The sequence below is a fragment of the Ornithorhynchus anatinus genome, chromosome X5 (assembly GCF_004115215.2).
Source record: "Ornithorhynchus anatinus isolate Pmale09 chromosome X5, mOrnAna1.pri.v4, whole genome shotgun sequence".
NCBI classification, from domain to species: domain Eukaryota; kingdom Metazoa; phylum Chordata; class Mammalia; order Monotremata; family Ornithorhynchidae; genus Ornithorhynchus; species Ornithorhynchus anatinus.
The window spans coordinates 46,253,329-46,397,507 of NC_041753.1; the positions used below are offsets into that span (position 1 = coordinate 46,253,329).

General features: G+C 42.0%; 1 long non-coding RNA gene and 1 other non-coding gene across 2 annotated transcripts; both read left to right on the forward strand.

Moving 5' to 3' along the window:
• Positions 1 to 49,428: 49,428 nt before the first annotated feature.
• Positions 49,429 to 106,453, forward strand: LOC120638175. The gene is made up of 3 exons (XR_005659689.1): positions 49,429 to 49,725; positions 103,725 to 103,812; positions 105,749 to 106,453. It is a non-coding gene; the product is annotated as an uncharacterized LOC120638175 (long non-coding RNA).
• A 6,966-nt stretch (positions 106,454 to 113,419) lies between these two features.
• LOC114808434 lies at positions 113,420 to 113,557 on the forward strand. Its single transcript, XR_003756282.1, has one exon. It is a non-coding gene; the product is annotated as a small nucleolar RNA SNORA7 (small nucleolar RNA).
• Positions 113,558 to 144,179: the final 30,622 nt, after the last annotated feature.

The window sequence follows — 144,179 nt, forward strand, 5'->3', positions numbered from 1 at the left end:
GGGCTCAACTTTTTGCCTCACTATATATCTTTTTAACCCCTCAATCTATTAACAGATAGTCATCATCTTAAATTTTAAATCTTTAGGAGGGGAGGAAATGAAATTGTAACAGTTTCAAACCAAACAAATTTGAAAGAAGTAGTGCTTAATTTGTACTAGGGCAGACTGTGGCTCAGGCGGGGAGTCTCTAGGCAGAGCCTAGGATCGGTTCTTGTGACCCAGCACTTCTGGGGAGAGGCCCAGCACCTTTGAGCTTAGGAGGAATGTTCTGACAGACTCTGCAGCCAAGGCAGTGGAGCCAACAGAAGCCACAGTCAGTAACAAGTCCCAGGAAGAATTGGGAGTAGCAGCTTCTGCTTGTCTTGCCACCTCCATCCCTCCTCCTTTCGCTCCCTACATCCCTGCTCCCTGCTCTCAGGAAAAAATAGATTCATCACTGGGAGACAGGCTGGTTTGCCAGTTTGCAGGAGCCTGGCATTTCCCCCAGTACAAATCAAGTAGAGTGGACAATTTAGCTTAGAGTAAGAAGATAATACACATCAGCCATTACCTCCCTGTTCGGCTATCCATCAGTTTGAAATGGGCAAGTACAATATTAGCAGTGCAGTCAAGACCCTTCCTGGATAAAAAGAAATGTTTTTAAAGCTTCTCTCCATTTTTTTCTTTAACATTTCAATTTTTAAACATAATTGAAAATCTGTTTCCTTCCAAAGGCTAAGACACTGTCTGGTTCCGAGTTAGAAGTGATACTAACACTTCTGCAACAACTTTTAATACTATTCATAGGTGCCACTCACTTTTAATTATTAGAGCCCAAGTCTCCCAGGGTCAAAAATTACTTCTTATTAAGTTTCTAAGTCCATTCTTTGTTCAAAAATACTGGTTTTAGTGTGCCATGGCACTCTCTGTAGGAATAGAGGACTCACATAACACCCAGAAGTGAAGAAATGTATATAATTTTTGAATTCATTCATTCAACCATATTTATCGAGTGCTTATTGTGTGGAGAGCACTGTACTAAGTGCTTGGAAAGTACAATTCGGCGACAGATAGAGACAATCCCTACCCAACAACGGGCTCACAGTCCAGAAGTGGGGAATGAAAGTTTGAAGCACAGCAACCTAGTGGCAAGAGCATGGGACTGGGAGTGAGCATACCCGAATTGAAGTCCCAGCTCCGCCACTGGCCTGCTGGGTCACCTTGGACAAGAAACTGCTCTGTGCCTCAGTTTCCTCATTGGGAAAATAGGATTAAAATTCCTGTTCTCTCTTCCCCTTAGACATAGAGTCCCATGAGAGACAGGAACTGCATCTGATCTGATCATCTTTATCTACCCCAGGATTTGGCACAGAAATAGGAACTTAATAAATACCCTAATTATTAGTGATCATTTCAAGAGTGAAGAATAGATTATAAGAATGAGAAGAACAAAACCTAACCTGTACCAATGGCTGAACTATTCTTTCCACCCCACCCAATAATAATAATGATAGAATTTATTAAGTGCTTCCTGGGTGTCAAGTACTGCGCTGAACACTGGGATAGACAGGTGACCAAACAGAGTCCCTGTCCTACATCAGGTTCACAGTTTAAGGAGGAGATATTTTATGCCCATTTCATTCATTCGCTTATTCAATTGTATTTATTGAGTGCTTACTGTGTGCAAAGCACTGTACTAAGTGCTTGGAATGTACAATTCGGCACAGATAGAGACAATCCCTGCCCAACAATGGGCTCACAGTCTAAAAGGGGGAGACAGCAAAACAAAACAAGTAGTAAGGCATCAATACCATCAGAATAGATAAATAGAATCATAGATATATACACATCATTAATAAAATAGAGTAATAAATGACATATACAAATATACACAAGTGTGTGGGGAGGGAAAGGGGGTAGAGCAAAGAGAGGGAGGAGGGGGATTGGGGAGGGGAGGAGGGGCAGAGGGAAAGGGAGGGCTCAGTCTAGGAAGACCTCCTGGAGGACATGAGCTCTCAGTAGGGATTTGAAGAGGGGAAGAGAGTTAGTTTGGTGGATGTGAGGAGGGAGGCATTCCAGATCAGTGGTAGGATGAGCAGTTGAGGAAACTGAGGCACAGAAAGTGAGTCATCTGAGGTGTCAAAAGTCAGCAAGTGAAAGAGGTGGGACTCCTAACTCTCCATTTTGTGTTTTTTCCACTAGGTTCCACAACATATGTGTTCATAGGAATGAAAAGGGGCCTGGGGGTTATTTGGCATATCCCAAGCATTTACAATTGCAAGTGTTAAGTAGACCACTTTCTCTGTAGTTAGCACCCACTTCTTTGGTGCCTGAATTACACATGTGTTTCTCAGTTGCTCTATATTCTTGTTCCCCTTTCTTTTACATAGGCAACTACAGGTTTTTGTGTTGAGTTCGAAACATCCATTTTGGAACAGTAAACTTTGTGACAAAAAAAGCCCACTTAATTTGCAGCTTGGCTCTCTTTGTCATCTTGGCAATTTTGTACTCTGTGTGCATTTTGCTCAAATCAGGTTGTTAATGGGAATACAAAGAGTTGAGATTTACGTGTTTTGTGATGCCTTAAAATCTGTGCTTTGAAAATCTGCTTTGAATTCGTAGATTTTATACAGAAACTATCAACTCAGAAGAAACGTGGATGATTTACAGAAAGAAATAAGAGCTTAAATTCCAAAAGTTGCCAAATTGTTCATTTGAAAAACACAGTGACTTATGGAGGGAGTAAATCTGCCCTGAAAGCCCTCCTCTATGCATAATGTGTGCATGATAAGCAAAGTTCTTCTTGATAAATAACTCTTAATTACCCCCACCAAGAGCTTGGCATTCTCAACCTCCACATTTATTCAGTTGTAATTTATAATTTTATATTTTTATTTATATTTATTCAGTTGTAATCTGAATAAATGATAATAGAAATCTTTGGAGATGCTGGTTTTTGAAGTGCTTTTCATTTTATAGCTGTCAACAGCATCTAAACCTGGGTGTCAGTCCTGAAAATGGAACTGTAGTTATTCATTTTTAGTTCATTAGTTCACAACAACTGAAATTATTGGTAAAAATGAGCACATAGAATAATATTAGGGCTGCAGGTGCCACCTAGTAGCAGTAATGGTGCTAAATGTAATGCACTGTACTAAGCATTTGAAAGCACAACAGAAGCACAAGATAAATTCCTTGCCCACAGTGGTGCTTACACTTTAATGAAGGAAACAGGTATAAAAATACTTGCCCCTAGAGCAATTCATTCAATCGTATTTCTTGAGTGCTGTGTGCAGAGCACTGTGCTAAGTGCTTGGGAGAGTACAAAACAACACTAAACAGACACATTCCCTGCCCATGAGCTTATAGTCTAGAGAGCAAATCGAGTTGGACACAGTTCTTGTCCCACATGGGGCTCACAGTTTTAACCCCCACTTTACAGATAAGGTAATGAGGCATAGAGAAGTGACTTGCTCAAAGTCACACAGCAATCAAGTGATGGAGCCGGGATTAGGCTGTGAGCCAGTTGTTGGACAAGGATTGTCTTTATCTGTTGCCAATTGTACATTCCAAGCGCTTAGTACATTGCTCTGCACATAGTAAGCATTCAATAAATACTATTGAATGAATAAATGAACCCATGACCTTCTGACTCAGAGGCCCAAGCTCTATGCACTACACCAAATCAGAATGAATTACTGAATGTATAATTGACTATACAAATATACACAAATGCTGAGGATGAGGATAAATAAATACATAAATGCCAGAAGATAGGTTGATTCGACCTGGGCTGTTGGGAATTTATCAAATAAGTCTTGCTGGAGAAGATGGGATTTTAGGAGGGCTTTGAATATGAAAGAGTTATGCTCTGTGGGATTTGGGACAAGGAGGGAGTTCTAGGCCAGGGGAAAATGTGAGCAAGGGGATGGAGATGGTAAAGTTGTGCACAATCTATTGGAAATATGTCACTTGTTCATCTTCACTGTAAAATTATAACTTAGGAAATGAATAGTGGACAAATGATCCTTAGAAGGGGCTCTGTGATGGTGAGATAACATCTCACCCACCCAGAATGGATGCCAGTTCTTTAATCAAAGGGCAAACAGATCACCTGATGGTGGTGGAGAGGGAAGTAAAAATAAAACCAATTGAATTTGGAATGCAAAAAGGTAGCACTAGTACCTTAAAAAGGAAAGGGTTGTGTTACATTCCAGCCTCTCTAGGGAGGTCTTATTGGCTATGGATAATCTAGTGCTCCTTATTCTAGCTACACTGTCCTAAAACTCAGCAAGCTATTTAAATGCTTCCTGAGGAAGCTACATTTTTGTGTCACTGAGTGCAAAAACATAGGACTGGGATGCTGGAGATCTAATTCTAGTCCCAGGTGTCACTGATGTGCTGTTCAAATTTGAGTCTCAGTTTCCCCATTCATAAATGACCTTCCCAGGAATGTTGTGAGGCTGAAGTCTACAGAGGAGTAACTCCACAGATTTAAGGCTGGAAGGACAATTTAATGAATGCTGCCACTGAACATGTTTATGACTAATTTGACACCAAACCAATTTCAGAAACTGCTGTCATAGACACATTCAACATCATTTACAAAATCACTACTGGATGATGTAGCTGTAACAGAATAATAGAATATAAAGGCCCTGTGAGTTTTTAGGAATAAAGGAACTAGGGTCGTATTATTATTCATAGTATATGTTCAAGTGCTTTGGAAATAAGGGATGTTCTGCTAATATAATATGCATTTCATTCAAGCACTTCAGTCATTTTTTTAAAGTGCTCTCAAGTGGCATAGCATGGTTCTTGCCTAAAACTGGGCAAAAAGTTATGGGGGAAGAGAGGCAGAAGAGGCAACAGAGCATAAATTAAACCCTCTTTTTACACACTCCCTCTCCCTTCTGTGTTGCCTATGCATTTGAATCTGTACCCTTTAAACATTTGATATTCACCCACCATCAACCTCACAGCACTTATGTATATAACTGTAATTTATTTATTAACAATAATATCTGTCTTCCCCTCCAGATTGTAAGCTTTTTGTGGGCAGGGAACATGTCTACTAACTGTTGTACTCTTCTGATTACTTAGTACCATGCTCTAACATAAGCGCTCAATGGATATCATTGCTATTTATTGAATGATGACCAGATTTGGATCTCAGAGTGTTAGGAGAGAGAAAAAACAGTAACTCATTCATTCATTTTCCAGAGAGCAGGGAAGAATCAACTATATGGGAGCTTGGTCAGAGGATGAAGGAGTAGAGGGTCAGAGATTTGGACTAATTAAAGCAGTTTTTGTTCCACAGACTATGGATATATACACATATATGTGTGTGTGAATATGTATATATATACATGCATATACACATGTATATATACCTCCTCACTGTCCCTCGGTCTCACCTATCCCGCCGTCGACCCCTGGGTCACGTCCTCCCGCGGTCCTGGAACGCCCTCCCTCCTCACCTCCGCCAAACTGATTCTCTTTCCCTCTTCAAAACCCTACTTAAAACTCACCTCCTCCAAGAGGCATTCCCAGACTGAGCTCCTCTTCTCCCTCTACTCCCTCTGCCATCCCCCCTTTACCTCTCCGCAGCTAAACCCTCATTTTCCCCTTTTCCCTCTGCTCCTCCACCTCTCCCTTCCCATCCCCACAGCACTGTACTCGTCCGCTCAACTGTATATATTTTCGTTACCCTATTTATTTTGTTAATGAATTGTACATCGCCTTGATTCTATTTAGTTGCCATTGTTTTTATGAGATGTTCTTCCCCTTGACTCTGTTTATTGCCATTGTTCTTGTCTGTCCGTCTCCCCCGATTAGACTGTAAGCCCGTCAAACGGCAGGGACTGTCTCTATCTGTTGCCGACTTGTTCATCCCAAGCGCTTAGTACAGTGCTCTGCACATAGTAAGCGCTCAATAAATACTATTGAATGAATGAATGAATGTACATACATATGTGTATATAATAATAATGATGGTATTTGTTAAGCTCTTACTATGTACGAAGCACTGCTCTAAGCGCTGGTGGGGATAAAAGGTGATCAGGTTGTCCCACGTGGGGTTCACAGTCTTAATCCCCATTTTACAGATGAGGTAACTGAAGCCCAGAGAAGTTAAGTGATTTGCCCAAAGTCACAATGCTGAAAAGTGGCAGAGATGGGATTAGAACCCATGACCTCTGACTCCCAAGCCCTTGCTCTTTCCACTGAGCCATGCTGTATATATATAATAGCTGAAATTCACTTATGAGTGCATGGGTGGCTGAAAAAGTCAATGATGAATCTATGTTGGACACATAAAAAGGTGTCTTTGTCATATAGTTGTTATTGTTGTTATTTGCAGTGCCTGGCACCCTTTCCTCGTCTACCTTCTTTTTCTCTCCATTTGAATCTTTAGCTCAAAAAGAGCCACACCTGTCTTGATGACAGTGAACCACTGTCTTCCACAATTAACTCCCAGTTTTCTGCTGGGATGCACCACTGTCTGAGGCTTTTCTTTATTGGGTCCCTAAAATGCTTCTGCTGCACTCCCTGCTTTCGGTTTCCCAATTTCAGCTCTCCATACAGCATCTGTTAAAGTAGTCTGCTGTTGCTAATTCTCCTCACATGTTCCACCCAGCATAGCTGTGTTAAGGTGAGCATAGCTTTGATGCTAGGAGATCACGTTCCAGAAACTAATCACTTGTGATCTTATCTTGCTAATTGATATTGAAGATGGTCTGTAAGAGACGTTGGTGGAATTTCTCAAAGAGCTGGATGTGGTGCCTGTGTGGGATCCAGCCAGAGAGAATTTGGACAATACTACAGCTCTGTAGACCTTTAGTTTGGTCTGGAGTCTGATACTATGCTGCTGCCACCCCCTGTTTGATAGTTTCCCAGAGGATGTGCGGCCTTGATATTGTTAGGCAGCAGAGCCTAGTAGAAAGAGCATGAGACTGGGAATCAGGATATGTGGGCTTTAGTCCCAGCTCTGCACAGCTCTGCTGTGTGACCTTGGGCAAGTCACAACCTCTCTGGATTTCAGTTGCTTCCTCTGTAAAATGGGGATATCATGTCTCCTTACCCCTTAGATTGTGTGCTCAATGGGAACAGGAGCTTTGGGTTAATTTACATCTGCCCAATCAATCAATCCATCCATCACATTTATTAAGCACTTACTTTGTGCAGAGCACTGGACGAAGCACTTGGGAGAGTACAATACAACAGAGTCAGTAGACATGGTCCCCGCCCACAGTGAGCTCACAGCCTAAAGGGGGAGATGGACTTTAATATAAATAAATTACAGATATGTACATAAGTGCTGTGGGGCTGAGGGAAGGGTGAGTAAAGGGAGCAAATCAGGGCGATGTAGAAGGGAGTGGGAAGAGAGGAAATGAGAGCTTAAGCAGGGAAGGCCTCTTGGAAGAGGTATGCCTTCAATAAAGATTTGAAGATGGGGAGAGTAATTGTCCAATACGAAGAGGGAGGCATAATATCATAGCATATCATAACAATAATAATGATATTTGTTAAGTGCTTACAATGTGCCAAGCACTGTTCTAAGCACTGGGAGAGATACAAGGTAATCAGGTTGTCCCACATGGGGCTCACAGTTTTAATCCCCATTTTACAGCTGAGGTCACTGAGGCACAGAGAAGCAAGTGACTTGCCCAAAAACACACAGCTGATAAGTGGTGGACCCAGGATTAGAACCCATGACCTCTGACTCCCAAGCCCATGCTCTTTCCACTGAGCCAGGCATTCCAGACTAGAGGGATTTGGATAAGAGGTCAGCAAAGAGATAACAAGATAAAGGTACAGTGATTATGTTGGCATTAGAGGAGCGAAGTGTGTAGGCTGGGTTGTAAAAATGGGCACCAACTCTATGCTATTATATGGCATAGAGTAAGCACTTAATAAATGCCATTATAATAGTTCAACATTTGCTCAAATTGACCCAGATTTGTTCTTCTCGGGGCCTTCCTCCTAAGGGAGGGTTTGGCCTCTTGATCATCAACTTTTGCAACAGGTCAGCCGGTTGTGGCCATCTCATCAACTCCTGTCCTATTTGCATTATTCATTTGTTTTTGTGGAAAATACAAAAAAAAAATGATGTGATACCACAAAATGAAAATGTTTTGGCCTTAGACAAAGGAGACCATGTGGTGCTTTTTGGTGGTTTTTTTTTCTCCTTCATGGGGGTTGAATTGGCGGTCTCAATATTTCTGCTCAGCTCTGCAAAGAATGGCATGGAGCATAGTGTCAAGTCCAGTGTTCGAAGAGTGCTGTGGTGCTGGTAGACATTCCCCAGAGAAACAAAGAATTTGCAGTGTTGTGTCTCAGACAGGACAGAATCAAGCTCTCCCTGAGTGATTAGCCTCCAGGGTACTCAACAATAACAGACTCACGCAGGTTCTTAAAACAAAGTAACAGCTTTTCTGAAGCCAATAACTTCAGGCTTGTCTGAGCCACGGGAATCAAACTCGGCTCCCTTACAGAGGCCTCTAGCAGCCTGATCCCTTATAACCTACAGGAAAGCTAGAGGCTCTTCCTTATGGCTCATTAGGCACTAGAATAAGGAACAGATTACACATGTCTCCAGAGGGCTGGCTGATGGTACGCTGTAGGACAGACAGTACTGTACAAGTATATGAAAGGAAAGAGGGAGAAAAGACCAGGGAAGAGAGGAACATCTGCAAGGGAGAGGACAGTTGATAACTTGCTGACGGAGCAGTGAAAAAGCACTAACAGGAAGGGAGAGGCCCTGTTAGGCCTGAAGGCAAAATAAACTGACAACAGGCTGGGGAAAGCAGGTTGGAGAAAGAAGTCAAAATAGGCATACCAGGAGCTGTCTCAGCAGGCCTAAGTGGAGCAAAAATCCTGTTTAATCAGAGACCAATATCATAAAAACCCAGCTAGTCAAAAGTGAGAGACTAAAATAGGAAAAATATGTTTCAAATTCATCAATTAGATGTTCAAATGCATGTAATTCAAAGCACATACACGTCTACTATTGGGGTATGCTTTTCCCCAAGGAAGGCACCTCAAAGTTTATGCAGGAGTCTCCCAAAGACCTTTCCAGCTCTCTTTCATTATTTCAACTTTCAAGTAGCCAGGCTGACTTTGCTATAAGAAATCACAAGGGGGTATGTAAAAATCAGGCAGATGCTGTATTCAGTAAGCAAATTGAGGGAGCACTATTTCAGTGGCTTGACTGTAAGATATATCATCCACCTCTAAGAGGCTCTGACCTTCTGTGAAACCTTGGGCAAATCGCTTAACTTCTCTGTGCCTCAGTTTTCTCACCTGTAAAATGGGGGTTCAATATCTGTTCTCCCTTACACTTAGACTGTGAGCCCCATTTGGGATAGTGCCTGTGTTTATTTTCCAACTACCCCCAGTGCTTTGTACAGTGCTTGGAACATAGTGAGTGCTTAACAAATATTATAATAGCAATTAAGAATAAGAACATAAATAAGAAAATGATCAACTATGGCTGAAGCTATGGTGTCCTGTGAGAGTAACATGTAATGGATGTTACAAAAATCCACAGATTTTTGATCTTTGTCAAGGCAAGGTGGCAGAATAGATTAAAATATGGGCATAGCCTTTGGTAAATGCCCTCAGCAGATGTCGCGATGCAAGTGAGGTCTTGTCTCATGCCATCAAGTCGTTTCTGACCTATAGTGACACCACAGACACATCTCTCCTAGAATGCCCCACTCTCCATCTTCAATTGTTCTGGTAGTGGTATCCATAGAGTTTTCTTGGTAAAAATATGAAAGTGGTTTAGCATTGCCGCCTTCGGCACAGTAAACTCGAGTTGCTGCCCTCGACTCTCTCCCATGCCGCTGCTGCCCAGCATGGGTGAGTTTTGACTTGTAGCAGATTGCCTTCCACTCGCTAGCCACTGCCAGCTAGGCATGGGACGGGTAGGCCTCTGCTTGACTATCCCTCCCATAGGCGAGACTGGAACTCTCCAGGTGTGACCCTGAGAGGGGGCATGTGAGGTACTGCGGTCGAATCCCGAGGTGATTGGAGGACACACTTCCACACCTTCTACTTAGGAAGGGAGAAGGAGAGCATATGGAAGGAGGTGATGTGTGAGGAAAGGTGTGCCACTCTGCTCAGCAATTTTTCCCCTTCAAGGAAAAAGAGTGAAGTGAAGGGTAAGACTCAGGAGGTGGCAGAAAAGCCAGGCAAGACTTTGAAGAGAGAAACAAATTGTTGTCCATGGAATGCAGTTTTGGTCTTTTGAGATGATGTACATGTGTTAACAATGGAGATCATGCTCCAGTCCTAGGATGGTTTGGAAATGAATGACCAATATGAGGAAACCAGGGAAGGAAAAGCAGAGACTTGTTTAAGGTTTGGATGCCCCAGGGGCTGCTGGGATTACATTGTGCTAATTTAGAGAAACTGTGAGATCAAAGTCGCCTTGGATGTGTTTCATGAAAACTAAGCTGATAAACTGAAAAAGGCCTGTCTGAGAGGAGCATTTAACCCTTGGGGATATTATTGATGAGAACTTTCAGAAGTAAAAAAAACTGGTGGGTCACACAATTGTTTCTGGAAATACTTTAGAGAATAAAAACCTTAGTATTGTAACCCCACAACCTTGTACTCTGATCAAAGCACAGAAAGAAAAATCATGCTAAAGGAGCTGGAGGAGGTGCAGAGGGAATTTATAGGAAATGTGCATTCTCAGCTCTTATAAGCCTGGAGAGGTTAGCCCATATGGAAAAATGAGTCAATCTCAAGATTTTTCCATATAAGCTAGTAAAAGCAGGAGCTTTCCGCCTTGCCACCATAGAACTTCCAGTGAGTGAAAATGGGCCTTCAAAGAAATCACATAAACATGGAATTCATATTTCAAAATGTCCCAAGTCCTGCATTTCTCTGATCTAGTTTCCTGGCATGAAGTGCTGAAATATTTCTATTTCTCTCCTTTATAGAATGACCAAAAAAGCGGTGCCTGCAGTGATCCTTGTTGGCACCTGTTTTCCCCAACTGCCCATGACCATCCCAGCTTTCTTTTTACCTCTTTCCACATTCCCGAATTTGCTCCCACTCCAGGCTTGAACAGCTTGGGAGATGCTGAAGTTTTTTTTTTCATTTTCTTAATAATTCTTAGTAACAAAGTCTAACTTGATGCTATCCTTCTGCTATGCTGGTATTATTAAAAATATATATATTCCCTTTGTGAGCCTATAAAGACTGCTTGCTCAAATTATCATTTAGTCCTCACAAGGGACTACAGTAAAACTGTTTCTCTGCTTCTGATTTCTTTTCACACAATTAAATCAGAACAGATAGATTCTTCTCCAATATATCTCCAGTGATCTCACAACTACATAGATAAATATATGTATGGAGTGAATGTGCATACACAATCTCACACCATGTAGCTGACCTTCAATTTCATAGCTGCAGCTGCTGATGGAGAAATCCTATCCATATTTGCAAATATCGCTGGAAATACTCCTGTGGGACTGAGAAACCATGAAAACCAATATTTCAGATCATTGCAATATCACTAAACAGACTCTGACACTATTGGAGGTGGTAGCAGTAGTAATAATGTTGAGCCCTATTCCCTCTTTTGTGCAGTGGTGCAAAAATGCACCACTGAGAACAGGGAGAGTGAAACTCAGGCTCCTGCTAACATCCTCCCTCAGTTTTCTCCTCGAAGCAGAGGCTTTCTGCAAGTGGATAATCATGCTCAAGTGGCAGCTATCTGTAGTGCTCCTGTTGCTGTTCTCTCCACAGTGCAGGGTACTCTTCCAGGCCCCTTGAAATAATAATAATAATGATAATTACGGAATTTGTTAAGTGCTTACTATGTATAAGACACTGGACTAAGCATCAGACTGTAAGTGAAGAGCAGGAGGTTGCAGGGGTGTGCATTTTCAGAGCTACTCCAGACCCAACTTTGGAGCCCTATCTATAATCCTCTAAACTATAAACTCCTTTGGGGCAGGGAATTTATTTTACCAACTTCACTGTATTGTACTCTCCCAAGCACTTAGCACTTAATAGAGTACTCTGCCCAAAGTAAGCCTCAATAATTACCATTGATTGATTTATCTCTAACATGCCCTGCCTAAGAACACTACTGAGATGCCATTTTCTTTCTCTCTTTCCCCCACTCCTTTTAGGTCTGCTGAGACAGTCGTTTTTGGATTTACAATAATCCATTCTTCCTTCACACAAGGGGCAGAATCAAGTATCATCAATATCTTCCTCCTCATTGTCAGTATCATTTATATAGCTGCCTGTTGTTTCCAAAGACGATGTTACTAGACCACATCATGTGGCCTAGTGGATAGAGCACAGGCCTAGGAGTCAGAAGGACCTCGGTTTTAATCCTGGCTATGCCACTTGTCTTAATAATAATAATAATGTTGGTATTTGTTAAGCGCTTACTATGTGCAGAGCACTGTTCTAAGTGCTGGGGCAGATACAGAGTAATCAGTTTGTCCCACGTGAGGCTCACAGATAATCCCCATTTTACAGATGGGGCACAGAGAAGTCAAGTGACTTGCCCACAGTCACACAACTGACAAGTGGCAGAGCCGGGAGTCAAACCCATGACCTCTGATTCCGAAGCCCACGCTCTTTTCACTGAGCCACACTGCTTCTTCTTCTGTGTGGTGACCTTGGGCAAGTCATTTAAGTGCTCTGTGCCTGTTGCCTCATCCGTAAAATGGGGATAAATACTTTGAGGCCGCACGCGAGATGGGTTGTAGCTACCCCTGAGCTTAGTCCAGGCCTGGTACATAGTGAGCGCTTAACAAGTACCATTAAAAAAAGTTTCTGGAAAGATCTTATTCGTACATATATGTATCAGTGCACAAACTGACAACCCAATTTCACTTTATAATAATGCAAGGATAGCTTTTTGTTAACTCTAGCACTTACAAACTTATTTACATCCTCTTTAGTACTCATGTGTATAGGTCTGCTTCATTTATTTTTGACCTTTCTAGTTGTGAATATTTTTATGTTTGTTCCCCCATTAGAGTGCAGTTTCCTTGTGGGCAGGGACCATGTCACTTCTTTATTCTGTACTGCCCAAGCAACTAATACAGTGCACTGCACGAGATGGGCACTCAGTAAATGTTATAATTACTGTAACCACTACTACAAGGGTATAATTGCCTGGATGCTGACTCTAGGTTTCCCAATCTTCCCAAAGCCTTTGTTCAATGAATGTAGACCCTTTCCTGATTTCCACAGGCGAAGTCGGTCCGCCTGCTGCTGTTGTGATCCATGGGTACACTGCTTTATCACATTGCTTGAGGCTGTGTGCCTCAGTAAGTCTTTAAATCATTTGTTCTGCTCTCTCTGCTTGCACTCTATATTCTACTTCCAGTTCACAATATGGCAGATGATTGTAAATCCTGCTATTATCCATTGTTCTCCTGGGAACCACACAGTGAAGCTGCATTGCTGTACACATTGCCTTGATGCTGGTGTGTAATAGGACCCTATTCTTCTGCCATTTTATTTTGAGTTTGACTCCCAGGTGATAGTCAAGAACCTGGATGTGCCTTCTCTGACCTTTATCAGGTCCAGGTCTAGCAGTCACGTAGAAGCTTGGACACTACCATAGCCTCATATGCCTTCAGCTTGCAATTCACCGAAATCTGACAAATCTCCCAAAAGCTATGGTGGGTTTTTTGACTCAGTTTCCTCACAATATTAGTTTGGATTATTCAGCATGCTTCTTCCAAAGTGTAGACTGTATTGTTTTATTTATTCTCACATCATCACTTGTGAGCAAGAACGAGGCATGCATTTGTTATTTTTTCTTTTCAGATGGAGAACCCAAGGCACACACTCAATCAGTGGTATTTATTGAGCCCTTAATGCAGGCAGTGCACTGTACTAAGTACTTGGGAGGGTACGATAGAGTTTATAGACACAATCCCTGACACAATTCGCAGTCTATCTTACAATCTAAAGGAACACAGCAAGTATGAGAATAACAGCAATGACATTAAAATATTATCTCTAATCTTTCCAACAGATTTGTGAAGGAGATGAGCCTTATTTACCATGTATCAGATAGGGAAACTGAGGTAGAGAGAAACTTGACAAGTTTCCCCAGGTCACCCATCTGATCAGTCATCTAGATTGAAATACTCCTGCCTTCCAGTATAGTACTCTTTCCACAAATAACACTACAACCATTACTTACCATCACTTAAACATGTAGGGGAGACCATCATCTCAGCCCTGTCATCAACAAAACTAACATATGAAAAAGATGTCAGTTCTGTACAGTCTTCTCCAGGAGACATTCCCTGATTCATCTTTCATCTCCCCACACTTATTCCGCAACTATAGCCACTTCAGCACTTCCACATCACTTGGGTACTCATCCCCTCAATGCTCCAGTAGCACTTATGTGCTACTTTAATCTCTACTGAGGTTCTAATGGGAAGCATCATGGCCTAGTGGCTAGAGCCTGGGCCTGGGAGTGAGAAGGTCGTGGGTTCTAATGCCGCCTATGCCTCTTGTCTGCTGTGTGACCTTGGCCAACTCACTTCACTTCTCTGGGCCTCAGTTCCCTCATCTGGAAAATGGGAATGGAGACTGGGAGCCCCACGTGGGGCAGGAACTGTGTCCAACCCAATTATCTTGTATCTACCCCAGTGCTTAGTACAGTCCCTGGCACATAGTAAGTACTTAACAAATACCATAATTATTATTATTATAACTGCTATCTCTTACCTGTAATTTATTTTAGTGTTTGCATCCCCTGTTGGATTGTAAACTCTTTGAGGGCAGAAAAGCTCCAAAATGCTTGGTACAGAGTAAATCCTCCATAGAGAAGCAGCGTGACCTATTGGAAAGAGTACAAGCCTGGGAGTAAGAGGTCTTGCCTGCTGTGTGAACTTGGGCAAGTCACTTAACTTCTCTGAGCCTCATTTACCTCATCTGTAAAATGGCAACTTAATATCTGTTCTCCCTCCTACTGAGAGTGTGAGTCTTGTGTGGTACAATGACTGTGTCCAATCTGCATATACTGTATCTACGCCAGTGCTTAGTACAGTGTCTGGGACATAGTAAATGATTATCAATGATACCACAGTTAATATTATTAACCAGCCAGTCAATTGTATTTTTTGAGTACTTACTGTATGCAGAGCATTGTACTAAGCACTTGAGAGAGTGCAGTATAACAATATAACAGACACATTCCTTGTCATTATTACAAATATTATTGATTGATTCCCTACATTGATTTGAGTGTGTATACGAAGAGACTTCTCTGATTGAAATAACCTTCCCCGTTCTAGCGTTGGGGCTCCAGTGTATAACTGCCTCTTCTCAGACCTGGGGCAAAATAAATAATAATGCTAATAATAATAATTGTGGCATTTTTAGTGCTTACTATGTGTCAGGAACTGTTCTAAGCACTGGGGTAGCTACAAGGTAATCGGGTTGGAGACAGTCCCTTGTCCCACATAGGGTTCACAGTCTTAATCCCCATTTTACAGATGACATAATGAGGCCCAGACAAGTTAGGTGACTTGCCCAAGGTCACATAGCAAAAAAGTGGCAGAGCTGGGAGTAGAAGTCCTTCTGACTCCCTGGCCAGTGCTCTGTCCATAAGGCAACACTGCTTCTCCATCACTTTTTCAGCATATAGCAAACTTTTCTGAACAGTATAGCCTTTTCTATAGCAGTGGTTGATCAGAGCCTTCATTTCCCCATGCTCCCAATAAGGAGGTAATAGTGGATCATAACTGAACCAGTGATTTGTAGAGCTCTGTGTGTTTTTCAACGTGTGAAATTGGAAATTGATGACTGGAATTTGCCTGATTCACTTTTAGACCTCATTGGAGCTTTTGTTTTAGGCCAAGATTAACCTCTACATACAGGCACTACTATTAAATGTAATTTAGGATGAGGCACCTGGAATAGCAATGTTCTTTATAATCTAACAGTCAGATAGCCTAAATCAAATGTCAGGGAAATATCTCTGACTGAGAGAGCCAAGAGACAATCCAATATTGAAATCACATCACTGCAAATCCAATTCACTGGTCTTTATAGTGAGGAGAAAGATGTCAGGCCATAAGCAGGACTTAAATTAGTGAGAGAATGAATCATTAACCCCCTTTAACATCCATCCTTTTGGCATTTTCCCTTTTTATATTTCACAGTTGTGTTTTATGAATAATCATCACTGACCAAAAGCACTTTCTCTCCTTAGATTCTTAATAATAATTGTGGCATTTTTTAAGGACTTAGTCAAGCATTGTAATAAGCTTGGGTGGATACACAAACTGGATACAGTCCCTGTCCCACAAAGGGCTCACAGTCTAAATGTGAGAGAGAATGGATATTAAACACCCATTTTACACATGAGGAAACTGAGGCACAGAGAAGGTAAGTGACTTGCCCAAGGTCACCCAGCAAGCTAATGGCAAAGCTAGGATTAGAAACCAGGAACCCTGGCTCCCAGGACTGTGCTTTTTCTACTAGGCCCTGCTGCTTCTCTATGATTCTTCTAAACTCTTTGATGTCTCCCTTCCACACCCACCCTAACCCACCTCATCATTTTCCCCTTATTCTCTTTCCTTTCATGATCCCATCTGTCATGATACCCAAATTAGGAAGCACTTTTGAGTTTGGGTAAACAAATGCTGCATAAATGCTAATGCCTTACAATCCAAAAGGTCTGTTTTGAGTAGGGCAGAGGAAGAAAAGTATTTTAATTGCATCCTATTGGAATCCAGGAAAGGAGGGAATAATATAGTCCTATGTGCAATAATGTCCATGTAAAGCAGGGTGACATAGAGAATTAGGCATCAAACTAGAGAATTATGTTTAAAAAAATCCTGGTTTTAACAAGAAAAAAGCCTGAATTCTCAAAGATGGCTTGTGAAATTGGTTGAATTCAACTAAAATTGGGTATTGCAAAGGGATATTTACCTGGTGGCCTTTAGGCCACTCACCCTTTTAAGAACATGGGAGAGGATAATAGGTGGGAGAGGCTGCTGGAAGAGATTACTGATCCATATACAGTGGACCAGGAATCCTCAAAACAACACCCCAAGAAACTCCAACCAAAACTCCAACTCTCTACGCTCACAATGCCATGGCCTAACATGATGGAGAAATGTATTCAACTCTGAATATTGTCCATTTTTCAGATCTCTCCCTCTCTCTCTCTATGATCATAGCCTATATGGCAAATGAACAAATGATCATCTTTGTCCTTGTGTCAGAAGTAAACGAAGGAAAGAAGTTGAGCAATTTTCTGTTGAATTCAGTAAAAATTGCCAGCTGCCAAAGGATAAGTTGGAATTGGTTCTTTGGGGATTGTTTTTGGTTGGAATTATCCAGATTGAACATGTTTAATGTTTTTCCCTCGCTTTCAAGGTATTCTTGGCCTGAATTAGACAGATAATTGCCTCAGGTTTCCATTTTACTTTTCCTTAGTAGGTCTGAAATTGAGGGTTGGCAGTTTTTGGTAACTTTAAAATGTGTAGACAGCAAATTGATAATTCAGTGCCATTTTTTCTTCTCCAGCATTTTTCCTGATTTGTCAAGCTTCACCAGGTAATAACCAGCCCTGCCTCGTCCAGTGCTATGTTAAAGTGCCCTCTGAGACAAAAGAGCCTCAAGGGAGGTAACAGATCAAAAATGAAAGAAGCAGATAGACCTCACTGGTTCAAACATGGTCTTGTGTGCATATTCCTCAATGTCTCTGTTCTTCATTTTGCTTTTTTTTCTTAACCACAGCTGCACTCTCTTGATTTCCGTAGAATTCTGAGTCAGACCCCCTTGTCCAGAAAAAAAAAGCATAGTGAATGAAAATAATGTACTGTACAGAGTGTCTTTAGAAAATAACATGTAAATATTTTATAGCCCGTAGAGTAAATTATGTATATGTTTAGAGAAGCAATGTAAATATTTTATAGACTGCAGAGCAACTGTTAAGATTGGAACTAAATCAGAGTGCTTGGTGAAAGACTTTTCACCCTGTACTGAATGTCACACTTTTAGAATCAAATACAGAATGCTTCATAAATCACTGAACCCTTTGTATTACCTGGGAGTTTTAGAATCACAACTTCAAAGGGTGTAGTTCCCTACCATTCGTACTTCTTTAAAAGAGCTGCCCATCCCAATTTCACCTCACTACTCAATCCCCTGCTTTGAACTATGGCAGTGACCAATCCATCCTCCTTGAGAAATTGAACCTGAGTATGTGGATGGACTCATCTAGATCATGCACCGCTCATTGGGAGGTTGGAGAGTAAACTGATCTGGAATGGATATGGAAAATGGCTAATAGATTCCACATGTAATAGAAGCACCATATTTATTCAGGTGGCACATGATATATCATCTTAGTTCAAGCACTCAGTCCTACTGCATCACGATTGGTCAATTAGCTGTTCAGTTAAGCAACAAGGATCAGTATGATTCTTCTATAACTCCACTGTGGTCTGGAATATAACACTTCAGTATGTGAAAACACAGGTGTGTTTTGCAGGGATGAGACAATATTCATATCAAAGGATCACTTTAGGAATTGTGATACCAGATCACCAATGCATAGATGTTACTCTCGCTTTCCAGTTCAATTGAAACAATCAATCAAGGGCATTTATTGGGTGTCTATTGTGTGCAGAGCACTATACTAAGCATTTTGGAGTTTACAGTACAACAGAGTTTGTAGACACATTTCCTTCCTACAAGGAGCTTACAGGCTAGAAAGGGAGATGGCCATTAAAATAAATAAATTATGGATATGCACATAAGTGCTGAGAATGGGGTGAATGTTAGTGCTTAAAGAGTACAGATCCAAGTGCATAGGCCATGCAGAAGGGTGAGAGTATAGGGGAAAAGAGGCATTCATTGGGGAAGGCTTCTTGAAGGAGATGTGACTTTGAAGGTTAGGAAAGTGGTGGTCTGTTTTACATGAAGGGGGGAAAGAGTTCCAGACCAGAGGACAGGGGCAAGAGGTTAGTGGAGAGAGATAAGATCAAGGTATAGTGAGTAAGTTTGAGTTAAAGGAGCAAAATGTGAGGATTGGATTGTAGTAGGAAATCAGTGAGGTAAGGTAGGAGGGATGAGCTGATTTACTGCTTTAAAGCCGATGGCAAGGAGTTTCTGTTTGATGCAGAGGTGGATGGGCAATCACTGGAGATTCTTGAGGAGTGGGAAAGCATGGACTGAATATTTTTTTTAGAAAAATGATCTGGAGAGCAGAGTGAAAAATGGACTGGAGTAGGAAGAGATAAGAGGCAGGGAGATCAGTAAGGAGGCTGATGCTAGTCAAGGTGGGATATGATAAGTGCTTGGATCAGCATAGTAACAGTTTGGATGGAGAGTAAAAGGACTTGGTATGTGGGTTGAATGAGAGAGATATGTTGAGGAAAATGCCAAAGTTATGGGATTGTGAGACAGAGGAGTGGTATTGTCTACAGTGGTGGATCAGACAAGGAGAGGATAGGGTTTGGGTGGGGAGATGAGGAATTTTCTTCTGGACCTGTGACATTTGAGGTGTCAGCGAGACATCCAAGTAGAAATGTTCCTAAGGCAGAAGGATATGCGAGACTGCAGTGAAAGAGAGAGGTCAGAGCTGGAGAGGAGGATTTGAGAATCATCTGTGTAGAGATGGTAGTTGAATCCTTAAGAGTGAATTAATTTTCTAAGGGAGTGGGTGTAGATGGAGAACAGAAGGAGACCTGGAACTAAACCATGAGGGACTCCCACAGTTAGAGGTTGGGAGGTAGAAGAGGAACCTGCAAAAGAAACTGAGTATGAGTGGCAAGAGAAATAGGAGAACCGAGAGAAGACAGAATCAGTAAAGCCAAGGTTGGATAATGTTTCAAGGATAAGGGAGTGGTTCACAGTGTCGAAGGCAGTTGAGAGGTTAAGGAGGGTTAGGATGGAATAGAGGTTGTTGGATTTGTCAAGAAGAAAGTCACAGATGACTTTGGAGAGGGTAGTTTCCATGGATTTAACGGGGCAAAAGCTAGATTGGAGTGGATCAAGGAGAGAATTGGGAGCATCAGGTGTAGACAACTCACTCAAGGAGTTTGGAGAGGAATGGTAGGAGGGAGATGCAGTGATAACTGGAGGGTGCCATGTTGTCAAGAGAGGGATTTTTTAGGGGATACATGAGCAAGTTTGAAAGCAGTGAGGAAGCAGCTATTGTAAAGTGAACAGTTGAATTAGAATTGGCTATCCTATGGTCAGAGAAATCAAAATAAAATTTCACACATGAGTAAAGTCAGAGTCCTGATACTTTGCAAAGTATAAATCGACCAATATCTTAATGGTATTCTGCGTTCAAAAGTATTGAATGTCAGTATACATTCTCCTGAGTATCAGAGGCATTATAAGTGTGGTGACTATACTGTCTAGGAGTAAAGGGAACATTACTAAATGGAAAGGAAACTGGAACAGTATGAAGGTGGGGAATTGGGATTGCAATAGGGGTCTGAGCAGCTGTGAGTTGCTCTAGGGGAGATGGAAGTACAAAGGAACATTAGGCTGCTATATATGTGTGCATATGTTGTGTATTTTATATATATATATATTTATAGTTGTCCTTTGTTTTTGAAGATGCTATTACTTACAATGAAAATTGATCAAGGACTGTCTCCTGGAGGAGCTGATTTTTTTAAAAAATGACTTTGAAGGAAAGGACGAGGTTTGGCTCATTTAATACATGCACATTAAATCACATAGGAGAGACAAGAGTGAGGAACAGTTAGGAGGTTTAACTTTTGCTAATAAGTAAAATAGACAACCTTGGCCCTTAGTGAATTTTAGTTAAAATAATAAATACAAGAATTCAACTAATGCCATTTTAGATAGACTTTTTTTCCATTCCTAGCCTCCAAAAGCCATTAATTCATAGAATGAATTTTGCTTTGTCTTCCAGAGTTCTGAAAATGAAACACTTAAATATTTACTACTAACCCCCCTGCTAAAACAAAACCATATTGTTCATCTAAATTTGGGTGACCAGATTTCTGGTCATGCTAGCTGCCAAGATGAGGGGAAGGAGAGAAGAAATGGAGTTCAAAAAAGGGCCAGCAGTAGTGCCAAAGTGTAGACTCTCGGTTGCCTGCTGCCAGCATTCCACAGCACCCAGCCTGACCTCAGGATCTAAGGGATTTCTCTTAACCTTATACTGTGGAGGTTTCTCTCGCCGTTACCTCCCCCTCCCGTCCTCCTCTGAGCTGCTGCAGCAGAGGTTTAGCTCATCCTGCTTCATTTTAAGCCCATTTCCTCTTTTTCAGCTTGTCTTGGACATGATGTTTATGGAGTTTCCCTCACAAAGGAGTTGATTATAATGATAGCTGTTTGCACAACACCACACACAGTCTCTCATTCCTGCCAGGCACGTTCCTGCTGGGGCACAGAAGGCAACAAGTGAGCAGGCAGACAGGGATACAGCGCACTGTAAAATGCACACAAACCCAGGCCCATTTATGGCCAAAGCAACCACATGGTAATACCGATGTTGGGCCAAAGTGCCATAACCTGGCAGGCAACTGCTACGTTAGCAGTTGCGGTTTCACTGGTCACCTTAGTCAGCTATTTTTCAGGGCTCTTTCAAGTCCTGACCACCTTGTGGAATGCCCTAAAAGTAGATCTTCAGTCAAAAACCTTCACCACTGATGGCATAGACATTTATCTCCTGATTCTCAGATTCATGCTTTTACCACTGGATCGATAGCAGTGCTGCAATAGTGGACCTAAAGAACAAATGATCAGCATGCCCTCCCTAAAACTCGTGCTTCATAGGCTTGGAAACAGTTATTAAAATCACCCTTTATCCTTCTTCTTTAGCCCAAACAACTCTCATCCATTTAACTTCATCTCATAGAACATATTTTCTAATTCTTTGTGCCCACTATCATTTGTGCACATCATTTTCAAAGTATTGATTGCTAAAGCTGGATACAATATTCTAATTAAAGGTCTCACCACTGAAAAGTATATTGGAAGGATTGCTTCCCAACACTTGACCTTCCATCTCTTTTCGGTCCATCTAACTACTTTGTTGCCTTTTTTAATGATGGCTTTACATTGCAGATTCATATTTAGCTTCTGGTCAAATTTGATACCTGCCGTTTTACCCTTTCAAGAAGAGAGTTAATTGTCCGTTTGTTTTAGAACTAAAGTGTAGTACAATACCTATACAGCTAAAGAACTATTCTCCTTAAGGGGTTTACCTGGAGATTACACACACACACACGTGTGTGTGAGAGAGTATATTAAAGAGAGAGAAAGAGAAATTTACACACCTCTCATTATATATGTCCTTTATTTAAACTTTATGGACTCATTTGAAATAGCTTTCATTGCCAGTTGTACAACTTCTGAGCAATTACTGTGTGGGGAGCCCAGTTTAGTTAAAGAGCCTCCAGCTCTCCACACACGTTTGAGTCAGTGCCTTGGAAAGGAAACTATACAGTTTACTAAATTAGTAGGAATGCACCATTACTCACCAAGTGAATGTATTGCCCAAGAAAGTGGGAACAAAAGTCATTGGCTTGAGCCAGGTACAACTCAGGCAGGTGCACACCAACTCTACCCAGCTACAAAATGCATTTAAATTCAATTTTTTGACAATGAGGGCCAGAGACTTCTTGCTTGTGCTGGGATTGTTTATAATATGGTTGCCCTGGATATTTTCACTCTTCTAACTCTGGATACAAGCAACCCTCCAATAGAGGAAGAGGCAATGGCAACAACACTCTATGGCGTTACTTACTTGAAAAGTCAGCTTGGGTACTTTTGATAGCTATTGTTCCATTCAGTCACTGGTGAATCATAGCTTTGGATTCCAGTCCAATAAATTACATTCTTTCAATAGGAATAATTCCAGGAAACACGATGGACCAAATCAACACAGCTAATAGTGAAAAGGATTCTAATACCATAAAACAAAATTAAATGAAATAAAAATAACACTTGGTCTAGGGCTGTCTTTCTCAGTGCATTGCAATACCAGTTACGGATTCATTACCCATAAGGCAATCTTCTCTTCACTGTTATTACATAGGCCTCATGCTATGGTGCACTTGGTGGAAACTGATACTGTAAGTAGATCAAGTTCTGAAGTGAGAATTCTGAAGAGCATTATCTCATATTCGAATTAAACCCACAGTTGTGCTTCTGCAATGAGTGATTTCTATGGATCCAGGATTCTGAATCGACAGAATGACACAAAAGACACCATCCTCATGCGAAAACATTGGGTTACCAAGCTTTCTTCATATCCCACTAATTATAGAGGGGACAGTGCAATTTTGGTTACCCTGCCCGTTCAGGAAAGAAACATAAGTGTAGGGTGAATAAAGTGTCATGCCTGGGGAACTAGGACGTGGTGGATTAGAAAATTATACACATCTTGTGCAACCTAGATGAGATTTTACTTGCAGTATCAAACCAATTATACAGGTCTTTCTATTCACATAAAGCACTAACATAATCACTGCCATTTACAACTGACCTATTCTTGGAAGATGACAAAGAATTCATTGTAAAGGGCTTTATTAAACAATTATAACAGGTGAAAACTTCTGCATTCCTTTTTCATTATGTCTAAGGTGCTTCTGAGAACAGGAAGGGTGCTGAGTTGCTTACATACCTGGCCAATGTCATGCAATTTTGAGGCTGACAAGCTAGTTAGACTTCAGCTAAGCAGCAGAGAATAATGCCTTCATTGTCAAGCCAGAAGGAAAAGCCTGCAGCTGCTATGTGTGTAGGTAAGCACATGGAAAACAGGTAGAAAATATATACACCAGAAAACCAGCCAGAATGCACCCTTGCATTGAGAATACAGTCACATCAAACTGTGCTTGGCGTGAAGAAGTGCAGATTTCAATTTAGGTAATGTATATATAGTTGAAGGGGAGCAGAGAAGCATGACCAAGACAATCTATCTCCTGTAGATTAATGTCTGGTGCAGGCAGGTATGTCATAAACCATGGCTAATATGGAGAACCTCTCAGTGTTTCCCTCATTTTCCCTAATGTGTTGCCTCTGCTCAGAGAGTCTTAGTAGGTGTAGGGCTATTGCTTTTAAATATTGCCTCTGACCCAGATAATGTCAGAATGTCTGAATGCATGTGATACTCTTTTTAAAGAGAGCATCTCTAATGTAATGCAAATGCACATTGTGGGGAAATTCCAGCTGAGAAAATGAGGCCTTATATTTCTTAAACCATATACATGTCAATAGACCATTATTCCCCAGTTTTAAATGTAATTGCAGCTCAGCTTTGAATGAATTCCTTAAATAATAAAATACATTCAATAGCAATCACTGAGCTCCCAGTTATTTTATGCTCTCTCTCTTCCGCCCTTCGTAGCCCTTCCCTGTCCCCTCTCACTGCTCATATCCAGAAGAGCTGTCAAGAATGGAAGTGGAGGAGAAAGAGATGGGAAATAAAACTGAAAGTCATATCCTTTCCTTGAACGTGTTATTGGAACACTCTGTGCAAAGAAAATATGCAGGCATTACAACATTACTGCATCTGCAGCATTTATATAAATGTACCACGGTCCAATTTTGCATGACAAATTATTTCCAGGCAATTAAGAATACTTATAATTGTTTTCTTTGGTAGAAACTTCCTTCTATTTCCAGTTTTCTTTCAAAGCTAATGTTTCCTGCAAAGCCTTAGCAGCAGTCATTTTGAAATAATCCTTTCATAGTTATGTGATCAACTCCTGGCTACCACTTCTTCTTAAATTGAACATGCATGCGGTACAACCTTTATCGCTAGGACTGGAAAATCTATAAAGGCAACCTGATTTCATTGTGTTATCTGCCCCTTCTTCACTCCAACATCCCCAATTCTCTGCTGCATTTAAAAGAATAGCTCTGAAGATTAAAATTTACATTGCAGTGTCCTTCACCCCAACCCCCAACACATTTCTCTCTTTTCAAGGAATTGGAGCCTGTGCTTTGCTTCAATAAGGGAAGCTCAAGATAGTTCAGTTTCCTAGAATTAGAGGAAAAAATTTCAAAATGGGTTTTAGAAAAGAGAAATCTGTTATAGAGTCTCTACAAAGAAGCAACAGCATATTAAATAAAATTCACTGCATTCCACACTTGGAAAACTCTTCTGAGTAGTTAGTTCATTTTTTTAATGGTATCTGTTAAGCCCTTATTATATTTCAGGTACTGTATTAAGCACTGGGGTAGAGACAAGACAACCAGGTTGGACACAGTCCCTGTCCCACATAGGGCTCACACTCTTAATCCCTATTTTAAAAATGAGGTAACTGAGGCACAGAGAAGTTGTGACTTGCCCAAGATCACATAGCAAGCAAGGGGCAGAGGCGGAATTAGAAGCCAGGTCCTTCTGATGCACAGGCATGTTCTCTATCCACTAGGCAACACTGCTTCTCTGATTTTTCCCCAGTACATTATGGTCAAACATAACCTAATAGGAGTACTGTTCTAAACCATACCTGTGCTTGAGGTATGGGTGCAGAGAAGCGGAGAAGCAGCGTGGCTTAGTGGAAAGAGCATGGGCTTGGGACTCAGAGGATGTGGGTTTTAACCCTGGCTCTGCCACTTGTCTGCTGTGTGACTTTGGGCAAGCCACTTAACTTCTCTGTGCCTCAGTTACCTCATCTGTAAGATGGGGATTAACACTGAGCCCCACGTGGACAACCTGATTACCTAGTACTTACCCCAGTGCTTAAAGCAGTGCTTGGTACATAGTAAGCACTTAAATACCATAATTATTATTATTATTATTACGAGCTTCCTGGAGGTTAATTGCTGCTACTGGAGCAAGCGCGCTGATGGGCATTCACTTTCAAGAATTTCCTGCAAGTAGATGCCTGTAGCCATATATCTGCATTAGAACTGCAGTTCCTTTGGCCCAAGGATTTTAACTAGGTTGAGAAACAAAAACATTACTCTCACAAGACCTACTTGGGTAGTTAAGGGTGTCTCTCTACCAACTTGATGAATACATTGAGGTACAGAGAAGGAAATGACCATTATTCTACCAAGGATGAGCAGATCTGGGACCAGAACTTTGGACTCCTGACACCTATTTCACTGCTGACCTCTAAACAGTGTCACTGCAAATACCCGTGGCAGATAATAACCAGGTCCAGTAAACTAGAAGGTTAACACTCTATTCAGAGCTATAATATTACCATTTATTGAGCACCTTCTGGTTGCAGTGCACTGTACTAAACTCTTTAAGAAGTACAAAACAAAGAAGTGATGTCTTCCCTGCCTGCAATGTGTATTTCAGAAACATTTCTGTTAGTCCTAGATGGCTTCAGGAAAAATCAGCTTTAGAAAGCTCAAGAGGATGAGAATTTAAAGCACTGGGTTTTGTTTAATTTGGTTAATTCTGCTTCTTTGAGAAATAGCTTGGTCCTCAAAAACTATTTATTGAGGTGCAACTAGACACTTTGGACCTTTCATCTTTCCTTAATTTATGATACAGATGAAGTATAAATTCCACCCCTTATCTGTTTCTCATCAAGCTGAATTTCTATCACTGTTTGTAACCCTGAGGATAGACAAAACTGTAAAATTAACTCCACTTCAGTCTTAGGGAAAAAAATACAGATAAAAACAGTTTCCTCCGGACTTAAATCTGTGGTAGTTGATTAGTCCCTGCAGTAGGGAAAATTAAATTTTGTGGTTGAGACCCAGCATGCTTGGATGGTTTAATAATGCTATGGCCATCTTCCAATGGCTGACAACCAAGAACTGAGGTACTTTCTGTACTTTACTCCCTCGTGCAACACCTGAAAATCCTGGGGCGAATCAAACAGCAAATTAAAGCTCAAAAAACCCTCACCTGCAAAGCATGTATAAGGAACTCATTTTAATGCTTTCTGGCTGAAGTCATTGGGATAGGAGCCAAAAAAAAAATGACAAAGATATCATGGTACGCTCTTAAAGCATCTAAATCTTTATTGTTGTTGTTGTTTTTTAATTTCTTGTTACTCTGTGTTCACAGTTAAGGGGTTATTTCTGTATCTAAAAGGCTTAAAAGCCAAATTGCACACTAAATAGCAATTAAATTACACAAAAAATGCATTATGAATTAAAATACACGTAAAGGACTGATGCTGTTTGGAAAAAAATAGTATTGGGAATTTCCTTCTCCCAGAGGAGCCCCTTTAGCCCTATTTGGATTCTCTATGCCAAATTTGACAATTTGGCTTTTCTTTCAAATTAGGAATAAAAATTTTTGTGACATGCTATGAGGTAAAACCAATAACAGGCAGAAAATAAAATTCTCTTTTCAAAGTACATTGCAAACTTAATTTGAAGTAAAACATTTTTCATTAGATTCTGAAATGCTTAAGATTTCTTTTTTCATTTATCTTTTGTTTGGGACTAGGAGATGAGCCAGAAATCTCCAAGTTAATGAATCAGACAAGCAATCTGGAAAGTTTGAATAAGTTTCTGAACTTCCATTCCAATAATGAGTTTGACCATGTATTATCACTTCCAGGCAAATCAAGGAATTCAACATTAATTGTGTTTCATAGCATAATTGTTTAATTTGAGAAAATATTGTCCTTCAGGAGAAATTGAGGTGAAAAAGTTTGTAGATTCAGGAATATGTTAAAGCTTCAGAAAATACTTTCAATTTCACCAATATGGAAAAATAGCTATCTTTATGTGTGTGATATATATAAGCAGCATGGCTCAGTGGAAAGAGCCCAGGCTTGGGAGTCAGAGGTCATGGGTTTGAATCCCGGCTCTGCCACTTCTCAGCTGTGTGACTGTGGGCAAGTCACTTAACTTCTCTGTGCCTCAGTTACCTCATCTGTAAAATGGGGATTAACTGTGAGTCTCATGTGGGACAACCTGATTATCCTGTATCTACCCCAGTGCTTAGAACAGTGCTCTGCACATAGTAAGCGCTTAACAAATACCAACATTATTATTATAAGTAAATATATACATATATATATGATACACATAAACACTTCATATTTTCACTGTGCTGCATGAAGGGAACAAAAAGCTGCTTCAGTCTGATGGGCTGCCTTGGTCGCTGTTTCCCCCAGGTCTCACTGGAGCTCTTCAAAGAGTGAACCATCCTGCAGAGGTCCAAAGAAACAGGCTATCAACTAAAGCAGCTCATTAAGGAGCAACACACACAAACAATTGCTTTTAGCCATAAAATTATTATAAGCTTTGATTGATGTGTGTGAACATTCTAGGGTGTACATTCTATTCTCATTGTAAATTTATTTTTTAAAAAGATTCTTCCATCTCTCCCTTCCATTAGAAGATGGAGTTTGGAAACCAAAGTAAATTCTAACTTCAGAACAAATGAACAAAAATGCATATTTATGTTTGGAGATCATGATTTAGCTTATGTTGTCAGTTTGGAATAATAAGATGCAGTTTTGTCCAAGTAACTTCCAAATAGACACTGAGCACTTCACCCAATTATAAGATACGTTGTTTCATGTCTCACTGTAAAAAGGATAGAAAAGCTAACAACTAATGCAGTAGGATGTAACACTGAGTAATTAGTGTAGTATAGGAGTTTCAAAGTTTGTTCTATCAAACAGAGTGGTATTCAAAATCTGTGGTGTTAGTCATTTGGAGGCCTCAGTTTCTCTTTGTGTAATTGCAGGACAAGAGGGGAAAAGCTATGACTATATTGGAGTCAAAGCCTAAGAGGGCAAAAAAAACAGTCTTCAAATCTGTTTGACACTCAGATGGATTTATATCAGTCTGTAGTGCATATATGGGATTTAAAAGTTTCCTTTCCATGCAGACTGTTTCAATGGAAGGCGCTTCAGAAGAATTTGATTCTATGAACTGGTCTTTTCTAATCTAAAAGAAGCTAGAAACATAACTATTAGGTGTTTGCAAACTGACTGGTGGGCTGCTGAATCCAAAGCATGGTTTCCTTGACCTTATGATTAATTCTAGATGGAATAGATTAATCTTTACAATTTCTTTCCAACAGAATAACCAACATTCTGTATAGATAGGATTGGTTGGTAGTATCAATCAGTCAGTTGTATTTATTGAGCACTTACTGTATGCAGAGCACTGTACTAAGCACTTGGGAGAGAATAGAGTTGGCAGGAGAATAGAATTGGTATACAAGTTCCCTGCCCACAAAGAGCTTCCAATCTAGAGGTGGGGACAGACATTAAAATAAATTATGGATATGTACATATATGCTGGCTGAGGGTGGGATAAATACAGGTTGCGAATCCAAGTGCAAGGGTGACACAGAAGGGAGAGGGAGTAGGAGAAATGAGGCTTAGTTGGGAAAGTCCTCTTGGAGGAGTTGTGCCTTCAGTAAGGCTTTGAAGGTGGGGAGAGTGATCGTCTGTTGTTCTTTAAAGTTTTAGACATATTAATAATTGTATTTTCACAGTGGTGATTTGCATTCAGGTGGCAGTGATGTCCAGTGTGTGTGCCTTTGACATAAAATACTCTGCTTCTGAATGAATTCCCCTTGAGAATTCATCTGACATAATTATATATACCCTGACTCATCCAAATGTTATCCAAAGGCTAAATATCTGAAGCTTTAATTGAAAAAGCTCATTAACTTTAAATACAGTCAAAGTTGTTGAGGGGGAAAAGTCTCAGTGGAAATAGTTGATTGTCTATGAAGACTAAAAATGAAAGCATTTGTGTAACCTAAACCTATTAATCTTAAAGTTGACTGCATATTTGTGCTTACTTTTGAAGTGAGTATAAGTGTTTAATTAAAAAAAAGAGAGACTTGTTCGTGCATGTTAACAGAATTCTACTAATTTGTTATATGTTGAACAGTCACTAAGTATTTAAGATTAAATGATCCCAAGGAAAGGAGATTGCTTTATAGAAAAAGCATAGTGGCAAAAACAATATATAGATAGATTACTAGATCCACAGCACAGAAAAAGAAACAAAAAACTTAGCAACCAGTTTAAAATGGTCTTGCAAAAATAAGCTCCTCTCTAGACTGTAAGTTCCTTGAAGGCAGAAATCTTGTTTACCAACTGTATTGTGCTCACCTAACCACTTAGTAAAAAGCTCTGCTTAAAGTAAACACTCTTTAAATACAATGAATTGATTGACTGATGTTAGAAATGCCACAATCTTGTAAATCCAGGCTTTCAGAGTATGCAAGTGTTTTCATTGACTTCAGCCAATTCCCGGGCAGCAAATGCCTAGAGAGTTAGGGCATGGAAGGTGCTTGATAGTGTATTCTCTCTTTGTCCCAACATGCTCAATGAATCAATTGTATTTATTGAGTGCTTACTGTGTGTAGAGCACTGTACTAAGCACTTGGGAGAGTACAATATAACTGAGTAGGTTGACATTCCCTGCCCTAGCTTACACTGTAGAAGGAGATACAAATATTAACATCAATAAATAAATTACAGATATAATTATGATAGTTAAGTTTAAGTGCTTACTTACTATGGGCCAAGCACTGTTCTAAGCGCTGGGGTAAATACAAGGCTCGCAGGTTGTCCCATGTGGGTGTCAGGATATGTACATAAGTGCTGTGGGGCTGAGGGAGGGGTGAATAAAGGATGGAAATCCAAGTGCAAGGTTAATGAAGAAGAGAGTGGAAAAAGAGAAAATGAAGGCCTAGTTGGGGAAGCCCTCTTGGAGGAGATGGGCCTTCAGTAAGGCTTTGAAGATGAGGAGAGTGATTGTCTGTTGGATATGAAGAGGAAGGGTGTTCCAGTCCAGAGGCAGGATGTGGGCAAGAGGTCAGTGGCGAGATAGAAAAGATTGAGCTACAGTGAGTAGGTTGGCATTAGAGGAACAAAATGTGTGGGCTGGGTTGTAGTAGGAGCAGTGTGGTAAGATAGGAGGGGGAAAGGTGATTGAGTGCTTTAAAGCCAATGATAAGGAGTTTCTCTTTGATGTGGAAGTGGATGGGCAACTTGAGAAGGTTCTTTAGGAGTAGGGAAACATGGAGTGAACATATTTGTAGAAAATCGATCCAGGCAGCAGAGCAATGTGTGGACTGGAGTCAGGAGAGAGAGAGGAGGCAGGGAGGTTAGCAAGAAGGCTGATTGGTAATCAAGGCAGGATAGGATAATTTATTGGATTAACAGGTAGCAGTTTGGTTGGAGAGGAAAGGCAGATTTTAGCCTTAGGAAGGTTGAGCCGATGGGATTTGTGACACATTGAATATGTGGGTTGTATGGGTGTAGATAGAGAATAGAAGGGGACCCATTGCATTCTTTGGCCAATGACAACATGATTGTTGTCCTAAGTACTTTCTACAGTATTCTGCATGCAGTAAACACTCAATAATACAATTGATTGATTGGCAGGTGGAGAAAGTGCAAGTGGTGCTACTAACACTTTAATCAATTCCTTTATGCAAACTCTTTGTCCCAAGATCTTCAAGACTGATTGACACTCATCAAGAGTCTCATTTCTCTCCCCTTGCAGCTGTCCACATGTAATAGCTATCCAAACCTCATCCCAATTTCCTACAGGTCAAGCAAGACCAGAGGACTCTGAAGAGTTTCCTATTTTTACCTAGATAGGTATGTTGGAGATGGAGACATTGGGGGGTCAGTGGAGTAGCAGAAGTATCTTTTCATGTCTCCTATGTCTCTCCCTTCTTTCTTTTTTCACTCACTTTTTTTCCATGTCTATGCTTCCCTCCAGTCCCACCCATCTTTGCCATCTGCAATTCCCCACATCTGTGTCTTTGTGTCACTGTCTACCTCTGACTATGTTTTTGACTGTGGCTATATGGGTCTGCATTCATGTGACACCCACACAAAGTTTTTTCTTTTATTAGAATATAATGAATCCCTTTTTTAAGTGAACCTAGCTCATTGTGGGCATGGAATGTATCTGTTATATTGTACTCTCCCAAGAGCTTAGTACAGTGTTCTGCACACAGTAAACAATAAATACAATTAACTGGTGAAATTCTGAACATAGGAAAATGAGAAAGCCAGTCCTCACTTAATCTCCTTATCTTACAGCTATGCATACACCAAGTGAAGAGTTGAGAAAAAAAAATCTGGAAAAATCCAAGCAAAAACCTCCCCTCCTGCCTTTGGGGAAGAGGGGTTTGGGAAGAGAGAAGAGAGAGGAAGAGAGAGAGAATGAATAGATTGGTGCCTATGTTGATCTGATTCACTGAATAATTGTTCCATTCTCTACTTCACTTACCCTGCAGAATCACTTATCTTGGTAGAATGGTACTTTCTGACTACTGAAGAGGAAGTGAGGGATCACCAAGGTCAGTCACCTTCATTTTATAAGGAATGGCTTGACAGAAACTCTTATGAGATTTCCTGCCCACTCAGAAGCCCTCCTGGTGGGGAGCAGGATGAATAAATGGACAGCGATATTGTAAGAGGCTACTACTCAAGCTGCTGACAATCTTTTACATAGGCTAACATAGTGAAGGCTTGCAATTGAAAGTGCCAGCTGCAATTCATTTGCAGACTGACTTTGAAAGCAAAAAACCCCAAGTGATTCCCTATGCTCCTCACCTGGACCATTAAGAAGGTTTTTGGAGTCAGCATATATGTAGATTGTTTATGTTGCAATGTTCACAGTGAAACTCTACATCTGAAGAAAAGTTCTGCCAAATAGTCTACAAATAATGTCTATGCCCAGCCAGAAAAAACTCCTATTTCCTTAATCCTAGTCCTATAGAGTAGGCTGTTCTGTCTCCACAACTACTGGCATTATCTGTATCAAATTAGTTCTTTATACACTCAGTTTTGGATTATGTGGATTATGCTCCTGCAAAACTCTGCAGAGAAAAGTTCATGCTATAGTCCTCCCTATGACTGACACCCATAGAAAAACTGCAGCATGGAGTAGTGAGAGGAGCACATGCCTGGGATTCAGAGGACTTGGGTTCTAATCCCAGCTCTGACACTTGCCTGCTGTGTGACCTTGGGCAAGTCACTTAACTTCTCCATGCCTCAGTTTTCTCATCTGTATAATGAGGGTTAACTACCTCACTCCTTAATCAACGAATCACATTCACTGAGTACTTACTTTGTATACAGCACTGTACTAAGCATGCTGGAGAGTACAATACAACAGAGATGGTAGACATGTTCCCTGCCTACAATGTTTTTACAGTCTGGAGGGGAAGACAGACATTAATAAGAATAAATAAATTATGGATATGTACATAAATGCTATGGGGCTGAGGGAGGGTAAATAAAGGGTGCAAACCCAAGTACAAGGGCAATGCAGAGGGGAGTGGGAGAAGAGGAAATGAGGGCCTAGTTGGGGAAGGCCTCTTGGAGGAGATATGCCTTCAGTAAGTCTTGGAAGGTGGGGAGAGTGATCCTCTGTCAGATATGAAGAGGGAGGGTGCTCCAGGCTAGAGGCAGGATGTGGGTGAGAGGTCAGTGGCAAGATAGGCCAGAACGAGGTACAGTGAGTAGGTTGGCATTAGAAAAGCAAAGTGTGTGGTCTGGGTTGTAGTAGGAGAGAAGCAAGGTAAAGTAGGAGGGGGCAAAGGAGACTGATTACTTTAAAGCCAGTGGAGGAGTTTCTGTTAGATGCAGAGGTGGATGGGCAACTACTGGAGGTTCTTGAAGAGTGGGGTACGTGGACTGGATGTTTTCAGTGAAGAATGATCTGGGCAGCAGAGTGAAGAATGGGCTGGAGTGGGGAGAGACAGGAGGCAGGAAGGTCAGCAAGGAGACTGATCCAGTAAACAAGATGGGATAGGATAAGTGATTAAGTGATAAGTGATTAGAGCATGGACTTGAGAGTTAGAGGTAATGAGTTCTAATCCCAGCTCTGCCATTTGTCAGCAGTGTGACTTTGGGCAAGTCACTTAACTTCTCTGTGCCTCAGTTACCTCATCTGTAAAATGGGGATTAAGACTGTGAGCCCCACATGAGACAACCTAATAATAATGTTGGTATTTGTTAAGCGCTTACTATGTGCAGAGCACTGTTCTAAGCGCTGGGGTAGATACAGGGTAATCAGGTTGTCCCACGTGAGGCTCACAGTTAATCCCCATTTTACAGATGAGGTAACTGAGGCACAGAGAAGTTAAGTGACTTGCCCACAGTCACACAGCTGACAAGTGGCAGAAGCGGGAGTCGAACTCATGACCTCTGACTCCGAAGCCCAGGCTCTTTTCCACTGAGCATTACCTTGTATCTACCCCAAGGCCTAGAACAGTGTTTGGCACATAGTAAGCACTTGAAAAATACCATAATTATCATTATTATTATAAGTGCTTGGATTAATGTGGTTGCAGTTTGAATGGAGAAAAAAGGATGGATTTTAGCAGAGTTGTGAGGGTAGAACTGGCAGGATTTGGTGACAGAGTGAAAATCAGGGTTGAATAAGAGAGATGAGTTGAGGATAATGCCAAGGTAATGCCAGGGAGAATGGTGGTGCTGTCTATAGTAATGGGAAAGTCAGGAGGAGGAGAGGGATTGGGTGGGAAGATAAGGAGTTCTGTTTTGGACATGTTAAGTTTAAGGTGTCGGTAGGACATCCAAGTAGAGGTGTCCTGAAGACAGGAAGAAATGTGAGGCTGCAGAGAAGAAGAGAGATCAGGGCTGGAGATATAGATATTGGTAGTTGAAGCTATGGAAGTGAATGAGTTCTCCAAGGGAGTGAGTGTAGATAGAGAATAGAAGGGGACACAGAACTGGGTTTTGAGGGATTCCCACAGTTAGGGGGTAGGAGGCAGAGGAGATGCCCATGAAAGACACTGAGAATGAGCAGCCAGAGAGATAGCTGGAGAACCAGGAGAGGACAGTGTCAGTGAAGCTAGGGTTGGATACTATTTTCAGGAGAAGGGGGTAGCCAACAGTGTTGAAGGCAGTTGAGCTGTCGAGGAAGATTAGGATGGAGTAAAGGCCGTTGGTTTGGCAAAATGGTGATCATTGGTGACCTTTGAGAAGGTAGTTTCTATGGAGTGAAGGGGATGGAAGCCAGAATGGAGGGGGTCAAGGAGAGAAATGGAGGAAAAGAAATGGATACAGAAGGTGTAGACAATTTGCTCAAGGAGTTTGAAGAGGAATGGTAGCAGGGAGATGAAGCGATAACTGAATGGAGACAGTTATCTTAGACTGCGAGCCCCTTGTGGACAGGGGTTGTGTCTGATTGGCTTATATTTTATCTACTCCAGCCCTTAGTACAGTACTTAGCAAATAGTAAGTGCGTAATAAATACCACAGTCATTATTCTACCACTGCACCACACTAGATTCAAACAGGCTGGCATTGTTGGAAGAACATTCCCTAATTCCCTGATGGTGTTCTGGCCAAAAGGCATAGTGAAAATGCATGTTATAGCAGAACTGAGAGTGCATTGTTGTCCTCCCTGTTGGAAGAAATCATCACAAAGATTCGTTCCCTGGCGCGTAAGTGTTGATAAAAAGATGGACAGATTCCTGGACTCCCCTTCCACTCAGAATTCTGCATGAATGTTGACTTCAATCACTAATCATAACATAATCTCTTCAAGAAATAACATCTAGATGAATTTAGACATTTCCCCTTTCCTGACCTTATGTGTCTCAGCATATGATGAAACCAATTCTCCTTTTAAAATATATATATTCTTAAACAGAGCCATAGCAATATGCTGACTCTTCCCATCTCCTTTTCTCCCTTTGTTTCCCTCCCTCCCCTCCTCTGCTCCATAAATCTTTTCCTAGTGATGGTGCATGTGAGTAGGCATGTGGGATTGGAGAATAAATAGCCTGGGAACAGGGCAAACCAGAACAATCACTTCTTTTATGAAGCCCAACATTCCCTCCTGCTGCCCTCCCTGTAGGATTAAGTAAGGAAGGCATGATGTATATTGGAGAGAGCAGAACAGGTTGTCAATAATGTCAGGTTTCCTCTGTTATTCCCATCTGGGGAACCAGCTCCCAACTATATCTCCCACCTTCCTTAGAGTAGTTCTGATTGTTCTCCAGTCATGGTGCAGCCAATGCTGTTGAACCAATAATATCTTACTCTTGATTATCTTGTGTGGAAAACAGATACTTTCCCTGGATAATTCTGTCCAGGGGAGGGTAGAATGCAGATGCACAAACCTGTACTGGTGACTCTCACATAAGTCACTGCTCATTTCTGTCTGAGGTGAAACTACTGAATGGTTTACCCTTTGATGAATGACCTGATTCAGTATCATTCTATTGCATTTACTTTGTTGTTGATGCCGTACCAGAAACATGACAGTCCAAGAAGTCAGTCTTTGTGTGTACACAACGTGGTTTCATTTGCAGGTCCCACATTGGCCTTTTCAGTCACACACTCTCCCACTGGTGAGTTTCACCATCAGTAGTGTCTTTTTTGGAGTATGAAGGACAGCTCTATATGTTGTTTATGTAATTCTGTGAAAGGGGAAATAAATTCAAACATGCTAATTTACATGATAACAGGAATGGTACTCAGGCAAACTTTGTGAATGAATTAAAAGAAAGCATGAGGAAAATCAAAGACCATTAACAGGGGAGAAATTAAAAGAGAATGTGATAAAAATGGCATCTCTAATGGGCATTCGCAGTTGAGACAGGGATCATCATGTCTACCAACTCTATTTTATTGTTCTCTCTCTCAATCAATCAATCAATAAATCAGTGGCATTTAGTGAGTGATTATATGCAGAACACTTTACCAAGTGCTTGGAAAAGTATAATACAACAGAGTTAATAATAATAATAATGTTGGTATTTGTTAAGCGCTTACTATGTGCCGAGCACTGTTCTAAGCGCTGGGGTAGACACAGGGGAAGCAGGTTGTCCCACGTGGGGCTCACAGTCTTCATCCCCATTTTACAGATGAGGTAACTGAGGCACCGAGAAGTTAAGTGACTTGCCCAAAGTCACACAGCTGACAAGTGGCCGAGCCGGGATTCGAACCCATGACCTCTGACTCCAAAGCCCGTGCTCTTTCCACTGCGGTCTCAGCCCACAAGAAGCTTACAGTCTAGAGGGAGAGACAGACACTAAAATCACTTATCTATATTTACGTAAGTGCTGTGGGATTGAGAGTGGGGTATCTATCAGTTGCTTACAGATTCAAGTACAGTATAGATTCAAAGTACAGTACAGTACAGAAGTAAAGTACAGATTCAAGTGCAAGTGCATAACAAATACCATCACCATCATCCTCATAGGTGATGCAGAAGAGAAAGGATAAGGGAGTAAGAAAAATGAGGGCTTAGGGAAGGCCTTTTGGTCTTAGTCACTTTGTTTCCCAATTATTCCAGGAACTGAATGTGCAAACTGGCAGATGTGTGTTCATTGTGGAGAATTATGGAGAATTTGTATTTGATATATAAGGAATAGTAATAATAATAATTGTGATATTTGTTTTGCACTTACTATGTGCCAAGCTCCGGGGTCGATACAGTACAATCAGATTAGACACAGTCTCTGTCCCATTCAGTCTAAGGGGGAGGAAGAACAGGTATTGAATCTGCATTTTACAGATGAGGAAGTTGAGGCAGTGGGAAGTTGAATTAGTTGCCCAAGGACATTCAGCAGGCAAGTGACAGAGTCAAGATTAGAACCCAGGTCCTCTGACTCCCAGGAGGCCAGTGCTCTTTCCACTAGGCCACCTGCTCCTAGTAATTTCTAGTCTGTATATGCAAGACTTTCCACTAGACCATACTGCTTCAAGACAAGATGTTCCTATTTATTTTAATCTCTAAAAATTGTACATGGCCTGGATCATGGCAGAGGTAATTTTGGATACTTGGTTGAAATTTTATGAATATACTTTATTCCTGTTATAGTCAGGAAAGGCAGTTCTAATTCAGGTATTGATGCTTTAAACCTTGGTAACTAACCTTTTATCATTTTGACCCCAAACGTGAGGCCTATATGCCATAATTACCTGCAAAGAACAGAGAGTAAGTTACCCATAAACAGAGTCCTCTGGAGATATTAATTTTAGAAACACACTCACTCACTCAGCCTCCTCCCCTGTGGTTGATGGTTTACTTTCTTCTTCAATTAAGGCAGGGCTAGAAAAGAATTGGAAGTGATATTTATACTCCCCCAAGGTAAATGGGATGCAAACACCTAACGCTTTTTCCGTAAGGTAAAAACTTAACTAATCAAGCCAGGAATCACACCCTTGATGCTGCATGCCAGAGGCTCTATGACCCATGTCCATGAAAATTCTTTCTCTAGAGAAGTCTTCTTTCTGACAGGGAAGTAATTTTCCTGATGAGTCAATAATTAGCACAAAAAATCACATGGGTGTTTTAAGGATAGAAATTTCAAACCAAAATGCTTGGGGCATTGCATGAGAAAAACTGATTCACCTAAATGATCAAAAATGCTTTTAAATAAAAAAGTTTGCCTTGAATGTCTCTGTGTCCATTAAAAATGCATTTTCATTATAGCTTGTGGCAAGGAGTACTACTGCAGAGATAGTACAAAACTTCCTATCCTCATAGTTTACCAATTTTAATTCTGGCATTTTTGAAGCATTATTGTGTATCAAGTACTGGGGTCAGTACAAGATCATCAGTGGTTAGTCTTTTTCCCATAAGGGTCTCAGTGTCTGATAAAGAAGGAGAGTGGGTATCTTGTCCTATTTCACAGAGGAGAAAACTGAGGCCAGAGAGGTATGGTGACTTGCCCAAGGCCAGTGGCATAGCTGAAACTAGAACCAGAGTCTCCAGACTCCTAGTCTCTAGTCTTTCCACTAGGCCATACTACTTACATAATTTACACTGAATTCTGGGAATAAGTGTATGCTCCAAGTTTACATTGAGGTATCAAAGTCTCCTTCGTGCTGAGCCTCCAGGTCTAGGGCAATGGCATAATGATAGTGTTTATTAAGCACTCAGTACATACCAAACATTGTGATTAACACTGGCACTTGGCCTCTCCCATCTTCCCTCCCTGACCTCCATCTTCAACTGTTCTCTCTCCAGTGGCTTCTTTCCCACTGTTTTGAAACATGCTCATGTCTCCTCTATCCTAAAAAAAAACCCAAAAAACCTCTCCCTTAACCCCATGGTGTCCCTCCAGTTATCAGCCCATCTACCTCCTACCATGCCTCTCCAAACTTAATCAGTGGGTCGTCTATACCTGCTGCTTCCACTTTCTCTCTTCTAATTCTCTCCTTGGCCCCCTCCAATCTGGCTTCCACCCCTTTGACTCCACCGAACCTTCCCTCTCAAAGGTCACCAATGATCTCCTTGCCAAATCAAATGTCCTGCACCCCCATCTTAATCCTCCCCAACCTCTCAACTGCCTTCAACACTGTGGACCACCCCCTTCTCCTGGAAATATTAGTGAGCCTTGGTTTCAGTGACACTCATCCCTGTTGTTTTCCTTATTCTCAGTCCCTTTTGCAGGCTTCTCCTCTACCTCCCACCCCCTAACTGAGGGAGTCCCTCAAGACTCAGGTCTGTGTCTCCTTCCATTCTCCATATACACCCACTCCCTTGGAGACCTCATTCATCCCATGGCTTCAACTGTCATCTCTATGAGGCTGATTCCCGAATCTCCATCTCCTTGATCTCTCTCCTTCTCTGCAGGCTCGGATTTCCTCCCGCCTTTGGGACCTCTCTACTTGGATGGCCCACTGACACCTCAAACTTAACTTGTCCAAAACAGAACACCTCATCTTCCCACCCAAACCCTGTCCTCCCCTTGACTCTCCCATCACTGTAGATAGCATCCTCTCTGTCTCACAACCTTGGCGCTGGCCTCAACTCATCATTCTCATTCGACCCACATATTCAATCTGTCACCAAATCCTGTCAGTTCCACCTTCCATGAGGAAGATAGGAAGGGGAGGCAGGCCATCAACTTAGTGGCCAAGCATCTGGAGCTGAGTTGGCAGTGGGGATAGCCCTCAGGTGATAGATTGAAAGAGCCAGAGTCACAGGGAATCGGGGCATTCAGTCACACTGCTGGGAAAGAGGAGAAGCTGGATGCTGCCCTGTCCCAGTAGTCAAACGGTGTCTCCTGCTGCCTGAGGAGGTTTTCTGGGAGTGATCGCTAGTGCCACCCCTCCAACTCCCCCTGCAACTAGGTGACTGATGTGCATGGTGGGGGCTGAGCCAATTAGCTGGGTTTTGCTTTGTCAAAGGCAGGTGGGCACTGAGCCAGTTACTTGATACTACTATTGCCATGTTCTGGGAATTACCTGCCCCGTTCACTCTTCCCCCAGGCCTGGCACTGATGCCATCCTCCCACGGCCCAGTGAGCAACCAGATGCTGCCTAGGACCCGCACCCCTTCCTGCCTGCATCCTCTGCCTTTCCTGATCTGTTTCTGCCCCATGCTCCTTGACACAGCACACTGGACCCTTCGGGGAAGATTGGTCCTTCTTGTTGCCAGTGTACTTTACATCAACTCTAGCACTTGGGAACTTATTTACATCCATCCTCAGCACTCGTTACGCATATCTGCTCCTTATATTTGTTTTGACTTCTCTAGTTGTAAATTATTAGCTGCTATATGTTAAACCGAAGCAATGTTGCCTATGGGAAAGAGCTGGGGCCTGGGAATCTGAGGACCTGGGTTCTAATCCTGACTGGGCCACTTGTCTGCTGTGGGACCTTGGGCAAGTCATTAAACTTCTCTGAGTCTCAGTTACCTCATCTGTAAAATGGGGATTAAGACTATAATCTCCAAATGGGACATGGACTGTGTCCAACCTGATTAGCTTGTATCCACCCCAGTGCTTAGTACAGTTCCTGACACATGGTAAGCACTTAGTAAATACCATTTTTTAAAAATCACCAGGAATGGTATTTATTGAGCACTTACTATGTACAGCTCAATGTACTAAGGACTTGGGGGAGTACAATTTAACAGGGTTGGTAGATGTGTTCCCTGCCTACAAAGAGTAGAAGACAAGTAATGATCAAGCTCCTGTCACCAGAGCCAGACCATATGTGGGTTTCAAGCCTTCGATCCCCACCACTGGAGCATCACCTGCCACTGGCACCCCCAAGATCCACTTCCCTGCAAAACCTTTTTACATTTTAGAGCATTAAGCTAAATCTCCTGTTCTCTAGTCATTAGGGATCTGAGTGAGTGGTGGTGAGGATGTTACTCATTTAAATGGCTGAAATTTGAATGAACACTGTTTAAGGGTTAATTGTTTCTATGGTTGTCTTCACTGTTAGGTTTTGAAACTCCCAGGGAGCAGGAACCATGTCTAATTCATTTGTATCAATAGAGAACCAATATACCATATTTTACATAATGTAGGGGCTCAGGAATTTTGCTGCTGCTGTGGTTTGCATCCCAGGAAACACATGCAATAACAAAAGCTGAAAATCAACTTTCAGGAACTCCACTGAGATCAGGCTGTCCCAGGACAGTCAATGAAAGTTTGAGGTCTAAAGCTCAGCTGAGTTGTCTGTTCACCCAATTAAACCCCAAGCAGAGAACCATGAGCTTGGCGAGGGATCGGTCCAAGCCCTACTCAGACACTGGTAGTGCAATAAAGCAGAATCAAAGGATGCTGTTTCTCTGCTCTGGAAAGTGTAACATGTCACAGCTGCAAACTCATGAGGGGTCACACCTCCCAAAAAGGAACCCATCTCCTGTCATGTGGATGGGATTTAAGACAAAAAAAAAATCCTAAAAGGCATTTACAGACCCTGTGAGCCCCCATGAGCCCCATTGGCTGTCCCCCTGCCCACTCCCAGACCTCTTCAGGGCTTTGATGTTACAATATTTCAATATCTCTGGCACACTGCCAGGATTACACTCCCAGTCTCCCGCTGGTCGCCTAGTGAAATATCGCCACATTGATGTGCTTCCCTAGCCAGTCAGCTGAGGCAGTGGCTCTGCCTTTTGGGGATTGGTTGTATTCTGAAAGCCACTTGGAGGGAACAGGTTCCTTTCTTTTGAGTTACTATACATTTCAAATTGTTGGACACTTTACGAGGTCACTAGTCAACAAGGGATTAAAATACTGTGTTCAACTAATCCGAGGCCTTTTGTGACTAGTGCTCCAGGCCGATTTAAGACCTTTCTTTACAGTCAGCAGTAGGAGCACATTTTTTACAAAGTAAACCATATCTTTCAGTAATTGCCATGTCTAAGTAGAAGCAGAAAAACAGGATATGAGGAACAGAGTAACAGCACTGAAAATCTCAGAGAAAGCAAGTCAAATGAAAGAGAGCAATATTTTGGTTTGGAAAAGAGGGGCCTTCTTGTGCTTGATAACTTCAGATGAATCAAATGGACTCCCTTCATAGGAGAAAAGAAATCACAAGACAAGTAATTAGTTGCATTATGCTCTCTATTTTGTGGGGAAAGGTAGTTCTGTATTTGCAGTGGCAGGCTACTACTATTGCTTTTAATGCTCCAGCCCTTGCAATCAAAACCAGCTGTCAGCTGCACTGATTTCAATGGGTAATTCTGTGACCAAATCAGATGGGAAAGGCAGAGTAAGTATGCCAATAGTGGAAGTCCCTCCGTCCCTTTTTTTTTTAAATGATATTTGTTGAAGTGCTTACTATGTACCAGGCACTATACTAAGCACTAGGGGAGCTATAAATTACTCAAGTTGGACATATACTATGTCCCACGAGGGACTCAAAGTCTCAATCCCCATTTTCCAGATGAGATAACTGAGGCACAGAGAAGTTAAGTGACTTGCCGAAGGACATCCGCAGACAAGTGTCGGAGCAGTATTAGAACCCAGGTCCTTCTGACTTCCAGGCCTGTGCTCTATTGACTAGGCCACACTCCTTCCTGTAGTAGTAAGTCAGAAGTCAGAGATCCACAATGCTACTATAAGATGTTAATTCATCGTACTTTTCTCTTAACTATACTTCATGCTGTTAGCCATATTTCACCACATTTCTCCATTCCTGTATTGGCTTCCAGTAGGACTCTTTTGGCATGTGTTGAAAATTCATTTCTCTTTAAAATCAGGGCTATTTTTCAACCACAGATGATTTGTGATTCTCCTGAATATGAAGTCAACCTTGACACACTGATTACTGTCCTGTCTTATGCTAGCAAGGCGTTTCCGAGCCATGGTCACATCTCTCCCAGAATGCCACACCTCCACTTGCAATCATTCTGGTAGTGGATCCATAGAGTTTTCTTGGCAAAAGTACGGACTCTCTCCCATGCTGCTGCTGCCCAGCACAGGTGAGTTTTGACTTGTAGCAGATTGCCTTCCACTCACTAGCCATTGCCCAAGTTAGGAAGGGAGTGGGTAGGCCTCTGCTTGCCTCTCCTCTCGTAGCTGAGACTGGTAGAGTACTGGAAACTCTCCAGGTATGGTCCTGGGAGGGGACAACTAATTAGTAGTAAATATAAATTGAATTTACTATCTGAATTCAGTCTAATCAGGGGTAGAACTTCCTTTGGGTTACTTGGTGCTTCTTTTTTTCTTTTGGTCATTATGAACATACTTTTTCTTCATTGTCTCTTCTAGCACAAGACCGATGTCACTGAATGGGAAAGTTAAATCCATTGACTGTATAGTTCAGGCAAAAAAAAAAAAAAAACACCCACCCTACTATTTAGGAGAAAGAGCATTTGAAAGCCTGAATTATCCAGATTGTTGGTTTGAAAGCACATAAATTCATTGAATAATTACTCAACCCTCCAGGTTACTTTGACTAGAGAAATCTTATGAGTCTTGAACAAGGGCACTGTAGATGACCCTGTAATACTGAGCAAGGTTCATAAATCTTGCCCAGGATTTTCCATGAGTAGCCACAAAATAAATATCTATGAAGCCTTTGGAAACTACCCCTTACTCACTTCAAAAAAATCCATTTCCATTTCAATCTCAAAAAATATTCTGAATAGCTTCTCCTCAGTAACCATCACTGAGTCACATCTCTGCTGCCAAGTGCTTATTATTATCCATGAATGTCACAAACATTTATGAATGTATTCTTAAGAGCTCAGTTCAAGTATGTACCCCAGGATCAAAATATTTTTCCACCTAGCTGACAGGTGAAAGAGTATTTTATTTTTTATTAAAAATACAATAGCTACAGATGTTTTACTAAGAATGCTACAATTTTTTTCTTTGTCTTCCCACTGCCATTGTGTTCTGAAAGCTATAGGAAAATAGGAAGAGCCTATCTAGCTATCTATATAAGGCTCCATGATGGGTTGGCACATTTTGCTCTAAAAAATGTCATTCCAGTGAAATCCTTCAAAATGATATGACAGACCGTCCCTTTTTTCATGGCAACTGATCGATTCATTTCATAGTTTGAATTACTAGGTTGCCCAATCTTCCGAGCAGGACAGAAGAGGGAAGCGGGACTTTCTGCATAGCTCAAGAGGAAGGAACCCAAGCCAACCACTCGCACATTTTCTTCCACTGGCCAACTCATTTACCTAGGCTCTGGAGCAGCTACAGGAACAGGGTAATTTAATTAATTTAACTACGGTATTTGTTAAGCACTTACAGTGTGTCAAGCACGGTTCTAAGCAGTGGGGTAGATACAAGTTAAACGGGTCGGACACAGTCCCTGTCCCACATGGGGCTCATAATCTAAGTAGAGGGGTGAACAGGCTTTGAATCCCCATTTTACAGTTGAGGAAACTGACACACAGAGAGGTTAAGTGACTTTCCCAAGGTCACACAGCAGGCAAGTAGCAGAGCCAGCTTTAGAACCCAAGGCCTCTGACTCTCAGTCCTATGCTCTTTCCACTAGGCAATGCTGCTTCTTGGGGGAAGTGGAAAAATGTGTTTCCTCCACTTCGCTGGCTCATTTTCCTGAGCTCCAGAGCAGTAGCTGGAGAGGGGGAAGAAGGAAAACACATTTTATTCTGCTGTCCTAGCTCATTTTCCCAGGCTGATCTCTGATGCAGGGACAGGGAGGACCACAGTCTGGACCACCACAACTAGGTCTCTCCCAGCTGGTTGTGCAGAGATCTGACACTGCTGCTGGCCACCACCACTGCCGCACTGCGGGAGGTTGGGTAGGTGAAGGGAGACCATGCATGTGATTTCTACTGCTGGACCAGGGGACAGAGAAGCTGCTCTGGCAGGGGCAGGGCAAAGTCCATCTCCCCACTCATCAGTTCTTTTCCATCGCCTCAAAGCAGGAAAGCTGTGCAAACTGAAGCAGCTCCATCCCAGCTCCTTGTGAGAAGATGAAATGAGAAGCCTCATGTATGTTTTCTTTTAAAAAAAAAAAATGAAACCTACAAAAAGGAAACCCTTGGGGCCAGCAAGAGCCTGGACCAGGGCTGACCCCAGATCAGGGAATATATGACTACTGCCCAGCCTAACAGGACTATACATGGGGGTCAGACACCAGGCCAATGGCTCCAGGGTAACAAAGTTGGGGAGCAGGGACAGCATCAACCACGCATTAGCTCTGTCTATGCCTCAGAGCTTACTGTCTATGCCAAAGGCTCCAGCTAGGGAAGGGGGTGTGGCTCAGTGGAAAGAGCACAGGCTGGGGATTCAGAGGGTCATGGGTTCTAATCCCAGCTCCGCCACTTGTCAGCTGTGTGACTTTGGGCAAGTCACTTCACTTCTCTGTGCCTCAATTACCTCATCGGTAAAATGGGAATTAAGACTGTGAGCCCCACTGGGACAACCTAATCACCTCATATTCCCCCCTCCAGTGCTTAGAACAGTGCTTTGCACAAAGTAAGGGCTTAACAAATACCATCATATTATTATTATCCAACAAAGTCCCTTGGCTCCTGCCTGTAGCAAGCACCTCCTGGAGAAGCCACCATGCCTTATCCCAAAGCCACAGCTGTTTCAATGTAAGCAGTTTGCCACCCTCAATAGTGTGCAGCCAGCTCCTTCCCTGAAAACCACCACTGATTGGTCCACAGCTGTAGTAATTTGACCTACAGGCTAAAAGAGCTTGTCATTTTCTATAGGTCAAGTAGCTGCAGAAGAGGAGAAGGGAGATGAAAATAGCTTAAAGTGTAGCTGTAATCAAGCACTCACTAATTTCCTACTTCAGCCAGCTCCTGTGGGCTCTGCCCTGGAAATTCCCTTCGGCCAGCCGTGATAACCTCGGTCCCTGAATAGCATGGTAATTTCATTTACCTTCACCTGATTCTGGTGCTATTCCTCTCTGTGACAGAGCCATCTTTATATGATCTCTGTGAATGTGTATATCTCGCTAATTTTGAAGGTGCTAGCGTTGGTGACTCTGCCCCTGTTTATAATCGGGTGTGTGAGGATGGGAGCATGTACAGTTGCATGGGAATACTAGGGTCCTTTTCTATCTCTTCTTACTGTCTCTTTAGCATTTTACCTCTCTGGTACTCTCATATCTGTGTAAGGTTTGAGTCTTACTACTAGTTCCATCTAAAGTCAGTAAATTAATCCAGCTATTCTCTTTACACCAGTCGAAGATTTTGTGCGAAATTGCTATACTGTTATTCTCCAGTTGGCCAGAAGCATGGTTGCCTAGTAGATAGAACTGGGGCCTGAGAGTCAGAAGGAGCTGGGTTCTAATTCTGGTTCCGACACTTGTCTGCTGTGTGACTTTGGGCAAGTTGCTTCACTTCTCCAGGCCTCAGTTCCCTCATCTGTAAAATGGGGATTAAGGCTCTGAGTCCCATGTGGGACATGGACTGTGTCCAACCTGATTTGCTTGTACCCACCCCAGCGCTTAGTGCAGTGCCTGGCACATGGTAAGCGCTTAACAAATACCACAATTATCATTCTATGGTACTCTCCTGGGCACTTAGTGCAGTGATTTGCACACAGTATGTACTCAATAAATATGACTGATCGATTGGGAGATTTCCCCTCCATTAAATTAGGTATAAGCATCTTGTGCTTTGTGGTGATGACACCTCTGCCCCATGAAGATGGTCACCTGTGCATTTCTCCAAGCCTATGCATCAAATAAGAGTAAATAACCAGCCCCAGCTTCCTAATACCATCGAGGGTAGTGGGGTGGTGGTTACCGAACATGCTCCTCCACTGTTTCCTCCAGCTTGGAATTAAAATGTGTAGAAGTGCAGACTTTGTACTTGGCAGCTGTACCATCCAGATGCACAGCCCCTGCAAGGAATTTCTCCAGCAGTGTCATCTGGATATCACCTTCTCTTCCCTGGTTTTCCCAGCAGATCTGATGTGGTGAAGCTGTGCATCATGTCAGCATTCTGCACTTTCACACCATTCTCTTGTAAATGGGAAGAATTGGCTCATGTTTTACCTGGTCCTAAACTCAAATGAGATGGATGAGCATTTTTAAAAGCCCCAAGAAAAAGATATATATATTTTTTTTTTCATGAGCTGCAACCTAATCCAAACATAAATCAGCTGGCTAAAAGGAGTCACTATTGATCTATAAATTGAAGAACTCTAGGATGGAGCTAAATTCTTAGCTGTTCTTCTTGGTATTGAAATCCCACATCCTTGTGTATAAGCCTCTAAATGGGTTCCCTTTAGACAAAAGTCCATTGTTTGTAGTTTTAGCCCCAGAGTCACTTTGGGCCTCTGTGGTTGCTATCCTGAAATGGCAATTCAATCAGTTCAACCGCACATGAAATAAGACCTGATTCTCTAAGATTCCCGGTGTTCAGAATGTATTTAACCTTTATTTGAAATGCTTTAATCTGATGTTGCTGCTTGAGCCATTTTAAAGTCTTGTATTCCAGTCAAATCAAGATTGACCCAAATTTGTGCAAGTCCTAATATTATAAAAAAGACAGTTCCTCATTACCCAACAACTGATTTTACCAGGTTGCCTTGACAGCTGTATAAAAGGAGCTTGCCCAGACTTAATTTCTCCTGGGGGGATAAACACCAGCATTTCCCTCAGTCTCCACTGCTGAATTGATCCTTTTCTGTCCGGGCCAGAACGTTTCAATGGTGGGGTAAGATTTGAGGATCTTTGCTCTTCTGCTGCCTGGACCAAGTGTCATGAGCAGTGCAACATGAGAGGTTGGAATATACTGAAAGAGGTCCAAGAGCCAGTGGGGTGGGTCTGGGCTCGGGCTCAGAATTTTACACAGCTCCTGTTCTGTGTCTTTACTCATCCCCTCTTGCCACAGTTGCAATCCCAATCAGCACCTTTGCCCTCCTCACAGGAGGAGGAGGAGTGGTAGGAGTTGTGATGTGAAGGCTCAGTGAATGCCACACACCATACTAAGCCCTTGAGAGGGACAAGAGAAGGAAAAGACATATCACCTGCCTACCCACCACTGCCAGAAGAGATAGCAGTGCTCCAACACAAAACTGAAGGCTCCACCACAGATTTTAGTGCTGAGTTCTGGTAAGGACCACAATTCCCCTATTCCCTCAGATGAAGCCATGCAGTTTGCCTGAAACCGGCTATGCTATGGATGCAAAACTCAAAGAAACAGAAAGGATCGAGTAGCCCTGATCAGTCCTCCCTAGCAGTGTCAAATCCCAGATGGAAGATCGACTTCTTTTTCTGGCCGATGGACCCAGACTATTCTGAAATTTTAAATGTCATTAAGGCTATATGTACTCTGATCACAAAATCATAGGCCTCACAAATACCTTCCAGTACTGTTGTAAAAGCTAAACTACCATCTGGTGATTTATTCTCCCTTCACTTAATGCACATGATTAAAATGATTTTGTTAACCCAAGGAAAACTTTGAAAAAGTATAATTTTATTATGGAGACTACTAGGCCCTTTCATAAATCCAGCAGGATAGGTTGGGAGGGTAGTGGAAGAGGGAGAGAAGAGGGCAGCTTTGTTTTGTGGGAACAGTTGCACACTGTCTAACCAAAGTTTCCTAGGTTATTTTTGTTATCCTTATGAATTGAGAGTGCATGGTGCTTTAAATGCCAGGGAGAATGCTTCTCCTCCTATGTCCCAACCAGGAAAACTGTTACTTTCATGCATCCTCAAGCGTGGCAGTATAGAAAGGTAAAGTGAGACTGGACTTTCCACACAGCTCTGCCTTACCCCTATGATGGAGGGTTAAGGGCCAGCAGAGTGCCTTTGTCTCTGGCAGGGCTGAGCATACACTATGGAGTAGCCTAAAGATCTTGGTGAATTTTTCAGGGCTTCTGCATTTATTTAGGAGTCAGTAGAGTCTAGATCTCTTGCTGGTCCGTAATGCTTTCAAGAGTACAGGTGTACTTCAGGTGACCTCAGGTACCCCACTATTTACAGAGTCTGGATATACATCATGCACCCAGATCCGGAAGCCCCACCCCCAAAGTCATGCCTTGTAAATCAACTCTTACCCCAAATTTCTTCCTACTCTTTGATCTGTTCCTACTTTCCCCTGTTGGGGCAATTTTTCTTCCTCTGTTCCAGACCTCAAACTCAGTCCCTTCCTCTCCAGTAGTTTTTTTTTAAGCCAGGAAGCCCCCAAGCCCTTGCTGCTAGCCAGAGGGGGCCAGTAGAATGTTCCCAGGATCTTCTGGATGGGCTGATGGCTGGATCATGCTCTGCCTCTTTTCCCCAAAGAGCAGGCAGCTGGCTAAATTGTACCCAGCTGTGTTCCTCTCTCTCTTCTCCATCAGCTCCAACCTCCCCATAGCCACATGCGTCCTGCTCCAATCTCTCAACAGCAGTTCCCAGAGTAGCTGTGGCTGCTGTGACTGCTCCTGAAGCCCCAGGTCATCCAGAATGCCAAGCTGGTACGGCTGGCTGACATCCGTGTGCTCCCCCTCACCCACATGGAGGCCATATTATCTCTACTGCAGCTGTCTCTGCCTTCAGGGCGAACTACGCCTGATCTCCATGGTGATGAGTTGGGGTGCTCTACTGGAGACAGCATTATGGGTGGTCCTAGCCCGTCAGAGAGCAGCACAAAGAACCCAGGTGCAACGAGTGAAGGTTGGGAGTTGGGAGCACAGCCAGCGGGACACAGGTAAGGACCTCCTGGAAGTTCCAGGAGCAGCAGCAACAGCCAAAGCAGGCCCTTTGAGATGGTGGAGGTTGGGCACTTGCCAGAGGATAGATGATCATAACCAACAGAGTTGGGACAGAGTTGGGACATAGTTGGGTCATGCCAAGCTAGGGCCCTGCCATTTGGGGCAAAGAGGATGGGCCAGGACTGAGTATCTGGCCATCAGGATACCCATAACATGCACCTGCCCTTTTGCTGGCTGCAGTGGTGGAATGTGGCTTCTGTTGGAGTCCCTGCTTTTCAAAATGATGTGGGGTAGGGGAGGCTGGAGAGATAGAAGTGAAAGACCCCATGTTTGGGGTGCACAGGGGTCATTTGCAGAGGGTCATAAGAAGGGGAAGTGGGCAAGGAGGAATGATCTTCTATGTCATTTTTCCTCACCTGTAAAACTCGGTGGTCATTGCGGGACTGGTTCTGGAATGGAAGCTAATTATATAAAAGTCTATGGAAAAGTCTGCCCCATGATACAATCGTTTATTATTTAGCCACTTTCTCAAAGCATCAGAGAGCTCACCTTCTCCAAGAGGCCTTCCCATACTGAGCTACCTCTTTTCTCTCTGCTCCCCCTCCGCCATCTGCTCCCTCCCCCTTCCCCCCTTCACCTCCCCTCAGCTAAGCCCCCTTTCCCTCTGCTCCTCCCCCTCTCCCTCCCCCCCCGCCCAGCACTGTGCTCATTTGTATATATTTTTATTACCCTATCTATTTTGTTAATGAGGTTTACATCCCCTTGATTGTATTTATCGTGATTATGTTGTCTTGTTTTTGTCCATCTGTCTCCCTTGATTAAACTGTGAGCCCTTCATTGGGCAGGGATTGTCTCTATTTCCAAATTGTACATTCCAAGCGCTCAGTACAGTGCTCTGTATATAGTAAGCACTCTAAATACTATTGAATGAATATTTGGGCTATAGCCTATAATAGCATATATTGAGTGCTCACTAGGGAGATGCAAAACAAACAACTGACATGGTCCTCTGTCCACAAGGAGCTTATACTCTAATGGGGGATACAGACAAAAAAAATTTACAACTAAGGAAAACAAAATAACTGAATGTACAAATGAATAAACATAGATATATAAAGTGCCAAGGATGAGTATAAAGAAGTACAGAAGTGCTAGAGAGGGCTAAAGGGTTGAGATCGCTTGAGGTGCTGGGAATTATTTATGGAAGACTTGTTGGAGAAGGTAGGTTTGCAGGTAGGCTTTGAATGTAGGAGGAGCTGTGGCCTGTCGATTTGGGGGAGCGTCCTAAGCTGGGAGGTGATGGGGGAGTCTAGAGCTTGTGCAAGGGGATAGGGACTGGGGGAGTCTAGAGCAAGGTAAGGTTAGACAGTCCATTTCAGAAGGAAGGAAGAGAGCAAGTTGAGGGATAACAGGTGAAGAGAGGAGATATGTAAAGTGGAGGGCATTGAATCTGGTTGTGAGGAATTTTTGATTGTGACGGGACATGGGAAGTCAAAGGAGGTTTGGAGGAGTGAAGTGATGTGTGCCGAGTGATTCTTCAAGATCTGCACGCAGTATATAGTATCATTGGGAAGGGGAAGAGGCTGGAGGCAGGAAGACCAGGGAGTAGGCTCATGCAACAATCCAGGTGTGATATGACATAGGTTTGTATCAGCATGGGTGTTAGGGTGGAGTGGAAAGGGCAGAAGATCTGTGAAAATTTAGAAGGCTTACTCTGTGTTCCCTTTCTGTCATACCACAAATCTCTCATCTTCTGTGCTCCACTTGGGTCTGAAACCACATTGAGATTCAAATAGTGTACTGTTGGTTATATTGTTCCCTAGCCTGTTCAGAAAGATTTTGGCAGGACCCACTAATCCAGTCAACAAGGAAACAAAAGGCTCTCCCACATCTTTTGTGGGGAAGAAAGCGATTCATAAAAATTTACAGTTTTAGGTGGAAGCTAAATAAAACATTAAAATTCCAATCAAAAATCAGGAAATTCATGGAAACTCTTCTGGGGGTTGGCCTGGATCATAGTTCTAGTAACAGCTAGGACACCACTGTCTTTGTGCTACCCTTATAAAAATGCCAAATGACAAACTTTTCCCAGATTGGCCTTTCAATCCACACCACTCTGCTGCTAAATTTCAATCAATTAGTGGTATTTATTGTGTTCCCAGCAAGTGGAGAGCATTGTACTCAGCCCTTGGGAGACTACATAAGGTAGAAGAGATAATCCTTGCCCACAAGGAATTTCCAGTTCAACAGGAGAGACAGACATAAGATCATTTAGAAATAGGGGGACGAAGTGCTCAAGAAGTAGAGTGGGTAAATGGATATGTTCAAAAGTGCAATAAGGAGTTGGGGATGCAAAAGTGCTAAGGTGATAGTTGGGAGAATGTCAAATGGGAAGAAGCAAAATTAATAAGGAAAAGCCTTCTGGAGGAGGGGGAATTGCAGAGGGCTTTGAAGATGGGGAGAGTTGTGGCCTGGTGAATTTGGGGGGAGAGGAAGCTCTAGGTGGAAAGAAGGGGATGAGTCAGGGATTGGAGATGAGACCATCAAGAATGAGGCACTGTGAGATGGTGATTTGGGGAAGAATGGAGAGTGTGCAGTGGAGTGTAATAGAAGAGAGAGTGTAAATAATAATAATAAAAAAAGTTTGACCTTACCTCATGGAGATAGGGCACAGTGACAGAAGCCCTAATCCTGAATTATTAGAACTCTGTTCTTTTCAGCAGTTGTCCCACAGCTAGGCCATGTAACAATTTAGATTCAAAGATGAATGAGTCAATCTCTATTGATGGATGTTCCGTGTTGCCAAAGATAGGTGTTCCTAATCCCAGTGTTAGGCTGGATTCCCTCTCTCTGGAAATTTTAGACTTTGGAATGGTAAAAAAAGATACAGAGATACCAATAGTCCACTCCTTGGAGCAGTCCAATTCAGATTAGTTATTAGCCACGAATGTCCAGTTGAAATGAATAGAGAAATTCCACATGTCATTATTGAACAGGATAGTTCAAGTGACCGGAACACTAAGAAAGCCAATGGAGAAATTGCCAGCTCCACCTGTTGAAGGCAAAGTAAAAATAGCAATGATTTTTGCTCGATTGTATAATTATGAAGGGGCTAATGAGGAGAGAGGGCATTGGGGTATAAAGGAAACTAGATTCAGCTAGGGTTTTTATGTTATTGCTTCTGGCATTACTGAGGATGTTTCAATTTGAGTTTGAAGAAGCCACAGAGTGGTATTATATCTCCAAAATCAGTTACATTACCTCTCCTAGAAAAGATGTTAAATTCCCTTTTTATGCTCAGGAAAGGGCTAATGTGCTCCCAGTACTGTATAGATAAGAACAAAATCCCTTTGTTTCTCTACCCTACTATTTTCCGTTGTGTCTGGCTGGAGGAAAGAATGAAGGACAGTTCAAAAGCCTGTACTGCCTTTGATCCGGGGCATTTCCTTTCCTAGCCGTCTATGGAGTAAAAATACACATTTTGGCATTTTTACAGACTGGGAATGGGCAATGACAGTACCTCTGGCTTGCCCCTCATTTCACACCCTAGAGATGCCATATAGGGTGTCAACAAGCATTCAGTACAATGCTCTGGCATAGTGGATAGAGCATGGTCCTGGGAGTGAGAAGGACCTGTGTTTGAATTTTGGATCCACTGCTTGTCTGCTGTTTGACCTTGGGCAAGTCACTTAACTTCTCTGGTCCTGTTAACTCATCTGAAAAAATGGGGATTAGGATTGTGAATCCCTGTGGGACAGGGACTCTGTCCATCCTAATTAGCTTGTATCTATCCCAGTGCTCAGTACGGTGTCTGGAACATAATGCTTAACAAATACTATTAAAAAAACTAAGTGCTCAGTAAATACCATTGATAATGAGAAGGAAGAAGGGCAGAGCTGGAGATCATGTGTAAGAGTTCAAACGTGGACAGTTGTCTTTGTGGACTAAAGGGAGATGTAGTATGTATGATTGTTACATTTGGAATGCAGACCGTTACCACCACTCTTGCTGGTAGCTACAGGCTCCTCAGCTAAGGAAACCCTAAATGTGGAGTGGGAAGAGTGGGGTGAGAGAGAAGAAAAACAGAGAGTACAGGTCATGACCACCCTCGTTCTGCCCCAACCCATATTTCTGTGAGACAATGTCTCTAAAAACCTTTACAGGATAGTTATTTGTTTATAAAAATTAAATTTGTCTTACTCTTTTGTTGTTGAGATGTTGCCAATTAGGGTAGAACTTCATTACCCATAGACAATTTCTAGTTTTCTTTCTTTTCTCAGAGCAAACCCCAAAGAACCGTTATTATCTGCCACTGATCTTTACCCTTAGGTTTCTCTTTTCAAGACTCTTCCTCCTTGTAAGTCTGTGTTTTTAGTACAACCACTCTGCTCCTTCTAAAATCTGCTTGTCTGCTTCTAAAATTTGTTTTCCTCTCATTCTTTCTTTGTTTAGTGTATTTCTATGCTCTTTTTCTCTTTGATCATACAGACAACATTCATTTCTGCTCCAGGACATTCTGATTTGCTTAGGCTTTTCCAGGCTAATTTCCCCCCCTCTAAGAACATGGGATGGAGTTTTCTCACCTCTAATGGAAGAGAAGAAAAAAGACCCAGAGTTGGTATTTAATAGAAGTCAGCAGTCATTCATAGAAAAGCAAACACTAAGCACTCAGTATATACCATTAATTTATTAGTGCAATCATCCAGTCCTCCTTCAGTGAGATGGTCACAAATTTTGCCTCCTGATTTCACCGCCTAGCAGAAGGTCAACAGTTAATTCCATCTTTGGTTGAGACAGAGATCAGAACTTTGGGGAACTCAATGCTGAGTGAAGCTGCCATGACAAAGGAAGGTAAATTACAGCAATAGGTGAGCCCGGTCACTGCTGCTGCCTCTCCACAATTCCTTCCACTAGCTCCAACATTTTCTGTTCCTCCAAAGCTCACCTAACTGTACCTCACTCTTGACTAGCTCACCTCCATCCCCTCACTCAGGCTTTTCCCCCAGCCTGAACTCTCTCTTCCACCATATCCAATGGACTCCTCATCTATAAAGTCTTGAGAAATTCCCACCTCCTCCAGGAAGTACTTCCCCAATCAATTCACAACATCCTAGTCATGTCAACATAACTTTATCCCAATCTCTAGCACATATGACTATATACACTGGTATTTTCATTTGTAAATTTCATTATTTATTCAAGCATTTCATTGATACACTTGAACTATTTCCCAATATGTGCCCTTGTTTTTCCTGCTGCTTATGTTATTTGTAAATAAATATAGACTGTGAAAGTTGTGAGAGCAGAGTATGGGTGTCTTGTTTCTGGTGTATTCTCCCAAGTGCTTAGTACAGTGCTTCACACTCATTAGACACTCAATAAAGATCACTGATGATCAAGTGATGGTTAGTTCTGTCCATGGATTCTAAAACAAGCAGCCTAATAAGAAATTGCCAGTGTTGACTTAATTTATCTCTACCTGCTACTGACTGTGAGTATGTAGATTTGCATAAGTGTTTATGTGTGAGTGAGTTTTTGTGTGGGTGTGGATGGGTTTGCCTGTGTTGCTTGTGGCCACCCCTATTAGTCTATCTTTGTCTCTCGCTGGCCTGAATCTTCCTTTACTGTCTTCTACTTCCCTCTCCCTTGCCTTTTTCTCCACTCCAACCTCCTTGGACACCTGCCCTCACTTCCTGAAAGTCAGGTCCCATCCTACTTTGAGTTCCAGAAAGCCTGGACAGTTTAGAAAATGCTAAGAAAAATATTAAGATGAGGAAGGAATTTTTTTTTTTAAAGATTCACCCTGACTTTTTGTAACTACCAAGCATCTGTTTAGAGCACCCCAGCCTCAATATCTGGGCCATACCCATGAGCAGTCTTATTCTCTGGGGCTTATTGGAGTTCTCAGCCAGGCTTTAACTCAATCGTCAACATTTTTAAGAATGTTTTAATGTAGTCCATAAAACACTAGCCCTTTCTCAATGGAAAGAGGAAGGGCTTGGGAGTGAGAGGTCATAGGTTCCAATCCTGGCTCTACCACTTGTCAGCTATATGACTTTGGGCAAGTGACTTAACTTCTCTGTGCCTCAGTTTCCTGATCTGTAAAATGGAGATTGACTGTGAGCCCCATGAGAGACAACCTGATTACCTTGTATCCCCCCCAGCGCTTAGAACAATGTTTGGCACATAGTAAGCGCATAACAAATACCATTATTATTATTCTTCACCACACATCTTGGTTCTTGATTCGCCTGAATTACAAATCTAAAATTGGGCAAATGAAATGTCTAAATAAAAGAATGAGCTGGAACCTCAAGCCAAATAACATTATTAAATGTAACTAGCTTGTAATTCCTGGAAAAAAAAAAGAAAAACTTCCACCCTATAGTCCTTTAGGCAGTGGCCTATCTTGTGAGTCCTAGGATGCTTCTCACCTGAGGTAGCTTAAATTGAAGTGCGGCCCAAAGGCAAAAGCAGGCCGAGGCAACAGAGCCAGGCTACTGAGAATTTCTGGCCTATGGGGAAGAGAGTGGGATGTGAAAAGTGGGTTGCCAAAGTCAAGGAGAAAGGAGATGAGTATCTGGGGAAAACTAGAGTGGCAGGCTCTAAGTTGGGCTGGCTAGGCAGAATCTGGAAATCGATTAAGGTCAGGAGAAAAGAAAGGAAATAGGAAGGGATGAGAGATACAGTGGAGTAGACAATTTAAATGTAGACAGATGGCTTTGAGGTGCACCCCTCAATTATTTGGTTGAACCAGCCCTACAGCACTTAGGTATATATCGATGGTTGTAGTTTAATGTCTGTCCTCCCCTCTGTGTAAGCTCCCTGTGGGCAGGGATCATGTCTACTCCATTGAACGGTACTCTCTTAAGTGCTTAGTATAGTGCTCTGCACATAGTAACCATAATCAATACCACTGATTGATTGAGCTATAGAACAATTTAGAATCACTCTTCCCTCCTTGCTTGGACCAGTGTTCTTTCTGCATCCTCCACACAAAGCCAGAACCTTTAACCCAACCTGTCACGTTTAGAGAGGTGGTTAACAGTGTGTCACTTAAGAATCACTCTACCTATCCTTAAATGGTAATATACTCAGAAGAAGAGAATCACATCCAATTCAGCTTTTTCGGCAAGTTCAGAATTTGCATTGTTAAAATGCCTTCAAAATTCTCTAAAGGTATCTCATTTCTCACTCTTCCTGTCTTCATCCTAAGCAGACTCTACACCCTTCCCGCAGGTTGTACTCACAGAGCAGGCCGTAATAGCAAGCTTCCATGCCCTGGCTGGCTTTTGGCAGAGTGGGGCAATTTTGGTGCCAAATCCTTTTTCAAGGTCTTCATAGGTTTATCCTTACATGCACCTAAATAATGTGTGGCATTTTGTCTGTTCAGAGTAGTGGTTCATTGTCTTTGTCCCCTTATTGTTGTTTAACTAAAGGATGTCTACATCTGGAAGATCAGAAACCCCCAATTTTTTTTTCTCCTTCTGAAAAAATATCATACTCTGTGTGTGTGTGTGTGTGTGTGTGTGCGTGTGGGGAGAGGCATGTTAGTAATAAGAGAAGGAAATGATGGGGTCAGCTGGGGCTGTCAGAGACAGTCCAGATGAAATTTAAATAGGGAATTGTGGTGATGGTTTTTGAGGAAACTGGGTGATGTGAGTTTCGAAACATACGGTCTGTAATCTGGGCTTGGCTGAAACATACCAAAAAGCTGAGGTCAGACCTGCAAGGTTCACTTCTTCTAAACAGAAAACAAGTAAATGTTGAAGGCTCTTTCTTTCTGTTTAATAAAGTGCACCAAATGATTGCTTTAGGGAACACAGATCTTTTGTGAAAAGAAACCTAACACTTTTTAAACCTGAAAATATATGTGCAGGCTGGATGTTTATATGTATAGATGAATGATCTTATGTACATGCAAAGATTATTAATATTTGCATTCACACTAGTACTATAATAATTATCTAGCTAAGTCATTTGATCTCAAAAGAACTGGCAGACAAAGAAGGAAAAACTGGGAATGGTCCGGTCTGTGAGAATACTCCCAAAGGACAATATTCACAACAACAGGAAAAATCACACACAAAAAAAACCCTGTAATACTGAGATTTGGGGTCATGCCCAGCAGCATCTTTAGATTTTTTTTTTCAGTTCTAGAACCTAAATTTTTCTCCAGCCAAGTTTTATTTATATGTGCAAAAATAGATTGACAGCTTTAAATGCAGGGTAGGTGAATGTCAGATTCTTGGCAACTGGTTGATACTGCAGCTCTTGGGTGGAGAGAGAAAGAGACAGAGAGAGAGAAAGGAGTTCTGAAAAGACCTCGACACTACAAAAATTCCATTCCCTTCCCATTACAAGGAGCACATTTTATTATATCTGTGTAGGGTTTGAGTGGTGTATTTATCTAAGTGCCCCACATTATAGAATATTGATGTATTTATATAAATTGCCAAAGGTAAAAATAAAACATAAAATGAGTTTGTGTTCTTTTGTTTTGCTTTTTCTGAAACACAGATTGCGGTAATTGTCTCTAGGGTGTCACAAGGCTTTTCTTTCATTCTGAAGGCAATTTTTGGAATCATGTTCCTGTTAACTTGGTTTAACAAATAAGAGTTGTTTAGCAAAACTGCACAGTGTGCTTTACTCAAATATTTGTGGAATATTTTAGCACTCTACATTTCACTGTAACCGGGTTTTGAGTTTTGTTTTTCTTTTTTGATAAAAGGCAAATGTCGGAAAGAGAGGGATCTATAAACTCTGTCACCAAGGCATATGTGTGTGAATGCATCTGCCAATTTTGATATTATACTTCTCTGCAATATAGTGAAAAGATGCCTTTCTTAAATAACGCCCCCTTTCCCCTCCCCAAATAAAAAGAGCAAATAATGTTTGGAGGCATTTAGCCCAGTACAGTTTACCCTGGCACGAACTGCAGACTAATGACGGAATAATAACATTTGGCATTCAAAGAGCCATAGAGCTGTGACCACAATGCTGTGACTGTGGCGGGTGCACTTTATACATTTCCTTGTGCTTTAGTCAGGACAAAGAACTTTGGACCAGAGGGAAAGTAGAGAGATGGGTAAAAAACAGAGAATGCACTCAAGTTTGTTATAATATAAATGCACATACACATTGATACAGATGTTATTCATTGGCAAATGCTGCCACATAATTATGCTGTATACTTCATAATATTTTAATGAGCTTTTACTCTAAATAGCAACAATAAGAAGCTCTTAGGGAGAAGTTGCTTTTTTAATACTTGAAAAGAAATCACATAAGAGGTTATGTAAAATGGCAGAAAAAGACAGGTCTGAGCCCAATAAATTGAATTGCATCTAATATATGGTTTCTGAGGTAATTTTTTTTATCAGTTCATTCATGCTAGAGAAAAAACAAAACACAAAGGGTTATAGCGTAATTCTGGTTGATTTTTTTTTCTTTTTAAGAAAAAAATCCTTAAGTGGAACTGTTGCAACAATGCTGTTAATATATTGTGCCAATTAAAGTCCTGAAATAAATAACAAACCACTTAATATGTGTTGTAAATGTCATGCTGATTTAAGCATTGTTACGCATAGATTACATCTCTTCAGGGGATGGATGGCTAAGCACTCAATGGAGGCTCTCGCTTGTTGTTTTTTCTGTTGTTCTTTTGACTTTGGCAGGGTGAATTCCAGTGAAGAGGAATAGAAGTCTGATAACTGCATTAGTGGCCAGCATTTTACTATTAACGTTCCCTTCAAGGAAAAGAATGTGTGTTTTAAGTGCCCCAGAACTACACACGCAAACTGGGTAAAAGAAGGGGAAAAAAATCCTCCTTGACCTCACAAAGGCTTATTTTAGCAGGCAACTTTCGGTATTTTGGTATTTGCATATGGCATTTCCTTTTGGTGTTGCCGGGGGAGGGGAGGGGGGAGGAGGAAGGGGACGGGACTATAAAATCAAGGGCTTTCCAGAACTCTATTCAGATCAACAAGAAACAAGCAAACAGGTCCTGACCACAGGGTGAAAAAGATATGATTTGATTTGGGGATTTCCCTCCCTCACCTGAAAATCCTAAAGTGTCCTGAATTAGAAGCCTAGGATTACTGCTGAAATATCTTGCAAACGTATGCCCAACATTTACTATCCAATATAGTCAGGAAGATGATCAGAAGCCTTGCATAACTTGGTCACATCTAATGACTCAATTTTCTTGCTGGCTTAAATTACTGACCTAAAAACTTGGGGAATAAGCCTGGCTTTTTTTTAAAAAAAAAAAGGTAGTCTAAAGTTAGAGCCATTAGTTGGGTTTTAATTACATTTTGGGAATGGCTTGAGTGTTTCTCTGCATCCTAGTTTCTAATTATAAAAATAAATGCATCTCACAACAGGAAAAATTCCAAGTTCAAAAGGAAAAAATTGCTGATGAGCAAAAGGAAAACAGAGATGGGGAAGGGGGTGAGTGAGGGGAGAAGTACACAAGAAAAAGGGGCATGAATGAAAATCATTCAGTAGCATCGTTTCAGAGATTTTAGTGGAGTTTCTTCTACCCCATCCAATGTGCGGCAGTGACACAGCATGAAATAAGGTGAGGCCACACACAGCTGGCCATCACCATATCTTAATGCAGCACTTGGGTTCCATGGGCTTGATTTCATACAATAGCAGAAAACTGCAGCCTACCAGTCAGGTTCTGCAGTTGCAAAGTTGTTAAGGGAGCAGATCACCAAACTGACCTTGGAGTTGTGCAGCTTCTCTCTCTGGACAAGAGGTCTCCTCAGCTCCCTCGGGCACTTTAATCTCATCCATAAACTAAATTAATAATAATTTTAAAAAAACAAGCACAGGTGCACAGAACACTCCCCGAGGAGCTTTAAGTTGCATTTGCAGTTTCTGTTGAAACACTCTTTTCCCTTACTACTATCCTGTGCACAAGCAAAAACCCTTCTGAATGGAAGTCTGTGTAAAGAAAAGCAACGACTCCCTAAACACCAGCACCAATTACTTACAGTGATAAATTTTGAAAGGGCTGATTTCACTCCCACTTAAGTTATACGTATTGTACCTCAAATAGTGGAGGCCAGGAAAAAGTCTGACCAATGCTGAGAAATGAGTGGCTAATAAAAATCTAGAATACCTACTCTCTCTCTCTTACTAACATGGACTTCAAAATCTGCAGCCCCCAAAGATGCTGCCGATACTGGCTTTCTACTTCACCCTTCCCTTAAATTTTCCCTTGGCATCTCTTTTCATGTAAGACTCTGACTCTCAAAGTGCACTTTGGAATCCAATTTTTTCCCAGAGAGTTTTCCCTCTATTTTAATAACGGGATTCATTGATTGATTATTGAAAACTGAGGCACTGGACTATATCTCCCAGTTTATTTAGTTGAGGCTGGGAGCAAAATTCAGCACTGCAGATTTTTGGTTCCTTATTGGCCTAGATACGTGAGGCAGAGACACTTTCTGGGTGGGAGGATGAAGATTTATAGTAGGAGGACTTGTCCTTGGGAGGATTCAGTCTTGTAAGAAATGACAGTTCTTGGGCAAAATAGTATAATGGCAGTGATGTAGAAATTGATGATATACTGCAATATTTTGCCAATTCAAACTGGGACAGTTGTATGAGATGATATGCCTTCAGCATAAAAAGCAGTGCAATCTTACCCCCAAACATGCCATTGCATCAAAGGGCTGAGACTAAGCGAAATGTGTTTACTGACAAATTAACCAAAAAAATGCCAGAGTTACACTGAGCAATCTCTGAGGTATAGTGGAAATGGTGTCTGTTTCCAGTAAATCTCTACATGTAAGGAATTTTAATCTCTTTAATTTACAGTAATTAGTATTGTGGTACTTGTTAAGCACTTACTCTGTGGCAAGCACTGTACTAAACTCTGGAGTAATCTGGTTGGACACAGTCCCCATCCTACATAGGGCTCGCAGTCTAAGTAGGAAAGAGTAGGATTTAATCCCTAATTTTACAGAGGAGGAAACTGGGGCCCAGAAAAGTTAAATGACTTTCCCAAGGTCACACAGAAAACAAATGTCAGAGCTGGGATTAGAACCTAGGTCCTCTGACTCTTTCCACTAGGCCATACTACTTTAGTGGGTTCTCTTCTCTTCTCTTTGTTTTTCTCACCCTTATAACTATCTCCCCTGTCCTTATACTTATTTCTGAAGCTCTCCTAAGGCCTGGATTCCCAGGTGCTCCTATAGCCAGGAGGAAGATGGTGACTAGAAAATAGGAAAGTGGGGATAGGAGAATGCTTACTATCTCACAAAAAGATGGAAACAGAGCCTGGGTTGGTCTCTAATAAACTGGTGCAATTTCCAGAGCACAGATCATTGAAATTTAGAGGGACCCTACAAATGCCCAAGCTAAGTGATTGAAACCCAAATAACAACTCCAATTCCATATTAACTAGGGTTAGTTTTGAAAGCCCTGCAAATATTCACTTCATCTCTGTAGCCCCCTGAAAAAAGATATATAGCATTACAGTCCACTGTGGCCAGAACACCATTGGCCAGTCATTGCACTATATAGTGTCTTTTCAGCTGAAGTCTTCCTCAATATCTAAGTTCTTCACTGTGGCTAGACCTATGCTAGGAAAGAGGACTGAAGGGGACAGATTTAGGTAGTGAAGCCAAAGAAACCTCAATTTTGCAGCAATTATCTGGCAACCTAAAGACCAGTCAGAGTGCGTAGCAAGGGGGCTTGGGAGTAATTGAGTGCTCCCTGGAGCACCTGCCATCTGGGTGTGTCCTCCAAGTTTCCCCCTGGTTCCCTGGGTACATGTCCCTTTATAGCAGTGAGGGTATATTTGGGTGCAGTGTCCCTATGCTTTCATACTGCCCCCAAGCATGAAGAGACTAAAGGATTGTATGAGTTTGTAAGGCAATTTTAAGGCCCCCTGAAGGTCTCTTGTGTCACTTACAGTTATGCATGGGCCTATTTTCTTCACAATATTTGCCTCAGAGTCCTAATGTGACACAGAAGTCAGAAGATGTGACCTGGAGTAAAGTAAGCATACAACTCCTGTACTTAGCAACCTTAGCTCACAGTCATCCAAAACCCAAGAGTACACGTCTGGTCTGGCCTGACATCCAGGAAAGGCCACTCCTGTGGAGATCCCAGGAGCCCAGCTATAAACAGATATTTTGTCTGCCCCTCCTCTTTCAATATCCCACCCCTTCCCATGAACCAGCACCTCCCAAAAATCATGCTGCCCAAAGATGATGAATGACAGTTCCAGAAGTTTTTCAAGATAAGGTTTGTGGAAAGAGAAAAATATCCTATCTCTACTGTTCACTTCTGACTGGGCTTCAGCTTTATGACCAGTGTACAATTCAGCCCTGTACAAAGGAGAAGCCAAGAAGTTGTGCCTGAAAAAAAATCTGCCCTGCACAAAGCATGGATATGAGAGACAATACATATGAGGAATTGGCTGTAATTATTTTGTGGCTATTGTTCAAACTAAGGTTATTTGGCTCTGGGCTGTCCCTTTCACCTATAAAGGTTACCCACATGCTTACAAACCTCCATGCTGGCAGACAGGTAAGAGTTAGTTTTCCCAACCATTCATCACAAATTCATGCAATTCCTTAGCCCTGCCCACTGCTGGAGGGGATGGAGGGGATGTTACAAAATGCCATATAAAGTTCTGTTCAATATTCTTTAAAACTTGAGCTTTTTCTAGTACAGTCATGTCAAAGGGAAACTCCCTGTGCCCAAATTTCAGATTCTTCTTTTGTAAACATTTCTGAATATAGCCCCCCCACCCCCACCCCACGGCCCACCCACAAAGGAATGGCCACCACACAGAGTGGTACAATTTTTAGGCCAAATTTTCATTCTTAACCTAAGACATATTTTGGCCATTGCAAATTTCAGCTTATGATTCACTTCTCATGGAACTTCTGCTGGTTCTTCCACTCAGTTTCCCAGTTGACTAATCACACCTATAATCAGTTTGTCCTTTATTTTGAGACTGTGAGCAGTCACTTTTGAGTGCTCTTGGTCATCAGAAGGTACAATTAATTGCACACACAAACAGCAGCTGATAACTTTTCTAAGGTCCAACATATTCTGTGCTAACAAAAGGAGACTGGTATACACTGTCTCAACTGATCCCTTTGTGGAGCGATTCTGCAAAATCAGTAAGACTATCTTATATAAAGGTGGTACATAAGGTATATGCATTTTTTTGTGTGTTTATGGTATTTAAGTGTGTCCTATGTGCCAGGCCTTGTACTAAGTGCTGGGAAAGAAACGAGTTAATCAGGTTGGACACAGTCCCTGTCCCACATTGGGCTCATAGTCTTAATCACCATTTTACAGATGAGGGAACTGAGGCACAGAGAAGTTAAGTGACTTGCCCAAGGTCATATGGCAGACAAGTGGCAGAACCAGAATTAGAACCCAGGTTCTTTTGACTTCCAGGCCAGTGCTCTTTCCCCTAGGCCATGCTGCTTCTCTATGGGTGTGGGCATATGGAAGTGAACACAGTCCTAAGGCAATATAAAAAGAACACGGCAGACAAGCATGCAGGTAGGTGAAATAACACAGAACTAGCTATAGGGTCCATTTAGTGAATTTTTCTTCTGTAGTATAAACATGGCAAAATAAATTTGGCAGGTAAAATCTGTTCCCTTTATTTTGGCCCCTGTGAATGTGTCTAAACAATTCACTGTAAATAGGATGTTCTCCAGCAAACCATTAATGTTTACTGTTCTGTGTACAGGTTAAGAGGTAAAAAAAAATCAATTAATCACAAAAAGTTCCAAACAATGCAAAGAACATTAAGCACAGTAATTATAAAATAAGCATTGAAGTAATTTTCAGTTGATTGGGTGTGGGTGGGTAGAGTAAAACTACAGTTTGCCTGCTGGTGCAAGAATGCCTTACATGCCAATTAGTGGTTATTGCTGCTAATTATTAAAAACATTTTTTAAGAGTAATTAAAAATTAAATGCACCTGTATGATGTCTCATAACTGTGTTGTGGTAAATTGCTCAAATTTTCCATATTAAACAGGAAATGCTTAGTCAGACTAAATGACATCTCATTCTTTAAAATTGGCTATCACGAGCAAATCTGTACATTCTATTATTGTTCCATCAATTTTAAACTCAAAAGATGGTATCAACAAGAAGCATTTATAGCAAGAAGGTGCAGCGTAAGTAGAGAAGTCAATATCTTATAAGTACATCTTGGGCTTCTAACACAACTAAGAAACATACTTACTTCCCTGAGGACCTAAGGATAAAGAATGGACAAGATTTAAAATGTTCCTGCCCTTCCATTCAGACACCATATTAAGACTAACAACTCATTGCACATTGCAAAATGTACAAATCCTTGACTGATTTACAGGTTTTTCTTCTATCCTGTCATTATTGTAATAAAACTTAAATTGCCTCCCTTTAAGAAAACCTGCCCTTTTAAATAACATTTAAAATACAATTGCATACTCTTCCACACCCATTTTTGCCTGCAGATAGCAAAGCATAAAAATTAAGAAAAACTGAATTCATTTTTTGAGGGGTTGAATTGTTGCTTTTCGTGCTACTCCAGTTGAACAATCATAGACAAAGTCCAAAATAAAGGTGGTGAAATGGAGGGCTTTTTAATTATAAGGGCTTCTATAAGTAGCTCAGACCTCAACCAATCAGTGATACTGATTGAGTGCTTACTTGATGAGGAGCACTGTATTAAGCTCTAAGTAGAGTAGAGTTCAACAAATTTGATAAACACAATCCCAGCCCACGAGGAGTTTACAGTCTAGAGGAGGCAGGCACCCCGGAGAAGCCTTCATTACCCATGAGAGTTGGAACTAGCAATTTTGGTTCCTAAAATAATATTTACTCAACACCTACTGTGTGCAGAGGGCACTGAATTAGGCATTTGGGGGAGTGCAACAGAATTAGTAGGTATGATTCCTGCCCTCAATGAGTAAGATCCTGAATACGATATGGAAGGCTAAATTACTGCTCATCAGTTTGGGTTTGGTTTTTTGGGTTTTTTTGTCAGCTCCACTTGCATGCATAGAAGGGATCTCACTTTCAGTAGTGTCATCATAACAATAATTGTGGTATTTGTTATACACTTCTATGTGCCATACACTATACTAAATCCTGGGGTAGAATATACTAAATCCTGGCTATCTCTCTCTCTCTCCCTTTTCCCCCCTCCCCCACTCGCCCAAGTTATTTATTTAAAATCCCTGTGGGCAGATATGTCTACCAACTCTGTTGTACGGTGCTCTGCATACAGTTAATGCTCAATACATGCTGTTGATTGATTACAATCTATCAGAAAAGACTGACACTAAAATAAATTGCAAGTAAGAGGAATCAACAGAGTAGAAAGATATGCACATAGGTGTTTCCAGAAGGTGAAAGTACTCCAGTGCTTAGGTGGTGCAGATGTGCTGAAGAGGCAAGTGTGGAGAGACTAGAGTGGGGAAATGAGAGATTAATCAGGGAAGGCTTCCTGTGGGATATGTGATTTCAGAAGGGCCTTGAAGATGGGGAGAGTTGGATGTGAAGGGGGAGGGAATTACAGGCAGGAGGAAGGGAGAGTTCAGGAGGTCATTGGTGGGATAGACACAAATAAGGCACAGCGGTAGGTGAGCTTGAGAGGAGCCAATTGTATGATGAGCTGGGGTATAGTGAGAGAAGAGAATGGTCACAGATGTGTCACCAGTGAGTCTGGGAAGAAAATTCTGTAGTAAAAATTCCTCATTTCTTTCATGATTCTATAGATGTTGGATGATTTCTGTGTTTAGTTTTTCCATTCTTTAGAATTATCCCAACACCCAAATTGCCATCTAATTTTTACCAAAAATTGAGAAATAACTCATGAACTGACCCTGATTTTATTTCTAGGAAATAAAACAGGGGGTCACGATTGCATCTGTTCTTACTCTCATACAGCTATCGGACTTTGAGTTGGTCCTTTGCAGCAAATGTGCTGCTGGTACTAAAAAGCAGCTGGCTTGTACTAGTCGTTATTATCACTACTTCTGTTGCTGACAATGGCCCCTCTAAATGCCAACACCTGAAAACAGGAAAGAATCATGATTTGACCCTAATAGGTAATTGACACACCCATATTTTGTTTTTGCTTCTCTTTCCTTTTTTTCTTTTGCCGCAGTTGAAATCAAACTGCCTTCTTTTTGTCTCTCCCTGCCAAACACATTAGAATGTGTGAAGCTTATGGATGTAAAATCACACACGGATAACCTGAAAGTCAAACCGAAAAATAGCAAGAAATATTGTAGAGGATGAAAGAATAAGAGAAGACAGATTTGAGAAAATCATTAGGGAGATGACAGAGACAGTTGGTGGGTACGGTCTGCCAAACCATCCCTTCGAAGTTAGTGAAGAAATATCACTGCTTTGTTTTTTCTTCCAGGAAATGACTGTTCAAATATGAAGTATAAATAAATTTAATAAAAATAAATTCTGGCTAAACTGCTTCAGCATAGAATATAGTAAAAAAAATATAAACTTTGTAAGTGCATCATCAGCTTCATCCCAGTGGCCGTTAGCATTGAAATTTGGAGCTATTTTACATAAACAGGATGCTGGCTCAACACAGTTGGTGGTGTTTTTATTGCCAATTTAAGTGGTGTTAAATTAATGGGTATTTAACTGTCACTAAAACAATTTAAGGCCCAATTCACCAAAGTATCATTTCTACTAATATTTTAATGCAAATGAAAAATGGAATCTTCGGCTTCTACTGCTGGAGTTACAGAGGTTTTGGAGTCCATAGTAAGCAGTTTGCATCTAGGAATAGCAGGCTGCTTGCCGACGAATGAAAAGATAATCTCCCTGAGAACTTGGTATCCAGTTGAAATTTTCTGCAGTAAACCACTTTTTAAATATCATTCTTTACAGGTGTAAGGTTTTTGTGTTTTTTTTTTCAAGTCCTGAATAAGAAGCCAAATATTCTGCAACTCGTCCCATAATCCACGGAGCACCGGTTATGTGTCGGGATCTCAAACTTTTTTTTGGTTTTTTTTTATTTTTTAATTTTTTTTTTGACGAAAGAAACATTTATTCTCCCCCTCGCCCCCCTCCTGAACCAGGCTAACTTGAAAATTCTGATATATTTATAAATGCCACAACACAGTTATCTACCAGTAAACATATCATTTCTTTGTTTTGTAGAACACCAGATATGAATTATGCATGAGGCCCAATTTCACATGCTTATTGTGTCTGGTTGTAAAGTCACCGCCTGCTGCAGCACCAGGAAATCTCCGTGCTTTGCTTGCAGCACAGTGCTGTGTATCATCCAGAGGCTTATTGTGTGCTTTCTGGTTACTGGAGCAGCACAGGGAGTTACAGTGGCATCAGCTGTGGAGGCAGCTGCTTGCCCACCCTCTGTGTTGGAGGAAATGTGCTGCAGGTTTCAACCTAGTCCCCTCCTCCTTCTTCCCCCATCACCTCCACCCCCATCTCCCCCACCCTCAAATAGGGTGTGAATGAGTAGAAGTAAATCAGAGATTTGGGGATCAAAGAGAGACAAATGTTTCATAGTTAGCCTTGCTGTTTATTTTATTCCTTTTGCTCTTGGAACAGACTGCAGCCTCCAAACTGTTCATGAGTCACTGCATTCTTGTAATTTATGTATCAGAAGTTTTTCTTGTGAAATTCAAAATGATTTATTGTTTAGTTATTGCTTTATTTACTTACTTAATGGATTGATTGATGTGCCAGCATCCCTCAGGCAACAGAGACTTAAAAAAAAGATTTTTTTTTTAAAGGAAGTAGATTACAAACAGGAGTTTCACAAACACAGTAAGTCAGACTTTCCTTATTGTTTTGTGTTCATAATGAGTTCCTGTTGGCTCTTTTACAGTACCTGTCACTGACTACCCATTGAAACAAAATACTGCACCTTGCACATGGTGAACAGTGGCAGAGACAAAATGATAAAATATTGGGGGAAAAAGCCTGGAACCTAGACCGTAGTTTTAGGCCAACACAGACACCTACAGCAAGCAATTCTCTCTAACGGTGCTTGTGTCTGAAAGTAATAGAGCCATTCCATAACAATGGAAGTTATTATAATTCCATCTGGCATCATTTATCTACAGATGAGAGATGTGCAGACAGAAAAGTCCCACAATTTGAATTACTCAGGGAGACTTCAAATTATCTGTTTCTTTGTGGACAGTAAATCCATTTTCATTTTGTTAAAGATTCTCAGGACCTGAATTAGCAGCAGTAATGATCCCCTCTATTTGGAAAATGAAGATTTTTAATAACAGAATGCATGCAAAATAAAAATAAAAATAATCAGATTTCCTGCAAACCTGTTATACTTACTAAGGAATTCAACTTTCTTTATGCTACTTTGCTGGCCATTAAAATAGATTTTGTGTGTGGAGGGGATCTTAGTGTGTGTAAAGTGTGTGTGTCTATTTCTCTCGTCTGTGTGTGCACGTGTGTGTGTTTTCTGGGAAGAGAGTAGTAGTTCTAAAACCTACGATGATATTTTTGGTAGTTCACTGTTTGACTTCTCATGTTGTGGGCTTTCTAACCTGATTTCAAATGAACTTTAATTTGACACAATGCAACAAAAAATGGCACCAATCATTGGGATGCATCTGAAATGCATTTTTTTTGGATTCAGTTCAGCCAAACTAACTGGTTCCCATAAATGCGGCAGATGGAAGTGAGGCAAAGGGGACAAAGTATGCGAGGGCTCACAAACAGCAAACACTGCTGCTCATCAAATACCACAGTGATTCCTTAGTTAATTTGGCACATCATTGCCCAAACTTTTAACTGAAAATATCATTACATTTAGTTACACTTACAAATTTAAGGGAGAAAGACATTATTGCCTAGAGAACTGATATAATCTCTTTTGCGCATACAGGCTGCTGGGTTAAATGGATAGTCCAAAGATTTATAAAATTTGTCAAAATTGAAGTCTGTCTTCCCTTTTGAAGGTCAATTTCAACACTGCTTTTTCCATAAACAAAAGGTCCATGAAAGAGTACCCCATAATACACAGAGTGGTCTCTTAATATAAAATATCAATTTGATTTCCTCAGGAGATTAGCTCTCCTTTTGCAATGCAAATATTTTCAAGTGTACTAAACAAGTTTTAGCACCTCAACATAGGCACTAAAACTATTTGCATGCAAAATTACCCAGAGTAGGCAGACTGGCACAAGCTTATGCTAGCACCATATGTGCAAAAGAATTTGAGCCAGAAAACAACTAGTATCTGGACGTTATTTACAATTTAAATTTAATTTTACATTATTATTCAAAAGAGAGCTTAAATATAAAGTCTCCAGTAAAATTAATGCTTCACATGAAGTTCCACCGTAAAATTATATTGTCATGATTTCTTTTACCATCAAATCTTTTCAAGTAGACATTAAACTAACTGTTTTACAGCATGGGGCTTCCATTTTGACTCTCTATCCCCAACCTCGATATTTTCAATACTGGTTTGTTTTGGATTTGTAAATTCTTGCTCAGAAATATGCCCCACTTTGGAAAGTGACTACCTTATTGCCACCTTGGTGGGTAGTGCAGATTAAAGACCTAGATTCTAGTATCCAGTACACTGAGGTAGTGCATAGTCAAGCAGTCTTCCATGGCATTGATGGGAGCAGGTAACAGGGAGGGTTTAAAGAGTAGAATTCCCTGCTACTTAAAACATTCTGCTGCTTGAGCCACCTCCTTTCTGTATTTAGCCCAGGAGGCTTTGATCCTAGGATTTAACACCATCCTAAAATTAATCTGGAGAGGGGTCAGTTTAAGAATGAAACTATCCCGTTTCCCCACACCTCTAGGCCATCAAAGACTGGTTTCCACCCAAGGAAGTCAAACACCTGCCCTGTTGAGATGGGTAGGGACAAGGCAAAGACCTCTTTCAGCTCACAGGAAAAATGGTAGGAGGGAAGGGGGCACCTAGATGCGTTGGCTCCCTGAAAATTGGCAGTTTGGGACAAGCACCTGCTTTGCCCACCCTTATGGCTGGCTTTCACAGTCTAGAATGGCTTTTATGAAAATGGGGGGATATGCTATGATATGGAAATATCTATTTGCTTGCTAACCTAGAAATCATAATGTCCTGTGTTCACCTTCAGATAATTACCGATCTGATTTCCCAGAAGCACTCCCTTCCAGCTATGATAGAGCATTAGGAACAAGGGAAATGACTCCTAGCACTTAGGGTGGCAATTTGCAAGACAGTGACGTTACTGCAAGTGGTGGGGCCTCTATTTTCCGCTACATTATTAACCGTTCCTTTTTCATTAAGGTCACGGGGTTTTGGTAATAAGTGAAAGATACTTGAATTTGAAAGCAAAGACTGTACTTTTTCAACTGATCATTTTTAAGGTTGATGGTAGAATCACTTTTTAAAGCTGTTCAGCCTCTTACCTCAAAGTTGGCAGTTTTTCTGGAATTCAATCATTAGTTAAAAATACTTAATGCAACCCTTTCATAATGTTTTGTTCTGGAAAAAAAACTTTTCATATGAATCAGAGATATTGTTATAACTTAAATCCCTACACTTCACTTGAGGCTGGCAAGTGGATTCTTGGAATGAATTGAGAACAGATACTATCAGACTCACACCTCTGTTCCTTCACCTTTAATGCTGCAGAATATACGTCCACAAAGCCCAGAGTCAAATCAAGGACTAAATAATGCTCTATTGATTTGAAATTTAGAACAATCTTTTTGAGGGGTAAATTTCAGTTAGCTGTTAAAACAAAAAGAAGAGGAAGGAGTATGTGTAAGGGTGGGAAGCACCTTTAAATATTAAACTTCAAAACCACTTCAAACAAAAACTGTAGTGAAGCTTTTTTAAAAAATTACAGCTACTCAAATATAGTACATACTACTGCAACAGCTTTGGATATATTTTGGAATCAGCTTCTGAGAACTGTTCTTTAAAACAAAAGTATTCAAATTAGTTAAAAGATCAACAGCACATTTCTGACCATCCTAAAACCAGGTTTGGGTCAGATAGCTTTATATAATAAAGCTCTCTTGATTTGTGATCAGTCTTAGAAATGTTGAATCATTGCCTAGGTACATGAACTCAATTCTGAGCGGGTTTAATTTATGGCTGCCAACATTTCTGCCGCAGAAGCTTTCCAAAAAGTCCCACAGAAGAAACTAGGAATCTGTGGTTGTGTAGAAAGTTTAATGGGAATGGAAATTCTCCACGTTTACATGTCTATCCCTGCATATTAATACCATTACATTTTAAATGGTGGTTTGATTTCAAACATTGAATTAATTAAGAAGGGAACAGCTAAGTTGTTCTGGGACCTCAAATCAAATGCCAACATCTCCCTCTACTGGCTCCTGTAGGGAAAAACTGCAAAATTGACTTGGAGAAAGCTGCTCTGTTTTTCAGAAGCACTTCATCTAAACTGCAGTTTCCAAAAGCAAGCTGAGTATACAGAGAACCTGAAATATTTCACTCTAACCATGAAGCATTTCTCAGGAAGGGGGAAAAAAACTAAAATGGAGAAGTTTCCCAGACAGTGGAATTAGTTCCCCGGGGCTACTATGAACTTGCTACTGTGTTGTGTTTCACCCTTAAGGAAATCTAGCTCTCTCCCTGCCCCCAAAATCACCATCTCTAACTGGAAATATTACATTTCATTTTGGCCATATTGCCAGAGTCCCTTATTCAGTGAAACTTCTGCACTAAAGCCATTTGGAATAGATTTCAAAATTTTACTTTGAATCACACATATGTTAAGTTTCATTGGCAATGAAAAAACATTATGACATTTTCCAATACAGCACAAAATGGGATGATTAGCCAAATTTTCCAAAGAGCTGTTGTTCGGGATCCTCCAGTATTGGGGCTAGATCACCTCCGCCTTTCTAAGTGGGAAGAAATCTTCAAACGTAAGAAAGGATGAAAAGACCAGCATCAGTCTAAGTATTCTGACCGGTGTCACATTCCCACCGTCTGAGTGTAAGAACAGCCAAAAAGGAAAAGTGGAAGTGAAAACTGAGTACCTCTAAAGAATCCATAAGACTACACTCAGTGTTAGTTAGGACCCTCCATCATTTGTGAATGAAGGATGGGACATGGTCATCTCTCCACTCCTCAACAACCTCTAGTGGTTTCCAATCCACCTCCCCATCAAACAGAACCTCCTTACCATTGACTTTAAGGCACCTAATCTGCTCTCCCGTTTGTGTTTTACCTCACTGATCTCTTACTATAACCCAGCCCACACACTTTGCTCCTCTAAACCAACCTACTTACTGTGCCTCGATCTCTTCACTCTGACCGAGAAACCCTTGCTAGTTGTGAAACCCTCCATCCTGTCTCCTGTCTGAAACGCAGTCCACCTCCAGACCCATTTTCCCCACCTTTGAAGGCCTACTAAAATTACGGTCCTTCAAGATTCCTTCTCCCACCAGTCACTCCCTCATTTCCCCCATTAGCCCTTCCCTCTGCCCTTTCTATGCATTTGGATTTATACCCCTTAGGCCCTAGGTATTCGCCCCATCTTCAGCACTTATGTACAAAGCCTTATTCTCTCCCAATTCCCCTATCTGTAGCTTATTTTACTCATGTCTCCCCCTCTAGACTGTAAGCTCCTTGTGGACAGAGTTCATGTTTACCTACTCTATTGTATTGTAGTTTACCATGCTCTGCGTGCAGTAAGTGCTCAGGAAATACCATTGATTGATTGATTTGAGGTTTGACTCTTCATCAAAATCTGATTCAAATTGATAAAAATGTATTGGGTCTGTAGCTCAGATATCGCATTAGGTGGTACCAATCTTTACAAGATCTTTCAGTGTTCTGTGTTGGCAGTACAAGAGGGACAGCATCAGCACCTTGGCAATACTTCCATTTCAGAAAGCCAGTCTTTGCAAAAGTATTAAACCCTCTCCCACCCTTAAATATTGTACTCATTTAATTGTTCTATTCAACTACCAGCAGTTTAAATTGGCTTTGAGCTTTTGGCCAGTTTGTCTTTTATCTAAACTGCTTGCCCCTTCCCTCCTTGAAACTCCTGTCCTCTGAACACCTGAATTAATAGACCTATCCTGCTCCACTTATTTAAAGTGAGCTGTTTCATTTACTTTGGGCTTTATTTTCATGAAACATAAAGAGATCCATAATGAACATAAATGGAAAATGTAATAGAACACTCAGAAGTTTTCAAATCTCACTCATTTCAACAAGTGAGACTGGATGAAACTGATGTGACTGAATCACATGAGAAAGTGTATAATTTTGACTTACACATACTATGAAAAGAAGCCTTACTGTAAGAATGAAGATTTCCAAGGGTGTTCAGAATACAAAGTATTGTTTTATTTAAAAAACTGTCAAATATAAGTTTTATGCTTATTTTGTTAACAAGCCTGAGATTCTGTTTAGAAGATACAGCACAGCACTATAGTTCTTTCACTAGTAATGTGAAAATATACACTGTTTGAAATGAACTGCAGCACCAGAACTTCTGAATCCTAATTTATGAAATTCTATCCAAGATTAATGGCAAAACTGTATAATATATAGTCCCTATGCCCCTTACTGGAAACTTCTGTTGTGTTGAACATCAAAAGGGTTCCTGAATAGAAATAGGAATATGCCAAAGTTTTTTTGAAGCTTTTCCCTTATTTTACTCTCCCCCAGTACAGAAGAATGTTTTTAAATGATGAAATTTAGAGCTCTTGATGATCCCTGGAGAAAAACAGAACCTCAACTAAACATTTCTATCCTTCACTGATGAAAGAGCTGATGAAGTACATCATCTCCTAACTTTTAGCTCCTCTCCTAAAAATAACCTCTCAAAAGAGAAGCGAGCCCTCAAGTACTGACGACCAGTTTGATCCATGATCTGACCTCAATTAGGGTGACTGGACATTCTAATTTCACTGGGACAGTCCTAAAATCCTGGGATCCGTCACCCTGGTTACCATTTGTTTTTTGGTTCCTGTTCCTGTTGCAAAAGAAAAAAATGGTCAATGGGAAATGAAACATTGTGTGTGTGTGTGTGTGTGTGTGTGTGTGCGCGCGCACGCGTCAGGGAAAGTGATAGGGAGAAATGCATGTACATGTCAGCAAGAATCATCCTCCATGGGTAGGTGACAGGTATGAGTGGGGAGGAGGCAGCCCCAGGATCCAAAGTTTGGTAAATCATGGCCTCCCTGATTATTAGGCATATGAGCCTGGGACCTAGGCAGGGCAATAAGTGCCCTGAATATGAGGTTGCACCTCCATGGACTGGGCAAGCCATGGCCATCCAGAGACCTGGACCCATGAGTGCGGGATCAGGTAGGCATGGCCAAGTGGAACACCAGACCTGAGGTTTGGAGGTCTGAGTGGCTGTGGCCATCCTTCCATTCCAGGCTCACGGGCATGTCTGTGGTTAAGCTGAAGACACTGTCAGTAGTTATCACTCCAATGGAAGCAGCAGGGCCACAGCTCAACTGGTTTATCCCAAATATTCACCACTTTCACCCAGCGACTCTTTTGGAGATATGGCCCAGGAAGAACATGGTCATCCAAGACCAGTGTTATCACCATCACAATCCAAACTGAAAGGGCAGCATTTGCACCAGATGAACTGACCATTCAAGGACCTTGTCCTTGACCTTGTCCTTGTGGTTAGGGCCACAAGTAGAAGCTACAAAGAAAGTGATGACAGTGGGGGGAAAGAAGCAGGAGGTAGCAGAGGGGGCAGTCGAGTGTTACCCCATCATGTCTTTGCTTATTTCCTCCATTCATTCATTCATTCAATAATAATGATGTAATAATAATGTTGGTATTTGTTAAGCGCTTACTATGTGCAGAGCACTGTTCTAAGCGCTGGGGTAGACACAGGGGAATCAGGTTGTCCCGCGTGAGGCTCACAGTCGATCCCCATTTTACAGATGAAGAAACTGAGGCACAGAGAAGTGAAGTGACTTGCCCACAATCACACAGCTGACAAGTGGCGAATCCCAGCTCTGCCACTTGTCAGCTGTGTGACTGTGGGCAAGTCACTTCACTTCTCTGTGCCTCAGTTCCCTCATCTGTAAAATGGGGATTAAGACTGTGAACCCCACGTGGGACAACCTGATTCCCCTGTGTCTACCCCAGTGCTTAGAACAGTGCTCTGCACAAGTAAGCGCTTAACAAATACCAACATTATTAAGTGGCAGAGCCGGGATTCAAACTCATGACCTCTGACTCCAAAGCCCGTGCTCTTTCCACTGAGCCATTCAATAATATTTATTGAGCGCTTACTATGTGCAGAGCACTGTACTAAGCGCTAGGAATGTACAATTCAGCAACAGAGACAATCCCTGCCCAATAACGGGCTCACAGTCTTCCCTTTCTTCTTTTTCTATTCCTCCTTTCTTCTTCTTCCAATCACCCCTTTCCCTTTCTCTCTCTTCCCTCCCTTCTTTTTTCTTCTCTCCTTTTGCCCTCTCCTCCTTTTGCCCCATCCTCAGCACTTATGTACATAGCCTTATTCTCTCCCAATTCCCCCATCTGTAACTTATTTTACTCATGTCTCCCCCTCTAGACTATAAGCTCCTTGTGGGCAGAGATCGAGTTTACCTATTCTATTGTATTGTAGTTTACCATGCTCTGCATGCAGTAAGTGCTCAGGAAATACCACTGATTGATTGATTGATTTGAGGTTTGACTCTTCATCAAAATCTGATTCAAATTGATAAAACGTATTGGGTCTGTAGCTCAGATATCGCATTAGGTGGTACAAAACTTTACAAGATCTTTCAGTGTTCTGTGTCGGCAGTATAACAGAGACAGCATCAGCACCTTGGAAATACTTCCATTTCAGAAAGCCAGTCTTTGCGGAAGTATTAAACCCTCTCCCACCCTTAAATACTGTACTGATTTAATTGTTCTATTCAACTACCGGCAGCTTAAATTGGTTTTGAGCTTTTGGCCAGTACATCTTTTATCTAAACTGCTTGCCCCATCCCTCCTTAAAACTCCTGTCCTCTGAACACCTGAAATAATAGACCTATCCTGCTCCACTCAGGAGCCTCCTCCAATCTTTTGAAGCTCTTCAGTTATTTGATGAAAGGGGAGCAGCAGGGCCTCATGGAAAGAGTATGTGCCTGGAGTCACCAGACCTGGATTATGATCTCAGATCTGCCAGTTGCCTGCTGTGTGACCTTGGGCAAGTTACTTAACTTCTCTGTGTCTGTTTCCTCATCTGTAAAATTCAATACCTGTTCTCCCTCCTATTTAGTCTGTGAGTCCCATGTGGGACAGGGACTATGTCCAACCTAATTAACTTGTATCTACCCCAGCACTAAGAACAGTGCTTAACTCATAGTAAGCTCTTACTGTGTGCAGAGCACTGTACTAAGTGTTTGGGAGAGTACAATGCATCAGAGTTGGTAGCATTCCCTGCCCACAAGGAGTTTAGAGTCTAGAGAGGTGACCGCAATCCCTTCCTGGTCAGGGCAGAGGCGGTTAAGGAGCAGGAAGCCCCAAACCTTAAGCTGCCCACATGGTCTGGGTGCTGAACTGAGGTTTAAAGCCTCATAGGCTATTTCTACCAAGTGGGTCTGTGGGAAAGGCACATAAACAGCCCACAGAGAGGACAGCATTGGAAATTTCAGCTTTAATACGGTGAGGTGGTCCCTGGGAGGCAACAAGGTCTGAGGCCCAGTGTTGAACCTGGGTCATTCTGGGCCTCACTAGGGCTGAGCAACAATAATTACAATAATTATAATCATAATCATAATAATAAATTTATACCTTACTAGCAGGCACACATCAGAGAGAGCAAAATTGTCGGCTTAGGGGAATTCAGTTATGTAGAGGCAGAGAAGAGCACAGAACTTGAGACTTGAGGTGAAGCTCCCAGTTGGTCATAAAATTGAAGAAGAGTTTGGGCAGAAAAAAGGCTTGCCTTTGAAGGAGGAAGGGGTAGGAATCAAAGGTATGATTTAGATAAGTATCAATGCCAAATATTCCTTTATTGGTTACAGCTCCTTTGAAGTCAGAAAGAAGAAAAGTGGCCCTTGAAAATTTTGGTTGTTTGTGGAAAGCTTAAAATATGATCCAACACAGCTAGCTACATTTGCAGCCAGCCTCTGAATTGCACCTGCAACATTTGCCCTCAGTTCCATTTATACCATTTAAAAATGATGACAGCCACTCATTTCCTCAACAGCTATAACTGTAGTGAAGGCAACTCTGAATTGTGCAAAGCTAAGTGGAGGCTTTACTTGGTGGAAGGAATGGAAATGATTTAATATGGGGCGGGAAGGGATTTTGACAGTACTCTGGTTTAATCATTTATATATCATTAAACTATTTGTAGGTTTAGGGGTGTAGCTTTCCTGGAAAAGTATTTTCAATATTCCTCTACTCGCTCTCAATATCATCCCTGTAATCTCCACCTCTTGGTTTGTGCATAGAAATGTATTTCCTCTAAGATATTCTAGGAATCCTATACAATAGATGAAATTCAAAAAATCACAGGGGTAAAAGCATGTATTTTTCCATCAAAATTTTGTTGGAGATGCCTGTCACATTTTTGGTGGAGGCAGTCAGTTGGCCATTATTTTGGCTCTGAGTACTTCAACAGTATTTATTCAGCTCCTGCTGCATGCTGAGCATAGTGCTTGGCACTTGGATTAAGATGTTAGCAGTTTGGATGGAGAGGAAAAGATGGATTTTGCTCAAGGAATTGTAGGAGAGAGATGGGATGATAACGAGGGCTGTTTTAGGAGGGGATACAAGAGCATGTTTGAAAGCAGTGGGGAAGAAGCCACTGGCAAGTGGAAAGTTATAGATGGTGGTCAGGGAGGGAAGAAAGGAGGGGACAAGTGTTTTAATGAGGTGCAAAGGGATGGGGTTAGAGCATAGGTGGAGGGGGTAGATTTTGAGAGGAGGTGGGACAACTCCTGGCAGAGATGGAATCAAAGAAGGGGCTGGAAGAAGGAGGGGCTGGAGAAGAGCAGGGTAGATTTTAGGGAGATCACGGCTGACGTTTTCAGTTTTATTATTGGCCAGGTCACTGGGTCGAAATGGGGGGGGGGGGAGGGCAGGAGAACAGGGGGTATGAGGAGTTAAACCTCTGAAGCAACTGGCGAGGACAATGAACATGGGAGTCATTAAGAATGGAGAAATAATGTTACCAGGCAGAGGAGAGGGCAGAGTTAAAGCAGGTTAAATTTAAGGAGCAATTAAGCAGGTTAAGGAGCAGTATTATTTGATGGAGCCCAAGATTTACAACTTTTAAGGTCCCCGACTGGATAATATATTTTTCAACTGGTAATCCCCCAAATTGGTGGACCCCCGCAACTGTCTACTTCAAATGCCCCTAAAAATTGGCTCTTTGAGTATTACAGACATCTATTAAAAAAGTTTTCTTTTTTCTGTAATAGTATCTTAAAATCAACACCTTGAAAACAATTACTCTGCTGGAGTATGCTTATTTTTCTTATTTTGGAGGGGCTGTTATTTTTCATTCACTGTCTAGATTCTAAGGGCTGATTCATCAGAATAATGGAATCCTAAATAGGGAAATATAAATAGAAAGAATGAACACTGAACTTCAATATTTATTATTAGAAGGCAGGTGCAATCCATGGTCAAATGTGGTTTGTTTTTGCATGATTTCCATTTCTTTTCCACTGTCCTCATCCTCTGTTTAATTTCATTCTGAATTTTGAGAAGTTATAGTTATTAGATACATTCTTCCAAAATGCACTCCACTAAAGATTTCTTTTCATTTATAAAATATGTCTCTTTTTAGTTCTTAGCATGCAAAACAAAATGAATTAAATTATCTGGAGTCAAAATTTCTTAGCAATCGCTCCATTGTGTCATATGATGCTAGCTTTAAAATAATAAAAAAAATTGACTCATAAATTCATCCTTTTATTTTTGAACGACATGCAGATTGTAAGTCTGCAGTACTATGATTTCTGTTGCCAGTGTTCTCTTTTGATGGGTCAGTCAGATAATAATTATAACCTGTAAGGGGTTTTTTTAAGAGATTTTCCTTTCACCCAGTAAGTCCCCATTAGAGCCTTTCTTGTTATCATACTCTGCAGAGAGGAAACACCTTTAAGACACCTTTAATTAGAATGTGGTTGAAATGCAAATTACATTTTCCTCTTGCCCATTCAGGTTAAAAAAAAATAGGATTTCCCAAAGCTAGGCAGAATTTTGCAGGGAAGAATGAGTTTGAATGGAAAAGTTTTGCTCTTCTGCTTCACACAGAGCTAGAGAGAGGGGTGAAGATGGTTGTCCCCTGGGAGGTTATCCCTACTAATGCTATGAGCACCCTAGTTTTCCCTGCAGCTGAGTAACAGATTGGGATGAGGAAAGAAGCTTAAAATGGAGGCAGTGGGGAAAGAACAGAGTGAGAGGTAAATAAAAATTCAAGCAACAGCTGTTATCTGTTTACCCATTTTCTCTGTTATGGAGGAAAGAGAAATCTTAAAGATGGAATAACTTAGCCCCTCTCTCCACTCATCTAGTTGGGTTGGCAAATGAAGAGGTCAAAATACAGAACTTAATTACAGATAATTTTCTATTTCCTTTGATCAGTTTCTGGGAGAGTATACATCGAATCAGAGGTTCGGGAATGGAGCAGGATGGAAAAGCCAAAAATGTTGTACTCAATGTGACTTAGTGACATCAGGATCTTGAAGCAGGCTCAGAAGCAAGTCTAGGGAAACTTGCCTTCCCAATAGAATGTTGAATGTATATAGTTTCAGCGCCATGAATTCATAGCTAAAAGTAAAGTCTTTAAGTCTTTACTTAAAAATGGATTTGAGAAAGATACGAGTCCCAAATGGGAATATATTTTCTAAGTGTGATCAATTAGTCAATCCATTACACTTACTGAACACTTACCATGTGCAGACCACTGTACTAAGAGCTCGTGCTCATCTACATCAACTATTTATGACTTTCAACTCCCTCCTTGAATCCCCAGTACCTCTGCCTCCTCCATATCTCTCCCCCCAGTGACCTTGTCATCTACTTCAAGGCTTTAACAAACCTAAAACCATCAGGTGTGAACTCCGCCATACAGGCAACTTCCCTCTCCAGACCACTACCTCTCCAACCCCCGGTTCCACTTTCTCATTCCTTCCCACCACCTCCCAAGAGGAGATAACCCCTCTCCTTTAAAAACTTTCCCCCTCCATCTGCACCTCAGACCCCATCCCTTTGCACTTTATTGAAACACGTGTCCACTCTCCTTCCATACCAACACTGCTCTTCAACAACAAGGTGACATAGATGTAGTACAGAAGCTTAATCTGCCAATTGGCACAGATTGAAGATGCATGTCAAAAGGCTATGTTTGAATAAAACAACTTTACAGGGTTTTATTACCATGCATATTCCTGAAGGGGTGATGATTAAAATCTCTACTTACCTTATTCCTTTAAACCATTCTACTCATCTTACCTCACTCTTCAAAATTGCAGAGAAATGCTTTCTTTAGTTGCTTAAATACATTAAGCACAGATGGCCTCTTTTATTTGGGGAAAATGAAGTCAGAAAGTAATTGGAAATCAAAGAAGGTTTTTAGAAATTAAATTCATCTCATATATAATGCAAGTACAGCGAAACCACTGCGTTTGCTAATTAATTTACTTTGCTGTTCTACTAGGAAGATCTGTTTGAGGCAAAAACTGGTGTTAGCAATATATGCCTTTTTTGGTCATATATTTCACCCTGATATTTTTCACATGCAATATATTTCATTCGTGACACTGTCACCTGTTCAGTAAAAGGAAGTGGATCCAATTCTCCCCATTGTGTGCCAGACGGAACAAGCCTTTAATTGGAGCAATGTGGCCCAAGCTCTGGGAGTCAGACTCAATCCATCAATCAATCATATTTATTGAACATTTACTGTGTGCAGAGCACTCTAGTAAGTGCTTGGGAGAGTGCAGTATAACAGAGTTGGTAGACAAGTTCCCTGCCCATAATGAGCTTACAGTCTAGAGGGGTTGACAGATATTAATATAAATATATGATGGATATGTACATAAATGTTCTGGGGCTGAGGGAAGAGTGAATAAAGTATGCAAATCCAAATGCAAGAATCTCATTCTAATCCCTGGGAGTAGGGGAAATGAGGGTTTAGCCAGGGAAGGCCTTTTGGAGGAAATGTGATTTTAATAAGGCTTTGAAGGTGAGGAGAGGGATGGTCTGTCAGATATGATGGGGGAGAGTGTTCCAGGACAGAGGGAGGATGTGGGCAAGGGGTTGTCAGCAAGTTAGATGAGATCGAGGTACAGTGAGTAGGTTGATGTAAGAAGAGCTAAGTGAGCATGCTGGGTTATGGTAGGAAATCAGCGAGGTGGGATTGGAAGGGGTAAGCTGTTTGGGTGCTTTAAAACCAATGGTAATGGGTTTCGTTTTGATGCAGAAGTAGATGGCAACCACTGGAGGTTTTCAATGAGGGGAGAGATGTGGTATGAACACTTTTTTTAGAAAAATGATCTGGGCAGTAAAGCGAAGTATGGACTAGTATGGGGAGAGACAAGAGGCAGGAAGGTCAGTGAGGAGGCTGTTGCTGTAGTCAAGGCAGGCTATGAGGAGTGCTTATAACAGCATAGTAGCAGTTTAGGTGGAAAAGAAAGGGTGGATTTTAGAGATGCTGTGAAGGTAGATCCTACAGGATTTGGTGACAGGATTTGGATTCTTATGTAAATGCTATTTTCTGTTAAGTTTAGGTTCCTGACACTGTGGCTTTGTTGGCTACCTGTCCTACCGGGAACCCCGGAGAAAAGAACCTCCTATTTGCCTTCTGTAGTCTCCAATCCACCCAACCTTACACTCTGGAAGCAACGAATTGCAGTTCTGGAGTGTGCCAGAAGAAAGGCACAACTACACTTTCCCCACCAAAGAATTCACTGGCAGTTTTCAGTTATAGAATGACAATGAATATCTTTCTTAGGTTACCTTATAGAAGGTTGGCATGAGGCTTCGATGTTACTGTCAGAGCTATAACAGCTTCAGAAATGATGGCCTGCTGAAAATTGAATGTGGCTTTACCCTCATCATTCTTAGGAGAGAAACTTGAGGTAATACCAGCAATATCGCAGTAATGTTGTTGACAGTCAATCAGTAATATTTATTGGGTATTTATGGGGTGCAGGGCACTGTACTGTGAGTTGCCGTGAACTGTAACTAAATTCTTGGTGAGTACAATAGAATTAGTAGACCTGATCTCTGCCCTCAAGAAGTTTACAATCTAGCAAGGCAGACAGTCTCTAAAGTAAATTACAGTTAGGAGAAAGTACTGGAGTTTAATAATACCAACATTAAGTGCCATGGACGAGGAACGTGGCTATCCACTCTGCTATACTGTATGCTCTCGAGCACTTAGAACAGTGTTCTGAACACAGTAAGAGCTCAATAAATATTGATTGATCAGGGGTTATGTATACATAAGGTGGGATGAAGTGCTGATGTGGGGGAGTTGGGGAATGTAAGGTGGGGAGATTAGAAATTAATCAGGGAAGGCCTCCTGGAGGAGATGTGATTTCAAGAGGGACATGAGGATGGGAAGAACTGAGTTATGTCAGATGCAAAGCAGGAGGAAGTCACAGGTAGGGGAAAGGGCAGGATCAAGAGGCTGGCCATGGGAGAGATGAGAATGAGGCACCTACATCATAGATAAAGCTGAGAAAATGCTTCAGTGTTGATGTCACTCACTCCTGCTTTTGGGAAATATCCATGTTACACTCAGATCCATGAATAATGGCAACATTCTGGGGCTTGCTGGCATATGTGGTGAGATTTACAAGCAGACCTCTCTCCAACATATGGAGGGCCAAGAACATTTCATAAAATTTCAAAGACATCGCCATCATCACCACGTTGAAAAAAAAAAAGGAGGTGAATGAACTGACTGTTGCAAATATTGTGGCACATCACTGCACTAAATTTCCATACTTCCAAACCAGGTACCATAGAACAACATCAAGTGTGAGCTACCAGTATCCCAATGTCACTGTCAATTTTCAATGTGACATAGCAGATACGATATTTGCCATGTGACAGAAACAAGATTTCATCTAGACCTAAAGTTGAAAACATCATAAAATGAGTTTTCTCATAAAATACTCTGGTTTCATCTCATCACATATACATTCACACAAACCTTGTCTTAAACATTTCCTTTCTTCCTCGACTTTGGAAAAAGTACACAGTCATTTTTTTTTCCATGAAATCTAATTGAATACTTTAAACTTTTCAAAAGTATGAGTATTTCACGTTTTGGGCTAAGATTCATGTTGGTTCACCATTTCTCCAAAGTGGTTTCTTCATCTCTTCTTTAAACATTTTGACATTTTGAGAAGCCAATTCAGACTGTTTAGGTTTTAAAGCTAGACCCAGTGGGACACATTTTCTTCATTTTAGTTTCAAAGTTTTCTGTGCTAGGCAAAGCTTTTCTGATGAAGTTTAGTAATCTGTGGGTGTGTTGGGAAGATGGGGCATAAGGGAGAGTTAAGAGACAGGGGATAAGAAGAGAGACAATTGGGGACCTTAATTCCCCTGTAAATTCACAAGCATGCATTTGACATTCATTATGGTAAAAACATATTTGTAGGAATGTACTTTTTTCTCATCCCCTGTAAGGAAATGCTGCTGCTATTTTAACATCTTTTTGATCAGTTCTTGGAAGACTTTGTATAGTTCTCCTTTGCTCTGAAGAATGGCTTTTCTAGAAACTTTCTTTGCCTGCTCTGATCCTTCTGGGAATGAAGTGAAGATTTAGTATCCTCTGTGCATGTGAAAATTAGAAAATGGAATAATGGAATGCAGTAAATTCTCTCAACAAACAGATGAAATGTAGATCAATACAGTATACTAATAGCATCAATTTGATTTAATATTAAGATCCAACCTTGGAGACAAATAGTAAGGAAGAAATATATTCAGTTGGGTTAGTAGAGAAAAATAGCTTCTTGCTAAGTTAAATACAAAATCCCTTGCTAGTATTTCGATATATTTGGAAGGATAATATAAAAGACTGTTCTGTATTAATAATAAAACCGTATTCTTTTTGATATGAAACAGTTGATCTGTGCATAATAGCAAATTGTGAATTGTTCTTGTAACAATAAATAAATTCTTTGTCATGCATTCCTCAGGTAAAATATTTGTTTAAAAAAACAGTTTGCAGACAATAATTACTTTCTTTACCATCAGTGCCTTCTTTGTTTTCAGCATGCATGTAACGTTGTAGAAAAGGGGAATGATTAAATATGATTGATATAACAGTTGCAGGCCCTATACACATTTTACATAAACCTCAAAGGCTAACCTCAAGTCGAAAAAACTCCAAAGGAAAATTACTGCAAAAATACTTTGTACTAAACTGGCATCAGGCATAAAAATAAAATAATGTCTGTAAGTGAATGATTTTAAGCTTAAGGGACTAATTAAGATTTCAATGTGGTCTCATTCCTTGGAAAATATTAAAAGCCTTGTGATTCGAGAACCTTTACCTCACAAATAAAATAAAATTAGAAAAAAAAATCTGCTCCTTTATAACATCCAGGTTTGGGATATCACTGAAATTCTTCAATTAGTTCATGTTGGATCACACTTTACCAATACCTGTGGGAGCCCTTATGAAAATAGAGAAGGATTTGAAACACCCAAACACCCATAAAACCAGGGGTCAAAAGGTAGAGTCTGGCAGTTCAGAAAGGGAGAGAAAAACTGGGAAATTATCTCCTCCAGAGGGACAGCATGTTCAGCCAGAAATGGAAGGTTTTTATTTTTTTTTCATGGCTCCTGGTACTTTGACACCCTTCTTCATGGAGTTTAGCTTAAATGGATAGCTGGGCTTTTGGGGCCCTCAGAGTCAAATGAGTGGTTGGGACACACCCATATAAATGAAGGAAGCCAAAAATAAGATGGAGCAACTCTGTGAGCTCTATTGGTATTATGGTATTAATAAAGCAAATGCAATTTTTAGTAGGCCTGGGAAAGAAGGAGCCAATTTAAATTCTGAGGGAAGGGCGGGGAGTAGCTCAAACATCCCTTTCCATTTATTTTGACAACACATAGAAATCAAAAGCAAAGAAAGTCTCCTAAATGTTAAAAGCTGGTTTTGGTTACATAAGCAGTGGAAGAAATACATAAGTTGGAACCTTTCTTGAGGAATTTATTGTCCTATCACTTATGAATTTTCTCCTCATTAGGAGAGTTGCCCTTAGTTCTCCCAATCCCTGCAGTTGGTCCAGTGGAAAGAGCATGGCTCTGGGAATCAAGAGACCTGTGTTCTCGTCCTGATTGTGCCTGCTGAGACTCTGCCATCAGCAATGGAGGTTTCTAAGCAAGGAAGTGCCATGAAGGTCTAATAGGAATCTTGAAAAATGGCTGGCTAATGTGGGCAGCAAAGACCACAGCAGCTACCAAGGCAATGGCCTTCTGGGTCATGGCACCAGGGCAGAGTATAAGGGCTATGCTGGGGTCGCTTTGACTCTCAATGGATCCTGCATGTAAAAGCCTTTGTGTGCACTCTGCAACACACTGCAATCTCATCTGCCTCACTCGCTGTGCTCTTTGCCTTAACGGGAACATGACTGGAGGGAAGAGAGAAGGTGGGAGTGGTGCTGTGCGAATCACTACTAAGTCTAATCAGTTTGTTCGGGGAGTTTCTTGGTCCATCTGACTTTCCCTCTAACAGAGAATTAGGAAGGCTGGGGGAACCCAGCCCAGAGTCATGTTCTAACTAATGCACAGCCTCATCCTTTTGGTTTGGAAGGGTCGGCGTGGTCAGGTGTTTTGCTGCTGCTGCTTGTCCAGTCCCCAAGGCACTGGGTTATATGAAAGTCCCTGGGAGATCCTCAGCCCTGCAGGCTTCTCCTGCCCCTCTCTTCTTTAATGAAGGCTGGGTTCTTCATGACCTTCTATTACTAGGATAAAATGACGGTATATTCATTCATTCAGTGGTATTTATTGAGCACTTACTGTGTGCAGAGCACTGTACTGAGTGCTTACGCTGAGAAATAAAGTCCTGCTTTGCTTTGGGGGGGCAGCCATGATGACAGTTTTGACTATGACTGTGGCTGCAGGAGAGAAGGCTGTTCCTGAGATGGCAGCATCAACGACAGCAGATGAGGGAAAGCCAGGCCAGGCTGCAGCCTTCCCATTTCCAGCCACGTTGTCATCGATTTTGCTGCTGCTAGTGACCTTTGACTTCCAAGGTCATTTCCACTGTGATTTCTAGGGAGCAACCTAATGAAGATTAAAATAACCATATTAAGAAGAATGATATTTATGAAGCACTCACTATATGTCAAGCCCTGTGCTACACTTTGGGCATCCTGGTGAATAGTTAGCATAGTGTGGGTTTGTGGTATGTGTCTGTGTAGTTATCAGTATGTTTGTGTGTTGGGGGCCTGTGTGTGTGTGTCTGTGTGTTTCTGTCACACCTGCCAGGATATCTTTTTCTTTGTCTGCCTATCTCTTTCCTCTAGTTAACTTTTCCTCTCTTGCTTTTATGAACCTATCTCCTGTCCTACTTTGCACTTCTACAAAATATATTACCCTATGCTAGACTCAAAAAGAGGGATTTGGAGATGAAGGTGGGAAGAACACCAGCCAGTCTGGACCTACTAAAGTGACTCGGGTCACTTTAAGAATTGGACTGTTTCAAAATGGAAGTAAGAATAATCCTAGTCATGCACACATATGCACCCCAAAAGAAAAAATGCTTGGTGGGTGTGCATGTGGATACATTAAACCATCTGTACAATCTTTGACATCTGAGAATGAGAGGTAAGCATGACTTTGGACTATATTTATGACAGCAATGTTATTTTGGCATCATATGAGATACCAATACAATTGTACTGGGGATGCTGCTATATAGATGTCTACTTGAAGCACTGTAAGAAGACACTATACAGACTGAAAATACACACCAGAGAATAATCAGAATGATTCAGTGCTAAATCATGAAAATGTTTTAGCTGCTTTGGCCTGAATCCTTTAGACAAAAGGAACATGCTGAAGAATATCGTGGAGGTAAATGAGATCCAGAAGGGAGAAGAACAGGTAATGCCAGTAATCCTCTCTCAATAGTAACTCATTTAAACCTTAGTGCAGTAACCATTTGAAGAGGTGCTGCCTTTGTTCAAACAGTTAACATATGGAGCACAGCACCTAAAATGGAATTGGAAGCCTAGCAAGTAAATCATTCCAAGAAGAACTTTATCTCTTTTGAATTACAAGAACCAGGAAAGGTTGAGGGAGCTGAGTAATGATTCTAGTGGATTCTGGACAGAGCAGGAAACTTTTAGATGGCTGGAAGAGAGACTAGGCAAACTGTTCAACTTTGTTATCCTTAAACTGCCCACCCTCTCATGCTGGAGAAAGCAGTCACAGATGTTTATGATTATGGAGTTGTGACCTGGTGGGTGGAGTCTCAAGGATTCTTACCCTGGGTGCTTTCATGGTGTACAAAGATAAACCAATAATAATTAATGATGGCATTTCTTAAGCACTTACTATGTGCTGAGCACTGTGCTAAGTGCTGAGGTATGCAAGATAATCATATCAGACCCATCTTTAACTCTCACTGGGGTTCAGTGTCTAAGGGAGGAGAGCGAGTATCTTATCCTCATTTTAGATATGAGAAGTGAGGTATAGAAAAGTGAAATGACTCACACAAGGTCACACAGCAGGCCAGTGGCAGAGCTGGGATTACAACCCAGGTCTTCTGAAACACTTAAACATGGTCTTTCCACTAATGAAATCCCAGAGATAATATACCTAAGCAATCTCTTGATGCCTCTATCTATTTTCTTTCCCCCTTTCCCATCCTCAGTTTGGTAAACAGGAAAACTCCCAACATTAGAATGTGAGCTTTTTTTACCAATGCTTATGCTGCACACACCATTTGCTCCAGTGGGGGATCAAGCTTGGCTTTAGGATAACAGCCAGGCAGTGATCATAGGTGGGGCATTGAAGCAACTTAGCTAAACGTTGACCATTTGGGGTTAAATGGGAAAGGATGAGCTGGTCAATATTGTTGTCAATGCAACATTTTTTTCCTATTTGATTTTTCTAGGGGCTGTCATTTTGAAAAGCTGCATTCATTTCCTTTTGTTTTTGCTGGCCCAACCATATAGCACCATGTGTATGTATGGAGGGTTTTGAGTCTTTATTTTTTAAAAAAACCTGCAGAGGCCAAATTTGATTGTTTTGCCTTATGTACAAAATGCCTTTAATAACTCTACAAGTTACAGAATCTATGGGGATTCCTCCCCCACCCCCGCCAAAAAAAATAGCAAAAATTAATAAGGAACAGAAATTGTCTGAAAGATATAGGGTAGATGAGATGAAATATAGGTAGATAAAGCAGGGAGTTTTGACATACTGTAATAAATTTGGTAGCAATGGAAAAATTGTAAAACTGCCAAAAGATTCTGGTAAAAGTGAATAACTACTTTGCAGGGGTCATTTTCCTAAAAAAAAATATAGACTGAAAAATGTGGGTCTCAATCCTCAGATACACACTTTGTTTTCCATTAAGGCAGGCGGAGAGTAATAAAAACATTAAAGGCAAATGGAGTTTTTCAAGAAGTTAAATGAGGATACCTGGATGAGGAATTCCATTAAAATGATTATTTTTTTATTTTAGCTACCAGTCCAATCCCCTTATAAAATCACACTTGTTCCTTTTCTTCACAGGATATGACAGAGAGCGATTATGAGATATGAGACATCACAGTGTGGTACCGATATAGCTGCTTCTTATTTATCAAGCAAATGAACTGGATTTTGAGGGAGGAAAGACTTGTTTTTCATGGTTCTTTGGCCATCATTGATGCATTTTCATTTGCTTCTGGAACTAATGGTACATTATGATAATTTATTTTATTTTCCTTCTCCCCATAAACATGGGTTACTAATATTAGTTTGAGGTGAAAAAAATGAGAAAATGGGTTGAGTGAAACAATGGCTAACCCCCCCACTCCCACCCCCGAAAAAAAAAAAAAGATTCTGAGCCTCTGGGTCTGTTGCTTTTACCCAATAATTCCCACTACCTCACAGCTAGCTTAATGAACTAAGCTGTATTTCCAAAAGTCCTGGCACTTTGAACATGAACAAAATTTAACTCCATTATTGAAAGATACCTGACCATGCCAGAAATCAGAATCTTATTAGAGCACTAAGAGTTCAACGTTCAAACTTTTAAAGGGATGAGAAGACATTGGAGAAAGAATCCAGATTAAAGTTATAAAACTAGATGTGATGCTGAAAGGTTGAAGAAATTCACAATGTTTTACTTGGAAAAGAGATGGCTAAAAAGTGATTAACTGTTTTATGCAGGGCTTTAAGAAGGAATTGCAGTTCAGTTTGATCAACCCATCAACCAATTGTATTTATTGAGCACTTATTATGTAAAGGGCACTGTACTAAGCACTTGGGATAGTACAGTACAACAAAATTAGTGGACACCTTCCCTGCCCATAATGAGCTTACAGTGTAGAGAGAATTGCTCTTCATCTTCACTGTGAACAGAATCAAAAGGGAATGGGCTTAAAGTCAAGTAGGAGATATTGAATTTGGATAAATAGAAGAAGTTCTTGATTCCTGGGGATAAACTGGCATAGGCTATGAGGGATTGTGGAGGATTCAAGGATTGGTAAAAGAACTTGTCTACCAACTCTGCTGAATTGTTCTCTCCCAAGTGCTTAGTACAGTGCTCTGCACTGAGTAAGCACTCAGTAAATACCATTGATTGATTAATCAGTGAGCACAGATAGATCTTGAGAGTGGATCTGATAGACAACCAACAATCTGCCCTGAATAATTTAGTTATTCACATACTTTGAAGCAGTGGCCTAGATCAGGTGATCTCTGGAATCTGAGGCTTTTGCCCTTGAAGAGGAAAATAGACAGCACTGTGCAGTGTGTATTTGGAGGTCAGAATGATTGACAGGTTTATTTATTATGATTGACAGGTTTATTGAATAAATTTGACATCACACACACACACATAAAGGAGTCTGCCAACTATGGCCATAATAATCAGAATTCTTCAAGCAACTGGTTGGTTCATGGAAAGAGAAACCTGATTTAAAATAAAGTTTATAGAATGTTCCCCCAATTATCATCCTGATGATGGAGGTGAGATTTGAGCAAACACAGAAACAATGGATGATATTTAAATCTCGAGAAGTATGAAAACAAAAGCCTGATGAGTGTCATAAATGTCAAAAGAACAGATGGGAGAAAGAATGAAACCAGCAGGGAGGTAAGGAAGAGGTGGCTTTCAGAGGTGATGAAAAACAGGAAACTCCAGTTGGTGGGCTGCTTGGTGAGGATTATAACATTAACAGCAATCATCATCATCTTTTGTTTGCAAATTGTATAAGTCAATAAGGAAACAATTTACAATCAAATAGATGAGAAAAAAATTCAAAATATCTTTTTGTCATTCCCTGTTTCTGAGGCCCCATTTGTTTATCAAAGAAATTCAGGATTAAGGAAGCAGGAGTAGAAGGAATGGCAGCAGATAGCGAAGTTGAAGCACGATGATCAACAGGCTAATAAAAAGGAGTGAGACATAACATTCAAGTGAGGTAATTCCCACCCTCCCTCCTGCCAGATGATGATAAAGGCAAAGTTCTGTTGATCACAAGTTGGTAGCTCGCAATAGGAAATGTGAACATATTCTATAGTCTAAATGTGCCACTGGAGTAGTCCTTTTGGGTTTTTTTTTATTTTAATATGTAACTAATATCCCTGGGAATCCCTTTACAAATATGCATAGTAGACTAAAATAAGGAAAAATGTTCCAAAAAATGGCTAAACTCTAAAATTGTCTGCACGGGTCACCTCAGGCACCTTTATTAGCAGTTTCTGAATGCATTATATTGTTCACATCTCACCCATGGGCAAAATGGGCAAAAGACAGGACAAATAGGGCATTTGCTGTAGGTCAGGTGTGGAGTGAAACTTGGGGCTTCACACCACTAGTCTTGCTTCAAATCATAGGCCAGGGACCCTGATGTCTTCAGGCCGGCCTGGTTAACACCAAGCTTCCTAGGCCTTTCTACCCTTCCTCTTAAGCCATCCCGTTGTCAGTGTAGAGGAACTCAAGCATGTCCTAAGATTATAGGCAAAAACTTTCAGGGGGGTGAGGAGAGTGGTAAGAATTTGCCATCACCTCTAGGCAGGACTTGTTAGATTTCTTAATCAATCTCAGGAAAATAGCATCCTTTCAGGACAGCATTAAATGCTTTCCAGGTTTCCATGCTGCATCATAGCAAAAATAACAAGTATTAAACATTCCAATTGTTAGCTGGCTAATGGAATAGATTTTATTAGGAAGGTAAAAAGAAAGCAATCTGAAGTAAATCGTGATGGCAAGTCCATACTGGCTATTCTAAATAGGAAGCCATAGTGCCTTTTGTTTTCCTAATTTGAAGAATTTAGGTCTAGGTGGGAAATAGAAGGCTGGCCATAAGTTGCAAACAAATGATGAAAGTAGACGTGAAAAGCAAGATTGAGGCTGATAAGGCTTGCTGGAAGAAAGATTGTAAGGAAATAAAAACACAGGAACATCTGTTATCAGACTGCCAAGTGGCCAGAGACTTTTGGACATTGTGGGTCTAAAAGCTGGGGCTTAGAGAATATAAAGAAAGACTATTTGATGCTTTTCAGACCTGAAACCATTCATTTCAGCTTAAACTTGTTCTTAAGATTAATGGGTATGGAGATGGGTTTGGAACTATGAAAAGGGAAATGGGAGAATGCCAGATAATTAATCAGAAATCATGGAAAACTGTATTTTAAGATCATTTGATGCAATTTGTTTTTATGAACTGTTTTATTTGGATGATTTTGTAAAACAAAATGAAGAAAAACTGCTTTATGTGGATTAGGAAACATGTATTCTGGTTTTTTTTAAATTTGCACTATGTAGCGACTTGGCCAGTCTGGTTTTCCTCTCCTTCAACAGACTACCAGGCCTCCATTCTGGTGTGTTTCTACAGAGGAAAAAAAAAAAGGTTTTATTTCCACACATGGACTTTGGCAAAATAAATGAATATTTGAAAAAAAATTAGCAGAATCCATATGTTTCTCCCTCATTTAAGATGATGACATATAATACACTAGGCATTAGGGACACCATCAATTTTGAGGAGAAACTGTAACACATGCTCAGGTACAAATACAAACACAAGCTTTTCTTTCAAAAGAAACTCCGTATCTGAACCCCAAGGCATGTGGATGCAGTTTTACCCAAAATTTCACACAAAACATTTTTATTTAAAGTAGTAAGTAAGGGGAGACTGTGAGAATGTTATATTTCAGCCAAAACATCTATTTCATAAAAGTTAACAGGGCTTTAGTGATATCTCTAATATCTAGGATTCTATAGATAGTTTTATAACCTCAACTTCATCTTCCCTTAACAAAGGGGGATTTAATGACATAATTTTTTTAATTAGAATAGAAGGGTGAATGAAATAAAGCAATTCATGTGAATGTAGCACTTCAGATAAAAACAAAAGTATTCCATAAATTTGAGGAATTATTGTGGAACTAGCTTCTGTTTTTTGATATATTAATTGATGTATAATTGATATGTTTAATCTGGTGCATAAGTCACTCTGCGATAGTGACCACAATTCAATGAAATTTAACATGCTTCTGGGGATAAGGGGTTGGAGGGAAGGTCAAAACCATCCAATGCTAGGATATTTCATTTTAGAAAAAGAAACTATGAAAGATGAGTGCTGGAAGAAAGTGAATTAGCTAGCTAAAGAAAGCAAGTGATTTTCTTGAAGCCTGAAGATTGTTCCAAAAAATCTAAAAACTTAAAAATTAAAAAATTTCAGATGCTAATGTAAAATGAGTGCCAGATAATTTTTTTTTTAAAAAAAAGCTGACCAGTCAGAAGCCCTGAATGGTTTTCTGTTGTATTATACCCTCCCAAGCACATAGAACAGTGCTCTACACATGGTAAGCACCCAATAAATACTATTGATTGATTGATTGATTGGTAGGGTAAAAGATCGGAGGTAAAAGATCCTTTCAGAAATGGAAAACTCACCAGATCCTTTTGAAAATGGAAAGCACACCAAAATAATGAGGACAGGAAACTCCATAAAAAGAAGCAGGTCAGATACAAACAAGGCTAAAGAGGAACTTAATGAGCACATGGCAAACAAAATATTATTAAAATACTCGATGACTACTGGATCAGCCTCCTTGCTGTCCTCTCTTCCTCCTTTCTCTCCCCACTCCAATTCATCTTTCACTCTGTTGCCCAGATCATTTTTCTACAAAAATGTTCAGTCCATGTTTATTCATTCCTCAAGAACCCCCAGTGGTTGACCATCCACCACGTTGACCATCCACCACCTCATCGACAAGAAATTCTTTACCATCGGCTTTAAAGCACTCAATTATCTTGCCCCCACCTACCTTATCTCACTGATCTCCTACTGTAGACGAACCCAAACACTTCATTCCTCTAGTGCCAGCTTGCTCACTGGGCCCAATCTCACCTATTTCTCATGACCTCCCCATAGCCTGAACTCCCTCTCCCTGTATATAAGCAGGCCACCACTCTCCCCTCCTTCAAATCTTATTAAGGTCACATCTCCTTCAAGAAGCCTTCCCCGATTAAACTCTCTTTTCCCCAACTCCTTCTCCCTCTAATCATCTATGCAATTCAATTCAATTCTTTATCGAGTGCTTACTGTGTGCAGAGCACTGTACTAAGTGCTTGGGAGGGTACAATATAAAAATAAACAGACACATTCCCTGCCCACAATGAGCTTGGATCTGTACCCTTTGGGATTTTGTATTCACCCTTACCCTCAGTCCCACAACACCTATGATGAATTATTTATTTATCTTAATATAAGTATATTACATTTATTAATATCACAACTCCTACAAGAGACCTTCCCTGAGTAAGCCCTCAATTCTTTTTCTTCAACTTCCTTTTGCATTGCTCTAATTTGCACCCTTTATTCTCCCCTGCCTCAGCCCCACAGCAATTATGTACATATCCATAATTTTTTTTTATATCAATGTCTGTCTCTAGACTGTAAGCACATTGTGAGCAGGGAACTTGTCTACCAACTCTGTTAAAACATATCATACTCTCCCAAGTGCTTAGCACAGAGCTCTGAAAACTGTAAGCACTCAATAAATGCCATTTATTGATACCAAAATTCAAAAACTGTCAATGGGGCCACTAGACAATTGGCAGGTAAAGTATACTTTAAGAAAAGATCACTGGAAGTCTAAATGTTTATTTAGTCTTTAGCTGAGGAAAATGTTAAAGATGTCTGCAAATAGCCTTTTTCTTTTTTAGCAGGCACACCAAAGGAACTAGATCATAGATCAAATGATGACCGCATAGGGTGCTTTAGACCAAATTGTTAGACAAGGTATAAATAAATCACTGAGAATGGATGGCACAGATCTGAGAATTATGAAGGAATTAGGATGGAAAGTTGCAGAAATCCTGGCCTGGGTTTGCAACCTATCTTAAAAATAGTTTATATACTGCAGACTGGTGGATCGCCAATGTAAACCCTCCTCTATAATCAGGGTTTCAGGAGTTATCTGGGATTTATAGAACAGTAAGTTTCACTCCTATTCCTAGAAAATTTTAAAAAAGTAGTAATTAAGTTTGGGAATAGTGGATACCTAAAAAAAAAATAAAAAATTAGCCCCTGGGGAAGAAGACAACCCAGTTTCTGTTAGGGGAAAGTGTACCTCAATAAATTACTGGAGTTCTTTGAAAGGGTCAATAGCCATGTGGCTAGAGGTGAACCACTGTGGCATAATATATTTAGATTTTCATAAGACCTTTGACAAGTCTCCACACCAAAATATTTTTTTTAACTGAGTAATAGGGCGATTGGAGGGAAATATTCTGTACTGGATAAAAGATAGGAAACAAAGGATTGTATAAACAGTCACTCTTTAGGATAAAGAAGTAAATGTAAATAGTGTGCTCCCCCGGGGATCAGTGCTAGGACAAATTTGTTCAATATCACAGAGGGCTTGGAGCTATCAGTCCAGACTCCAGAAGGAGAGCTCAAAGTCATTATTGACTGTACTCTTAAATCATCAACCTAATGTGTAGCAAGAGTTCAAAAGTCTAACTGAATGTTGGACATCATCAGTAAAGAATATAAAGTAAAATAAAAGGCATAGCACTGCCATTGTATTGTATTAACCACGGCATGCCTATGTGTGTGAAATACTGCATATGTTTCTACACATCATCACAATTTAGGAAGAACAAGACAGAGCAAGAGATGGTGCAGAAAAGGGAAACCAAAATGATAAGGTGAATGCAGGGACTACCTGATCTCTACAGACTCGCAAGGTTAAGGGCTCTTCATTTTGGAAAGATACATACTGACAGGGAACATGACTGGAGTCTACAAAATCATGAAGGGTACAGACAAGGCAAACACTGACATTATTTACCGAATACCAGCATACCAGGATGAGAGGCCACCTATTGAAACTTGAGAGTAGTAGATTGAAAACATGAAATATTTCTTCACCCAACAGGTGGTAAATGTAATATCAATTGCCACTGGATGGTGTGCAGGGCAAAATTACCACTGGACTCAAGAGAGATTGGGGCAAATTTATGAATGAGTGGTCCTTAATGGAATACTAGAGGAAAGGTAGGTGTGTGTGTTTCTAGACTGTGAGCTTATTGTTGGGTAGGGATTGTCTCTATCTGTTGCCGAATTGTACTTTCCAGTCGCTTAGTACAATGCTCTGCACTCAGGAAGCGATGTGGTTCAAACCTAAACATTAAGATCAGTGTCAAGGAAGGCAATCTTCCAATGATTCCTGTGCCCACTAACGGAACAGAATCCTGGGTGGGATGAAATAGTGGTCTGACCCAGTAATGGATTTTATTATAAAGCCTTTGTGTTCCTTCTAGCCAACATTAGGATGGATGATAGGGCAACCATGGCACAGTTCTTCTAACCATCTTTTTTTAACATGCTCAGAGACAGATAACTGGGCAGAGTGAACTACTGGTCTGATACATTAATGACATTTCTTATGTGTTAATACAGGCTTGAAGCTCTCACATACCTGTCAGTCAGGTGAATCACCATTCTAGGGAGAGAGCACTTGTGCTCTGTAATTTTAATGTGGAATATAGAAAAACAGAGCAGAGTTGAAGGTGACCCCAAGTTTGTGAGCTCCTGGGGCAGGAAAGATTGTGACATTGTTGATTGTGATGCTAAAGTGTGGAGGACTATGTTTAGGAGGAAAAATGAGAAGTTCTGTTTTTTTCAACATTGAATTTAATGTGCCAGCAGATCATCAATGTGGAGAAATCTTGTAGGCAAGAGGAGGGGCGAGACTCTGAAATCCCTCTCTCTGACCATAACCTTCTCACCTGCCTCATCTCTCACACTCCCTCCCCCTGCAAATCTTTGCTACTCCCCCACAGAGACCTCCGCTCTCTTGATCCCATCCGTCTTTCCAAAAGCATCTCTCCTCACCTTGCCGCCCTGTCCTCACTTCCCACTCTCGATGATCAGGTCTCTGCTCTCAACTCCACCCTCTCTACTCATCTCAACTCTCTCGCCCCCCTTTTCCTCCGCCGCTCTCGCTCCACTAGCCCACAGCCCTGGATCACCTCCTCTGTCCGTCTCCTACGCTCCTATGCTCGAGCTGCTGAGCACTGCTGGCGAAAGTCCAAACACCAAGCCGACCTCACACACTTCAAATTTATCCTTTCCTGCCTTAACTCTGCCCTCTCCTCTGCCAGGCAAAACTTCTTCTCCTCCCTCATCGACACCCATGCCCGGCAGCCCCGCCAATTGTTCCGGACCTTTAACTCTCTCCTTAGGCCCCTTGTTCCTCCCCCTCCCCCATCTCTCACCCCCAATGATCTGGCCACCTACTTCATCACAAAAATCAACACAATCAGGTCTGAGCTCCCCAAAGTCACCCCTCCGCCTCTCCCCTTCCCCCCCACCAACCCTCTCCCCTACTTTTCCATCCTTCCCTGCAGTATCCTCAGAGGAGATCTCCTCCCTCCTCGCAAGTGCCACCACCTCCACCTGCGCCTCGGACCCCATTCCCTCTCACCTTATTAAAAACATCGTCCCTGCCCTCCTCCCTTCCTTAACTTCTATTTTTAACCACTCAATCTCCAATGGCTCCTTCCCCTCTGCCTTCAAACATGCCCACGTCTCCCCCATCCTAAAAAAACCTGCTCTTGACCCCACTTCCCCCTCCAGTTATCGCCCTATCTCCCTATTACCCTTCCTTTCCAAAATCCTAGAACGAGTGGTCTACAATCGCTGCTTAGAATTCCTTAACTCCCATTCTCTCCTGGATCCCCTCCAATCTGGCGTCCGTCCCCTCCACTCTACCGAGACTGCTCTCTCTAAGGTCACCCATGACCTCCTTCTTGCCAAATCCAATGGCTCCTACTCCATTCTAATCCTCCTTGACCTCTCTGCTGCCTTTGACACTGTCGACCATCCCGACCATCCCCTCCTCCTCCATACCTTATCTCACCTTGGCTTCACGGACTCCGTCCTCTCCTGGTTCTCCTCTTACCTCTCTGGCCGGTCATTCTTGGTCTCCTTCGCTGGCACCTCCTCCCCCTTCCATCCTTTAACAGTTGGAGTTCCCCAAGGGTCAGTTCTTGGCCCTCTTCTGTTCTCCATTTACACTCACTCCCTTGGTGAACTCATTCGCTCTCACGGCTTTGACTACCATCTCTATGCAGATGACATGCAGATCTACATCTCCGCCCCTGTCCTCTCCCCCTCCCTTCAGGCTCGCATCTCCTCCTGCCTCTGAGATGTCTCCACCTGGATGTCGGCCCGCCACCTAAAACTCAACATGAGCAACACTGAGCTCCTCATCTTCCCTCCCAAACCCGGTCCTCTCCCAGACTTCCCTATCACCGTGGATGGCACGACCATCCTTCCCGTCTCTCAGGCCCGCAATCTCGGTGTCATCCTTGACTCGTCTCTCTCATTCACCCCACACATCCTATCCGTTACCAAGACCTGCCGGTTTCACCTTTACAATATCGCCAAGATTTGCCCTTTCCTCTCCACCCAAACGGCTACCTTACTGCTACAGGCTCTCGTTATATCCCGGCTAGACTACTGTGTCAGCCTTCTCTCTGATCTCCCTTCCTCCTCTCTCGCCCCGCTCCAGTCTATTCTTCACTCCGCTGCCTGGCTCATCTTCCTGCAGAAATGATCTGGGCATGTCACTCCCCTTCTAAACACCTCCAGTGGTTGCCTATCAACCTCCACTCCTAACAAAAACTCCTCACTCTAGGCTTCAAGGCTCTACATCACCTTGCCCCTTCCTACCTCTCCTCCCTTCTCTCTTTCTACCGCCCACCCCGCACGCTCCACTCCTCTGCCACCCACCTCCTCACTGTCCCTCGGTCTCGCCTATCCTGCCATCGACCGCTGGGCCACGTCCTCCCGTGGTCCTGGAATGCCCTTCCTCCTCACCTCCGCCAAACTAATTCTCTTCCCCTCTTCAAAGCCCTACTTAAAACTCACCTCCTCCAAGAGGCCTTCCCAGACTGAGCTCCCCTTCTCCCTCTACTCCCTCTACCGCCCCCCCCTTCACCTCTCCGCAGCTTAACCCTCTATTCCCCCCATTTCCCTCTGCTCCTCCCCCTTTCCCTTCCCATCCCCTCAGCACTGTACTCGTCTGCTCAACTGTATATATTTTCATTACCCTATTTATTTTGTTAATGAAATGTACATCACCTTGATTCTATTTAGTTGCCATTGTTTTTATGAGATGTTCTTCCCCTTGACTCTATTTATTGCCATTGTTCTTGTCTGTCTGTCTGCCCCGATTAGACTGTAAGCCCATCAAACGGCAGGGACTGTCTCTATCTGTTGCCGACTTGTTCATTCCAAGCACTTAGTACAGTGCTCTGCACATAGTAAGCGCTCAATAAATACTATTGAATGAATTCTATGGCAAGTGAGAAGTCAGGTTGGTGAGGTAGATCGACAGTGGAAAAGGTGATAGTTGAACCTATAGAAGTCATGAACTCCTCAAGAGAATGAATACTGAGTGATGAGAGCAGGTGAACCAGAACAGAGCCCTGCGGGACACCCTCATTAAAGGGAAACCACAGTAGCAAGCTGATAGGTTCTCAGCTCACTATTTCTCTTTCCATAATCCCAGGACTGGTCCAATTCTACTACTACTACTACTAATAATAATATATTGTGTTATTTAGCACTTACTATTGACAACTATACTGAGCACTGGAGTAGATACCATACAATCAGATTGGACACAGTGCCAGTGTACTACGTTGGGAGAATGGTTATTTAATCCCCAATTTGCATATGAAGAAACAAAGGTACAGAGATGTTAAATGATTGGCCTATAGTTACACCTCAGACAAGTGGCAGAGCCAGGATTCAATCTCAAGTCCTCTGACTCTCGGGGCCATGTTCTTTCCACTAGGTCATGCTACTTGGGTCAAGACCACTTTAGATTGGAAATTACTTGTAGACCCAGTCCCACGGGGAGCAAATCAACCCTGGCAAACTTCCATTACGATGGATTTTAGGAAGAAAAGTTGGTTCTGGCAGAATTGGATGAGGGCTTAGAAACTGTCTCCTACGTGGCCCAGACAAAATTATAGCTATTTCTCAGGGGACCACAACTAGAGACTCGGCTAGAATATAACAGCTAGATTAAGGATGATCTTCTAATACAATTACACCAACTTAAAATGTCAGTTACCTTCGCAAATATGGTGCACTGTGATGATAACATTAATAATAACACCTTATATGTATGTTTTATGGCAAGTTTTCCAAAGCTCTTTTATATCAATTATTTCACTGTATTCTCACGACATCCTAGTAGGTAGGATAGGTAGGCTTTATAATAAAGGCCATTATTGAGTCAGACCACTGTTTCATCCCACCCAGGATTCTGCTCCGATAGGGGGCACAGGAATCATTGGAAGTATTATTGTCTCCGTTTACAGATAATAATAATAATAATAATGTTGGTATTTAAGCGCTTACTATGTGCCGAGCACTGTTCTAAGCACTGGGGTAGACACAGGGGAATCAGGATGTCCCACGTGGGGCTCACAGTCTTAATCCCCATTTTACAGATGAGGGAACTGAGGCACAGAGAAGTTAAGTGACTCGCCCACGGTCACACAGCTGACAAGTGGCAGAGCTGGGATTTGAACTCCAAAGCCCGTGCTCTTTCCACTGAGCCATGCTGCTTCTCTAGTTCTCAGTTCTCAGGACTGTGAACAACCTGTGATTATACAGATAGCCAAGTAAACTCTTTTTCCATTACTATTTTGCCTCGATTTAAAGATAAGCAACTAAAATCCTTTTTCCATTACTATATTGTCTAAATTCTTTACTGTCTTTTATTAGTGTAAATCTGGCTAAAGGCTCTCTTTGTTTTCCTAATCGAGTTTGTTTTTCTTTTGCATTTGGGTGGGGAGTTGGAGATGAGGAGCCTGGGAACCAGATGGAATAAGAAGGAGAGTTGTTTGGTTTTGGATTTTAATTTGTCATTATGGGAATCTATGGTGCAAGGATGAATTGTGCAGTCATAAGTGTGGTGAAGATTTGGAACAAAAATCTCTAAAGAAAGTTTCTGTTCTGTTTGTGAAGAGTCCATGAATATTGCTCAGCGGTCAGAGAGGAACTGTGCTTTTTAGTGTAGTGTATTTTTAAATGTATAAATAATGTTTTCATTATGTTCATGTGTTCTGAGATTTTGTGATGGACTAATAATGTAGAATGCAAGTAAAAATAAATAAATTCTGGTGTGACATTTCAAATAACAAAAAATCTTCACCTTTGCAGATAGATAAATACACTTGCAGATGCTTTCTTGTGAAGCCAAAGATATTTGGTCAATTTTAGTAACTTCATAATAATGATAAAGTATATAACTGCTGCCAAAGCCAACACATGAGGTTTATGCACATATATGTATATATATGTATAGACACACACACACACACACACACACATGCATACAGAGAGAAAGAGAGAGAGGACTTTACTGTGCTGAGGGGATTTGATTCCTTGAGTCCCATTTTCCATTATTATTTGGTTGGTGGCCATGAAACTTTCTTGGTGGTAATAGTCAATAAATGTTTTAAAACTAAATATTCCTTTCCTTCTACTCTCATTTAAAACAGCCCCAATTATAAGTTAAATAGCCAGTTTCTTACACAAAAAAGAACAGATATACTAAAGTCTGGGAGCATAGAATGCAAAACCGAATTCCAATCTTTCATGTGATTGTATATGTGCCTAATATAGTATCTTGCAATTCTGGCTCTGCTACAAAGAGAAAATAGAGAGTTAAAGCAATTTATCTGGACCATTCAGGTAAATAAATCCTTACTATAGAGGAAAAAGTGGATTTATGTCTTGGATTACCTAGATTGTCTTTCTTCACTAATCAAATTCACTGAAAAATTTCCCAATCTCCCCTTCACCTGCCTACGAGGCTCAACTTTTAATCACAGAAGCTGCCGGTTCCCAAGGTGAATTAATCTAGACCTAAAAGAATAGCAGTTTAGGCTTGGAGCCTTATGCTTTGGATTCTAAAATATTTGTATATCCGTCTATCCCATTAGATTGCCAACTCTTTGTCTACCAACAATGGGTCTTTTGCTTCTGTTGGACTTTCCCAGGTACTTGTTAGAGTGCTTTGCAAACAGGTGCTCCACGTAAACACTACGACTACAACAACAACTACTACTATTATTAGTATTACTACTAGAAAGCCCACATCAGTTTTAGCATGGTATGTTCTTGTTGCCATTTTGGGGGAAAACTATTTCAAAAGGGTGAACACTTTTGTTGGAAAGGACCATAACATAGTGGAAAGAGCATAGTACTGGGAGTCAGGAGACCTTGGTTTTCATTCAAGCTTAACCACTTATCTGCTGTTTGACCTTGGGTTAATCACTTAACTTCTCCTTGCTTCTTTCCTCATCTGTAAAATGGGGATTAAATACCACCTGTTCTGCCTTATGCTTACACTGTGAGATCCCATATCAGACAGAGACTGTCTGATCTGATCCCAGTACTTAGCACAGTGATAGAAAGTGCAAAATAAATGCCACAGTTATTATTATCGCTACAAAACCCAATAATCCTGACCAAAAAAAGTGGGGGCTGAGTCATGCTGTAAGTGGAAGAGTACAGAGATGGCCAGAAAACACCATCTTCAGGAGGCAGGTTGCTCCTAGGGTACCAGAAACTCTCAGCAGAGCCGATTTCAACCCAGAAGTCAGTGTAAAATGGGCACTAACTACTATGGGGGTCATGACAGTCCCTCTTGCTGCCATCCCCATTAGGGAGCTAGGAGCAGTAGGACAGGCCTTGTTCTATAAGGCACACAGTCCAATGTGAAGCTTAGTAACTAGTTCCATAAGGAATCAGGGTTCCCATCACCTGGTAGCAGTAAACACATTTCCAGACAACAACTGAGACAATATTCTACCAGTTCCTGCACAATAGTATCCGTATCAATCATATTTCCTAAAACTACTACTAACACTATTTATTATTATTATTTTTGTTAAGAGCTGATTATGTTCCAACTACTAAGCACTGGAAGAGACAAAAGATAATCAGGTCAGACACAGTCCGTCTCACAAGGGGCTCATAGTCTAAGTATCTGAGAGAACAGATATTAAATCCCATTTTACCGATGAGGAAATCGAAGCCCCAAAAAAAGCTAAGTAATTTGCCCAGTCATCCAGCAGTTGGTAGATATAGGATTCGAACCTAGGACCTCTGACTCCCAGGCTGGTGTTCTTTCCACTTAGCCCACTGCTAGGTGCAGAGTAGCAGCTTGCTGTTTGGTCTGGTGCCCAACTAAGATCTTATTGCCCCCAGGAGGCCTTCCCTGATGCATCTCTCCCCACCTACCTGTGAATGATTTTAGTATTCATCTACCCCACTAGATGGAAATTCATATTGATGGACGGTGTGCAGAGGGCTGTATTAACTGCTTAGGAGAGTACGACAGAAGCTCCTTGTAAATTCTTTGAGGTAAGAGATTGTGTCTACTAACTATTGTACTCTCCCAAGTGCTTAGTACAATGCTGTGCACTAGTGCTTAAATATTGTTGATTAATTGAGACCTCGGTTCTAATCTTGGTTCTGCCTGTAGTTGTTTAAAATGAATGTAGACCCCCCGCAACATGCACTTAATAAGAATAATAATACTTATAAATATGGTATTTGTTAAGCACTTACTATGTGCTGAGCGCTGCGGTAGATACAGGGTGATCAGATTGTCCCACGTGGGGCTCACATTTTTTAATCCCCATTTTTACAGATGAGATAACTGAGGCACAGAGAAGTTAAGTGACTTGCCCAAGGTCACACAGCAGACAAGTGGCAGAGCCGGGATTAGAACCCATGTCCTCTGACTCCCAAGCCCATGCTCTTTCCACTAAGCCAAGCTGCTGCTGCTGCTGCTGCTGCTTCTGCTTCTCTTGCTTCACCTGGCTATGTGCTGGACTCCTGCCTACCAACTTGCTTTTTGCACTCTGTGCCCAAGCAGAAACATGACTGTCAGGGATGAGAGAGTACAAGGGGTGGCGTGGGGCATGAGCAGGGGGAGGCAGCAACCAGCCACTAGCACTATAATAATTCCTCTGTGCTGGTTCTTTGTCCTGAACTGTCAGTCAAAAATAAGGTTTATCCATCATTCCTGATGGGAGACTCAATCTTAATGAGTCCAGAACACTGAACTAGATGCTTAGGGAAATTACAACAGAAGTGAAAGACTACAGTTCCTACTCTTGAGGAACCTACAGTCTAATGCAGTGTGGCCTAGTGGATAGAGCACGGGCCTGGGAGTCAGAAAGACATGGGTTATAATCCCAGCTCTGCCACTTTTCTGCTGTGTGATGTTGGGCAAATCACTTAACTAGTCTATGCCTCAGTTACCTCATCTGTAAAATGGGGACTTAAGACTGTGAGCCCCATGTAGGACAGGGACTGGATCCAACCTGATTAGTTTGTATTTACCCCAGCACTTAGTATAGTGTCTGGTACATAGTAAGCTCTTAACAAATTCCACAGTTATTATTAGTGGTGGAGGACAGTAGACATACAGTGATGAAGCTACTGCAGTTAAGAGAGCTAGAAGATATATATATATATTTATATACCCAGAGAATAAATAAATAATACATGATAATGTCTCAGCTATCACATAGGAAACACAGTCACCTTTTGATGAGGTTACTATGCTGGAACTCTGAACAGGTTGAAAATCTTGGTTCTGTTCAGATGCAATCTCAGCCAAGATTTGGAGACTAGATTAACCTCAGTTCCATCAAGATGGGAGGCAGATCCAAGGCTGCACTGCAAGGGAGGTGCTATCTGCATGAGGCATTCACGTGCGCATGGAGGTCCCTGCAGTTGCTGAGATGACAAGTCTCAGCAGTGCATCTGTGGCAGTGCCCTAACTGCTCTGCCATGGCCCTCCTGTTCCTAATGAGCAGCAAAGGCCACCATGGAGAGTGTCAGAGCTAAGCCTTATCTTTTGTGAGACCAGCCTGACCTGGCTCTCAAACCTAGGGCCAGGTTAACTGGAGACAGTGACCTGATCAGTTGAAATGTCCTCTGCTTCTCTGCTGGGGTTGCTTTCTTTTTGGGTGGGAATTCTTGGTCTCTGATTTTTTTAAAAAAAGGCTATGTCCCCACTCTGCACTCTGGTGAGTGATTAGCTAGTAAACACCTTCTCTAAACTGTATAGAGATACCATCTTGAGCCAATCATTTCCATGTTTGAATACCTCAAAAAGTAAAAGGAGATAAGCCTTATTTTTTAACAGATTGTTTGGAACTCAATAGAATTACTTCAAAGCAAAGTGTAAGAAATGGTCTCTAAAAAAAGAGGAGAATGTCCCTAGCAAAATGCTTTACATTCTTAAAATTTTTCTTTTAATTGGAGACTGTTTCCTCTTTTCCAGGCAGAGGCAGACACTGAATTACCTTGGAGATTCTAGAAGAGTACTGGGGCTACATGATATACACAATACAAAGAATTTCATTGTCTTATTTATTCTTCATTACTGTAATCCAGCCTGTTTGAAATCACATTCCAAGAATTCATTAAACAGCATGCAAAAAGCAAAGTTCCCGAAACTAACATAGAGGCAGATGGGGTTAAGGGTTTTTTTTCTTCCTTTTTGGTATGTTAAAAAAAACCTTCAAATAAACAAAAAAGACCAAGAAAACGTTCAAATTACCCTAACAAATTCATGTATTCTATTTGCATCACTTACTAACATTTTTGTACATTTCAGGAAATTAATTTGCTTTTAGAAATTGAGGTTTTCATGTTCAAATTAAGTGTCTATACTTCAACTCAGTAGGTGCTTGATACCGTTGAGCAGCTGCACAGATTTGAAAAGCTATGCTTTTGTCCATTGCTCATTATGGTCCTGAGAACAAGAATTGAGAGGGGCCTCCCAGTCTTCCTCTCTGCATTTACTGTTAATACCTTCAAATTTAGAAATTGATGCCACTGAATCACTTCCTCTAGCTTATTTTTTCATGCTGATGCTCTCCTGCTGACTTTTCTTTCTCTGGACTTATGCTCTGGAATTTACAGATTTGTAGACGTTAATGCTGTTGACAACAGGCAGAGTTACTCTGATCCTCACTACTTTATCACTTGCATTTACTTGTTTCTTTTCCTTTCAAAAGTATTAAAGAAGAATGTAGTTATAAAAGACTGCACGTAGGAGTCGTTTTATGTTACTATCCACTGAATTAACAACAGCAACCATATTTTGTAATTCCCCATCTTATTTCATTCATTGTTTTCAATGAACCCACCCTCCCATGAGAAGCTAATCTGGGAATAGGATGAATGGGAAGTAATTTATCTATTTGTGGAAAGAAAACATCCAGGTTCTATGTAACTATTCTCCCTGGGATCGGGATCCCTTCCTCCAAAAGGTGGCCTAAAATACTTCCTTGTAAACCTAATTTTTTATTTCCTCAGGATTTTCTACCTCTTGTTCTCCTTTCAGTCCATTTTAGTTAGTTATGTTACAGGCAAGCTTCATATGCAGTGGGGTTATGTCCTTGAAAATGTTGCTAATAATAATAATAATAATTGCAGTATTTGTTAAGAGCTATGTGCCAAGCACTGTAGTAAGCGCTGGGCTAGATGCAAGATCCTCAGTTCCCAATGGGGAGCACAGTCTAAAGAGGAGGAAGAACAGGTATCGAATTCCCATTTTGCAGATGAGGAAAGTGAGGCCCAGAGAAGTTAAGTCATTTGCCCTAGGTCACGCAGCAGGAGCGTGGTGGAGGCGGAATTGGAACCCAAGTTCTCTGACTCCCAGGCCCATGTGCTTTCCACTAGGCCAAGCTGCTTCCCAAGCAGCTATATTATGCTATGTATGATATGGCTATCTATCTCTTACTGCAACCCATCCTGCACACGTCCCTCCTCTAATGCCAACCTACGCACCGTACCTCGATCTCGTCTATCTCAACACCAACCTCTGTCCACGTTCTGCCTCTGGCCTGGAAAGCCCTCCCTTTTCATATCCTACAGGCAATTATTCTCCCCATCTTCAAAGCCTTATTGAAGGCACATCTCCTCCAAGAGTCCTTCCCTGACTAAGCCCTCATTTCCTCTCTTCCCACTCCCTCTTACGTTGACCAGCACCCTTATTCACATATTCAGCCCCATAGCACATATGTACATATCCATAATTTATGTATATTAATGCCGGTCTTCCCCTGTAGACTGTAAGCTCATTGTGGGCAGGGAATATCAGTTATATTGTTGTGTTGTACTCTCCCAAGTGACTTAGGATGGTGCCCTGCACACAGTAAGCAGCATTGCCTAGTGGATAGAGCATGGGCTTGGGAGTCAGAAGGATCTGGGGTCTAATCCCAGCTCCACCATTTGTCTGCTGTATCACCTTGGGCAAGTCACTTCACTTCTCTGTGCTTCCATTTCCTCATCAGGAAAATGGGGATTAAGACTATGAGCCCCATGTGGGACAGGGGCTCCGTCCAACCTGATTTGCTTTATCTATTCTAGTGCTTAGTTCAGTGCCTGGTACACAGTAAATGTTTAACCAATACCACAATTATTATTATTAGTAGTAGTAAGCGCTCAATAAATATAATTGATATATACATATGTGTACATATTTATATATGCTATATATTGCTATATTATGAATGGCTTTATCATACCCATAGAATTTCATGTTATAAATTGGGGTCTGTTCCAAAACCTCTGGAAAACTATAAAATTGCCTTTGTTTCCATAGGTAAACCCCGGGGGAACGGGAAAGAGCTGGGACTATAGGTGTCTGGTCCTGCGTGACCCCAGTAGGGCTGTAGAATGTAAGGTGGAATACCAGGTTTACTTAAGGGTGTAAGGCAGAAGGCCAGCTTTGCAAAGAAGAGTACAAGGTGAAAAGCCAGGGTTGTAAACAGGATGTAAGGCAGAAGGCCAGGTGCTAGATGAAAAGCCAGGCTTGTGAAATAGGTAAAAGGTCATCTGCTGCGGAAGATACCGACCACCAGAAATAAGCGAGTTGCTGAATCAGGAGATCCAGAAGTAAGGGGCATTGAGAATCTCTAGTTGAAACTGGTTGAGACCAGGAGTTGGGGGTGGTGCTGCAGAGAGGACAAGAATCAGTGGATGGGGAGGGTGGGAGGGAGGTGCAAACCAACCACCCTGGAAGCCGCCTGGTACTCCTTGTCCTGTGTCTTTGGGAAGAAAGGAAACTTCTCAGAAAAATACATGACACATCACACAGTCATGGAAGGGGCAGCCTGCGGGTTAGGAGTATATAAATCAGGAAATCATTCGACCTTCAACAGGTCTGCTCACCACTGGGTTAAGTGGTGGAGTAGCTTCCTTTGGAGGGGCACTCCAAATAAGGGCGGGGGAACATAGCAATAAAGCAATAAATATTTGTTTGCCAACCATGGGGCTCAGGTTCTTTGCTAGGGAGGGGAAAGTTATGGGAGCTGTCAGACACTAAGAATAGGTTTTCTCAAAACAGCTTTATGTGCTATATACACTGTACAGTCAATAACATTTATTGAGCATTTACTGTGTGCAGAGCACTTTGCTAAGTGTTTGGGACAGTACGAAAAAGTTTAGAGATATGATCCCTAATGTGGAAGACCTTACAGTACAGCAGGGGAGACAGACACTAAAATTCCAGATGGGGGATTAATTACTTAAGATATGTACATAGGTGGTCTCTCCTTTCTACTTTCCCTCTTCCTTTAACTGTTGGAGTTCCTCAAGGGTCAGTTCTTGGCCCTCTTCTGTTCTCCATTTACACTCACTCCCTCGGTGAACTCATCCGCTCTCACGGCTTTGACTACCATCTCTACGCAGATGACACGCAGATCTACATCTCCGCCCCTGTCCTCTCCCCCTCCCTTCAGGCTCGCATCTCCTCCTGCCTCCGGGACGTCTCCACCTGGATGTCGGCCCGCCACCTAAAACTCAACATGAGCAAGACTGAGCTCCTCATCTTCCCTCCCAAACCCGGTCCTCTCCCAGACTTCTCTATCACCGTGGATGGCACGTCCATCCTTCCCGTCTCTCAGGCCCGCAATCTCGGTGTCATCCTTGACTCGTCCCTCTCGTTCACCCCACACATCCTATCCGTTACCAAGACCTGCCGGTTTTACCTCTACAATATCGCCAAGATCCGCCCTTTCCTCTCCACCCAAACGGCTACCTTACTATTACGGGCTCTCGTTATATCCCGGCTAGACTACTGTGTCAGCCTTCTCTCTGACCTCCCTTCCTCCTCTCTCGCCCCGCTCCAGTCTATTCTTCACTCCGCTGCCCGGCTCATCTTCCTGCAGAAACGATCTGGGCATGTCACTCCCCTTCTTAAACAACTCCAGTGGTTGCCTATCGACCTCCGCTCCAAACAAAAACTCCTCACTCTAGGCTTCAAGGCTCTCCATCACCTTGCCCCTTCCTACCTCTCCTCCCTTCTCTCTTTCTACCGCCCACCCCGCACGCTCCGCTCCTCTGCCGCCCACCTCCTCACCGTCCCTCGGTCTCGCCTATCCCGCCGTCGACCCCTGGGTCACGTCCTCCCGCGGTCCTGGAACACCCTCCCTCCTCACCTCCGCCAAACTGATTCTCTTTCCCTCTTCAAAACCCTACTTAAAAATCACCTCCTCCAAGAGGCCTTCCCAGACTGAGCTCCTCTTCCCCCTCTACTCCCTCTGCCATCCCCCCTTTACCTCTCTGCAGCTAAAGCCTCATTTTCCCCTTTTCCCTCTGCTCCTCCACCTCTCCCTTGCCATCCCCACAGTACTGTACTCGTCCGCTCAACTGTATATATTTTCGTTACCCTATTTATTTTGTTAATGAATTGTACATCGCCTTGATTCTATTTAGTTGCCATTGTTTTTACGAGATGTTCTTCCCCTTGACGCTGTTTAGTGCCATTGTTCTTGTCTGTCCGTCTCCCCCGATTAGACTGTAAGCCCGTCAAACGGCAGGGACTGTCTCTATCTGTTGCCGACTTGTTCATCCCAAGCGCTTAGTACAGTGCTCTGCACATAGTAAGCGCTCAATAAATACTATTGAATGAATGAATGAATACTTGTCCATTCTCTTCTGCCACTATGCCAAAGCTGGCACTCTTCGTTCCTCTCATGCTCACCTACTCACTGGTCCTCACTCTTCCCCTCTTCTGCCTCTGATCTGATCACACCTTTCTTCCTGCCTGGAACTCCCTCCTTTTCAAATTCACCAAACTACAGCTCTCTCCATTTTTAAAGCCCTTCTGAAATCACATCTCATCCAGGAGGAGATGGTAGATGGTAAGTTTGCCGTGGGCAAGGAAGGTATCTGTTTATTGTTGTACTCTCCCAAGTGCTTAGTATAGTGATCTGCACACAGTAAGTGCTCAATAACTGCAACTGAATGAATTAATGAAGGTTAGCAGTGTGGCCTAGCGGAAAGAGAATGGGCCTGAAAGTCAGGGAACCTGGGTTCTAATCCCAGCTTTCCCATGTGCCTGCTGTACAATCTTGGGGAAGGCACTTAACTTCTTAGTGTCTCAGTTTACTCATCTGTAAAATGGGAATTAAATATGTGGGGGTTTTTTCCCCTTTTTAGACTGTGAACTCCATTTGGGGCAGTAGCTTTGTGCAGTCTGATTGCCATGTGCTTAGTACAGTGCTTGGTGCAAAATAAACATTTAACAAATATCACACATTATTAGTAGTAATAGTAATATTATTAGTAGTAATAGTAATTTAAGTGCATAGGTGGTGTGAAAGTGCTGTTGGTGGCAAGTGGGGGATATAAAGTAGAAAGATTACAGATAAATTGGGGAAGGCCTCCTGGAGGAGATGTGATTTCAAAGATGTGGAGAGCAGTAGTTTGTTGGATATGAAGAGGGAGGGTGTCCCAGGATAGGGGAAAGGTTTAAAGCAAGAGGGTCAGTGGTGGGAGAGATGAGAGTCAGACCCAATGACTAGATTACTTTGAGAAGAATGAAAATTTCAAGATACAGGGTAGTGGGAAAATGAAGTGGTTAAGTAGCCATCACTAAGCTCCTGTGTAATCTTTGTTAAATAATTAAAAGTATAAATCACAGTAACTAAACTGAGAGTTGTAGTCTGATGATGAATCTTTGCAGGAGGCTGCAAATAAAAGCTTGTTCTTCTGACTGTGATAGTGGTTTTTGTAAATGATTTGTCCAGTGGAGATTAAACAGCCTTTTTCTTGTCTTTAAAACATACCATGGACCTAGCCAACACCTTCTGAACTGCTCTAGCTGCATGTTTTTTCAACCCTTTTTTTAAATAAACTCATCTGCTTTCTTTAAAATTGCTATAATATTTCTTAATCCCAAAATGTTACCTGGAGATGAAAAGACCACAGCTTCATCTGTTTTGGCATCTTGCAATGATGCACTGGATTGTGGAGTTATCAATAATGACTATCCCCAGGTGGTACATATTGTTGGGTGACTAAGTTATTAAGGGTTTACTACATGCCAAAGTTTAGCTAATCAGCTCCCAACTGAGAAGCAGTGTGGCTTAGTGGATCGAGTATGGGCCTGGGAGTCAGAAGGACATGGGTTCTAATCCCAGCTCTGGGACAAAGTAAGTGCTTAAGAGGTACCATAATTATCATCATCCCACAATTCCCATCCCACACACTGCTCATAATCTAAGAGCTAGGGAGAGCAAACATTGTAACCCCATTTTGCAGATGAGGAGACTGAGGCACAGAGAGGTTAAGGGATTTATTTGTCCAAGGTCATACAACAAGCCAGTGGCAGAGATGGGATTTACACTCTGGGCCTCCTGCCATCTAATCCCATGTTCTTTCCATTAGGCACAATGCCTCCTATTTCTCTCTCTGATCTCCCTATAAAATAACAGGATTACAGTGCTGAAAAGGATCTTTATTAATAATAATTCTAATATTTGTTAAGCACTTAGCATATACCAAGAACTGTGCTAAATGCTGGGGGAGAAATAATATAATCAGATTGTACTCAACCCCTATCCCATAGAGGGCTCAAAGTCTAAGAGAGAGGGAAAACAGGTTTTTCATTCTCATTTTACAAATGAGGAAATGAAGTTTCCGAGAGGTTAAGTGACTTGCCTGCTGTGAAACTTTGGGCAAGTGAGAAGCAGCATGGTTTAGTGGCAAGAGCACGGGCTTGAGAGTCAGAGAATGTGGGTTCTAATCCCGGCTCTGCCACTTGTCTGCTGTGTGACCTTGGGCAAGTCACTTGACTTCTCTGTGCCTCAGTTACCTCATCTGTAAAATGGGAATTAAGATTGTGAGCCCCAAGTGGGACAACCTGATTATCTTCTATCTACTCCAGCATTTAGAACAGTGCTTAGCACATAGTAAGTGCTTAACAGATACCATTATTATAATTATTTTGTGGTGAAACCCAGATGAGAATCCATGCATCCTATTCACTTTCCACTAGGCAACACTGCCTTTCCGTGCTGTGTTGAAAGCACTTCATGTACCATCAGCCAGCTTCACCAGATCCATCATCTACTTGATCAGAATTACCAAAAGATGTTCTAAAGTAAATATGTGGTTTTGATGAATTCCATTCCCTACTAAGCTAAATCTCACCTCAGTAATGACAGGTTTTTTTATTGTTTTTTAAATTGAGGACCTATTAGGAATAGTGCAGAGTGTTGTACTATTAGTCAAAGGTATTTATTGACCACCCCCTAGTTACAATGGACTATATTAAGCACTTGGGAAAGTGCAACAGGAGCATAAAAAACACATCCCCCACCCACAAGGTGTTTACAGTCTAATGCAGAAGACAAACATTAAAGTACTTACAAATAGGCTAATCAAAATAAGTAGGCTGTATTACTGAATAAACACCCATATGTAAACACTGAGGGAGGGTTATAAATAAATACATAACTACCGGGGGTGGCTGATGGGTTGATGAGACTCCAGCGGGATTTTAGGAGTACTTTGAACATAGGGTAAACTGTTGAATTAGAGGAGGAGAGAGTCTAGGCAGGTGGAACAATGTGAGCAAGTGGAGTCTATGGTGAAGTACAGCTGTAGGGAGTTGGCTTGGGAGGAATGAAGAAAAATTCAGGAGTAATGGGTGAAGACCCTCTCAGTAATGCACCTGGAGAGTTTCCAGTACTCTGCCAGGCTCAGCTGTCGGAAGGAGAGTCAAGCAGAGGCATACCCATTCCATTCCTAGCTTGGGCAGTGGCTAGGGAGTGGAAAGCAATCTGCTACAAGTCAAAACTCACCAGTGCTGGGCAGCAGTGGCATTGGAGAGAGTTGTGGGAGGAGACTCAAGTTTACTGTGTGGAAGAAGGTAATGGTAAATCACTTTTGCATTTTTACAAAAAACTCTATAGATGCACTATCAGAACAATTGCAGATGGAAGTGGGGCATTCTGGGAGAGATGTGTCCATGGAGTCGCTATGGGTCGGAGATGACTTGACAGCATAAGACAAGACAGAGGAGTGAAGAGGGTTGATATGTAAAATGGATGGATTTAGTGGCAAGCCTTGAATCTGATCATGATATTTTGTTTCCTGGGAGATCATTTTGATGGTTTTGCAGAGAAGGGTGATTTGATTTGAGATGATTATGTTTCAAGAAGGTGATCTGTGCAGTATTGTGAATTGTGGATTCGAGGCAGGGAGACCAGGGAGGAAGCTGGTACAAGAGTTAAGCCTCAGTATGACAAAAGCTTGGACCATGGTGGTCCAGTCTGAGTGGAGAAGAACAAGCAGCTGTGTGAAGTGTTGTGTAGGAAGAACCTGCAGGATTTATCACTAGTTTGAATGTGAGAGTTGGAAAGATAGGGAGGAGTTGAGGATAATACCAAAGTCACGATGATGTCATTCACGGACAGGAAAGTTAGGAGGAGAATAGGGTTTAGGAAAGAAGTTGAATAGGTCAGCTTTGGATACGTTAACTTTGTGTTACCAATGGGACATCCAACTGGAGTTGTTGGCTAGAGGAGAGGTGGGAGTGTAGGTTCAATGAGAAGAAGGGGCTAGTAGCAGATTTGTGAGTCTTTTGCATAGAGGTGGTAGCTGAAGACATATGAATAGATGGGCTTTCTGAGAGAGAAGGTGTAGAGTAAAAAATGAATACATATTCTAAAATAGCATGTGTGTATATAGATGGATATCAATCATCTGTGCAGAGCACTATACTAAGCACCTGGAGTGTACAATACACCAGAGTTGGTGGACACATTCCCTGCCCACAGTGAGCTTACAGTCTAGAGGGGAAGACAGACATTAATATAAATAGATATGTACGTAAGTGCTGGGGGACCAAGGAAAGAGTGAATAAAGGGTGCAAATTCAAGTGCAAGGGTGACGTAGAAGGACATGGTAAGAGAAGAAATGAGGGTGTAGTCTGGGAAGGACTCTTGGAGAATTGTCTTCAGTAAGGCTTTGAAGGTGAGGAGAGCAATAATTTGTCAGATATGAAGGGGAAAGGTATTCCAGGCTAGAGGCAGGATGTGGAAAAAAGGCTGGTGGTGAGATAGACGAGATGGAGGTACTGTGAGTAGGTTGGCATTAGAGGAGTGAAGTGTGCAGTCTGCATTGTAGTAGGAAAGCAGTGAGGTAAGATAGGAGGGGGCAAGGTGATTGAGTGCTTTAAAGCTGACGGTAGACAGTTTCTGTTTGCGGAAGTGAATGGGCAACCATGGGAAGGTCTTGAGGAGTGGGAAAACATGGACACTCTTGTAGAAAAATGATCCAAGCAGCAGAATGAAGTATGGACTGGAATGGGCTAAGACAAGAGGCAGGGAGATCAGCAAGGAGACTGATGCAGTAATCAAAGTGGGATATAAGTGCTTGGATTAACATAGCAGTTTGGGTGGAAATGAAAGAGTGGATTTTAGTGATGTTGTGAAGGTTCAGCCAACAGGATTTAGTAACAGAATATAATAATAGTAATAATGATGGCATTTAAGCACTTACTATATGCAAAGCACTGTTCTAAGTGCTGGGGGGATACAAGGTGATCAGGTTGTCCCATGTGGGGCTCACAGTCTTAATCTCCATTTTACAGATGAGGTAACTGAGGCACAGAGAAGTTAAGTGACTTGCCCAAAGTCACACAGCTGACAAGTGGTGGAGCTGGGATTAGAACCCATGACCTCTGACTCCCAATCCCGTGCTCTTTCCACTGAGCCATGCTGCTTCATAATAATGATGATGGCATTTGTTAAGAGCTTACTATGTGCAAAGCACTGTTCTAAGCGCTTGGGAAGATACAAGGTGATCAGGTTGTCCCACATGGGGCTCACAGTCTTAATCCCCATTTTACAGATGAGGTAACTGAGGCACAGAGAAGTTAAGTGACTTGCCCAAAGTCACAGAGCTGACAAGTGGCAGAGCTGGGATTTGAACCCATGACCTCTAACTCCCAAGCCCGTGTTCTTTCCACTGAGCCACGCTGCTTCTCAATATGTGGATTGACTGAGAGAGATGAGTCGAGGTTAATACTAAAGTCATGGACTTGTGAGAAAGGAAGAATGGTAGTGCTGTCTACAGTTACAGGAAAGGTCAGGGAAAGGACAGGATTTGGGTGGATAGATAAGGAGCTGTTTTGGACATGCTGAGCTTGAGGTGTCCTGTCGGTGGAACATCCAAGTAGACCTGAAGGCAGGAGGAAATGTGAGACTGCAAAGAAGATCAGGGCTGGAGATGTAGATTTGTGAATGACCTGCATAGTGAGGGTAGTTGAAGCCATGGAGCGAATAAGTTCTCCAAGAGAGTGCGTGTAGGTGGAGAATAGGAGACACAGAACTGAATCTTGAGGGACTCCCTTAATTAGGGGGTGGGAAGCAGAGGAGGAGTCCTCAAAAGAAACTGAGAATTAGCAACCAGAGAGAGAGGAGAATCAGGAGATAAGCATGTCAGTGAAGCCAAGGTTGGATTATGTTTCTAGGAGAAAGGGGGTGGCCGACTGTCGAAGGGAGCTGAGCAGTCTAGGAGGATTAGGATGGAGTAGAGGCTGTTGGTTCTGGCAAGAAGGAGATCATTTGTGACCTTTGAAAGGGCAATTTTTGTGGAGTGAAGGGGGAGGAAGCCAGCTTGGAGGGGGTCAAGGAGGGAATTGGAGGAGAGAAAATGGAGACAGCAGGTGTAGACAACTTTCTCAAGGAATTTGGAGAGGAATGGTAGGAGGGAAATGGGGTGATAACTGCTGGGGGAAGAGAGAGAGCCGTTCTGTATCTACCCAAGGGTTTAGCATAGTGTATGGGAAATAGGAAGTGCTTAACAAATACCAGAATTATCATTATAACAGTACTGAAAGTGAGACCCTTTCCATGCATGCAAGTGGAGCTGAAAAAAAATGAGCAAAAATGCCCTCTTCTGTATTATATTCTTGGAAATATAGTTACTTGCTGTGCTGATACATCTATCCTATTCAGGACCTATAAATGTTTACAAATCTACTTGGTATTCTGATCTTCACAACGTCTTTGCTAAAGAGAGAAATTTATTTCTCAGTAACTGCCCATTGGGCTGATCTTCCTGCTATGATGGTCTTCCAACAGAACACTGCTTTTTAGCTTTGGTTGAAACTGTGATTTCCTATGTCTATAAACTATATATTTCTTCCCTCCCTGCTTGCATGTGCTCCTTTTCTATCTGCCTTACAGTAGTTGGTTAGGCATCCTGCTGTCTTCTCATAAATCCTGCCCAGTGAAGCTGCAGTTGCCAAGAGCATTGCCTCGATTCTGGTGAACAGGCTGCATTCCAGGACCTTGTTGCTGGTAATTTTATCTGGCCATTTGTGTTCAGTATGCTTCATAGGTGCTCAAGAATCGGCTCAAGAACCTGGAGGTGTCTCTTGTAGCTGGTCCAGATCTCACAGCCATTCAGAAGATTGACACTCTTTTCATTATACAGACCTTCGAACTTCATCTGTTCAAGTCAAAGAATTGGGGCTTTGAAGATGTAGGAATATTGATCTGGCAGTAGAAATAAAGCAGCTTTAGGATAGCAAATAGACTTGATAAAATCCTGAAATAGGATTGCCAACTTAAAAAGTCCAACAGTGAGTCCCAATAACTAAGGAGAAATATTTTTGGAGGTTCATAATTTCTGAATATAAGAAAAACAGATGCAAAATTAAATTCATAAAAAACACAAAAATATTTGTGGTTTTCAAAATTAATCATGGAACTAGTTTTAAAAACAAACAAATGCCAAGTCATAGTCTAAATTACAATTGGGAGAGAGCCTGCTAGTTATAGACTACAGGAAAGGTGAAAATTTCCCAAACTAGGGTACAACTAATGCTGCCAATTCTTTCCTAATGTATTTCCAAATAAAAGGATTTTAGTTCTCTGCTGGGTGCCAATAAATGGTATACCTTAAACTTAGGAACTTGAAGCCCAGAAACATTACTAAGCAGGCAGGAAAGGAAGGTTTGCCTCACACACTGGATAGTATTTCTCTCTATTAAGTATTGCATGCCTTCCTCATTGGGAGATCTAAATTTTATAGTTGCCTTTTTTCTCTGTCCCATAATATCTGAAAATCTAATGACATTTTAGTTTGGAAATCACATTGGTGAAATTCCACCCAGTCCTGGATGAATTATATTTATTCCTTCTTTGGTGGGTTTTAGAATATTATTGTTTTGGGTTTTTCTTTTTTTTTTAACCATTGCATCATGCCTAATGGAAAATAGGAAATTTCCACTGAAATAGCATAAAGCCCCGAGTACAAAAGTTTAAGTGATCCTTCTAATGTAAATATGTAGCATTATATATAAGGAAATAGACATCGAATACCACTTACTCTTTGGACGTGTCAAACAAAATAATGGGAATTAGTATATGGTGATTTCTGGCAAGTTTCCAGGCTTCGATTATTCCCAAAGCATATGAGTCTCAATTAACCAGTTGTGGGTTTGAATGGTCTAGGTAAATCAATCATTGATGTGTATGAAACTCCTACTCTTTTCAGAACACTTTAATGAACACTTGGGAGAATACAAAAAGAGACAGATGATACAATCTCTGCCCTCGAGGAGTTGACAATCTATTGAGAGAACCAGGCACAAAATAATTTGCTGATAGAAAAGGAGAGTGGAAAGATGAGTGAATATCAATCAATCAATAGTATTTATTGAGTGCTTACTGCATGCAGAGCTCTGTACTAAGTGCTTGGGAGAGTATGGTACACCAAAGTTGGTAGACACATTTCCTGCCCATAATGAGCTTACAGTCTAGAGGGAGACAGACTTTAATATAGATAAATGAGTTATGGGTATGTACATAAGTGCTTTGGGGCTGAGGGTGGGGTGAATATCAGGTGCCCAAAGAGCTTAGATCCGTGTGCATAGACAATACAGAAGGAAGAGGGAGTTTAGACTGTGAGCCCGTTATTGGGCAGGGATTGTCTCTATCTGTTGCCAAATTGTACATTCCGAGTGCTTAGTACAGTGCTCTGTACGTAGTAAGTGCTCAGTAAATACTATTGAATGAATGAGAGGGAGCCGGGGAAAAAGAGGGCTTAATTGGGGAAGACCATTTGGAGCAGATGTAACCTTAATCAGGCTTTGAAGTTAGGGAGAGTGGTGGTCTAGCATATGTGGAAGGGAAGGGAGTTTCAGGCCAGAGGGAGGATGTGGGAAATGGGTCGGTGGTGAGATAGTCATGATTGGGTCATAGTGAGCGAACTGGTGCTAGAGGAGCCAAGTGTGCAGAGTGAATAGCTAAAATGCATAAATCATAGGAGTTCATAAAATAAGTTCATAAGCTCTATGGGTGATTGTCAGTATATAAATGCTGAGGTGGTAAATGAGAGAAGAAATAATTTTCAAAAAAAGCTTGAGGGAGCTGGGATCTTTGGAGGGTTTAAATTATGGGGAGGACTCTATTTTGGTAGAAAAATAATCTAATCCAGAGTTGACAAAAATTTGAAACAAGGTGGTGGCCATTTGGATGGTGAATCTGAGTAATATTTGGAGAAAGAACCTGCAGGATTGAATGGGACTAAATGGGAGGGATTAAAGATAGTGAAGAGTCAAAGATAACACCAAGAATGTGGGCTTTTGGGAGATGAGAGGAGGGACTTGTACTCCCTCCCTCTCCATATCCAACAGACCACCACTCTCCCCACCTTCAAAGCCTAATTATTCATTTAATCATATTTATTGAGAGCTTACTGTGTGCAGAGCACTGTACTAAACTCTTGGGAGAGTACAATACAACAATAGACAGTCTCCAAGAGGCCTTCCTCCTCTTGGCTGTGAGCTCTTAGTGGTAAGGGAATGTGTCTACCAACTCTATTGTATTGTAATCTCCCAAGCATTTAGTCCAGTTGTCTGCACACAATAAGTGGTCAATAAATACCTTTATCAACTTTCATTTTCTTACAAAACCCTGGGGGAAATGCAAAAAACAAATAATAACAATGATAATATTTATTAAGCATTTACTATGTGCCAAGCACTGGAGCAGATACAAGATAATCAGATGGGACACAGTCCCTGTCTCACACAGGCTCACAGTCTACAAGTGTGGTAAACAGGTATTTTATGCTCATTTTACAGATGTGGAAACTGAGGGAGAGGGCCATCAAGTGACTTGCCCAAGGTCACACATCAGGCACATGAAACTGGGATTAGAACTCAACTCCCCTGACTCCTAGTTCTGGCCTCTTTCCGCTAAGCCACACTGCCTCCCCAAAACCAAAATAAACAAAATTATATAGTTGTCCTTTGCACAACTAGACAGACTGGTGCTGGAATGCAGCAGTAGCATCAGCAGAGTAAGGCAGTTGTTAGAGGGGCAGTGCAATATCACCAGACTGGTACCTCTGGACAGATATGGAAAGACTGTGAACCCTACCCTCAGAACAGGCAGTGCTCTAGTGAGAAAAGACCTCTCCAGCACTCATCTTTTATCAGGACATATAACCTCGCCCTGTGCTGTGATATCAAGTCCAAATCCAACTAGCCCTTGTGCTATTTGTGCTGTCCTTCTGTCTGCATGACAAATGTCATTTAAAAGGAGCAGGGTTGCCTAGTGGAGAGAGCATAGGCCTGGGAGTCAGAAGGACCTGGGTTCTAATCCTGTCTCTGTCACTTGTCTGCTGTGTGACCTGGGGCAAGTCACTTCACTTCTCTGGGCCTCAGTTACCTCTTCTGTAAAATGGGAATTAAGACTGTGAGACCCACATGGGACAGGGACTACATCCAACTTGATAACTTTGTATCTACCCCAGTGCTTCAAACAGTGCTTGGCACATAGTAAGCACTTAACAAATACCATCATTACCATTATTATGTTCCCAACATCACCAAGCATAGCAATTTGAAGGGGCTGATAGTGAAGGGACACATACATGGGGTAGAGTAAAAAATGTTTAAATCCTAAAGTTAAAAAGAAAAGACCACATTCTATGACAGAGAGGAGGTAATGGCCACATAAAAGCTAATTCTAAAAACTGGAAATTGGCCTAAATGACACAGTTAGTACCTGGACCTCTTAGGAACTTGCTGCGGGAGTGATATTTAATGATGGAACTATGTAACAGTATCATGTGTGGTATCAGTCATTGTGCATAGCTCCCCCAACTGAAGAACAGCTGCACCCCAGCACCATTTTTATTGTTGAGGTAACATCCTAGGAAAAAGTTGGTTAACTCTAATTTTGTAAGCCTGGTAAGGTCTGAGTGTGTTAGTGGTATGGCTAAGGCCCAATTCTCCTCTAATAAATATGGTAGATGACAGCATATTTTTGGTATGCAGGCCTATTAAGATTGTATACATAAAGGGAAAAAGCCTTAAAGGTATTTAAACTTCACAACCATTGTAAATCTGAAGTGGATTGCCTCCTTATTAAAAGCTTCAATAATTTTATTAATATAAATTAGGTTCCTATTCATTACTTAGCTGAAAATGACAAGAATTTCTAGCAAGTACAAAAGTGTCGTAAACCCTGAGGGCTAAGGTGCCCAAGGTTTAAATGACCTCTGAGGTCCTTTGTATTTTATAATCTTATGATTCTCTACCGATGTTGCCCATCAGAGAGGAGCTAATACTAATTCATCAGAGGGAAGTATCATGGGCCTGGGATTCAGGATGCCAGGGTTCTAATACTGGCTCCATCACTTGCCTGTCTCTGGAGTGTCAATCAATCAGTGTTACTTATTGAGCAGTTACTGTGTGGAGAGCTGGGTATTAAGGGCTTGGGAAAGTACAGTGCAGTAGAGTTGGTAGACACGATTTTTCCCCACCAGGATTTATAATCTAAAGGGAGACACAGGCATTGAAATTAATGTTAGGAAAAATGGCAGAGGAAAGGATATGTATATAAGGGCTGTGTGGCTGTGTATATCCAAGTACCTAAGGGGTAAAGATGCAACACAGAAGGGATGGTGAACAGAGGAAATGGAGGGTTAATCAGGGAAGGCTTCTTGGAGGAGATGTGGTTTCTACTAGGGCTTTGAAGGTGGGAAGAATGATGGTCTGTCTATAGAAAGAGGGATGGGGCTCCACATCCGAGGGAGGTTGTGGGCAAGTGGTTGGCAATGAGACAGAGGAGATTGAGGTACAATGAGTAGGTTGATGTTAGTACATAGGTGACACAGAAAAGAGAGGAAATAGGGGAAATGAAGACATAATCACAGAAGGCCTCATGGAGGACATGTGATTTTAATAAGGCTTTGAAAGTGGGTGATGGTGAAGGGGGAGGGAGTTCCATTCCAGAGGAAGGATAATAATAATAATAATAATGGTATTTGTTAAGCGCTTACTATGTGCAAAGCACTGTTCTAAGCACTAGGGGGATACAAGGTGATCAGGTTGTCCCACGTGGGGCTCACAGTCTTAATCCCCACTTTACAGATGAAGTAATTGAGGCACAGTGAAGTTAAGTGACTTGCCCAAAGTCAGAGAGCTGACAAGTGGCGGAGCCAGGGTTAGAACCCATGACCTCCAACTCCCAAGCCCGGGCTGTTTTCACTGAGCCATGTTGTTTCTCTAAGGGGTCAATGACAAAATAGATGAGGTTGAGTAAGCTTGCATTAGAGGAGCATACTGTGCGGGCTGGGTTGTAATAGAAATTCAGTAAGGTAAGGTAGGACAGAGAGAGCCAAATGAGTGCTTTAAAGCTCATGGTAAAGAGTTTACATTTGATGCCAAGGTGAATGGGCAACTACTACAGATTTTTGAGGAGTGGGAAGATGTAAACTGAACATTTGTTAGTAATATGAGCCAGTCAGCAGAGTGAAGTTAGGACTGAAATAGAGAGGCAGGAGGCAGGGAGGTCAGTGAGGAGGCTGATATGGTAGTCAAGGAGGGATATGATAAGTGCTTGGATGCACATGATAGTTTGGATGGTGAAGAAAGGGCAAATTTTAGTCATGTTGTGAAGGTAGAATCAACAGGATTTTGTGACAGATTGACTATGTGCCTGTCCCACATGGGGATCACAGCCTAAGTAGGTGGGAGAACAGGTATTTCATCCTCATTTTACATGTATGAAATTGAGGCACAGAGAAGTTAAGTGATTTGCCCAAGATCACACAGCAGGTAACTGGCAGAGCCAGTATTAGAACCCAGGTCATCTGATTCCCAGGCCCATGCTTTTTTTACTTGTGGCCATGCTACTTCTCAAATGAAACTCCTTCCCACCTCAAATTCACCCATCCCCATCCCTCCCTACCTTCAAACCCTTCTAAAAAGCCATCTATTCCAGGAGGCATTCTTGGTTATGCCATTCTATCAACCACTCATATATTTATCTAGTTAATTATCTCATTTGCTTATTCCTTTTTCCACCTATTTTGGAAAAAAAAAAATGTCTGCCTGTCTGCCTCATTGAGTTGTAAGCTCTTTGAGGGTAAGAAACCATGCCTTCTCAACACACTCAACACAGTAATCACTCAATAAATACTGCTGATGATCATGCTGTTGATGATTTGCTATTGTACTGCAGGGTAATAATAATAATTGTGTGATATTTAACTACCAGGAACTATACTAAGCTCTGGGTTGGATACAAGCACATCAGGTTGGATGCAGTCCCTGTCCTGAATGGGGCTCACAGTTTAATCCCCACTTTACAGATGAGATAACTGAGGCACAGAGAAGTGAAGTGACTTGCCCAAGGCCACACAGTAGACAATTGGTGGAGCCAGGACTAGAACCCTTGACCAGCATCCATTCTGACCAAAGGAACATCAGTATCCAGTCACCAACCTCTGCCTCTGTCCCTAATAGCTTCATGGGGATCGCCAATTTTTAGAAGTCCCAACCCTGTGAGATCCTGATAGTGACCTGGCTTTATGGAATATATAACCTAACCTTCTTGAGTGAGATCAGTCACTGTGGCCAAAGTCACAGACTTATTTGTAACCTGGAACCAGACATTCACTTATTTGACTCAGATAACCAAAGGAGCCTAGATGATCATTTGGAAAATACAGGACATCCAAACCAAATGATTGTCTGTCTCCTCAACTCTACTGAGCTGATAAATTGAAATCTCTGACCAGTCCTAAAGTTGAAAGGATAAATAAATTTCCTACCAAATCTCAAGGCACAGGACTGTATTACTTACTGAAACAGTTGCTGATACCTAAGCCTTTGGAACAAAGTATGATTTATTGTGGGCAAACTGAAGCTGAAAATGGAAAGAGATGACATGTCACTTCAGAAGAATTTCTCAGTGTATTGGGCAACAAATTGAGAAAGACTCTGATCTCTCAGAAAATTTTCCTCTGAGACAGCTCAGGTATAGGCAGTTAGGTCTTATGAAAAATGTTTTACCATTCCACTTTTCTTTTTTTTTAGTAGCCCTGCCTTGGGAGGGAGAAAGTGTAGTGATCTGGCAGAGGAAGAAATTGAGATGAAGAAAGAAGGATAAAACTCAACTTAGAGCAAGTATTGCTTTTTGTATTTTTTTCACTGAGAGTACAAAATGAGTTACATACCTGGGTGGGGTGGGGCTAGCTTTATATAGCTTCATTCATTCATTCAATAGTATTTATTGAGCGCTTACTATGTGCAGAGCACTGTACTAAGCGCTTGGGATGAACAAGTTGGCAACAGATAGAGACAGTCCCTGCCGTTTGACGGGCTTACAGTCTAATCGGGGGAGATGGACAGACAAGAACAATTGCAATAAATAGAGTCAAGGGGAAGAACATCTCGTAAAAACAATGGCAACTAAATAGAATCAAGGCGATGTACAGTTCATTAACAAAATAAATAGGGTAACGAAAATATATACAGTTGAGCGGACGAGTACAGTGCTGTGGGGAAGGGAAGGGACAGGTGGAGGAGCAGAGGGAAAAGGGGAAAAAGAGGGTTTAGCTGCGGAGAGGTAAAGCGGGGGTGGCAGAGGGAGTAGAGGGAGAAGAGGAGCTCAGTCTGGGAAGGCCTCTTGGAGGAGGTGAGTTTTAAGTAGGGTTTTGAAGAGGGGAAGAGAATCAGTTTGGCGGAGGTGAGGAGGGAGGGCGTTCCAGGACCGCGGGAGGACGTGGCCCAGGGGTCGACGGCGGGATAGGCGAGACCGAGGGATGGTGAGGAGGTGGGCGGTGGAGGAGCGGAGCGTGCGGGGTGGGTGGTAGAAAGAGAGAAGGGAGGAGAGGTAGGAAGGGGTGAGGTGATGGAGAGCCTTGAAGCCTAGAGTGAGGAGTTTTTGTTTGGAGCGGAGGTTGATAGGCAACCACTGGAGTTGTTTAAGAAGGGGAGTGACATGCCCAGATCGTTTCTGCAGGAAGATGAGCCGGGCAGCGGAGTGAAGAATAGACCGGAGCGGGGCGAGAGAGGAGGAAGGGAGGTCAGAGAGAAGGCTGACACAGTAGTCTAGCCGGGTTATAACGAGCGCCTGTAGCAGTAAGGTAGCCGTTTGGGTGGAGAGGAAAGGGCAGATCTTGGCGATATTGTATAGGTGAAACCAGCAGGTCTTGGTAACGGATAGGATGTGTGGGGTGAACGAGAGGGACGAGTCAAGGATGACACCGAGATTGCGGGCCTGAGAGACGGGAAGGATGGTCGTGCCATCGACGGTGATAGAGAAGTCTGGGAGAGGACCGGGTTTGGGAGGGAAGATGAGGAGCTCAGTGTTGCTCATGTTGAGTTTTAGGTGGCGGGCCGACATCCAGGTGGAGACGTCCTGGAGGCAGGAGGAAGATGCGAGCTTGAAGGGAGGGGGAGAGGACAGGGGCGGAGATGTAGATCTGCGTGTCATCTGCGTAGAGATGGTAGTCAAAGCCGTGAGAGCGAATGAGTTCAAAGGAAGGTGGTCATATACTTAAATTCTGAGGTTCCCAGAACAGCAAAGATTGCTCCTCTAGTGGATAATTCCTGCAGCCCTTTCCCAGTTCAATGACTAATCAGATATATGCTGGTTGTGGAGACTAAATCACAATCTTTAAGAAGGCTCTATACTCTAGTAAAAATACAGCTGGCAAAACTATAGAACACATAGCAGAATATGAATTGGGGGCCTAAAAACACAACCAATACATGCTCAGTTACACCAGTGGTTACTAAGTGCTTGAGAGAGTACTGTACAACAGATTTGGTATTGCTATCCCTGTCCACAATCTACAGGGGAGACAGACATTAAGATAAACTATGGATATGTACATAAGTGCTGTGAGGCTGAAGGTGGGGTGATAAAGTGATTAAGGGGTACAGATCCAAGTTCATAGGCAACACAGAAGGGAGAGGGAGTAGGGGAAATAAGAGTTTAGTTGGGAAAGGCCTCTTGAAGGAGATGTGCTTTTAATAAGGTTTTGAGGGTAGGGTGAGTGGTCTGGTGTATATAGATGCAGGGGAGGGGATTCCAGGCTAGAGGGAGGATGTGGACAAGGGATCAGTGGTGAGATAGACAAGATAGAGGTACAGTGAGTAGGTCGGCATTAAGAAGAGTGAAGTTTGTGGTCTGCCTTGTAATAGGAAATCAGTGAGGTATGAAGGAGGGGGACAGCTGATTGAGTACTTTAAAGCAGTGTTAAGGAGTTTCTGTTTGATGCAGAAGTGGGTGGGCAACCACTGAAGGTTTTTGAGAAGTGGGCAGACATGGACTGAACAAGTTTTTAGAAAAATGATCCAGGTAGCAGAATGAAGCCTGGACTGGAGTGGGGAGAGGCAGGAGGCAGGGAGGTCAGTGAGGAGGGTAATTCAGTAATCCAAGTGGGATAGGATCAGTTTGGTAGCAGTTTGGATGGAGAGGAGAGGGTAGATTCTAGAGATGTTCTGAAGGTGAACTGACAGGATTTGGATACAGACTGAATATGTAGGCTAAATAAGAGAGATGAGTCGAGGATAATGCCAAGGTTATAGACTTGTGACACAGGAAGGGTAATAGTGTTGTCTATAGGTTGGGAAAAATAGAGCAAGGACAGGGTTTGGGTGGGAAGATGAGGAGTTCTTTTTTGGACAAGTTTGAAGTGTCTATGGGACATCCAGGTAGAGATGTCCCGAAGGCAGGAGGACATGCAAGACGGCAGAAAGAGAAAGGTCAGGGCTGGAAAAGTAAATTGGGGAATCATCAGCATAGAGTTAATTAATGATGGTATTTGTTAAGTGCTTACTATGTACCAAGCACTGTTCTAAGCGCTGGGATAGATACAAGATTATCAGGTTGTCCCACGTGGGATGCATAGTCTTAATCCCCATTTTACAGATGAGATAACTGTGGCACAGAGAAGTTAAGTGACTTGACCAAAATCACACAGCTGACAAGTGATGGAGCTGGAATTAGAACCCATGACCTCTGACTCCCAAGCCGGTGCTATTTCCACTAAGCCACGCTGCTTCCTTCTAGAGGTGCTAATTGAAGCTGTGGGAGCAAATGAGTTCTCCAAGGGAGTGGGTGTAGATGGAGGAAAGAAAGAGACCTAGAACTGAGTTTTGAGGGCTTAGTTAGGGGGTGGGAGGCAGGAGAGCATGGCATAGTGGATAGAGCATGGGCCTGGGGATCAGAAAGTCATGGGTTCTAATCCTGCTCCGCCACTTATCTGCTGTGACCTTAGGCAAGTCACTTTACTTCTCTTCAACCTCAGTTACTCATCTGTAAAATGGGGATTGAGACTGAGAGCCCCCCCAGGACAAGAACTGTGTCTAACCTGATTTGCTTCTATCCACCCCAGCGCTTAGTACAGTACCTGGCACATAGTAAGCACTTAACAAATATCATAGTTATTATTATTAGAAGAAAAGTCTGCAAAAGAGGCTGAAAAGGAATAGCCAGAGAGGTGGAAAGTGAACCAGAGGAAGACAGTGTCAGTGAAGCCAAGATAATGTTTCAAGGAGAAGGAGATAGTCCACAATGTCTACATCAGCTGCAAGGTTGAAGAGGATTAGGATGGGGTAAAGGCTATTGGATTTGGCAAGAAGAAGGTCATTAGTGACCAACGCAAGGATATTTGATTTTTTAAAAAGGAAACTATGAAAAATAGTGATCCTTATTCAGGAAGAGTTGAAAGGGGTAGCTTTGCACAACAAAAAAGTAACTTACAGGAAGCCTGGAGGGTGAATGTTAAGAAAAGACCCTTTTAAAGGCCCAGGTAAAATATGAGGAACAAAACAACAACCGCAGCAACAAAAAATCAGGCCATCAAATAGGTAACAGGGTGAAAGAGGTCATCTGAGGAAAGTAGTCATCCTTTAAAATATGAAAAATTTACACAAGTGGGGCAATCACACAAAGTGACAGATCAGGTACAAACAAGAGTTTAGATTGTCCAAAAAGGAGTATGTCTAACACCTTGCAAGGGATGCCAAAGCTAATAAAAAGATTCTTCAAATAGTTCAGAAGCAGGAAGCTGGCTGGGGAATTAGTAAGGCTATTTGATTATTGTGGGGGTAAAAGGTGCACTCAGGGATGAAAAGGAAATAGCTAAGAAGTCTAATGAATTTGTTAGTTCAGTCTTTATTGAGGAACATATTAGATTCCCATTCAAATTGTGCTTTGTTGCATGCATGACAAAAGCATCGGATCAAATGGTAGTGACCACAGACATTGTTTAAGATCAAATTGATAAACTAGGTGTCAGTAAGTCACCTGCACTGGAAGGCAGTCTCTGAAAAGTTCCAAAGGACCCCAGAGGAGAATTTGCAAAAACTCTGGCAAGGATGTTTACCTTATCATTACAAAACCTCTCTGAACTACAGGCTTTAAGAACTGTAACAAACCCAAGTGAAGAGAGTGAGAAAGTGGCATGTCAAGTGTAAAGAGAGAGAGAGAGATTATTAGGGAGAGAACAAATAAACTTTCCCCCTTTCCGGTCATTTTTCTAGAACTTCAGTCTGTGCTATACCTCCCCACCTCCAATAGTAGTTCATACCTTTCCACATCAAGCAAAAACTCCTGACCATTGGATTCAAGGGTACAGTCATCTCTCTACTATCTCTTCATTCATTCATTCATTCAATAGTATTTATTGAGCGCTTACTATGTGCAGAGCACTGTACTAAGCGCTTGGGATGAACAAGTCGGCAACAGATAGAGACAGTCCCTGCCGTTTGACGGGCTTACAGTCTAATCGGGGGAGACGGACAGACAAGAACAATGGCAATAAACAGCGTCAAGGGGAAGAACATCTCGTAAAAACAATGGCAACTAAATAGAATCAAGGCGATGTACAATTCATTAACAAAATAAATAGGGTAACGAAAATATATACAGTTGAGCGGACGAGTACGGTGCTGTGGGGATGGCAAGGGAGAGGTGGAGGAGCAGAGGGAAAAGGGGAAAATGAGGCTTTAGCTGAGGAGAGGTAAAGGGGGGATGGCAGAGGGAGTAGAGGGGGAAGAGGAGCTCAGTCTGGGAACGCCTCTTGGAGGAGGTGATTTTTAAGTAGGGTTTTGAAGAGGGAAAGAGAATCAGTTTGGCGGAGGTGAGGAGGGAGGGCATTCCAGGACCGCGGGAGGACGTGACCCAGGGGTCGATGGCGGGATAGGCGAGACCGAGGGACGGTGAGGAGGTGGGCAGCGGAGGAGCGGAGCGTGCGGGGTGGGCGGTAGAAAGAGAGAAGGGAGGAGAGGTAGGAAGGGGCAAGGTGATGGAGAGCCTTGAAGCCTAGAGTGAGGAGTTTTTGTTTGGAGCGGAGGTTGATAGGCAACCACTGGAGTTGTTTAAGAAGGGGAGTGACATGCCCAGATCGTTTCTGCAGGAAGATGAGCCGGGCAGCGGAGTGAAGAATAGACTGGAGCGGGGCGAGAGAGGAGGAAGGGAGGTCAGAGAGAAGGCTGACACAGTAGTCTAGCCGGGATATAACGAGAGCCCGTAATAGTAAGGTAGCCGTTTGGGTGGAGAGGAAAGGGCGGATCTTGGCGATATTGTAGAGGTAAAACCGGCAGGTCTTGGTAACGGATAGGATGTGTGGGGTGAACGAGAGGGACGAGTCAAGGATGACACCGAGATTGCGGGCCTGAGAGACGGGAAGGATGGACGTGCCATCCACGGTAATAGAGAAGTCTGGGAGAGGACCGGGTTTGGGAGGGAAGATGAGGAGCTCAGTCTTGCTCATGTTGAGTTTTAGGTGGCGGGCCGACATCCAGGTGGAGACGTCCCGGAGGCAGGAGGAGATGCGAGCCTGAAGGGAGGGGGAGAGGACAGGGGCGGAGATGTAGATCTGCGTGTCATCTGCGTAGAGATGGTAGTCAAAGCCGTGAGAGCGGATGAGTTCACCGAGGGAGTGAGTGTAAATGGAGAACAGAAGAGGGCCAAGAACTGACCCTTGAGGAACTCCAACAGTTAAAGGATGGGAGGGGGAGGAGGCTCCAGCGTAGGAGACCGAGAATGATCGGCCAGAGAGGTAAGAGGAGAACCAGGAGAGGACAGAGTCCGTGAAGCCAAGGTGAGATAAGGTATGGAGGAGGAGGGGATGGTCGACAGTGTCAAAGGCAGCAGAGAGGTCAAGGAGGATTAGAATGGAGTAGGAGCCATTGGATTTGGCAAGAAGGAGGTCACGGGTGACCTTAGAGAGAGCAGTCTCGGTAGAGTGGAGGGGACAGAAGCCAGATTGGAGGGGGTCTAGGAGAGAATGGGAGTTAAGGAATTCCAGGCATCGATTGTAGACGACTCGTTCTAGGATTTTGGAAAGGAAGGGTAGTAGGGAGATAGGACGATAACTGGAGGGGGAAGCGGGGTCAAGAGCGGGTTTTTTTAGGATGGGGGAGACGTGGGCATGTTTGAAGGCAGAGGGGAAGGAGCCCTTGGAGATTGAGTGGTTAAAAATAGAAGTTAAGGAAGGGAGGAGGGCAGGGGCGATGGTTTTAAGAAGGTGAGAGGGAATGGGGTCCGAGGCGCAGGTGGAGGGGGTGGCACTTGCGAGGAGGGAGGAGATCTCCTCTGAGGATACTGCAGGGAAGGATGGGAAAGTAGGGGAGGGGGTTGGTGGGGGGGAGGGGAGAGGCGGAGGGGTGACTTTGGGGAGCTCAGACCTGATCGTGTTGATTTTCGTGAGGAAATAGGTGGCCAGATCATTGGGGGTGAGAGATGGGGGAGGGGGACATAGTTGATAGAGCATGGGCCTGGGAGTCAGAAGGTCATGGGTTCTAATCCCAACTCCCCCACTTGTCTGCTGTGTGACCTTGGGCAAGTCACTTCACTTCTCTGGGCTTCAGTTACCTCATCTGTAAAATGGGGATTGAGACTGTGAGTTACACTGGGGACAGGGACTGTGTCCAATCTGATTTGCTTGTTTCTACCCCAGTACTTAGTACAGTGCCTGGAATATAGTAAGTGCTTAACAAATACCATAATTATTATCATTATAATTATTGTTATATATTTGCATATATGTGTATAAATCCAAGCGCTTAGTACAGTGCTCTGTTCACAGTAAGCACTCAAAAAATACGATTGAATGCTGTGGGGCTGGGCTGGGGGCGGGGGAGAACAAGGGCGCAAGGCAGGGAGATGCGGAAGGGAGTGGGAAAAGAGGAAAGGGGGGGTCGGTTAGGGAAGGCCTCTTGGAGGAGATATACCTTCAGTAAGATTTTGAAGCAGTGCAGAGTAATTATCTGGTGGATTTGAGGAGGGAAGGTGTTCTAGGCCAGAAGCAGGATGTTGGCTAGGTGTTGGAGGCGAGTTAGAGGAGATCAAGGCACACTGAGAAGGTTAGCATTAGAAAAGCAAAGTGTGAGGGCTGGGTTGTAGTAGGAGAGTAGCAAGGTGAGGTAGGAGGGGACAAGGTGATTGAGAGCTTTGAAGACATTGGTGAGGAGTATCTGATGCAGAGATGGATGAGCAAACACTGGAGCTTTTTGAAGAGTGGGGAAATATGTCCTGAACATTTTTGCATCTCCTCTGGCCTCTCAACTACCCGATGAGCACTTCCACATAACAAGCACTTGAGTACTCACACCCAACAATTGCAATCTATACCTTTCTTTGTACTATGTGGCCTAATGGAAAGAGCAGACGACTGGGATCCAGCTAATCTGGATTCCAATTCTGCCTCTGCCACTTGCCTGATGTGCAGCCTTGGGAAAGAAACTAAATCTCCCTGTGCCTGTTTCCTCATCCACAAAATGAAGAATACCTGTTTTCCATCCACGCTTAGACTGTAAACCCTATTTGGACAGAGTCTCTGTGATCTATTATAATTAACTCAACACTTAACAGTGCTTGGCACATAGTAAGGGTTTAACGACTACAATTATTATTCTGTTGCTTCTTTCTACCTGTAATTTATTATTGTGTCTGTCTCCCTCACTAGGTTATAACTCTGTAAGATCAGGGATAGTGTCTACTAACCCTATTGTACTCTTCCAAGGGTTTAGATATTAATTAGAGTTGTGAGACCAGGACAATTTTTCAGCCTTTTCCTATTGTGGTGAGATTTTAATCATAGAATTTGTGTTATCTATTGTTTTACTATGAGAGATAATGTCTTAAATGTTTTAGTCATAAGGAGTTGTACTGAGATGGTCATGTCATTCAAAATCATTTTATATTGTTTTAACTATCACAACAACATTTGTTGTGTGCTCATTCATCAAAAAAAACAGCTTTTTTCAGCTATATTCATTCAATAGTATTTATTGAGCGCTTACTATGTGCAGAGCACTGTACTAAGAGCTTGGAATGTACAAATCGGCAACAGATAGAGACAGTCCCTCCCCATTGACGGGCTTACAGTCTAATTGGGGGAGACAGACAAAAACAATAGCAATAAATAGAATCAAGGGGATGTATATTTCATTAACAAAATAAATAGGGTAATAAAAATATATACAAATGAGGGGACGAGCACAGTGCTGAGGGGAGGGGAAGGGAGAGGGGGAGGAGCAGAGGGAAAGGGGAGGGAAAGGGGGCTTAGCTGAGGGGAGGTGAAGGGGGGTGGTAGAGAGGCAGCAGAGAGAAAAGGGGAAGCTCAGTCTGGGAAGGCCTCTTGGAGGAGGTGAGCTCTCAGTAGGGCTTTGAAGAGGGGAAGAGAATTAGTCAATCAGTCAATGGTCTACACTGAGTGCTTATTTTGTGCCGAGCACTGTACTAAGTGTTTGGGAGAGTACAATTCAAGAGTCGGTGGACACATTCTGTGCCGCCAAGGGGGTTACAATCTGTCCTCATCCTTCTCAGAATACTTGACCCTCTTTTTGCTCACATGCTTGAAATGAAAAGTTGGCGCACTACTATTGTTAATTGCTACCAAGTCATACTCTCGATTAGTAACGTTTTCAAAAATGGCTTTACAATATCTGTTATCACGAGTCTGTAAACTGCTTGTGGGCAGGGCTCACCACAGTCAATTCTATTGTTTAGTATTTTCCCCAAGCAATTAGTGCACACATTAAGCGTCCAATGATTATCTTTGATTGAGCTTACCTCTTTGGTGATAATGGGTCTCTTATCAAAAACAATGGGGGAGCCTTGATCCTGAGACTTCAGAAGCAACAACCGGCATAGAAGAATTGATTATAAGGATAGTGGTTTGCGCAACACCCCTCACTCTTTTTTCTTTCCCAGTTGTATTCCACTGGGCCACGGAGTGCAATAAGCAAGTAGGCAAGCTAAAAATCAAAGAAGGTACAGAAAGGGGCAACTTTGGTGTGCAAGGAGGGGAAAAGGCTTCTGTATAAAAATGGACTAAAAAGAATAGAACTCGTCAGTTGAGAAGTGACACAATTGAAGTTTACAAAAGCACGTAGGGTACAATCAGAATGAACACCCATTGAAGCTTAAAGGTGGTAGATTAAAAATAAATATATTTTTCCCACAGCTAGAGGTTAGGATGTAGAATCTGTTACCACAAGAAGTCGGGCAGGGCAAACATATTGGGAGGTTCTAAGGATGTTTGGATAAATTCACAGATTAGTGGTCCAGAATGAGTTTACTAAAAGAAGAGTTAGGGAAATAGAGAGAAAAGTTAGAAACGGTAAACATCAGTGGTCCTGAAATCTAATTCCTCTTGGAGGCTTTTCCCAATTCATTTTCTTCTCCTGAGATCATATCCTTCATACTACCACTTCAGCATGTTCATACCACCTCAGCAATTATGTGCATATCGTTTTATGTATTCTATTTAAGCATTTATTTATTCAATTATCCATCTTTCCATCCTCTTTTCCCTCCTAAGAGGGAATTTAGTATCTGTTTCTCTCATTGGATGATCAGTTCTCCAAGGGTATTGCTCAGTACAGTTCATTCTATCACTGGACCCTCGATAAATACCATGACTACTACATTTCCCTTTTATCATCCTTTGCTTTAAGCTGAAAATTCCAACTATTGGAGTTACCAATTTATATAGTTAAATGCCTGGAACCCCACCTGGGGTTGGAAGGCTTCTGCAGAAAAGATTCTAGGGACAAAGGAATTAATATCAGGGATGAGGGCTGTGTTGGTTGCCCTCTAAGCACTCCTGGAAATATGTCACAGTTTGCACGCCCAAAAGACTTCTATAGGTGCTACGAAAGGCCTGAGCTCCTTGTCAGTTAACCAAAGATCTCTAATTTGGCATAGATGGAGGAAAAGTCTGATTAGAGAAGCAGTGTGGCTCAGTGGAAAGAGCCCGGGCTTGGGAGTCAGAGGTCATGGGTTCAAATCCCAGCTCTGCCACTTGTCAGCTGTGTGACTGTGGGCAAGTCACTTAACTTCTCTGTGCCTCAGTTACCTCATCTGCAAAATAGGGATGAAGACTGTGAGCCTCACGTGGGACAACCTGATTACCCTGTATCTACCCTAGCGCTTAGAACAGTGCTCTGCACATAGTAAGCACTTAATAAATACCAACATTATTTCAAGAGCAAATTGTAGAAGTGCTCATATGTCTATCTCTCCCTTATATTAAACACATGGGTGGTACAAAATAACATTCAGATCAGGGCAGGTTTAGGAGGGCATGCAGCATTCAGAGGCTGATTAGAAGGGCAGGAGAGAAAACAAGATAGCTAGGGAGAGACTACCTTTTTCCTCTCACCTGCTGCCAGAGGGGGTAAGGGAAAGAAAGGCTACAAGGAACTCATTCATTCATTCATTCAATAGTATTTATTGAGCGCTTACTATGTGCAGAGCACTGTACTAAGCGCTTGGGATGAACAAGTCGGCAACAGATAGAGACAGTCCCTGCCGTTTGACGGGCTTACAGTCTAATCGGGGGAGATGGACAGACAAGAACAATGGCAATAAATAGAGTCAAGAATAAATAGAGTCAAGGAACCTACCTGTTAGGAGGGAGAATGAAGAGGAATTCTGATATCAATCAATCAATCATCATCCGTGGTATTTATTGAGTGCTTACTGTGTGCAGAGCACTATACTAAGTGCTTGGGAGAGTACAACAGACATATTCCCTGCCCACAATATCTTTTTCTGCTCACTCTTTCTCTCTTCCTCCCTCCCTCACACTTCCCCTCTCAGCAAAGGGAAGTTCTGGACTGATTGATTCTTAAAAACTTCAAACTCTTTATTCCCTGCTCAACCCTACTCTTCTGCTTTTCTCTCTCATTTCTCCCCAACTCCAGCCCTGTCCCTTTTTCCAACCAGACCCCTCCTCCCTTCATCTGTTTGAAGAATTATCCCCTTTCATTTCCTGCCTCTTTCTCTATGGCAGCCATTTTCTCAGGCTAATCTTTATACTAAGTCCTGGATTTCTTGCACTGTATAATAAAATCTCAGTTCTAATGTTCACAAATTCAAAGTTGGTGGTTCCCTAACACATAAGGCTTTACTATAATTACTCTAATTGGCAAAAATGGCAAATTTCTAGGGCCTATATACATAATGAATTCAGTTCCTTTTTTGAGAAAATAGAATTGTAATTTATGATTTTAAAATAAGAGTTCATCTTTAAGTAATTATATAAAGTAAGTTTCCCAAAGTCACACTTAGGAAAGATCACCATCATCAGTTTCAATTTATAAAATAGATCCAGTGAAATAGATGCTTGGGGCACATTCACACACCTCAAATTATGTGCTAATAAGAACAGCCCCTCAGGCAAGAAGGACCACCTGGGTGAATGAATTCCAAAGCTGCAAGTCCTCTACTAAGAATAATTCACTCCAGAGTTCAAGTTTGGAGCCTAGCAGAACTGCCTCAGTCTGAATCAGCTGCGGGAATGGTGGAGCAAAGCAGCAACTTTTGCTTATTTAACGCCTTTGTTGTACAGCGAACAATAAAATCTTATTCTACAAGAACATTTTGTACTTTCAACTATGCAATGTCTTCAACTTCATTACCACAATACATTTTAAAGCTTCTAAATTTTTATAACGGCTTAATGGAGTTTCAATTAATCTTTCTAAGTTCCTCCTTTCTCAAGCAACGTTTTAAAACCATAAGAATAAAAAGCCCACTTGTCCAGAGATTTAGACGGTATTGATCTATTCATGTTCATTAAGTCAACCATAAAACATTGGAAAATATTAAAAAACCAAACCAAAACCACCATATCTATGGAAAAACCCATGAACACGATTACTTTCATTCCCTATGATATTCAACAAGTCCTTTTAGGCTTCCTTTTAAATCATCGTTTTTAAAACTCTGCAACTACGATAAAACTTTTTTTTTTAGAACAATCTGTCCTATCGTTATCGTAAACTGCATTCCACTAAATAAGTACTATTGACAAGAGACAACTTTGTTGAAACCCCAAAAGTTGTGTCCAATGACTGCAGTGACACCTACTGGTAGCAGGTTCGCATAATCGTTATCCATCTAAAATAACATTTTGTTCGGGCTTACGGTGCTGAAATCATCACCAATGTAAATTGACTATTTTAAACGAGATTGTAGCATTTATAAAATACATTGCTTACGTATTTTTCCCCAAGGAACAACGATTTTTCCTAATGCTTCTCATGCTTTCCATGATGGTTTCAGGCATGAGACATTTGCTTCTTGAAAACTCTCTCAAATTAAAATGTTTTTTTAAGTCAGAACCAATTAGTACCCCAAATTGTGGACTCAGTCACTTAAAGCTGACCAGTATAGCTAAAGTGATGTATTCATATCAAGTCAAAGAAACTCCACATTAGAGAAGCCAGCCAACTGATTTCATTGGAGGTAAAATGGATGTGTTGACCTTACCAGATGACTCCACCTGGCTATCAGGTAAACTACTCTTCCTCTTAGCCCCACCTTCATTTCAACTTTCAGTCAATCAATCAATCACATTTGAGTGCTTACTGTGTACAGAGCACTTTACTAAGCACTTGGGAGAGTACAATATAGTAGAGTTGGTCAAAACAGTCTCTGCCCTCAAGGAGTTTACAATCTACTGAAGCAGTATGGCCTAGTAGAAAGAGCACGGGCCTGGAAGTCAGAAGGCTTGGGTTCTAATCCCAGCTCTGCCATTTCCTTGCTTTGTAACTTTGGCCAAGTCACTTAACTTCTCTGTGCCTTGGTTTCCTCATCGGTAAAATATAAATTAAATACCCATTCTCTGTCCTACTTAGACTGTGAGTCCCATGCAAGGGGCTGTGTTTGCCCTAATTAACTTGTATGGAGACTGTTTATTGTGATAGTATACTCTCCCAAGCGCTTAATACAGTGGAGTTCTGCACACAGTAAGCGCTAAGTAAATATGATTGAATGAATGTATGAACTTCAGCGCTTAGAATGGTGGTATTTGTTAAGAGCTTACTATGTGCAAAGCACTGTTCTAAGCGCTGGGGGATACAAGGTAATCATGTTGTCCCACGTGGGGCTCACAGTTTTAATCCCCATTTTACAGATGAGGTAACTGAGGCACAGAGAAGTTAAGTGATTTGCCCAAAGTCACACAGCTGGCAAGTAGCAGAGCCTGGTTTTGCACCCATGAACTGCTTGATACATAGTAAGTTCTTAACAAATACCATTAAAAAAATATAGTGAGGGAGAGAGACATTAAAATAATTCACAGAACAGAAGAAGGGAAGGGAAAATGGATATATAGTTGAGCAAATACTTAAATATTAGGGCATATAAGCGGATATATATGGAAATGCTACATATGCCACAAGGTCACAATGGAACAGGAGTACTGAGGTTGTAGTTGAGGGATATGACCTAGGGAGAAGAAAAATGAGTTGGGGAAGGCCTCCCAGAGAAGAGGGGATTCCAATAGGGCTTTGAAGATGGGGAGAACAGTGGTCTGATGGAGTTGAAGTGTGAAGGAGATCTAGGAGGTAAGAAGGGTGTGAGCAAGGGGTCTGAGATGGGGGAGAAGAGAATGAGACATAGTGAGTAGGTCTAGTTTGAGAGGTAAAAGCGTGAGCTGGAGAAAAGAGTGGTAAAATTTTAAGCTCCTTGAGGGCAGGGACCAAGTATTTTCTATTACTACTATTGTACTCTCCCAAATGTATAGTACAGTGCTCTGCACATAATAGGTGCTCAATACATACTGTTGATTACATAGGTAAGAGGGAGAGAATTGATGGAGTGCCAAGTATCAGGCAATTCTGATCAATAAGGGAAGAAACAGATAATCATGGAAGGTCTTTGAGGAGTGGGCAGAGTAACTTTTTAGAAAAATGATCCAGACAGACTACTGACTACAGAGGGAAGATCCTAGAAGCATGGAGACCAGTTAGGAGGCTGATGCCTAGACTCTACAGTCCTCTAGACTGTAAACTCATTGTGGGCAGGGAATGTGTCTGTTATAGTGTACTCTCCCAAGTGTTCAGTACAGTGATCTGCACACAGTAAGCGCTCAATAAATATGATTATTATTAATAATAATAATGATGGTATTTGTTAAGCGCTTACTATGTGCCAAGCACTGTTCTAAGCACTGGGGTAGATACAAGTTTCTTAGGTTGTCCCACGAAGGGCTCACAGTCTTAATCCCCATTTTTACAGATGAGCTAACTGAGGCACGGAGAAGTTAAGTGACTCGCCCAAAGTCACACAGCTGACAAGTGGTGGAGCCGGAATTAGAACCCAAGACCTCTGACTCCCAAGCCCATGCTCTTTCCACAAAGCCATGCTGCTTCTCAGTCAGATTGTCCCATGTGGGGCTCACAGTCTTAATCCCCATTTACAGTCAAGGTAACCGAGGCACAGAGAAGTTAAGCGACTTTTGCCCAAAGTCACTTAGTTAACAATTAGAATTAAGATTAGAACCCATGACCTCTTATTCCCAAGACCACGGTCTTTCCACTGAGCCACACTGCTTCTAATTGACTAATGCAATAAATTAGCCAGGACCCCAAGGGTCAGTTCTTGGCCCTCTTCTGTTCTCCATCTATATTCACTCCCTTGGTGAACTCATTCGCTCCCATGGCTTCAACTATCATCTCTACGCAGAGGACACCCAAATCTACATCTCCTCCACTGTTCTCCCTTCCTCCCTCCAGGCTCATATCTCCTCCTGCCTCCAGGACATCTCCACCTGGATGTCTGCCCGCCACCTAAAACTCAGCATGCCTAAAACTGAGCTCCTTCTCTTCCCTCCCAAACACTGTCCTCTCCCTGACTTCCCTAAAACTGTCGACGGAACGACCAACCTTCCCGTCTCACAGGCCCAACCATGGTGTTGTCCTTGATTCAGCTCTCTCATTCACCCCACACATCCAATCTGTCACCAACACCTGCCGGTCTCACCTGCACAATTTCGCTAAGATCCGCCCTTTCCTCTCCATCCAAATGGCTATTGTGCTGGTTCAAGCTCTCATAATATCCTGACTGGATTATTGTGTCAACCTCCTCTCGGATCTCCCTCCTTCTCTTCCCACTCCAGTCTATTCTTCATTCCGTTGCCCGGATCATCTTCCTACAGAAATGCTCTGGGTATGTCACTCCCCTCCTCAAAAACCTCCAGTGGTTGCCAGCAACCTCCGCATGAGACAAAAACTCCTCACTCTTGGCTTCAGAGCTCTCCATCACCTTGCCCCCTCCTACCTCACCTCCCTTCTCTCTTTCTACTGCCCACCCGGTACACTCCGCTCCTCTGCCGCTCACCTCCTCACGGCCCCCCGTTCATGCATATCCCGGCATCGACCCCTGGCCCACGTCCTACCGCTGTCCTGGAATGCCCTCCCTCTTCACATTTGCCAAACTAATTCTCTTCCCCTCTTCAAAGCCCTACTGAGAGCTCACCTCCTCCAGGAGACCTTCCCAGACTGAGCCTCCCCTTTCCCTCTGCTCCCCTTCCCCCCACACCCTCAGCTCTTCCCCCTTCCCCTCCGCTCTGTGCTCATTTGTATATATTATTACCCTGTTTATTTTGTTAATGAGGTGTATATCTCCTTGATTCTATTTATCTTGATGATGTTGTCTTGTTTTGTTTTGTTGTGTTTTGCTTTGCTTTGCTGTCTGTCTCCCCTGTTTAGACTGTGAACCCATCATTGGGCAGGGATTGTCTCTATCTGTTGCCAAATTGTACATTCCAAGTGCTAAGTACAGTGCTCTGCACATAGTAAGTGCTCAGTAAATACTATTGAATGAATGAATTAATGAACTTGGGCCAGGATAGTTGCCAAATGGATGGTGGATGGAAATGTCGTACAGGAAAAATGATAGCATTTAGTGACAAACTAAATAAAAGAATGAAAAGAGGGGAGAAAAAAATCAAGGATACTGCCAAGATTGTGGCTTTTGGAGACCGAGAAAATGGTGGGAAATGTGATGGGAAAGTTAGTTGGAAGAGAAGATTTGGGAGGGAAGATGAGGAGTTCAGTTTTAAACATATTGATTTTAAGGTGCCACTTCTCAGCACCAGGAGACTGTGGGCAAGTCACTGAGTTCAAATCCCAGCTCTGCCACTTGTCAGCTGTGTGACTGTGGGCAAGTCACTTAACTTCTCTGTGCCTCAGTTCCCTCATCTGTAAAATGGGGATTAAGACTGTGAGCCCCACGTGGGACAACCTGATTCCCCTGTGTCTACCCCAGCGCTTAGAACAGTGCTCAGCACATAGTAAGCGCTTAACAAATACCAACATTATTATTATTATTATTATTAATTTCTCTGTGCCTCAGTTACCTCATCTGTAAAAAGGGATTAAGACTGTGAGCCTCACGAGGGACAACCTGATTACCTTGTATCTACCCCAGCGCTTAGAACAGTGCTCTGCACATAGTAAGCACTTAACAAATACCAACATTATTATTATATGGAGATGTTCTGGTGATAAAAATACATGATTTCAGAGGATGTGAGAGGTCAGGGATAGCAGGGTGAATTTAGGAGTCATCCACATAGCAGTGGTAGTTGGTGAAAATGATGAGGATGAAATTAATTAAACTTTTACTATGTTAAAGTGTTGGGATAGATACAAAACAATCAGATCAGACAGTCCCTGCCTCACATGGGGCTCACAATCTAAGGGGCAGGGAGAACAAGTATTGAATTCCCATTTTCCAGTTAAAGAAACTGAGGTACAAAGAAGTTAACTGACTTGCCTAAAGGCATCCAGGAGACAAGTAGCAGAGTCAGGATTATAACATGGTTCTTCTAACTTCTAGGCCTGTGTTCTTTCCACTAGGCCATGCTGCTTTGTGGAACTCAATAAGAGGCAAGCTACAAATTCTGAAGATTAAGGATGCATCTTCATGACTGCAAACAAACACATAGGCAAGTGGCAATGTTTTCATTTGGAAACCAAGTTTACTCTTAACTATATCTTGGTTACCACCTTGTTGCCACACCTTAGTGTGTTTTTCCTGAAGACAATTCTCTAGAAAAAAAGAGCCTGCTAATTGACTGTTATTGAGTCCTACATGGTCTTATCTTTAGCACCCTTTAGATTTAAGGTAGAGAAAATATTAAGAGGTAGTAAAACAACAACTAGAAAAATTCACCCTTATACCATTATTGGGGGTTCTCAGTCCTAAATCCTGGCAAAAGTGGACCCCAGAGTCATTTTAGGAGCACCTGGATACCTGCTGGTCTTCACTGAGTCCCACACCCTCCAGTTCTTTCCTGCCTAAGACCAGAGAGTTGGGAGTCTCTGCTTAGTGCACTCCAAATCTCTGCACACTTATTGCTATCCCCACTCCACTCCCTGAAGAGATGATATTTATGGAGCCCTTACTGTGTGCAGAGCACTGTACTAAGCACTAGGAGAGTACAAGAGAGTTGGTACACATGTTCCCTGTCCACAAGGAGCTAGTAGTTTAGAAGGGGAGACAGACATTAAAATAAGTTACAGATATGTGACTAAGTACTGTGCAGCTAGAAGTGAGGTGAATGTCAAATGCTTAAAGGGTACAGATCCAAATGCAAGGGTGACACAGAAGCGAGAGGGAGTTGGGAAAATGTGGGCATCGTCAGGTAAGGCCTCTTGGAGGTGGGAAGAGTGGTGTTGTGTTAGATATGAAGGGGGAAGGAGCTCCAGAGCAGAGAGAAGACTTGGGCAAGGGGTCAGTGAGGAAATAGATGAGTTGATATTAGAGGAACAAAGTGTGCAGGTGTGGTTGTAGTAGGAAATCAGAGAGATCAGGTAGGAGGGGGACAATAGTAAGGAGTTTCTGTTTAATGTGGAGGTTGATGGACAACCATTAGGTGTTCTTGAGGAGTGGGGTGATATGGACTGAATTTTTTTTTTTTTAAGAAAAGTCATCCGGGCAGCAGAGTGAAGTAAGGACTGGAGTGTGGCAAGAGAGAAGACAGGGAGGCCAGCAGTGGGGCTGATGCAGTAGTCAGAGTGGGATATAAGTGCTTGGATCAGTGTAGGAGCATTTGGGATGAAGAGGAAAGGGTGGATTTTAGCAATTTTGTAAAGGTTGAACTGATGTGATTTGGTGACAGATTGAATGAGAGAAATGATTCAAGGATAAAGCCAAGATTGTGGGTTTCGGAGACAGGGAGAATGGTGGTATTGTCTACAGAGATGGGAAAGCAGGGGGAGGACAGGGTTTGGTGGGAAGATGAGGGTGAGGGGGGTCACTTGGGGACTAGCCTACCATCCCCCTCCAGCGGCTGGCTACAGTAAGATCATGGAGAAAGCGTTCCCTCCTGTGGCTTCCCAAGTCTACAGCCTCTCCATTATCCAGAGCTTCTCCTCCAGCCCCTACTTCAGGCAGACACTAAAATCAGAGATCTCAATGACTTTTAATAATCTTTTTTCAAGTACACTTAATCAGGTAACATTCAGAAATCTGGTTCATACCACCTTTCATTAGATCAAATATAGACTTCCCCAGGACCCCTCTGTACTTTTCCATGGGCATCTAGGGACTTAAATTCTTTTGGTCCTACTCCTCCTCAGGGGCAGGACTCTCACTCCTTCAGATTCCTAACTGTTGGATTCCAAATCTTCAAGGTATATATTTTGGTATTTGTTAAGCACTTACAGTGTGCTAGGCACTGTATGTACTAAGCACTGGGATTCAAATAAATTGGGTTGTACACAGTCCCTGTACCATGTGAGGCTCACAGTCTCAATCCCCATTTTACAGATGAGGGAACTGAGGCCCAGAGAAGCAAAGTGACTTGCCCAAGGTCACACAGGAGACAAGGGGTAAAGCCAGGATTAGAACCCATGACATTCTGACTCCCAGGCCCGTGCTCTATCCACTATACCATGCTGCTTCTGGCCCTGCTCCTGGGATCATTTCCATACCCTTCCTAAAACCTGTGTCCTCCAGGATCAAACCTCCAAAGCATCCCTGCATTCTGCCCTCCCAGGCACATGGTTCAAAGTCTCTCTGCTCAAAATGGCTGAGGGTCTCTCCCCAACCTAACTGGCCCCATTCTCCACCGGAAGCGTTCTCTCTGATTGCTTTACAAATTAATGCCATGTAATGAAAATTTCTGCCCCCTTCTGAGCCTGGGGGCTATTTGGAGTAACTGACAACCCCAATTTGGGAATTCTGGTCTTATTTAGACATGACCTCTGTAATGAATTTAGAAACAACCAATAATGGTAAGGATAATATTATTTTGACTAACTTAGTAGTGTTTCATCCACTGTAAGTGCTGCAAAGATGCCTAGTCCCTGGCCCTAAAGGAATTCTCAAGTTACTAGGCAAAAAGGACAAAAACCCAAGGAAAAAGGAGAAAAAAAAACAGGCAAAAATAAGTACATTCAAGGAATCAGTGGGATTGGACCTGCTCATGTTTGTGACCAGTTACTTCATTAACTATAAATTTTGGATCCCTTCTGTCAAGTGTCATTTGATAAGAAGCAATGTTAACATTCATATTTAGTAATTTGCTTCCATTTTTGTCTACTTAGGAATGATCACATTCCCTACCACTTCAATGGGGAATTGAGAAAGAAATGAAGTCTAATAAATAATGATTCCCTGATCTCAATCATATTTATTAAGCCCTTACTGTGTGCAGAGCACTTTACTAAGCACTTGGGAGAATACAGTATAACAGAGTTGATAGAAACATTCACTGCCCACAACAAGCTTACAGTCTAGAGGGGGAGACAGACAATATAAATAAATAAATTATGGACATGTACATAAATGACCAGCCCCCTCCCCCGGGAAACTGAGCCTTGTCATCGCCCGGAC